Here is a 118,115-nt window from a genome sequence, read left to right on the forward strand (position 1 = left end):
CAAAGACAGATCCACCACGGCAAGCCCTTGGTCCCGCTAAACCTTAACCACCAAACCATATTCCTTTTGCTTTCTGGTAGTGTAACTTCCACGATTTTTCTGCTGGGCAAATATCAGCGATGAGTGGAGCTGTGCCTAATCCAAGTCAAGTTTGACAGTCCCTTGCCACACTTCCTGGCCTCTCCCGGGAGCTGAGTCAGCCAAAGGAAAAGGATGTGGGCTGAAGGTGTGAAGGGAGCAGGATCCCAAGGAAACTGAACACTGCAACAATCACATTTCAGGTACTGTGGGTTTTTTTTTTTTTCCTGATGGTAGTTTGAACCCAGATATCAAAGCATGCTTGCTGCTGGAAATTCACCTTAAATCACTAAATGGCCGATGTCTGAACGTTATCTGCTTGATTTTTGGGATAAAGCATATAGAGCTAGAGCCAGGGATGGAAGCTGGGAGACCCTTTATTGTGGTTAGGACAGGTGGGAAGCTTAATTATACTGGCCTGATATTATCCCTAAAAGCTTTCCTGCTTCCTCCTCTCTTTGGGGTAGACATTTCTGGGGTCTATGAAGGAACGTTATAGCGAGAAAATGGTTAAGACATGAACGAGGCGGGAACTTGTCCCCAATCACATTCGCATATACCCTACCCCTCTTTGCCACCCACCACCCTAAAATGAGAATTCCCTAAGTTTGGGTCCACCGTCAGAATGCATCAGATCAATCTAAAGAAGATAGGGAGATGGAGGGGGCAGTTATCCAAGAATTTGCTTGCCCCCTGGCCTACTGGTATAGACCAAGAACAGCAAGATGAGCTTGAAATGAAAACAACAAAAAATGAAAAGCATTGCAATGAACAGACCAGGTGGACCTCTGAGGGTTAGAGGGTAGCTTTGTCTCTTCCACCCACAGAATCTTGGCTCCCATATTTTTAGACGGAGAAATATAAATTTTTTAAAGGGTATATTTTTTAGTTAATATTTCTCTCCTCGATAAAACGGAGGCAATATTTTAAAATATCTCAACAGTACCACTGGTGGGAAAGATTGGCTGGGATGCCCTTTAACCAAAGGGGGAGAGAAGGGAGACTTGTTTTGTCACTGGGGGCCCACAACCCAACTAAGCCTCTTAACCACACCAGGCAGGATTTTCCAGCAGAGGCCGAAGTCAGAGATTGGAGCCTCACCCTGGGCCCTTCCCTCTCAGCCCCAGCCTTGTCTCAAGGAGCCAGCCCCCGCTGCCTTTCCCACAGGGCCTGTTCTCCAGAGTGTCTAAAGGGTTGCACTGGCTCATGTTGTAAGAAATTATGAAACATAACTTTCTCATTTTTTTCTTTTCATTAAAAAAATAAAATATTCAAGACTATCAGCTTCTCTTTTGCTTTGCTTTTCTTTTTTATATAAAATATCAGCAAGCCGCAAAGAAAAAAAAGATTTAAAAAAAAAAAAGGTGGGGGAAACAAAAAGGAAAGTAATTGCTGAGGTAACTTCATACCTTGAGGTAGTTTACTTGCGCACAGCATTACCTGACTGACTCCGCCCACATGTCATGGTTGTCTTGTTGGTACTGTTGTTGTCGCAATGTCAGAAGGAGAGGACGTCACACGTGGGATTTTCCACATGCAGAGAGGCCCTCCTCCCTTCCCAGCACACTTGATAGAATTGTCCAAGGGAGCTAAAGTACATCAACTGGCTAATATGCATTGACAATCAGTATATTAGGAGGAAAGGCCTCTCAGTTAACTGATGGCTGCCGTCTTCCACAGGGGCTGAACTTCAAATGGGATCTTATGAAGCCTGGTAAATTAATAAATTAAGCTTATTTACCTCTTTGTGTATAATATGTTGCTGGTATTTTGAATTGTTTTTTAGGCACACCTTTCATCACGCCAGTGATTCGTGGAGGTAGAAGCCATCAGTTAAACATGCCTCTAGGATAAAAAAGCACATACGCTGCAGTGAATACTGAATATTCGTAATACATGCCAGCTGATGAACTTTAGCTTTATCGGGAGCTCAGGGTTGGGTTCCACATCCCACCACCACCAAAAGAACAGTGCCATGGGGGGGAGTGCCCCGCAACCCCTGCCTCTGGGAACCAGCCCTTATGGGAGCACATGGGCTGGGGTGAGGGCAAGTGGCAGCCTTTGGGGCCACTCAAGTCCTCCATGGAACTGAGACTTTATCAAGGGGCATAGTGTCCCCTTCCCAGTGCTCATATCCAATCATTAAAATAGACTTTAAAAAAATATAAAATCTGCCTGAGAATGATGGGAATCAGGGACGGTACAGCGGTCGCCCCGAACCCGTGGGGCACTCAGTACCACCCATGTGCACCTGGACATGACGTGTGACCTACATGGTTAGGGGGACGCGAATGGGTGGGTGGGTCTTGGTGGGGAAGCCCCCGCAGGGTGGGGGAAATTTCAATTGCGCCAATTTTTCCAGATGGTGATCTGGAGTAGAACAGTCACAAGGGCACTCCTTTTAAACGTGGATTACTATATACTTTAATCATCTTTCTCCCCATTTCTGGCCCCATTATTTCTTGCTGTTCCTACTGGCTGGTTAGGGAGGGATTGGAATTAAACTCCAGATGCTGCTGTGTCTTCTCCCTTTGCGTCAATAACGTTAAGCTAAGCAATGCACCGGTTCCCACTTTTTCTGGTAGCAGTAAAGATAAAACAACTAGTGTGAATATCGGGAGAGGCTATGTCAGGGCATGAGAATGGAGGTATTTTAATCAATAAACCAAGCAGGAGAAGGCTGAAAGATTTTAGGGTCAAGAAGCAAACCATCCTTTGAGGCTGATTAAAACACCCCTCTGCATGTTTTTAAAAACATGAAGGAAATTTTATTTCTCTTCCCACTGGGGTCTGGCCCACCCTCTGTCAAGTGGGACCTGAAGAACTTACTTAAACAATCCACGTTTAAAAGCACCCTGAGCTAGAATTTCCATGGTGACACCCTGAGGGGTGGGCAGTGATGGGCCAATTGGTTGGGTGTTTGGGGCAGAGAGATCAGGGTTCCTCACTGGAACGTCTTTCTCAAGCAAGTGGGCAAACCTGATCTACATCCCAGCCCAAGCGTCCCTGATTCCCACTCATTCTCAGGCCTTTTGGGGAGAACACGCTCTCGATTTCAGCCCGTCGTCCTTGAGTCAACGTGATGGGGAGTGGCTGGTCACTTCCTCCGTGCCTGGGCCTGGTTACTCTGTCCCTTTTGGTGCAGCTGTTTAACTTGGGCCAGGATGTCTCGGATCTTGCGCTGAGCCATCTGCAGAAAGAACAGGCGAGAAGGAGGGCGTGAGGACCTCCAAAAGGCAAGGAAGGAGACCGCCTCGCACGAGAGAGGCCATAAGGACCCAAACACCAGCAACAAACAGGACACACAGTACTTCGAAGAAGACGAGGAAGACTGACGGTTAGCATGACCTTAAGAATCTCTGCTTCCGAGGGGACACCGAGCACCCACAGGATAATACAGCAAAGGCAGGGGTGGAGGAGGGAGGAGAAACAGTTCTATAAACTCACTCCGAATTTAAGACTTGACCAATTTTAAAAATTGACAAAGTTGACACACATTACTGAACCCCAAATGGAAACCTCGAGTTTCCAGGAGTATGTGTTGTTCAGAGGGTCATCAACTAGGAGACCTCAGTCACAAATCACAACGCCACTGCCCATGTAGTTACATCCGCAGGAAAGGGGATAAAATGCCCGGAGATGGATTAATGAAAAAGCATTGAAATAAGCTCCACTGTGAAAACGGGCAAAATACCAAAGGATCCACAGCTTTACTCTTTTCCTTCTTAACATGTTGCGTACGGCGGGGTTTAAATCCCTCATACCCCTCTGTTCCGGCAGGTTTTTAAAAGAAACTACTTTAAAATGCACTCTTCTCTTTAAAGCGTAAATGCTTCTATGTCATTTATTATTTTTCTATAAATAATAGATTCTACAAATAAATTATTCTATAAATAATTATTCTACGAATAATTCAATAAAATATGCAAAGTAAAAAGTCACCAGTAAAAACGAGAATTCTCGTTATCCGTCCCTAACGCATGGCTCAGAAAAAAACGAAGATTCTCGTGATCCGTACGCAACGTGTTAAAAATGTATTGCCTGAAGAACAAAGTTTTAAGGGAAATCAACCGCACAATGCTATTCATTTGGCAGAAATGTCCCGGAACATCTCCTTTCCATGAACAAGAATGGGTGATGGATAAAGACAATTTACTTTCTTATCCAGAGCAAAGAATGGTTAGGGAAGAACTAAGGTTAGAAAACAGGAAAGACCGTTAATATACATGGGGTGCCAAATAAAAAATGTATATACATTTTAAGAAAGCGAAACTATTAAAATTGTAATACTCAATATATACCAATAACAAAAGACAAATACAAATCACGTTTGACTTCTGCAATTACAAGAGGTGCTCCAAGTGGTTACCATCAGCGTCCAGACACTTCCGATTACGGCAAACTACTGCTTGAGCAACACAGACCGAAGTGTCCACTCATATACATTTTTTGGCACCCCCAAATGTGTAACATATAGTGTATAACATATAGTTATTTCATGTAACATATACTATATATGAAAGTTGTCAAATCACTTTCCCTAGGGAATCTTAAGAGGGAATAAAGCATGTATACATCACAGCCCTACACCTGGAAAAGAACGAACCAAACCAGGGGCAGACAGAGTCCACGGGACGTGTGAAGGTCATGCTGGTCACCCTCTGGAGTCTCGCGTCTCTGGTTCCTGGGCTCCTGCCACCCTCCTGTGATGGGGCAGTACCATATGTACCTGGCTGGCATAGAAATGCCCGATGATCTTGACGATGACCTGGTCGTTCTCATCGGGGGTCTGATCTCTTGGCACCACCACCTCAGCTGCTGTCAAATTCTGCAACTCATTCACCTGGGGGTAGGGTGGGCAGAGAAGAGCTCAGGGTGCCATCAAGAAAGCATGAGTAGGACTGGAGGGAGGGAGGGGCAAGAGGCTGGTGACTAGAAGGTAGAAACCGTACGCGTCGGGAGTTAAGCTTGGGGAGTAGAATCAAGTAACTTTCAATGTGACCCTCACAGCTCACCGTTTTACCGCCTTTGCCAATGACCCGTCCAGCTGCTGACGCTGGCACCCGGATATGAGTCTCCAGCTTTACTTCCTCCTTGGGACCAAAGAAGTTCTCCTCCTTGAGTTTTCCATAAATTCTTCCCTGAGCCTGAGAAGAGGTCATGGTTGATCAGCAAGCCATACAGAGATGACAAAGCACCCAGTGCAGTCCCCGAGCTCCACCCAATCCTCTTCTGGCCCAAGGGCCCACCCAACCACTTAGGCCAGGTCAACGGCACTGAGCTGTCAGTGTCCCTTCTGTTTATCTGTAATACTGGAGAACCTGCATAGAGTAACTGAATACACACTAATTCACAGGTTATTAACCAGACCTCTAGTATCTGGGGTGATTGCATTCATTTGGACAAGACAGTGGCCAGCAATTCACGGTCCTGAGTGAGTGGCAACTGATCGAGGCACGCAGAGGGCGGGCTGTCACGCTACAAAACCTGGAGAGCTGTCCCCTTCTCCATCCGTCAGGCTAAGTTAACCATCAGCTCTGCTGTCTGACCAGAAGTTTGAGAACCCAGGGATGTAGTAGGAGAGGGAATTTGGCATCAAAGGCCTTCTTAGTAACTAAGCCCGAGCGCACACAAGGAGCCCTCAGACTTCCTATTTCCCATATGCCTTGTTGACTTTCAAGAATTAGTGAGGGAAGTAAAAGTCGACAGAAATGAAGTTTGATGCCAGTCTGAAGGCAGCCTTCAGCGCTGTATCCTGCAGGGAAGCTTTTTAACAACGTGACACGGATTTAAGCCTTCCTCCCCATGTTGCCATTGAGTCCAGTGTGCCCAGTTTGGAAAAATAAAGACCAGAACCTTGAATTGGGCCTCTGGGGGTCCAGTGATGATGACCATACGAACTTTGGAGTCAGGAGTTTCTGGAGGAGCAATCTGCAAAGCAAACAGCTTTGGGTCAAAGAGTTGCCCTCTATCTCCACTGCTGCAGGCCCTCCATCCCACGGGGCATCCACTACCCACTTGAGGACCGGGGGTAAGAACCAAGACCCTGAACCCTAAGGTCACTGCCCCTGCACCAAGACTGTTTGGAGGGCATGGTTGGGTTTGCTTCAGGGGCGTTATCTAAGTGGGGCCTCCCCACTTGATCCCCTCCAATCTCCCAGGGCGGTTTCAGTGGAATCTTGCCCAGGGGAGGGGCAAAGATGAAATAACCAATGCGGGGAGGACAGTGACCACACTTCCCCAGAGAACAATCACTGCTTTTGCCTAAAACGTTAAGACCACTGAGAAAAATGAATTTAGACTTGTGAAATTTAACGCCTTTGTTTCCCTGTAACAGATTCTCCCTCCTCTCTCCATGGGACCCTGGCCAGGGAAGGTAAAAAGACAGTTGACATTTACTGAGCAACCACTGTGCACCAGGCACTGACCAAGACAGGGGCTTCCACTGCATTATTTCCTGGTGTTACCATGACTCCTGTACTGATTAGGAAACTGAGGCTCAGGTCACACAGCCTGGGGATGGGCATTCGAACCCTCATCCATCTGTGGTAAAACCTAAGCTCTCGTTCTAGGTTATAATACCGCCGCCTTCCCAGCCTGAAAAATCCAGAAGCACGGAAGGCATTCTGCAGAGGACGCAGCAAGGTCAAAAGCAAATGGGCCTGTGATTCCGCAGAGAAAAGGCCTCAGCGCCAACACTAGCTGGATGGGGGCGCCTGGTAACAATGGAGGAGTGTGACGGAAGCGGAGTCTTCCCCCATCGCAGGGCCTGGAAGGACACAGGGCATTTTACCTTGATGGAGGCGCTGGCGAAGCGGGAGAGCTGTTTGATATGCTGCCCCTTCTTGCCAATGATGGCACCCACCGCCTGGGCAGGAATGAACACCTGTACCATCTCCTGCTCCGGAGCCTGCTGCCAAGACAGGACATGTTACGACCATGGGCCAAAGGGCACAGCCCAGAAGCCCCTGCATGCCCATCATGCATCCTCAAGGAGGAGAGAGGCCAGGCACCCAGCGGCCAACCTGGGCTACGTGCTCTTTAGCTCCCCTATGCCCAGCAGGGCTAAAGAAGCCAGGCAAGAGGAAGAGGAGGGAAGAGGAAGCGTGCCCCCAGCACCCCTGGCAGAATCCGTGATTACCCTCCTTGGGACAGACGTTCTAAAGTGTCAGCAGTGGCTGACAACAATGCAGGAGAAGCATCCCCAGACCTCCCTTCTCTCTCCCTGCAAATTCCCAAGCATCTGGCTCCCACAAGGAGTAGAACTCTTTAAGGGAGGCCACGAATAGGCCCAGGTGTCCCCTGTAATAAGACCTTGCACCTACCATAAAGGAGCTGTAGGGAGCAGCTCCGGTGACGCTGCTGGGAGGTGGCGGGACTGCACTGGATGAGGCTGGGAAAAGACCTACAGCAGCCAAGTTCAGGCCGGGGATGAGATGAGACTGCAGCTAGGGGAGGAAGGTGAGGAGGAAGAAGTCAGCTCAATCTGACGGGGCCTACTGGTCCTTTGCGTGTGGCCCTGGCTAAACCAAGAGGGCGAGTACCCCCAGAGAGACTGGGCCAAACACAGGAGAATGACATGCCATTACACATACACCTGCCTGCCCTTTTGGTTTTCACTCACACTCACATATATACTTACGGTGTGGAGTTGAGTGATGTGGTGTTCTCATTGGACCAAGAACTAACTAGTAACTACAACCAGAAGAGCCAATTAGTTTTATTCCATCAGAACTCCATTCTCTGGTTTATTCCAGGCTGAGACAGATGGCAAACTCATAGCCCTGTATTGTAACGTGTCTACGTGAGAGGAGTGGCGGGGACAGAGATCCTTTTTGACTTCTAGAACTCACCTTTTTGGGTCACATACCCTAAACCATCATTCCCTTTTGAAAAATCACATGAAAATTATGGACGCTCTCCCCACTGAAGTATACGCAAACACATTTTACAAATAAGTAGAGGCAGCTCACAGACCTTGAAGCCCAAGATTGAAACTCCCACCCCAGGACTTAAATGAAGAACCCCTATTAATCAAATTTAAAAGCCTTTTTCTGATGAATTGAGGTCCAAAAGCAAAGTAAATGCTTCGAGGTCACACAGCACATGGCGTGCCTGCCCCCGGGGAAAACCCACTCTTGTGTGGTTTAGGCTCAGGAGGGCGGGCGGAGACGTCTGACACTCACACTCATGGCAGCCACGTCATTCTCATAGGCCTCCCGAACTTTCTTCATGATCTCCTGCTCAGCTCTGCAACAGTTCTCAATGGCCCCCTTCACGGTGATGGTCCTTTCAGGGTTATAGAGAGTGAGGTCCTGCAGCCTGGGGGGAAAGCAAAGAGCAGTGTCACCCTCCCACGCACAGCACAGGCTCAGGACCCGGCCAGGGACGAGTCACAGCTCCACCATTTCTGGGAGCTGTTTAATTTTTGCCAGATAGCTTTCCGTCTCTGGCCTATGCTTTGTAACCAGGGCAAGGGGAGGTCCAGAGAGATGACAATACCCAACTGAAACGCCTCTACTTGTGAGGAATCCAAACACAGACAGGTTGTCATCACAGGTAACGCGAGGCTTATTTTCCTCATGGTTCAAGACCATGCATTCCTTGCGCCTTTTTGGAACAGAGCAGTTTGCCCACCAGCGAGTCTCATGAAATGAAGACACACGGCACTCACAGGAGCTAATCTATCCCCTTAATTTTGGTTCTTCCCAGAGAGGCAGACCGCCATATAGAGCATATGCTCTGTCCTCAGATGAGGACCTAGTCCCGCCCCTTCTCGCAGCATGACAGACAAGCTTGAAACCTGGAATCCCTGGCTCCAAGCTGCAGGCTCTCTCATCGACACAGTGAGGTGGGATGGAGAGTGCAGAGGACTGAGGGGGGCACCAAACCACAGCCCCCCAGCCCGCATGGCAGTGGTGATAGGAGAGCTGCAGCCTTTATAGGAATAAATGTGCTTTACCACTTCTTTGATTATTCTTCTTCGATAGGCAAAAATGGCATCCAACAGCAGGGGCAAGTATTAAGGCTCAATAATGAAACACAGCCGACCCTGGGCCCCCAGACATCCCACTCTTAAGGAAGGAAATGTGACAGCGCCTTACGAGGAGATGGTGATTTTTGTCTCTGTGTCCTGCTCCACTTTCTTCAGGTTGCGCCCCTCCTTGCCAATGAGACGCCCCACGAAGTTATTATGGGCCAGGATCTTCAGGGGGACCTCGTCAGCCCTTAGGGAGACAGAGGAAGAAGTGAGGGCAAGAGCTCCTTAAATGGTGGGTCCCATGGGCTTAGCCATCACGTCACCCCAGTGGGGGCTTTCAGAAGCCACAGGACAAAGTTACGTGTTTGAAAATAACAAAAATGAGCAGATTGATGGTCGCTTAGGGATAGAGAGAGGGGCACAAGTGAGTGATGACTATGTTCATTATCTTAATTGCGATGGGGGTTTTACAGGTATGTACGTATTAAATCTCATGGAATTGTATAGTTGAAAATAGCCCCACTATAGAATTCGATGCAGCTATAAAAAGCATGCGGTGGGTCAGTATGTGCTGATGCATGAACGTGAAAAAAGCAAACTACAGAACAAGATGTTCACTATGTTACTATTTATGCTGAAACGTGCACATATACATGTTGTGTACATACACATGTGCACATGCAGGCTTGAGAGGGCACAGAATTTCGAGGAGGATATACAAGGAGTTACTAGTGGGAAAGAGGATTTCATTTCTCAGTTTCTATCCTTTGGTACAATTTCTGACCGTCTCCTCTATCTCTGTACTCTTCTTGTTAATCAGGTGTGGAGTCAGGGAAGGGGCAGTCCCCACATGCCGAGAAAAGCTGAAGCCTTACGTTTTGGTGTCCTTTGCCTCCTTATGCATAATCTCCAAGATCATTTTACAGGCGGAGGAGCAGCCCTCGGGGGTGGAGTGCACACTGATGGCCTTCTCCGCCGCCCCTGCGTTCTCTTTCCTGTGCACGTCTATCCTGAGGACCAGGGACAAGGGTGGTCAGGTAGCTGTCTCCAGGGAGACGGGGTCTTCTTCAGGCTTCCCCCACCTCTCCTCACCCAGAGGCACAGGACAAGGCCGGTCAGGATCAGAATTGGGGAGCACAGAGAAAGGGCGAGGGACACATGAGCAGCCTGCTGCTCCGGATTCTGTCTTAATCAGGAGGTGGTGGTTGGAAGGGTGGCCTCTACCATGGGAATGCGGGCTTGGGGATCAGCAGCCCACAACGCTAAAGCTGCATTTCCCCTGGAATTCTAGCTTTGCCCCTTAAGGTAGCAGTAAAGGGAAGGCATGCTGTCCCAAATTAAAAGTAAATAATAAAGGATTTACTATGCATAGGATATAATGTGACATTATATAAGGATGTAATATTCTTTTTTCAGAGTACACCAATCAGCCATCTAGATTAGAGAGGGGTGGCTGTGGTGGAATGGGAGACGGGACAGAACTACGCCTGTGACTGAGGGCCCCAACTTTGGCCAGGCTGACCAGCCCTACGGACACCAGTAGGTGGTACTAAAATCAGAGCACTGAAGAGTGACTGACTCCCTAAGACTAGGTTCCCTTGACGAGACTTTCTACAAGAAATTATAGACCCTTCTACCTAACAATGCGAGGCCCAGCCACTGCCACCAAATGGCACCCCCAAACCCACTCTACCTCCCTACCTGCCCGCCCCTGCCCAGGAGGCAGGGACTGGAAGTGGTGACCACTGAGTGGGAAGAAAAGTATCAGGCAACATTTCCTAAGCGGTAAATGTTGATGCCCGTCAGTGTATTTCCAGGAGGCACCTGCCCATCCCCAGACGCCAACCAGTTTCCTGGCACCCATCTCCATTCCCCAGCAGCCAAGACTCACTTGGACTGGGTCTGTTTTGTAATATTGCGGATGGTGGCACCCTCCTTGCCAATGATGGCACCCACATACTGGGTGGGCACCAGGAGCCGCAGGGGAATATCCACTTGCTGCTGCTTGGCTGGGGCCCCTGCTGCCACAGGTGAGCCCTGGCGGGGCTGAGCCCTAGAGCCAAAGCCGCCTCGGCGCCCGTTCTCAGGGCCCTGCGCTATCTGGTCATCAGGAATGTAGGAGACCTTCAAGGCATGGTTCTCCAGCTGGTGACCGTTCAGCTTCATGATGGCTCTGGGGACAGAGAGAGATTCTACTGTCACTCTGCTTCATGCCAATCACACCAAACGCCCTCACGTACAAAGCACCATATTGGGTTACAAGCAGCCCGGAACATAAGAAAGGGAGATGCCCACCTGCCCACCACTCCCACCTCCACCTTAGAGAACCTTCCAGTCTAAATGGCAGTAAGACAGCAAAGGAAACGTCAATAAGTTATTTCCACCGAAATTTGGAATCAGCTTGTCAACTTTAGCCAAAACTACCTATTAAGTCTGGCACCTTCCATGTTTAAGGAAACTCCATGGAAAAGAAGTTGAGTTAGAGATAGAATGGCTTGTTTACCACTTGGAAGCAGGAGTTTAAGTACATCTGGGATGCCTGCAAAACGTGATCAAGCCCCATCCAGTCCCAAACCTGTCGCTGGTTAGAAATGTAAACAAGGCAACAACAAGTAGTGGGGAGTGAGCAAGTGTTGACGTGATCTTTACAGCCAGGCAAAAGACTACAGATTGGCCACAAGGGGCAGTAGGAGCCTCCAGAAAATTCTGAGCCCATGAGACAACTGAAAGAAAATGGCATTTGAAAAAGTGGGGGCATTTTACAATGTACCCTAAGTTGGAGGATACAAAAGGGATAGAGGAAACACGATGAAGAAGCAAGAAAGCCACCAACAGCAAAATGTGGCAAAAAGCCTGTACCAGTGTCGACATAGATATAAACGAGTAAATGTGTAATGTGTACGGTTTGTCAGTACCAGTGGGTGAGAAGTGTTAACTGCTCAACCAAAGGGATAAGGAGCTAGAAAGTGTGGGTATGATGGGACTGCAAGTACCCCAACAAGCACAACTGGGCTCACGGGGATCAGTGCAGGAAAATGTCTGCCCCCACATAACATCAACGAATCCTTTTAAAAAATATTGCAGTTCTTCCTCGTAATCACTAGATGGTGCCATGAACACAGCAAACGACCCTGAAGTTCTCTCAGAAGCCAACCTCTTCTCCTGCAGAGGATTTCCCACCTTCCCTGGCCGTTCTTTGGTTCCCTCCTTTCTATGCATTTGCTATCAATCCCTGAACCAACAAACAATATCATAACCCAAGTGGGGACTCCTGCCTACCTGGAACTCATCCCTGTCCGGAAGCAGCAACACCCCTCAAAGACCTTCCCAGCCCCCCTTTCCAGCCCACTCACTGCCTGGTCTGTTCCCGGTTGGAATAGGTGACATTCACCACTGCCGTCTCACTCTCGGTGTTCACTGGGGGAGAAAAACAGGCCTTGGTTAGAGCAGTGAATTCTGGAGATGCCACCGACGAATCCAGTGTGTTAGAAGTTTATCCTTCCTTATTGTGAGGTCAAGAAGGCATCTAGACCACTTGGGGCTTGAATGACAAGGCAAAACAGTGCCCCCCTTCAGGTGCCTTTCACCAGAACTCCTAGAAAATCCAAATTCACCTTCTTGCATTTCCTTTCTATGTCTCCCTTTGATTTCCCCACCCAGCCCCCAAGAGAGCTGAGTATACAGAAGGATGTATAGTCATCCTAACATCAGCAGTCAGGCAGCAGGTCAGACGACCAGCCGGCATGCGCACAACAGCCTGATACATTTACCCTTGGAAAGTTAAACTAGTTAAAAATCAACACACACTGAAATTAGCAATTTATAGAAGTAAACATCCCAAGAAACGGTCTGGTCTCTAAGGATACGGCTGAAGAAACTTGGGGAACACTCAAATCCATTTTAGAGGCCTAAGTATCCTCAAGGATGCATTAATCAAATGTACATGTATTACGACCTAGCTAAATGGGTTGACAGGAGTGGCTGTTGTGGAGCCTAGAGGGGGAAAAAAGTATACGTCTGCATCTTTTCCTGGGTAAAGGATTTTCTGACTTGAGTATTCCAAGCATCTTGACCATGGAAATGCACATTCAGGGCATAATAAATTCATGACACTAGCCATTAATCCCATCACACTCCTCATAAGCAACCTTTTGATTACTATATATGCTTTCCTACAAGGAGGAGACTGGATTGGACATTAGAATACCAGGCGATCTGGGCACATACTTCTCATTTTAAATTAATAAAGTGAACCTTCTGTCCTATGCATCATGTCCTGTGATTCTGGGTCCCCTGGGCTTGCTTAACCCTGGGGTGGAGAACATGGACAAAAATCAGGCCTCTGCCCCTGAGGCAATCGGCCACAAAACCTCACGCAGACCACTCAACCCTTCTGGCCTTCATCAGCGGAGCTCTACCAACTCAGTGGTGAGGAAGATTCTGCAAGAATAATCTTCTCGTTAAATGGAAATACAGTAGTTAATAAAACCACTGCCTTCGTGGAGCTTTACATCCTAGGAGGGGAAGACAAAAATAAGCATAACAAATAGCCAATTCTAAAGAATATTAGAAGGGACTTTGCTCAGAAAGTTACACTTGAACAAACTTGAAGATTCTGTTGTCCAACAAAATGAAATGTTTCCTGTTCGCTCCAGGTACCGGGTATCCCCTCCAGACACGGTGCGTTATAGCTCCCTGGTGAGCCCTGGATACTTAACTAGTGTGGGCTCCTGCTAGGCCTCCTACGGAGGCTCAGCACCCATGTTCCCAAGCCACAGCTCAATCTTGTTCTGTTAGTCATTAGTCTAAGCTGTGAAAGGACTGGGCAATGGTTATGAGTGTGCCCGCTTGTGTCCTGTCATTTATGATAAAAGGCCAGCTTTAGGCTTAGAGCAGGAGAGAACCTGTTTGACTGACTCAGCACTTTACCTTCGTGCAGGCAAGTATTTTAATTGTTTATAAGGATTTATATAATTTGCCCGTTACACAAAGAATTTGGAAATGAATATTTAAATCTTGACTAGGTGATTATCCACGTTTCTCAAAGATCTACAAACACATACTGTATCTTGTCTGCCCTAATGACGAAGCTCTACATTTGTCCAGCCTAAATCACTCCATTTCATTTTAGCTCATTTCCAATGAAAATAATTTGTAATCTTAGACCATGGAGAAACCTCAAAAATCATAGCAAACTTATGATCTAGAATTCTTTTGTATTATTTCTCCCGCTGTGGGCCCACTCTTGAAAGATTCTGCCTGCCCATCAATGTGTACACTCAAGTAATAAATCCTCTGCTTTGTTCCCCCAAAAACATGTAGCTATCAGAGCTTCTGACAAAAAAAGAGGGGCGGGTGGGGTGGAGAGAGAGAACCAGTTGATTATTCCAGCCAAAAACAAAGAATTGAGATGCTTTTAAAATAAAAGGGCTGCAGACTTACTCGGGCTGAATGCACAATTTCCATTCTTAAACTATGTCTAAAATCTTAGGACCTCTACCTTGGTTGACCCCCAGGAGCCTGTGGACCCCATGTCGAGAAGGAGTGACTTTGAGTCTCTCATTAAACAAAAGAGAAACCTGTTCCAAGACAAGCAGCAGAGCCAAAGCTGGGCCCTAGTCCAGCATTTCTCCCTGCATACCACACTCTGTCTTCTTTTGGGGTGCTCATGGAAAATGAGGCAGAACAGGACCACCCACCCCACCCCCGCCAAGTCCTCCATCACCACTCCACCACTCTGCCCACTCTTACCTTGCTCACAGTTCTCTACTGTTCCATACTGAGCAAGCAGGCTGTCCAGGACCTAGGAGCATGGAGAAGGCAGGAAGGCTACTCTGAGCATCCTGGGAACGATCACAAGGCCAGCCACTGCACACCCCTCACCCCAAAGCACTGCAGCACAGGCAGAGCCTTAGGTGGGGATTGAGCATTATTACCTGTTCCATTTGCCCTTTCTGGGACAGTAATGCTGGTGGTGACCGATGGAGTTATCTTTGCAGAAATGTACTTGAGCTCCAAAAGGTATTTAAGGGCCTTTTTGGAAGCAGACTTGGGTCATCTGGGTCCCTAAAATCAACTTCTGCCATCACTAAGTTTGGGGCTCAGGGAACAATCTTCCCACTGCCCTAATGCTTTTCACCATAGGAACAAAAGCCTAAAGAACGAATTATTGGTAGTCTTGGGTTAAGGATGAGACCCAGCCTCCCTCCCCTTCTGCACCCCAGGCCTAACCCAAAACCACCAGAGGACCTCCCCAGGCACCTTTGCCAACACAGGCTGACCCAGACTTACTTTCCAGTCTCCACTACCCCACGCCAGGAAGATTTTCCCTCAATCACTTACTTCCCATCGAAGCTGGGGTGGAATATTTCTGATCTGAATTTTCCGGCTCCTGAAATGAAAGGGAACAGGATTAGTGACAGCTCTGAATGCTTCAGGGGACTGGGGCCTTATAGTTTTGAATCCATGTCCCAGTTTCCATCTCCCTACCTTCTGCTCAACACCAAAGTCTCAGAGTCTAAGAATGTTCAACTTGGGGACAGCAGATTTAGGGGTACTTTTGCTATCAGTGCATGTACCACAGATAGGAAAACCAAAATCAGAGCACGAGGGGAATATAATGCCCTGAAAAAAAAAAAAAAATCACATCTGCTTTGTTTATCTCTCTACTTAGCTTTCTCACTACAGAAAACTTTTGTTCAGTAACCATCTATTACCACCCACTATGTTTCAGGCACTAAGAATACAAAGTGACCTAAGACATTATTCATGAATGTGATACCTATTGAATTGGTGCCTCCTTCATGCTGGACTTTGTTCTCCATGCTGGGGACACAGCCATAGACAACAAAGTATCTGGCCTCAAGGTGCTCACAGCTTCTTAGGGAGACTATATGCAAACAAACCACAGCAGTATAACGGTGCAGCAGCTAAGAGCTTTGTGCAGCTATGGATTTAAACCCGGGCTCCACTTAGTAGCTCTGATCTTTAAAAGATTTCACTTCTTTGAGGCTCTGTTTCCTCCTTTATAAAAACAGGAAAAACACCTATTCAAGGGGTGGTATATAAGGTAATGTTAGATAACATTATAAAGAGCTTAGCAAAGGGCTTAGAGTAAGTACTTAAAGTGGAGTAACAGATGCATCTAGGAAGACGAAGGTGGGAGTGATTAACGTACACAGAACCCAGCATTGCGACCACCACCTTCCTTCCTCCCACTTGACTACACTTTTTCCTTCCCATCTTTCAAATGCCTCTTAAAAATATAATCTTCCCTGAGGAAGGCTTTCATTTCAGGTTCAAGGCTGAATCCCGGAGAAATTGGTTACCACCCAAATCAATGTCCTCATCTCTGAGGTTAAAGAATTTTAATTGACCTGTCTATATTGGTCAATTGTCATTATGTCTTTGCCTATCCCTGATCACAAAATCTTAGTCTAGGGACACAGCACCACAAAATTCTAGTGGCATGAGGAAAAACTGGACTAGGAAGCAAGAAAGTCCAGTTCTAGCCCTTAAACTGCCCCTGACTGGGTGTCTGTCTAAACCACTTAAAGCTTCTGGCCTCTCTCCCTATGCAGCAGGGGTCGTGTCAATTCCTGCCAAGCTAGAAGGGGGGCGTTGAAAACATATGGGACCAAGGGAAGGGATGCTAAGCTCTAACTATAAATGTTTCAATCTTGGCTCTGTCCTGGGCCAGCTCACGGATTTCATCTCAAGTGTCTTCAGCTATAAAATGGAAACAGAAGGACTCTAGTAGCTCTGCTGCTTTGAGTGTGGAAAGTCATTGATAAAATAGGTTCAGGAAATCTCTTCTGGGGATGAAATAACTTAGGGGGAAAGGAGGGTAACTGTTGAAGAGAATCTGTCTGTGGCTCATAACCTGATCTGAGGAGGTCAGACTATAGCAGGACAAAAGGACAAGGATCAGAGAAACAAGTCCAGTTCCAGGTCCTCGGATCCCACACCAGGCCACCTTCCTGTGATTAACTCATTTGCCAACAGGGAGGCCATGGCTTCTGCCCTTGTAAGGGATTTCCCGTATGACTCACTTGGTGACCAAATGGACAGAGAAAATCCAGGACCTCTCACAATGAAAATCAAACTGCTGGAGAACTGAGTAAGAAATAATTACACCATTGGAAGATTGAGAACACGCATCCAGCCTAACGCCAATGACAGGGGTCGCCCAAGCCCAGGATCTCCCTCAAGGGAACTTCTGGGTGAAGAGCAGACGGGGTGGGGGCTGCCTGCCTGGAAGTTCAAACCAGTAAGGCCTACAGCAACCCCAGTGCAGGAGCTCAGTTTGAAGAGCACTCTTTCAAGATGGTCCCTTGGTATAATCTCAGGTTAAAGGTCAAAAGTACCCTCCCTTCCAACTCCTAGTTTTAGGGCTTTCTTTTCAGACTGGGGAGGGGTTGTGGAGGGGATGGGGTGGTGAAATCAAATCTCTGCTGGGGACGTTAATCCATATCCTGAAAGCAATGGCAGTCTGGAATGTGTGGAATGTTCCAGGAGAAGGAGGGGGAGGAGGGTAGGGCCACCCAACCAATGAAGGCAAGGACATCCTGTAGCCCTCCCCCAGACCCCTCAGGCCTCCAAACCCCCTTTCAGCAAAGCCCCCAACCCAAACAAAAACACATCAGAGGCTGGGAAGAACCTTTGTCTTTTAAGCCCTTGGCCTGGGTTCTATGAAGTATGATGCTACCTGGTTTCTTTCAGGCGCAAAGCATATGGGGAGATGCAGGGAACTGTATGAGAACTGTACACTCTTCCCTGGACCCCTGGGCTCTGCATTCACCCTACAACGTTTTATGGAAGGCTCACTGCGGGCTGGGTGAGGGCAGTGTGCTGAGGACAGCAGGATCCGGGTGGAAGCTGAGGGTGCCCTGACTGGTTGGTTATAGTCTTTGCTCAGTACTTGAGTTTCCTCCCGTGGACAGCTGATAGGACTTTTGTGATAACACTTAAAGCAGGGCGCTCAATCCCTATGCCAGGCCCAGGAGCCTGCAGATATCCAGACAAGGATGGCAAGAGAGAGGCAGGCAGGGCTGACAATGAGCAGCTCAGAGTGATAGTAAAAGAGACTTCCACACTAGTGGGGAAATAGTGGGAAATACCACAGCCTAGAGTCCCACCCCTGTGATAACTAATGGGACCCACTCCAGCACCCCAGTGGATCAGCTTCCACTAGGGTTGAGCAATGTCTTTTGTCCTATAGGTAATAGGGCACTATACTGAGCAGAGCCTGGGGTACCTAAACCCCAACATCCATTGTTCAGGAAAGGCAAGAGAACTCCTAGAGGTTAAGGAACCACCACCTCGAAGCTGATAAACCTGCTGAGTGAAAGAATGGAGCCATGAGCCCCAGGCAATGCAGGCAATGACTGCAGCCTAATTATTTCCCTGGGTGCCAACACTGTAGCTTCTGACCTCTCTGCCTGCCCTGACCTGCAGGGCAGTTACGGAGATCTGGGGCAGCTCCCCAGATACAGAGCAACCACAGGGACCCACCTCTCTAAAGCAAGAAACAAGCAGGGGGCATAAGGGCCACAGAGACCAAAGTGGCCATTCTTCTCAAGACCAGGGGAGATTCCCGAAGAGACCAGAAGGAGAGAGCATCCGTGCAACAGCATAAGGAGTTAAACAGGAAAATAAGAGATTCAGGAAGCACAGGGTCTGGGCACCCGGAAGGATGGCTGGGAGTTCTCCCTGCTCAGGAAGCTCTTGTCCTTTTCACCTTTTCAGAGAAGTGTCACTGACAGACTGAATGGAAGGAAAATGGGTCAGTATTTGAGAAGTACTTACCAGATGCCACGCTCTGAGATTCAGCACCTCCTGTCCGCCTCCCATTCCCCACATTCATGGCTCCGTTTTACAAGCCAGGGCCCTGAGACTGGGAGGCGGAGTGCCTTGGCCAAGTCACACAGCTCTTAAGAGCCAGAGGCAGTATTTGAACCCAAAGCCTGTCTGGTTGAAGGCTCTTTGCACTGTCTCGTGCTGCCTTTTTGATGGCACAGAGGAGATAAAAGGCCTTTGCCAAAACCTAGTCATGTTCGGCTTGAGGAGAAATTTCAACTATTCAGAGTGAACAGGGCACCTGCTGAATGGTGCTGCAGTCCAGTAAGCCAAAGAGCCCCACCCGTAATTCCTTAAGCTAGTCACTTCTTTTCCCAACAGATTTCCAGAGCTAGCTGGCAAGTGATTCTACGGTGTAGCCAACACTGACTACATGTCTGATAACGTTGTTAACTTTAAATCATGGTGATTTTTTAAGTTTACATTTTAGAAATGCATACTGAAATAGTTGCAGATGAAATGACACATCTAGCATTTGCTTCAAAATAATCAGGGGATGGGTATAAATGAAAACAGATTAGATACAAAAGTTGGTAATTTTTAAAGCTAAGTGGTGGGCGCCTGGGATTTATTACACTATCCTCTCCACTTTTTTATGTTTACTTTTTTCCATAATAAAAGAGTTGGGGGGTGATGGTTATTCTAGCTCACCTGGTTTGAAGTCACTGCAAGTTCCAAATTAAAGGGTCTAAGCTAATGAGGTTTTCCTATTGGTGTTTTATTAGCAAGAATCCAGACCTTGGTTAGGCGCCTGCTGGGGGCAGGAAGAGTATGAGCCTGGGGTCCAGTGGAGGGAGGAGCAGATGCACAGATGGGACCCTTCTCACAATGCACATGGGAACAGTGACTCAAGGTCTCCAAGAATGGGGGGAGGGGTGAAAACTGCCCCAGGGACTGTCCTTTTTCTAATTCTTTGCAAACCTCCTTCCTCTTTTCACCCCAATCTCAGTGGGGAGGGTGCCATCTTCAATAGCAGAGGCCTCACCCCTCCCTAGAGAGGAGTTTCTTTAAACCAGGGTGGGGCAAGCCAGTTGAGAAGATGGGGAAGGAGGAGGTAGTAGGAGGTTCTGGAAATCTTGTTAAACTTGGGGCACTATTCAGAGGCCTCTATTGTGAGTCAAACCTGGACTTTCATCTCAGCAGAGAACTAGGATTAAACCATGATCTCCAGATTAGATCCTTCACCTCCACCCCTCCCCCAGGCCATGATTCTCTGAGTAGCAGGCTGTGTGGCCTTGGGCAAGTCAAGCCTTCAATTCTCAGGACCTGTTTCTTACATCAGGGTAAAAGGATAATTAGTTGATTTTACAGGATCTTACGTTTCCAGACAGGGATCAACCCAGTCCACCTACATTCTTACTTAGAGGGATTTTCTGTGTCTTGATGGTCTAAGTAAGTGGTTCTTAACCTTTCTTTTGAGACTTGGTTCCCATTAGGAATCGTGACAAACACTCTCCACCAGAAAAATGCAAACATTTTGCACACAGTTTCACATTTTCAGGGGTTAAGGAAGACTTTGGAATCCATCCATAAATCCAAAGTTAAGTCACCCTCCCACAGATCTACACATTTAACTTCATCCCCAATGATGGCCAACTCTTCACTCAAGCCTGCCTGCATGTCGGGAAGAAACTAACCCAAGGCAATCAGAAAAGCTTGACTGGGAATGGGGTTGGGATTATTGCTTGGATATTGGAAACGAGTAAGTAACTCAGCTGTTTCAAACCTACAGAAAACACACCGTGCTCATTTAATTCTAATCAGTGGTTAAGAAGCTCCCTGACTTACCATGACTTACCTCAAGGATTCTGGAGTCCGTGCGGCTATTAAAAATGTATACTTACATGCGTGGCTCCCATTGCATTTCTGTCTTTTGGTTCTAGGCACGGCGCTACAGTGCAGAGCCTAGAGTGACGAAGATAGGCATGCCTCCTGCTCTCATGGAGTTTACAGTCCAGCAGGGGACCCCAGTTTGGTTTGGAATGGGAGACGGGAATGGACAAAGTGAACTGGGATGTGGAGGTGGGCGGTCCACTGGATCCCTTCAGAAGTGGGTGACCCCGTTGACTCCTCAACAAGAGAGTCCCCTGCGGCTGACACCGGAGTAGAAGCACCCTTCCAGAGCTGGCTCCCTTCCCAGTTGTTTTTCCCAGCTGGAAGTCACACATAAAAGATGTCCTAACGTGCCAACCTCTGCCTTTTCCATAAGATCATCACTCAAGTCTTTCCTCCCCACCCAGCCTCCTTACCCCATAGCATGGAGAGGTGGAAAAAAATAATTGTCCAAGAAAGCTTCTGAAGGGGGCGGACCTGGCACGCTCCAGGCACGGCAATAGCTGAGAAAGAAGGAGGGGTTGGGGAGGGGAGGAGGAGCTGGCCCAATGCCCAGGGCTCCGTGCCAGGCTGATCCAGAGGCAGGGCAGCCAGACCGGGGGGGGCAGGCGGGCGGGCGGCTGGGTGGATTGATGGGCAGGGTAGGGGCTGGAAAGGAAAACACTGATCTACTAGAAGGTGCAGAACCAGACCGAGCAGATACCACCACCAAGGAGAACGCCAGAGGGGATGGGGAGAATTGAAGACAGGGACACGACTAGAATGTATCTGTGAACATGGTCTTTTAAATATACATTGCACACACGCACTGTCCCGTGTGCCAACTCCTGTGCTAATGTTGGGGACAAGCAGAAGGAAAAACAAGTCTACAGAATTAACAGAAGACTTTGGGCTGAACCCTACCCCCCCGCCCCAAATTTGGAAGGCTCTATACCACGTTTAATACGCTCCTAGCCTACCTGGAGTCGGAACGGGAAATCACTGGGCTTCTTACATGACCAACGACACACACACACACACACACACACACACACACACACTGCCCCGGCACTAGAAGTTCTCAGTTGAAGGAAATCAGATTCACACAATAAGGCAGGAGAGGTGTGAGCCTCAAGCCTTGAGAGGGTCCTAAACATTCACCTTCATTTTACAGATGGAGAAACTGAGGCTGAAGAAAAGGGAAGAGACTTGGCAACACTGAGGTAGGACTAGATCTCAGCTCTCCTCCCAGACTGGTGATTTATGTTCACGCCGCCAAACCTCGCTGCTTTCTCTATGACAAGAAGTGTTAACACAGCCTAAGTGTACAGCCCCAGTGTCAGCAGCAGGAAAGATGCCCATATTCTGTATGGCTAAGTGCGTGCCAACTGGCTTTTACGGCATGCGGCTCCAATTTGGGCATAGGATTTAACTCACAGAAAAGCTAACTACATTATAATACGGCTGGATGACTGTCAGAGAGATTTGTTAGCAGGGTAAAAGGGTACTCACCAATTTGATCTTGCAAAATTTCACCGAGGTTTGGGACGGGGAAGGAAGCAATGGTGTGATACAGAGTGGAAAGGTGCTAACTAGTGTTAGAGAGCAAGCAAACTTCAAAGATGAATACTTTGCTCAATTCGCTCATCTCGGAAATAAATGGTTTGACAAGAAAGCACACATTTTTTTCTTGCCCATCTGGGCAGCGCCAAAGGAAGCCAAAACAGAAGCTCTGAGTCAGTGGAGCTCTTTCCAAATCCCAACTCTGCCTGGGCCAACTGCCACTCCCTCCTCCTTCCACTGTGCTCTCTCCCCCTAGAATCTTGTTCTTTCACCTGTGTGGTAGCTGGCCGTGTGAGCTCTACAATGTGAAGTGGGAGGAAAAGGGAATCGGGGGCCTGGGGAGGTGGGGAAAAAGAACCATTAGCATAAACCTAGCATGTTTATACAAATGGAAGTGACCAAATGCGAAGGCAAGCGGTGGTGTGGGGAAGAAATTAACCATTGAGTTTACCAGCAGTTGCCACTGCTCACCGTACTTCTCAGGATGGCAGTGGGAAGTGTTTCTGGGAACTTCCCTGGGGGTGGGGGAGGTTAATGGCTCTAATTGAGAGAACTGTGGAGAGGGGCTCAAAGACCACTTCCTGCCCCAGCCTCACCAGAGATGTTGGTTTTGCTCTCACCCACCCCACCCCAGCTCCTTGGAGATGTCAACATCTTAAGCTTAAGAACCAAAAGGTCTGGCACTCTGAGACCCAGGGACCTGGCTGAAGACGGAGCTGGCTCTCAGTGGAAAAACATCATGGGGCATGCCTAGGAAATGGAGAGGTTGAGAGTCTCCTCAGGAGGGAACGGCAAGCTTGGAGAGCCCAGCTCAAGACAAGGATTTTGAGGTGCAGCTCTCAGAAGCAAGGAAAAGGAAATTAGACCAGCCTTAAGAGAAATGTCTTCTGCAACACAGAATTCTGCATTGAGAAAAAGACTGGGAGTTAGGAGTAATTCTTGGAATCTAATGTTCCCTGGGAAAGGAGGAGATTGTATCCCAGTATACATTTAAAAATAATAGTGTATCCTATTAGTGGAAAGGAGCTCTGGCCTATCCCTCCAACATGAGGTTAACAACCTCAAGAGATTCATCATCTCCGCTCCAGCTGCCAAAGACCTGTTGGTGGTCAGAAACTTCAGGAAGCTGGTGTTTGTTTCTTCCTAGTGGGGTAGTTCTTCATCAGAACAACTCTGCTCTGACAGGGATACCCATCCCCAGTTCTGCCCTGGCTTGGGAAAGGAGCGTAAGGCCCTCTCCGTAGAGGTCTTTCTGTCCCCAGTCCAGGGATCCTGTCTGGGAGGACTAATGGCGTATCCCAAGACGGTTCTCAGCCATCCTGGGCTAGGAGCAGGGGGCAAGGCTAACAGCCGAGCGGACCAAAGGCTGCGAGCACAGCTTTCACTGTGGAGGCCACTGGAAAGCGGGAGCAGGCAGGGCAACTGAGGAGAAAGAAAGGGGTGCCTGGGAAGGGCGGCAGCAGCTGAGGGTGGGGGAGGGCTGCTGGCAGCTGGGGGTGGGGGGAGGAGGGGAGTCCTCATGAACGGGCAATTGAGAAGGTTTGAGCAGCTGAGCGGCTGGGCTGGCGTCGGCTGGCCTGTGCCCCACGTGGGCCGCCCCTTCCCCCAGCCCCTCTCACCTAACCCAGGGAAAGCTGAGCGCTCACCCTCCCACCCCAGCCGCTGGGTGGGCCGAGTCAGCACAGCACAGGGAGGGGGACAGTGGATGCCCCTAGGGCCCCCCTCTGCTGCAAGACCCTGCCAGTCTAGAATGTTCTGCCTCCAGAACCCCCTCGGTACCCTGCCTCCCTCCGAGCGGTCCCGCTGGGCCCCTGGGCCCTCGGCTACCCGCGCAGGGCCCAGAGGGGGAGGGGACACACTCCGGGGGCTGCCGGGTGGGGGTGGGGACCAGGACTTTGCCCTTTGTCTCTCTCTCCAGAGCCACCAGCCGAAACCCGACCCCATCAGCGAAGCCAGGCAGCCAGAGAGGGGCAGGCTCCCCCTCCGGGGTCCTTTAGTAAATCCAGACCCGACCTCCCTGTGGTCAGGGCTGTGACTGAGGTGGTCCTGTGGGGGAGGGGGCTTCCCGCCTGCAAACAGGCCTGCAAGCATTTAAGTGGGAACCGGTTGGGGGTAGGGGGCTGGAAGTGGGGCCGCAGAAGCTAGGAGGGGAGAAAATGGCCCGGGAGGCGGCATTCCTTAGAGACTTCGGCTGGGCTGCGGGAGGAGGCTGGACCAGCCCGGGAGGCCTCCCACTGAGAAGGCAGGAACTGAGGCCTGGGAGTGGAGTGGGCTGGGCTGGGTTGGGCTGGGGGCACTGAACCAAAGGGCCTTCCGGGCCTGGAGAGAAAAGACCCTCCTCCCGGGGCGCTCTGGGAGCCTCCACAGCAAAGTCATACTCACCCCCCCACGCAGAGTAGGGCATTTGTCTGGGAGGGAGAAGCACTTCTTTGTCTGCCCCTTTGGGGTGCCATCAATTAATAATATTAATAACTCACATTTGCACAGGACTTGATGGAGTTTACAAAGTACTTCTTTACAACCACACTCTCCTATGAACCTAGAACAAGAGGTTGACTGAGCCTCTAAACAACCACAGGAAATGGAGACTATTTCTATTTCCATTCTGCAGATCAAAAAACAGGCTCAGTGGGGTTAAGTGACGAGACCAAGGTGACACTGGCCAGCAAGTGTCACTACACCCTGAAGCCTGTTCCTGCTTGTGGGGGGTGGGAGATAACTGGGTTCTTGCTCCTCAACATGTATGAACTGCGAATTATGATTCTGTAGCAATGGAACAAAGGTCAACTCTTTGTCCCTTCCAGCTAAGACGAGGAGGGTAAGAGGGGAAGCATCTCTGTCCCTGCCCTTCCCCCCAACCTCCTATTTTTCCCACCCCAGGGTTGAACCCAAACAAAAGGGCAGAGACGACAAAATCAGCCAAAGGCACCAAGCCCTGGTGCCTAACAGAAGTGCCAAAGGATGGAGGTTTGTAAAACTCAAAATACTTAACCAGCTTATTTCATGAGATTTCTGGAAATGGAGAGAATTCAGATGAGGAAACGAGGCCCAAGAAAAGACACTGACCCCAAATCCCAGTTTACACGTCTGGGGAAAGGACGGATTGTGATCCCTGAATTCTATCTAACGGCACTCAAGGCCCCCACTTGGTTCAGCTCCCTCTCATGGGTTATTTCCTTCCAAGAGCAGAATATTCCCATTTCCCATGTTAGCTACCTAGACAAGGGGAAGTTTTCTTCAACCACTCAAGAGTGCCTGAAAATCCCAGAAGTGGGAGGAAAATACAATGCAAAGCAGGAATGAAACACCTGGGGAGCAAAGAGATTTGGAGCAAGGAGAAATTAATGTTAGGTGTGTTTTTATTTGCTAACCTTATGCTCTGCCCACAGAAAAAAGCTCGAGACTCAACTTTGAGTATTGAGGATAACCTGGTTCCCACCTTGTAAGGAGAGCTCAGCCTGGGAGGTTGAAAGGCCTGGGTTTGAATTCTAACACTACTACTTATTCAAGGGATGACTTTGGTTGACTAAATCACTTTAACCACTCAAAGCTTCAGTTTCTTCTGTAGAATTAAGACAATACCTGCAGAGTTCTTATGGGGATTCACTGAAGTTAACAATGACTAGCTCTGAATAGATATTCAATAAATGTTCCCAATAAATGCTCCTTATAGAAATAACTCATCTTTTGACCCTCATCACATGGCACAGTGATCAGGAGCAAATAAGATGTTCAATAAGGGAAATAAACAGGGACATCTATCTGCCCTACTTACCCGACGGCCTCTTCCCACTGCCATGCCATCCCTTTCTCTTCTGGATAAACTGTCTTCCCACAAATACCGTGTTTCCCCCAAAATAAGACCTAGCTGGATAATCAGCTCAAATGCGTTTTTTGGAGCAAAAATTAATATAAGACCCGGTCTTACTTTACTGTAAGACCGGGTCTTATATTAATTTTTGCTCCAAAAGACTGAGTAGAGCTGATTGTCCAGCTAGGTCTTATTTTGAGGGAAACACGGTACCTCCCTGTCAGTTCACAATGCTCTCCCTTAATCCAAGCCTCTATTTTTTCTGTCTATCCTCCAAAACAGCTTAGCTGAAAGCCTCCCGCCTCTATTTTAGAGTTCCTGAGGTTGTATCCCTCTCGTTTTACTATAGTCTCTTGGCCTCTGTTGTCTCACAGCTTTTCCTGAATCTAGTTTTTATTTGCAGGAGGGGGTAGGGATTCCGTCTTTTACCGCTTTTGTGCGGCTCCCTCTCTCAACCCCTGTATCTCCTTTCTCCACCCTGAAAAAGACCCAACAATGCTAAATAAAAACCCAGTAACTAATTAATATTGAATGCAGGAGAGAGATAAGGAAGACTCCCATTTTATATAGGATGAAGAAGTGGCAACTATGTAGGAAAAAGCAAAACTAACAATGATTTAAAGGCGGGGGGATGCGTATGTATAGTTTAATGGGCACAGCGTTTCAGGCTAACAAGAAGAAAAGTACTGGAGGTGCATGGAGGTGATGGTTGCACAACGTGAACGTTCTCAATATCCCTGAACTGTACACTTAGAAATGGTTACGACAGTAAGTTTTATATGAATTTTACTACATTGAAAGTAATAGTTTTAAATACCAAGGATATAGTGAAAAAAAATCTAAAAGCCCCTGGAGAAAAATTATCTGATAAAACTATTTCCTTCCATCTCCGCCTTAAGACCAATGTCTTTCCCCTGTTCCTGATTGTATTTCTCAGATTCGGCAGAGGGCATGTCATGCAATGGACTCTGAATATAAAATTAAGTGGATGAATGAATGAATCAATAGGCAATTTAGAGGTACCAATCTTGCAGCAATACGCAAGGTATCACAGAAGTCCATACCACCTTGTTAAGTATTTCCTGACATGGAGTTTAGTTGTAAATATATAAAAGTCACCCCCTCCCCCCCCAAAAAAAGTCTAACGACTGAATAGCAAAGACACACACACACACACGCTAAAGTTGCTGACCATGGGACATTTTGAAGAGGCATCATCCCTCTTCTAGTTAGAAGTCGAAAGGAAACTACTTAAGTCAAGATGATCAGCGAAGGGCAAGGGTAGGAAAGTGAAAGAATGATTATCTCACGGAGATACATGAGGTTTGAGAAGGTCATTTTATTCCACCTCCTGTCTACTCCCATCTTCTTCTGAACAGGTATCACTATTCTAAAAAGTCTGCAGCAGCAGCAGCAACTTTAAAATCAAATGGGAATAAACATAGGGAGGAAAACACTTTAGATAACAGCTAGATTTTCCCTTCTTTTACAGGGATAAAAAGTTGCTGAAGTGGATACTCTTCGAGAGGAGCGAAGAAAACATTCTTCTCAACCACGCTGCCTGCCCCGCCAACATCCTATTATGTCCAGTCCTTGCTGCACCACCAACAGCCAGGTCTGTGACGGACTATCTTTGCCCTTTAATTTAGGGTTCTGTCCCAAATCCTGCCAAAGCAACTGTTCTCTATTACAGTTGGACTTCTCCTCCCAGGCAATTTAAGAGACCTAGAGGAGGAAGTAGAATAAATATTTCTAATTCTGAATAGGCACCCTCAACAAGTTTACTCCACCCAACAGCCCCCACTTTGGTTCCTGTCTCCCCTGGTTTCCTCCTCCTCAGAGTACCTAACGGAAAGTTGAGAGCCCCGAGCAATCCCAAACGCCACTCCAGAAGAGGCCGCACGCATCACTCCGCATGAACTAACTGTAAAACCCTTTGTAGTAACTGATTAAACTCATCCGCTTGTTAAATGGCCAAAAGCCACATCCGATTAGAAGCCCTTCCCTCCCCACCCCACTAAGAGAAGGTTCCATCTTCCTTCCCTGGAAGGAGATGTCGGAAGCGGTTGTGGGTATCTGTTTTGTGTGTGCACCCTTTGGGCAGGGAGGGCTGAAGAGAGGAAGTGGACATGAAGGTGGGGGTTCTAAGCACATCTTTGGAGACTGTTTCCAGTCCAGGGGACCAGGGAAAGAATGTGAAGCCACTGCAGCTTTGCCTCCATCCCCCACAAGGGCATAGGGAACAATGTATGCTGTCACTTCCTAGGTATCCAAGGACCCCAACTTCTGCATGCCTACTTTGTTACCTTACCAAGAGCAGAACATTAAGACAAACATGCCCATCTCCTACCAAGTGGGGGAAACTGCTCCCATTTCTACCTCCCTCAGACCTCCCAAAAGGACTCACAGTCCCCTTCATCCTGAATTCTTACAACACCTACCTCATCTGCAGAATTATGGTGGTTCTCTTATCAAAGTCCCTACCCTACATGCACCTTCAACAGTAGCCCCAAACTGTGAAATTTCAGCTAGGAACCTGGCCCAGGTTCAGGGAATCAACAATAGGAATATATGACCCATTCCCCTAAGGAACAATCAGCATTCCCACCATGCTTGCCCCATATCTCCCAGCCTTTTGTCTGAAAGAATGGGTAAGACACAGCATAAGGTAGTTACCAAAGCACCTTACACACAAAGCCCCTTCACTCTGACCATCCATCACCGTGCCATACAAAGCGCATGCCGAATTAACAAAAGTATACTTCCTTAGCTATTTGCCAAGCTGCAATGCAGTCCAAAAACAGGAGGCAGAGAGGTCCATACCTAAAACAAATAATAATAGCTAATATGTAATAGTGCCAGTTACGGTACAGAAATGGAGGCTAAAGGAGGTTAAGTAACTTTTCCAGTTTCCCAATCAGTGCCTGACTCCAGCGCTCTTGATTTTAAACACTGAACTCTCTTGGGAGAACTTTCCTCCACACTCCTGCAGTGGACTGAGAGAGGGACCTAGGGCAGGTCACGAGACTGACCTAATAGAGCTCCGATCTTGAGCCTCAGGAATTCTGAATGATTCCCGAAGAATTATGAATGATTCCTGAAGAATTCTGAGTGAGTCCCGAAGCATGCTGAGTAATTCCTGAAGCATTCTGAGTGAGTCCTAAAGAACTCGGAGTCCTCCACACTCCTTTTGCCAAAGAACTGCAGGTCCCACAAACAACCTTTACACAATGTTTCAAATTTCTGAATTCTCTGATTTCTCCTCTTAAAGATTCTAACTATACCCATTCAACGAAGCTAAACTACCCAATCAAATTGCACTCAGCGTTTTAACATTTTCCATTTCAAATGGCCAAAACATCTGAATGAAGGACTAATTTTTTAATTGAAACAAATTCAAAATTAATAAAAATGGAAGTTTCCCTTAACCCTGTAGTCCTGAGGAAATGCTGAGAGGATTGACTAGAATCCACGGAACAGACATGGTGGGGAGGAAGAGAAAATGACGAGATCTTCTACCTCTCCTGCCTCCTCTCAGAGATATTTTCTCCACAACCCTCCCCTAATCTTTGAGCAAAGTTCCCACCCATCCTGACAGGTCGTTTATATGCCTTTAGCCACCAAAATACCACTTGTCTAATAATCAGACTTGTCCTGAGGAGTCTTGAAAATCCAGTCAAAAATTATTTTAGTCATCCAGCTGTTTGCTCTCTGCTTTATTCAAAAGCCGTTTACTGGGGGATAGCCATGCTCTTCTCCTCTATCCACAACCAGAACATCAAGCCTGGGCTTCTGCAATAGGACTCCATTTCTGGTGTTTGTTCTGTATACAGTTACATTTCAGTGTTTTGCAACCAGGTTTCCTCCAACTACACTCAAATGTTGAGGTCCAGACCTACTTTTATCCCTGTGATTTACCCATAATCCACACATTTTACTTCAGAGGTCTGTTTCAGGTGAAAGCTTGTTCAAGCCTGTTGTTCCCTCATTCCTCACTATTTATTGTAAACCTACTATGCTGCAAAGGTAAGAAGCAGATCTTAAAAAGCTGGCTGGCTCTAGCTTTTTCAATACTAGGATGACCCCTTCCACCCACTAAAAAGTAGTCCCCTTGAACAAAATCTGAGGGGACATCCAAGTTCTTCCACTAAAATGGAGTTAGAATACTGGGGACCGAACATCTGTTGACCTGCTAGCAATGCCTCCTTCCAATGGTGTGGGTTATCGCAGGTCCTGTATGATCATTTTCTAGCCAAATTAAACTTTCATCAGTAACCAAACAAGCATACACTTTCTTGAGTCCACGCTTTTTGAGGAGAGACGTTTTCTTACTTTGTTTTGACAAGCATTTTAAAAGGTGTGAGCAGGGAGAGGAAATGTGCTCAGCACAGGTGGAAATGGTGTGCAAATTTTATATTAACATGGAGCCAAACACTGGCTGAGACCCTGAGAAAGATCTTCCAAGCCTAGCCAGTGGCCACCTGGAGAACCTGTTGTCTTTTACAATAATGAATCAAATTGCCCAGAGCCCCTCTGGTTACTACTAGTCCCTTTGTTATTGTTCCAGTCAGCCTTTGGGACATGGAGACAGTTCATTTTCTGTAAAGATTACGGATTATTTAGCACTGTGAACTCTTCAAGGTTCTATGCCCCATAACCAAGGGGCGTAGCTGCTGGGAGGGCAACAGCTACAGGTACCTACATTTCCTCACCACCGCTCATCCTCTTAATTCTTCCTTACCCACTCTTTCTCCTCTGCCTCTTCATTTCACATTTACTCACCAGCCTCTTGTTTTTGCCTTAGAATGGAAAGGTTGTAAGACAGCAGGGCGCTGGGAAGGCCTGTGAGCTGATGAGAACTCGCCAGGAGGGCAAGGTTGGGGATGTGGGGGCTCCAAGGACTACAGGTTGGGGGTTATTTGCAGGCGTGCCACAGCCTGGGGTCTCGGGGACCCTGGGAAAGGAAGCCCTCCTCGGAGACCCAGGTCTGCGGATGTTCCGGGGCAGGAGCTTGTTCAAAGGAGGAAGGCGGGGGCCCCAGCCAGAGCGGGCAGAGATTGAGAGGCTGGGGCTGGGGCTGGGGCGGCGGCGGGCGGGGAAGGGTGAGGGCAGGCGGGCCGGCGCGGGCTCTCCAGGAAGCGCCTCCAGAGCGGCCGCCGCGACTGACTTTCTCAGCTTTTTGAAAAGGGGAAGGGAAGGGAAGGCAGGCAAGTCCGAAAGCAAAAATGGCCTTGCCCTCCGCTGAATCTACCGCCCGTCTTCTAAACCTGGTGTCTGCGACCGCCTCTCCCGTGGGTCGCTCACTGTGCGCCTCCCGCCGCTTCTCTTTTAAAAGGGAAGCGGGAAATCCACCCCAACCCCCATCTCTCTCTTTCTCTCTCTCTCTCTCTCTCTCTTCCCTGTCTGGAATTTCCAACCCTGGACCAACTCGTCTGATTTCTCCAGTCTCCTCTGCTGCCTTGTTTCTTCCCCTTTTCTCTAACACTCCCGTCCCAAAATCTAAGCTGCACTTTCTGGAAGACATTAGCCACATTTAATGAATCTTTTAAGAGGATGGGGAGAGAGCAAGACTAAATTTAAATTCTAAAAGCTGGCAAAATGTCTGTTCTTCAAACGCCTTTGGTTCATACACTTATTCTAATATCAACACCAATACCACACACACACACACACACACACACACACACACACACTCAAATAAACAGATATAACCGATATATATCTCTTCAACACAAACCCCTAAACTTCAACAAACAGCATTTGCTAGTCTCCCTTTTCACTCAACTAAACCAGATCTGAATTTTTTTTAACGTTTAAAATTGTATACTCACTAGCCCACCTCAATGGTATCTTTTTGTCAAGCGGTTGTTACACATTAAAGTCTAGAATAAACAAAGTCAAAAATGAGTCTGAAAAGTACCCAAACACATAAAATAGATTCAAATGACATATATTAAGGTAATTTAATAAGATTAGACGCTCAGAACCTTTGAATCAAAATTCTTCCAATGGCTAATGTCATGTATTTCATTTCTAAAACATAATTATAAGAATGTTTTGCTCTTTTTCCACCAAAACCTGTACCATTAAAACTTTACATTTGAAAGAATTAACTATACTTTGAATAAATTAGTGGATGGGAATTACAATTCTTCCCCTTCTTTACTTAAAAGTTCTACATCTGGGAAACCACTGGAGTAAAATTTCATCTTTCTGCTTTGGGAAACCTAACAACTCTTCCAAAGGATAATCAAATACCACTGTCCTTAAGAAAGTCACCTTGAAATACTGAATACTAAGTAACAAGGATTTCTCTAGCAGTGAAAAAAACTTAATTTATGAATTTGTAAAGTTTACTTTCTAGGTGGAAATTAAAATGGGGAGAGTGAACTGATTTCCACCTTTCCTCCAAAGAGTGCAGAAATTTTTAAGAATCAACCATTTTTTTACTGAAAGCCTAAAAAACTAACCTAATATTCATAAGAAAACCTCTTTACTAAAAGTGTCATAAACTGTTTCTACTTTAAACTTACTTGTTGAATACTTTCTTGTTAAAAGGTACATCTGACTGCAACCACTAAAGTACCTGAAAATCCTTCCACTCCAGTATTTACTCCTTTGTTGTTTTTTTTCAGAAGACATTCCCTTCTTTTTTTTTCATTCCCTTGTTTCTTAACCCCTCTTTTAATTGATTTTCAGCCCTAAAGAACAATTTTCTCTAAAGGCATACCCATTTCTGAAGGCAAAAATTTTTGCTTGTTTCGAAAAAATTTAGTGATCCAATTATTTCTTCAGAGTCTCCACAAATCACATAAAAACACTTTTGCCATTTATAAGACATCCCTTCAAAGATTTTTTAAAGCTGCTGACTTCAGAAATTAAACTGCAAAGTCAGAATAAAATTTGAACACTTTCTTTTCTGAGAGTTCTTACACTTATAAGGCTATGAGACCAATTGTTTTAATAGTTGGAAACTTAAGGGAAAGTGTTTTAGCCCACATTAACCTGCCTAAGAAAATCAAGTTTTGAACATGAATACATTTTGACCGAGAAAAATGCAGTACATTTTTTTTTTAACAGCAACACCGTTTATTTTGATGACACCAGTTGACAGTAGCTATGCTATCTTTAGGTCACATTCCTCTAGAAAAAGGCACATACAGTGGCAAATGAAGCAAAAGTTTAATTCCCTTAAACAGCAAGTCATTTCCCAAAACACGACTAAGATGGTATCCTCTTTACCTTACCTACTCTCGTGTCTCTCAGGATAAAACACGTAATACAAACCCTCTCCACAACTGTTTTTAAAATGCTTTTGGTTATACTCTGTTGTCCTAATATTTGACAGTAAATATACACAAATTCTCAACAAAAAGCCAAAATTGACCAAAATTCCAACACTGACTGACTAAGAGGAAGTGATCAGAGAAATTTAATGTCACCCATTTTAAAAATTCAAATCGTTCAGTTTAAATGTATAGTGTTTGTCATCTCTTAGGTTCTTAAAAGGTACAAATTATATTTATCAAACAGATACAAAGTTAGAATATATTAATACTTCAAATTCAGGGTTGTTCAGAGGTTAACTACTGTAATATCATCTTTTGTTCGACTCCCCCCTCTAAAAACAACAACAAAAACCAAGACCATTTAGCTTGCTAAATTTTTACCAATATTTTAGAAACGTTTGAAGTCATTAATTCATTTGGAACTAAGCGCATAAAGTTGTTTTTAACAATGAAAACATAAGAGTATATATACACAAAATATATATGCACAATTGTTCATTTTGCTTAAAATATTAGTCATAGTTAATTAACTAGTTCCTGTCCTATACATCCATGAGATTGAAAAAGCCAGTAACAAACCTACTGAAAAAATACTTTCAGACAGACTAAAAACACGTACCACAACATGCTTCCCCAAAGAACACAAAATGATAAAGTATATGGACTTCATGAAAACAAACTTTTTTAAAACCTAAAACTTCAAAAATTGATTCATTCTAGAAAAATGAAGTGCCTTTTCACCACCACCCCCAAAGAGTAAAATAAAACATACTGACTCAATGTTTGTGCTCAAAAATTATTTCAGGAAGGGGAGAACACAAAAAAGATCGAATTCAATATATGGGTGTGGAAAGTCAGATTTTGTACCCACTCTTCTCACAAACCCCACCCCTTCCCAACTCAAAAGAGCCCTCAGTAATGCCTTTTGGAGGGAACAAGGAGCCTAAAAATGGCTTGAAAGCAAGCAGATGGCTTAGGGGAAAAGATCCATAAATACAGAGCACCATGAAAATTAAAATATAAATATTTTGGGTTCCATTTCATCACATTTAGCTATTTCTGTTGCTTTTCACTTCATTCCCTTTAATATTTAAACCATGGTGAAGAGCAAAAGAAAAAAAAAAATCCCTACATATTTTGGAATTCCAGTTATTCTGGATATTTCTCAACATGTTTCAAACACCCAGATTTCAGTTCAATGTCCACAATCTTCTCAATAAATCTACTGGTGTCAGTGAATGTTTTTCTCTTATTCCCATCTCCAGGAAATGTTTCAAAATAATAAATAAGACTTTTTTTCTTCCTTCCAATTTGATTGCGTCTTTATCCCTAACTCTAATTGCCTTTCCAATAACAGTATTTCAAGCACTGGATGTTAAATCACAAGCTCTATAAACAGTTACAAGCCATATTGACCATCTATAGATACAATAGTTCCAAGTTAAATATCTCAAGCTAAACCATCGAACAGATAGATTTAGATTTTTCCTCCTGTTAAACTTTCTAGATCTTCTTAACCGCCTCCAAACGGTACAGCCACCCACCTCCACCTTCCCACTCAGAAAAGCCAAGGACTGTTCTGAAATGCAGCAAGTTTCCAGTTGAAATGAGGGGAGTAGGGGAGTGAGAGAATCAAAGATTTACTGGGGGCTGCAACGTGAGAGAAAAGTGCACTGTCAACACATTTAAAGTCAGATTTCAGAAAGCAGAAATACTCTGCCCTTATACTTCCCAGCCAGAGTTCAATGAAAAGATTTGAAATACACCATGAATTAGATTTGGGGATATGACAGAGGTACCCCACTTTGCTGAAGTGAGGATAGAAAGGTATTGGCACAGGGAGACAGACAGAGACACACACACACACACACCCACACACACACACCCATTCATCTAGGAAGTTCTAGACCCTCCAAAGAGCCCCAGCTCACAGCCTGAACACAAAGCTCTCACCCCAGATGGTCCCCTCCTAACAATGGACTGAAGGGGGGTGGGGGGGTGGGGGCTCAGAAAGGATAGCACAGCCAAAGCATATTCTTTGCAATAATCCAGTTGGGAGGGGAGGATGTGGGATATGAGGGACTGGGGGTAGGAGTCTGAAAATACTAGTGTCCTTGCCTGTTGCAGAAATATTATATAAATAAAGCACCAGCATAAGAGAATTCTTTTGGGAGCAGGAACTCATTCTACCTCCCCTAGGGAGCCAAAGGGGACCCCCCCACACATCCACTTAAAAATTATGATAAGGGAAGGGTGGGAAAAAACAGAAAATCAGAAAATGAGGCCTGCTAGGAAGTTGCAAAAATGTCCATGAGTCTAAACTCTTCGAGACTTTTAGCTTCCCCACAAAAATGGCCCCTCACACTTTAATCAAACTCCACAAGGCTTCCCCCCTATTTTTCCCAGTTTACTTTTCCAAGTAATATTTCTTAGCCCACCCCAGCCCCAGCTTATTTTTTTTTTTTTACAAGCTGTAAACCACCCATTACAAGATCTTAGCCAATCTTCCCTCCCTGCCCCCAACATCCGGAGTTGGGGGTGGGAAGGCCAGAAATGGGTTTCTTCCACTGGAGACACTATGGACCCCAGGACACAGTCTCTTAGGGCCCCCAGGCTGTCCCCCTCCCCAGAGAAGAGCTCTTTCCTACCTTTGTTTTTTGGGGACGGAGTGTTCAATCTCTAGGCGTTTTCCTTGCAGTTCTACTTTCCCTAAAGATTAAAAAGGGGAGGGGGGCAATATAAGAGCTTGAACAGGGGTGGGGAGCGGGAAAAGGAAGGAGAAAGACATTAGGGTAATTCAGGAGTTACTGGGATTTGAGACCTTCCTAGGAATCCAGGCAGTGGATTTCGCAGCCGGATGCGAAAAGGTCGCTCTGAGAATGGTGGAGTCTGTAAACTCATTATTGTGTTTTCTTAATTTTTATTTTGTTCTGTTGCCTCACTGGGGCTAATTGGGTCATGGATCGCTCTGGGAGCTGGATTTGGGAGGAGTGCGAGGACGTCTGTGTGGGCGGGTTGCCTACACGGCTCCCAGATGTGGGGAGAAGGGCCGAGAAAGGGCCCCTGTTTCTCCTAAAGTGTGTTTGGGTGTGGGGATGCTAAATGAAACTATTTTTCCGTCAAGCCAAAGAAGAGGGCTTCGGGCGACCTGGCGGTCACCTGTCGGGCCGGTCGGGAGGTGAAGCCCTGGGGGAGCGAAGCCGGGACCGCTGGGAGGGTCCCTGGCGGCCGCGGCGCGCGCCTCCCCGCCCAGCCTCGCGTCTCGGGAAGCAGCATGGCGACCCGCCGCCGCTGCCACCGCGCCACCCGCTCACGCCCCACTTTCAAATCAAAATGGCTCAACCTACAGGGCCTGGGCGGGAAGCGGGACCCCCTCTCTCAAGTCGGCCCGAAGGCAGCAGTCCCCACGGAAACCCGGGAGATCGCAAATGAAGTGGGGGCCCCTTCCCTGCCTGGAAAGGCCCAAGGCAAAGGAAGGGTAGCCAGGGGTGCTCATGGGGTGGAGAAGGCGTCCAGGCGCGGATGGCGAGGGGCCGACGTGAAAATAACGCCCAGACGGGGGTCGCCTCAGTGGCGCCCCCCCACTACTGCCACTGGGGCTCCCGCCCCTTCGGGAGGGGGTCAGGGAACGACCTTACTAAAGCCTCCAAAGACTGGGAGGAAGGGGTGAGGAAACGCCGAATATTTCCGCGGCGGGGTAGTGGTGAGGGAGTGGGGGTAGGGATGGAGAGTGGGGTAGGGTGGGGGCGTCGAAGGAGGTGGGTGATGGGTGGGTCCTGAAGCCAAGCCCCGCAGGCCCGTGGGAGAGCAGAGTTGGCGGGCACGGAAAAGAGAAGCGCAGGTCTCCGTTGTTCGGGGATTTCGTCGTGGTTTCTCGGGGAGGTGGGAGCACTCTTACCCGAGAAAGTTTCGATGGCCTTCATCGCCCAGTGCTCGTCGGGGCAGTCCACGAAAGCATAGCCGGATTTGACCAAGAACTGGCCGCTGTAGGAGATCTTGTGCTCGGCAAACACTTTCTCCAAGTCGGCGGGGGTCACGCTCTCGTTTAGGTTGCCGATGTAAAGCTTGTTCATGGTGGCGGGTTCGGGGCGGGACGCGGTCCCTAGCAAGGCCGAGCGAGAGGGCGGGGGCGGGCGCGGGCGGAGAGCCTCCTAGGCCAAGAGGCTGGCTGGCGGCCGGCGGCGGCAGCCGCAAACTTTGTTTGCACCCCACCCCTGAAGTTGTCCGGAGCCGGGGGCGCGAAGGGCGGCCAGAGGGCGCGCAGAGGTCGCGGAGGAGTTCGAGAGGCCCGGGAGAAGTGCCCGCGGCGCGCTGGGAGGTGGACGACGCGGCACTGCTTCTTTCCTTCTGTCCGAAACCCCTCCGAGCGGGTTGGTGTGTCACGTTTCTCCGCGGCCGCCCTGGCGCCGCCTCTAAATAAAATCGACTTGAAAAAAAAAAATGGAGCGGAAAAAAAAAAAAAAGGCGAAGCCACGTGGTGAAAGCCCCCACCCACCCTGCAGGGGAAGACCCCCGACGCCTCCGGAACCTTAGGCCCTCCAGCCCGGCCCAGCCCACCAATCTCCCGCCGGAGGTGGGGGGCACTCTACTCACCCCCTGAGTCAACTGGGCGGCGGGTGGGGGGCTGCGTTCCCGAAGCTTCACTTGCCCCCTCCCCCTTTGCATGAATCTGGCCCCTAGGGAGGCGCCCCGCCCCCACTCATCCTCCTACCCCAGCCCTGGCTGGGGGAGGGTGGTCGGGCCCAGAATCTCCCACCTCTTTATGGGTAAAATGTACGGTTATTTTTTATTCCTGTGGTGGGTGGGGGGGGTTTGCCCACCCTACCACGGTTAACTGCTAGCGACTGACAAGCGGGGGACGGCGGAGAGAGACAAAGAGAAGCCGAGGACTCTGGGGTCTTCAGGAGGGGGTCGCGCGAACCAGCGATTTAGAAAGAAAGGCGCCTTTTTCCTGGATTTTTAAGTGGAGGGGGGGGTCTCGGCCTTCCCTGCCCCAGCTCTGGGAGACTCCCTCGCCTCCGGGAACCCAGGACCAAGGGTCCCTGAAAGCGCGGGACCGGGAGGCTGGGAACACGGGGGATCGCGGTTGGGAACGAGGGATCCACAGGAAATCAGGTTTCGGGATTCCCACGGGCGAAAGAAATTAACACCCAAGGTTCGACTGCTGAACGAGAAGGTTTTGGGGTCCTGGGGGAACCGGTGGCTCCGGCCCAGGAAGACCCCGCGAGAGGGAAGGGTGGAGAGGACAAGGAGTTGGTAGCGTGAGCAGACCCGGGCGAACCGAAGGGATAGGTCTCAGCGAGGGAGTGACCGGGTGGAGATCCGAATGGTCCCCTTCTCCCGCCCCGACGCGAGGACAGACAGGTGGAGTCCCCTCCGCCCGCTCCACCCAGGACAGCGACAGCAGCTTTCCCCGCGTTGGGTTGGGGTCTCGGAACTTTGTTTGGGGCGCAGGATAGGAATCCAGGCGGGAAGGCGGGAGAGGAGCCAAGAGCAGGGGGCCGAGCGCTAAGCCCCGCCCCCGTCCCCAGGTCAGACCCGCGGGGGGAGGGGGTAGTTTCCGCTCGGCGCTAGGGAAGCGAGGGGCGGGAGCTTAGAGGAGGGGGCGGTGGTCCGCCCCCCGCCTGTTCCTGGGGAGGGGAAGCGGATCCGCCCAGGTCCCTTCCCTCGCCTTTGACCAACTCGTTCCGGATCCTCCGGCCCGGAGAGCCCGAGGGACGAACCCGACTGGGCAAGGGGCGACACGTGGGCGGTCGCACCCCGTCTCGGCGGTGGGGGAGGGGGCAGTTCGCCGCGCGTTTCGGAGTCCAGGATACGCGGCGGAAAACGGGATCTGCGTTCCACGCGCCACCGGGATCCTGGGCCGGGGGACCGACCAGCCAGGCCGAAGAGTTTCCAGCGCCTGGGGCTGGGACGGCGCCAGGGGGTGTCTGAGAGCGCGACCCGGGGACCCTGGAGCCCCTTTGGCCAGGGAACCAGGGAAAGAGGGGGTGGACCCTCAGTATTGCCAGAAGCTCCCTGAACTAGGCGGAAGCTCGGGTTTTGCTCCGGGTTCTGCGGGAGGGAGAAAGCATTCTGTCGGGGGCACGCGAGCTGCGAGGGCAGGTGAGAAAGGGGGTCACTCTCCCTTTCCCGGTCCCCGACCCCATTGTCTCAGTCGCCTGCGGCCCGAGCCGACTCTGCAACACGTGTTGGCTGCACCGATATGAATGCCTTGGGTTTTTTCTTATTTGTTTGCAGAGTCAGTGAGTTGACTCCGACTTGGGAGCACCGCTCTTCTGCCAGACGATTCTATACCGTTCGAAAAGTCGGGAGTTAAAAGACGACATGCCGCACCTTTGTCCCCCTCCCGGTTTTCCCCGCGCGCTGCAAAGAAATGGGGCTTGGGCGTGGGGGCGGGGGAGGGCTTCCAACTCGGTGTCTCCGTCTCCACCACCTTCAAAACCGACCCTCCAAATCCGCGTTTTGTTCTAGCCAGCCACGTGTTTGTCGCATTTTTGTTTGCGATCTTTTTCTTTCCATGGGGCAACAGAAATTAAAATACTACATGCTATTAGTTGCTAAGAGGAAAAAGTCTATCCAAGAAGGTGGGCGACATCTGTATCCCACCCCCTACTCCGACCCTCCCCTGTTTCTATGAGCTCTTGACCATAAACATAATTTTAAATCCAACGAGCTGGAATCGGTACCTGCCACATAGTAGGCATTCAATAAACATTTTTTAAATGAAAACGAGCTAATACAAACTGCAGAGCAAAGAGAATTCAGAGGAAAATTAAGAGTCAAGGGGAAAAAATTATCTTGGCCAGAATGTGTAGGTCTGTTGCCTGGGGACTTTTCTTGGTGTTGTGTGTGGACTTTTGAAAGGGCTAAAAGATAGTCTCAGAAAGGCTGTTGTATTCCTTGGCCTTTCCCTAAATAGGAGCCCCACTCTCCTTCAATCTTTTCTGCTATATTGGGGAACAAGAAAGATTGTACTAGGCAGGGTGTTCCATTCCCAGAAACTTGACGTGCTATTTCCTTCATTTAATTTAAATCTTAAGGAATTAATAGAAGCACCTCTCAGGTTTTCTCCCTAGGGGACATAACCACTACTCTATCCATTCCTAAAACAAAAGCATGTTACACCGCACAAAAATCTACATCCAGACCTCTAAAATGCAGTCCACCTTTTCCTATCCTAGAATCAAAGGGAAACAAAATTTTTTAAAGTAATAATTGAATTCAGTTCACTTTTAGGTTGATTTTTTTTCCATTTAAAAATATATAAGCCGAAATATGAACTGGAATTAGTTTATAAAAATGACAGTAGAGAAGAAAATATAAAGGTATAAAATTAAAATTTTACCAACCATTGCTAAATTGAAACTGATGCGTTTTAAAAATCAGCTGTTTCACTGAATTCTAATCCAACCCCCTCCCCCACCAAGGGCTTCTGTGTATAGTCAGAGGCTGCAAGAACACAAGAGAGAGGAGACAGCTGGGGTGAGATGCAGACCTTTTTAGCCCCCAAATCAGTTTTGTCTCAGTGACCTGGCTATTTTAGGCTGGAGTTGGGGGGACTGAGTGATGTTGATTGGTGCTTCAACTCTCCCTTCTGAGTGAGCCCAGCACTAAAATTAACCTGAGAGAAGGGTTATTTCTTCTCAAGACTCACATTCCTAGGTTAGGGATAGGAATGGGCAGACTTAGGACACCATAATTAATCATCCTTTTTTTTTTTTTTTAATTACAGATAACTAATAAACATTGCATTTGTTTTCAATTTTTTTTTCTACACAGCTTCTTTTGGGAAAAATTAATCTTCAGTTAAATTTAGTTTGTAAGAATTAAAAATATAGCTGCAGGATAAATTGTTTTCTTTAATAATAATTAACATTATTATCAATTATTAATTATTATGCTATACTTCTTCTTGTTCTCCTCTTTCATTTTTCCTGGAGAATTGTTTGGTCTAGTTGCAGAATTGAATTTTCCTCTGAATTCAGAAACACTGAACCTTGACTCCATTTTAAAAATGGGATTCTGATCCATTTTCCTTCAATGTGAATATACAAACACATGCAGAGAGACAAAAACATTTAAGAGAATGAAATAACATTTTTAATTGCAAATATAAAGTGAAAAAAATCAACAATTCCACGAGTCATACAAATTTACTTTTATTTTTTAAATTTTTCTTTCCAATATTTGTTCACTTGTAATATTTTATATTTTGTCAACTTATTTTTATAGCTTAATTTTTTCCTTGCTGTTGTACCATAAGCATTTTCCCAGGCTGCCTCAAAGTTTTCATAACTATCATTTTTAGCAAACATGTAGCATTCATTTCAGGAGGTGTAAGTTAATCATTGTTATTTTAAAATATATGTTACATCAAATTTTTTACTTTTCTGAGTGGAACTGAATAGATTTGGGGGGCATATAACTTTTTCCTTTTAGATTAGCTCCTATGGATAAATCTCCAGAATATATATTGCATTTCAAATCTAACATTTATCAATGACTTTCTATTTTAAAAGTTTAGCCTGTTTTACAAAAGAAAGGACACAAAACAATTGGTAAGCAGTTAGAAGGGAAATACATTAAAATTGAATTTTTTTCTATTTTTATTTTCAAATGAACCATAATTTTGAAATGAAATTACAGTGTCTATAAAATATACAAAAATAAAAGTTCTCATTTCCTGACAGCTGTTCTGACTTCAAAGTTTTAGGAGGAATTTGTTTTTTGTTTGCTTGGTTTTTATTTTGTTTGCTTGTTTTTTTCATTGTTGTTGCCCTGGGATATTTTGTTTCTTCCTGCAACTTGAAGTTTTAATGTGGTTCTTTTAGAAGACTATAAATTTTGAAAAACTGTAAAATAGTCAAAATTTAAAAGCACATGTAGCATTTTCTCCTGTCAAATAAATAAGGATAATTATGTGCCTAAGATAACTCATAAAATGTAAGAAAATTATAAGCTGAAAAGGACAACTTCCTCTTTCAAAGTATCATTCAAAAGTGTTTAATGTTTAAAATCTTACAAAGAAATGTGTTTATTCCAGAAATAGAAGAGGTTCAAGGAGAAAAAAGAACTTTAAGAACAATCATTTGTTTTTCTATGGGTCACACAGTGTGTGTGACAAAACTGCTCAATTTTTTTGTTTTGGCTTAGGTTTGCATGGTAGAAATTTTTAGATAATAAAAGGAGTAGTTTATTTTATAAACTTTAAAAAAATGGATGTTTCCAAATTAAGTTAGTTAGTAAATTAAACTACACCACACTAGCCCCTATTGACACATGTAAAATAAATGGTCAATAACATTCCTCACACTACACTATTACTGCCTTTTGTATTTTTTCATTCCAAAATTATTTGTTTAAGAGATAATGAACAACTTTGTTTAGTCCCAATTTTGCACTAAATGCAAAATAGATCACTGGTACATTTAAGTGGAAATTTTACAATTCAAGGAAAGACAAGGAAATAAATGTTATTTAAAAAAATAAATTGAAAAAGCAACAAAAGAGAATCCATACCTAAATATTATTTAAAGTGAAAATAAAAAGACAGTTTTGTTCTTTAAATCTACATATCTTCTAAGGATTTAAGTGAATTTAATTCAAAATGAATTAATTAACATTAAACTGCATGGAGGTTAATTCGATTTTTGCTACATACATCTATGTGTTTTAAGACTAAAGGAATTTTTCTAACTCGAAAGCATTTGTTTGCATGTTTAGTTTTATTCCTGATAAGATTAATTGGTTTTACTCCTGTTTCTAGTTAAGAATTTTTTTTTCAAGAACTGTCTCAAATATTTTAGAGTGCTTAAGGGGATTTTTTTTTAAGTTTAAAAAATTAATACATTTACTGTTTTACTAATATTTCATTACCAAAATATTCATTAGAAACACTTTAATCTGTCTTTGTAAAACAAATCAGTTTAACAAAGAAAAGGAACACAGCCTAATAGTAGGTTGTTTTCCTAAAATAAACTGATTGTTTAACTAAACAGATACAATTCTAAAAGTGATTTGTGATTTTCACGGGTTAATAATGGATATAGAGTTTTGGTACACCCACCTCACCCATAAACACCCTCAAATTTTTAAGAATTATTAAGACAACTTCCATCCTTAAACATAACCTGAAAGTCTTTGGTCAGCAGTCATATGATAAATTATTGAATAGGTTTCTATAATTTTCTTTTCATTTTTAAAATGTGTTTACAAAGTGTGTGGGGAACAAATATTAGAGTTCTTTCTAAATTGCTTTGAAATGAGGTTCATGATCTCTCCCTATCTTCCTCTTCCTCCTTGCCCCTCCCCCTCCCCTTTCTCTCCCTCCCCCCCTCCTTTTGTTCCTCCATTTTTCCTCCTACTCCCGACACTGTCAATTCCTTTCCTCCCCCCCTTTACCTTTACCCTCTTTTCAATTTTTCTTTTTCCTTTGTTACTTCTCTCCCCCCTTTTATTATTCTTGGGATCCTCTGCCCCTCAACCCATTTCTTCCCTCTTTTTAATCAGTATATCTAGCCAAACTTTCCTTTTCTTCACTCCTTCCCTTTTTCTTCTTCCTCTCCCACTATTACTATCACTTCAAACTTATTTCTGTGGAAGAATACAGAGATGCTTGAATTATTTTATACACCAAAATGAGAAACTTGTTACATTTTTGAGACCCCCCCCAGGGTGATTCAAATCCCAGAGCTCCTGCACCCCTGTGCTCTCAGTGTTTATTGTCACTAGCCACTTTTACTTCTTTATATCATTTTTCTGTATTATATGTTGCTTATAGCTAATTTTGTTATCAGCATTTTATATATCAAATCCTTGAGGGCAAAAACTATAAATCACCCAGGGGGTCCAATAGTGCTGACAGGTGTCCAAAAATATATATTAAATAGGTTATCTTTTGGTACTGTTTGAGAAGACATGGTCAGTGTGATAAGATAAAACGTGTTCAGCTTATAAAAGCTTTTTCGTTCATTCCTTCCTTCCTTCCTCTCTTCTTTCCTTCCTTCCTTCCTTTCTTCCTTCTTTCCTTCCTTCCGTTTTTCTTTTTCTTTCTTGTTTTGTAAATACAATACTCCAAAATCAGATGAAATACAGGTAAATTCAGTTATTCAAAAGGTTCATTAATCTACATCCAGAACAGCAACCAACAAATAGCAGGTATCGGTGTGGATGTGGAGAAAAGGGTACCGTGGGACACTGTTGGTGGGATTGCAGATTAGTGCAACCACTATGTAAAAGTTTCCTCAAAATATTAAAAATAGAACTAACATATGACCCGGAGATTCCACTTCTGGATATCTATCTGAAGAAAATGAAAACACTGATGAGATATATGCATCCCTGTATTCATTGCAGCATTGTTTGCAATAACCAAGACGTGAAACAACCTAAGTATCCACCAATAGATGAATGGATAAAAAGATGTGGTACATGTATACAATGGAATATTACTCAGAATAAAAAAGAATGAAATCTTGCCATTGACGACAACATGAATGGACCTAGAGGGCTTAATGCTAAGTGAAATAAGTCAGAGAAGAACTGCATGATTTCATTTATATGTAGAATCTAAAAAACAAATGAACAAACAAAACAAAACAAATACAGACTCATAGAATAGAGAACAAACTGATAGTTGCTAGAGGGTAAGAGCAAAAAAGGTGAAGGGGAAGAAAAGGTACAAATTTCCAGTTATAAAGAAGTCACAGGGATTAAATGTGCAGCACAGGGAATTTAGTAAATAATATGGAAATAACTTTGTATGGTGAAAAATTATTGCTAAACTTATTGTGGTGATAACTTTATTAGGTATATAATTTTTTTGGTACATAAATATTGAAAAACTATATTGTACACCCAAAAAGAATACTGTATGTTGGCGATATTTTAATTAAAAAAAAAATAGCAACCAAAGGTTATCTCTGGGCTTGTGGCTCCCTAGTCCTGTGCCCAATGACCACTGGTGAGCGTTCTCTTCCCCCCTGTCTGGTCATATAGCCTTGTCATTCTTCTCAGCCTAGGGTTTCAGGCAGTCGACAACAACCATCAGAGTTAGTTGTCACAGCCCTTTGCCATTTTATTCTCACTTAATGCCCCACAGCCAGAATGACAACCTCAAGAACAGCCCACATGCACCTCCTGCCAAGAGCTCTGCTAGGGTCTTTTTTTCTGCGAATGTAGTTATCACCCCATTAACTATGTAAAAATTTGTAATTTTGTATGCCATCCAAAGCAAAAATGTCACCCCAAGATAGCCTTCCATCTCAGTGATTCCCAGGAAGTCTAGTACAGCCACTCGCCCACAGGAGAAGTTTATTGAATATTCTAGGTATCAATACAGCTATACACACTCAAGGGAAAGGCATAACAACTTTTATAACAGGCTACATTAAAACAAAAATCAAGCAGGTCATAAAAATAGCAAAGTGGGTTTTTTATTTTTAATTTATAATACTCATAAGAATATAGTGAAATAAAACATTTCATATGGCTGTGTGGGAGAATATCTTTAAGGCAACAAAAACTTTAAGAATTGGTAGCTTGATTTAGAAGTTGCACTTTTGAGTAACTTTTCTACCGAAAATCCAGTATATAAAATATTTCATTCAGCCATAAAAGGAGTGATATTCTGATAGCTGCTACAATAGATGAACCTTGAAAATATTCTTCTAAGTAAAATAAGCCAGACACAAAAGGAGAAATATATGATTCTACTTATATGAGGTACTTAGAATAGTCAAATTCATAGGGACAGGAAGTGCAATGGTGGTTACCAGGGCTTGGGAGGTGAGGTGGGGAGTTAGTGTTTAACGGGTACAGAATTTCAACTTGATAGGATGAGAAAGTTCTTGAGATGAATAGTATAATTATTGCACAAGTAAATAAATGTACTCCTTGCCACTGAATTTTACACTTAAAAATGGTTAAACTTGTAAATTTTGTTGTGTATATTTTTCCACAATTAAAAAAGGCAAAAGAGGGGGCAGCCAGTTAGCTCAGTTGGTTAGAGCGCAATGCTCGTAACACCAGGGTGGCTGGGGTTCGATCCCTGCATTGGCCAGTGTGAGCTGCGCCCTCCACAACTAGATTGAAACAACTACTTGAGTTGGAGCTGATGGGTCCTGGAAAAACACACTTAAAATAAATAAAAGTTTTTTAAAAGGCAAAAGAATATTTTGTTGTTGTTGTTTAGCTTTTATTTCATAATCATAATCTTAACTCTGCAACCCAGCTAGACTTGGAGAGGAACAAGGAAAATCCAGAACCCAATGAACTGCAGCGAGCGCACCAAAATTATAGGGTGTTCGGAGCAGATGGGGGTGAGGGGTGCTCTCCCGAGCTACAGAAGGAAATGGTCTGATGGTTAAGATAAAAACAAATCAAATTTGTTGTCCACAGTCAGCAATGGTGATCTTCTTGCTCATCCTGCCATTCCTGGACCCAAAGCTCCCCATGGCTTCCACAATATTCATGCCCTCTTTCACCTTGCGGAAGACCACGTGCTTGCCATCCAACCTCTCAGTCTTGGCAGTGCACATGAAAAACTGGGACCCATTTGTGTTGGGTCCAGCATTTGCCATGGACAAGATGCCAGGACCCGTATGCTTCAGGATGAAATTCTCATCATCAAATTTCTCCCCATAGATGGACTTGCCGCCCGTGCCAGTATGGCGTTTGAAGTCACCACCCTGCCACATCAACCCCGGAATCATTCTGTGAAAACAGGAGCTTTATAACCAAATCTTTCCTCCACAGTGCTCAGAGTATGAAAGTTTTCTGCTGTCTTTGGAACTTTGTCTGCAAACAGTTCAAAGGAGACATGGTGTAAAGTCTCAGCGTCCTCAGTAATGCTGAAGAGCACAGTGGGGTTGACCGTGGCTGGGCACCGAACACTCCAGGGTGGTAGCCCTGGAAGTCCAAAAACACAAACAAAGATCTTTTTCAAAATCTAAAAAAGGAAACTTACTCTTCTAACTGCCTGAGCCACCGGGCCGGCCCCACTTTTTTATTTATTTTAAGTGTATTTTTCCAGGACCCATCAGCTCCAAGTCAAATAGTTATTTCAATCTAGTGGCCCATGTCGGGATCCAACTGGCTGTTAAGAGTGCCACACTCTAACCAACTGAGCTAACCGGCCGCCCCTCAAGTAACTTTTAACATAGGTACCTGCTAAAATATTATGTAATCATTAAAAATTGTATTCAAAAGGGTTTAGAAAAACTTGGGGGAAGTTTACCAAAAAAATGCACGTCACAAAATTGAGTCTGTAAAATAAAAAGTCTTTGTGCTCATACAGTTCGTATGATTGGAACCATCTTTAAAAAAACAACAACTACATGTGCATCAAAGACTGGACATCACCTTACTAGAAACTCTTGTACATGGATACCCAGAGACATGTACAGAATGTTCACAGCAGCGTTGCTTATAATCACAAAACCTAAAAACCCTACTAATATCCATTGACAGGGGAATGGATAAATAAAGCCAAATACAGTCGTGCAATGGAATACTAGTGAGCAGTGACAATGAATTAACTTCAGCAACATGTTGTACCAACATGGGTGAATTTCACAATGCTGATAAAACACACACACACACACACACACCAGACTGAATATACACATTATGGTTCTATTTATATAAGTTCAAAATATACAAAACTACACAATATATTGTCTAGGGAGGCATTCAGAAGAGGTTAAACTTTAAAGAAAAGCAAGAGAATGATAAATAAAATTCTAGAAAGTGGTTAATTCTGGGAAGTAGTACAGGGAGGATTGTAGAGGGGCTCACAGGGCACTTCAAAGATATTGGGGATGAATGTTCTAATTCTTAATCTGAGTGGTGGCTACACAGTATTGTTCTTCAAACTGTACATACACAACTTAATTATCTTTGTTAAGTATAAATATTTCATAATAAAAATTAATTGAAACAATAAAAGGTCTGGTAAAAACTGTTAACAGTAACTCTTTGATTTTGAGAATATAGGTGGATTTCTCTTTCCCTCTCAATTCTGCTATATTTTTCAAGATTTCTAGACTGTCTATTATATTTTTATAACAAACTCTTTTAAAAAGTCAAATAACTATTCAAATGAATCATCCCAGAATACCTTTACAAGCCAAATAGGGAATACTTTTGGGTCATCTGCTGTCCCAAGATTTGATACAGCCAGAAATTCTCCTTCCATTAGCAGCCAGGGTTGAGGATTAACTGCAACTCACCCTGATCAATCCCGGATGTGGCTTGACTTTAGCTAAAGGTTGATTAATTATACATGGATTCATAATAAACTGAGATGGTATGTGCTGAAACTTAGGACCAGCATGGTAAACAACAGGAAGCAAGCGCTCAGATTCACACCTTCCCAGTTCGTCCTGGATCTTGCAGACCTGGTCCTTATTTGGAGTCCTTTTTGTTTTGGAACCCTCTGAGGGAGAAGCCCATTTCTTCCTCGTCAATCTGGGAGTTTCTAGTTCTGGGATTATTTCTGTCCTTTTTTTTTAAATTAATGAATGAATGAATTTTTTAAATGATTTAAGGGAGCATTTTTTTCCACACAATGGAAAACAAACACAGGGAAGGATCCATGGTGCTTCCTTTCTCTAAGTGACTGGTTTCCATTATTTTCATCACCTAAGAGCTCCTGTATTATTTCTCCATGCGGCCAATGTTTTGAAAAATGTTGCCGATCCAAAAAATTCCATTGATCATGTAATAAAAAATTATTCTCATGTTGAGTGGCTAAGCAGAGCTTCTGCTCTACACAGTGGCAAGAGGTCCACTGAAGAAAGCAAAGGGACCTGGAAGTGGAATTTGCCTATTCAGCCTTGCCTGAAGCATGCGTCTGATTTGTGTTAGATGTTCTGGCTGAAAATAGCTCATGAATACCACTGCACCCATTACACCTTCCTTTCTTGCTTTTTAGAGCCCTAGATCTGGAGACCCCAGGGTTAGAAAAACAATCCTGAGGACCAGCTTTCCCAGTTCTAGCACTCCGCCTGGAAGAAGAACAGAAAAGAAAAGACACAGAGAGAACATTGTAAATCACGGTAAACAGGGTGGGGGGTGGGGGGTGGGAGATGAGGGTAAGGGGGATCGAATATATGGTGATGGAGGGAGAACTGACTCTGGGTGATGAACACACAATGGGATTTATAGATGATGTAATACAGAATTGTACACCTGAAATCTATGTAATTTTACTAACAATTGTCACCCCAATAAATTTAATAAAATAAAATTAAAAAAAAAAATCACGGTAAACATTCTGAGATGGGCAGTATCATTGTTTCTACTTTTTAGGTCAGCTATGCTGGGATAAGTAACAAAATCAGGATTCCAACCCAAATGTACCTGGACCCCAAATCCTGTCTCTTGCCTTTATACCAGGGGAGCATTTAAAAATCCCAATGCAACCCACGCGTACATCACAATTTATTTTATACAAAGGTGGAAAGACAACTCAAGGATAATCTTGTCAATAAATGGTGCTGGAACAACTGGACATTCATATGCAAAGAAATAAATTCCGTTCCATACTCCATGCTATATACAAAAATTAACTCAGTCATTTACCTAAATGTAATCATTTAGGTCATATAACTGTAAGTCTAAAACCTTTGTGACCTCAGGTTAGGCAAAGATATCTTAGATATGACACCAAAACAAAACTCATAAAAAGCTGAATTCATAAATTGGGCTTCATCAAAAACAAAAAACTTCTGTTCCTCAAAAGATAATGTTAAGAGAATGAAAAGACAAGTCACTGACTAGGAGAAAATATTTGTAAATCATATATCTGATGAAGGACTTGTACCCAAAATTCTCAAAACTCAATAGCAAGAAAACAAACAACCCACCCCCACAAAATAAAAGGGCAAAAAATTTAAAGACATTTCACCAAAGAAGATATACAGATGGCAAACAAGCCCATGAAAAAATATTCAATATCATTAGTGATCAAAGAAATGCAAATTAAAATCACAATGAGATACCACATTATACATTTTAGAGTGGCTAAAATTGAAAAAGACTGACCATACCCAGTTTTGGCAAGGCTGTGCAGGAACTGGAACTTTCATACAGCTGGTGAGAATGTAAAATGTTACAACCACTTTGGAAAACAGTTTGGCCGTTTCTTAAAAAGTTGAACAGACCTCAATACTAGATATTTACCCAAGAAAGAGAAAAGCATATGTCCATACAAAGACTTGTCCACAAATGTTCATAGCAGCTTAATTTGTAATAGCCAAAAACTGGAAACAAACCTAAATGTCCATCAACAGGTGAATGGACAAACAAACTGTAATATATTCATACGATGGAAGAATACTACTCAGCAATAAAAAAGAATGAACTATTGATCATACTACAATATGATTGGATCTCAAAATAAGTATACTGAATGAAAGAAGCCAAACACAAAAGAGTGTATACTGTATGATTCCATTTATATACATTTCTAGAAAATGCAGGCTAATCTACAGTGACAGAAAACAGGTCAGTGGTAGGGAGGGGAGTAAGTGGTAGGAGAGAGGGGCTCCAGGACACCTGGGGATGGTAAATAGTTCACTACCTTAATTGCAGTGATAGTTTCATGGGAGAGGATGTGTCAAAACATTAAATTTGGAGTCCTTTTGTTTTCAGTTAATTATTTTTGTTTGCAGTTAATTATTCCAGTTATACCTCAATAATGCTGTTTTTAAAAATCCCAACACTGTGCAGGGAGTGGGTGAATTGGAAAAATAACCATTTTCTATCATCATAGTAAAGATGGGTTCAAAGAAAAATCATCAATTATTGTTAAATAAACCTAAGTAAGAGTGGAGAAGTCTGATGAGGAAAAAGGTATTTATATTGTCTAAAAGTGTCTCCCTGTACATGGCTTGTTCATTATAAGGATAAAAATAGTAACTATACAGTCGGATCATCCAAAACTTTGGGTGATCAAAATTATCATCAATCATAGGCAGGTAGACATCTGTTCCTCTATGTTCAGTACCCTGAAAAGGACACAGCTTCGTTTTTCTAGTATTCTGGCCAGGATGCATAGCCTGAACCTAATTTGGAAGAAATATCAGACAAACCCAAATTGAGAAACATCCTATAACATAACTGGTCTGTGCTCTTAAAAATGTCAGTATCATGAAAGACAAAGAAAGACTGAGCAGGTGAGTAAAGGAGAATAAAGACGTGACAATTAAATGCAATACATGATCCTGGGCTGTATCTAATAATGGAGGGGAAATACCCAAAAGAACATTATTGGGATAGAAAAAAATTGTAATATGGACTTATAGGTGTTATATCAATTGTTACATTTCTTGAATTTGATAATTGTACATTTCTTGAATTTTGATAATTGTGGTTATATAAGTGAATATTTTTGTTCTTAGTAAGTATACATGGAAATATTAAGTGGTAAATAAACATGATGCAAGTAATCTACTCTCAAATGTTGAGAGGATAGATAGATAATAGAACGATACAACAAAAATGGCAAGATGTTAAAACTTGTTGAATCCATGGGTATATTGGAGTTGTCTATTATTTTTACAACTTCCCTGTAAGTTTTAAATTATTCCAAAATGAGAAGTTTTTAAAATCTCCAGACTAATGACTCTGGAAATAGCACTGAGGCATTGGGATTTTAAAAAGCTTTTCAGGTAGGTTTGCTAGATTTGGCAAATAACAGTACAGGACGCTTAGTTAAATTTGAGTTTCAGATAAACAACAATTTTAAAACTTTTTTTTAGTATAAGCATGTCCCATGTAGTATTTGCTTGCTAACCAGCAAGTACCCCCTCAGAATGTAACTCATTCTGACCTCTGTACTCTACTGGTCTTTGTGGAAAATCAGAAAAATTACTAGCTTTATCTATCTTCAGTATCTAAAATCATCTCAGTTCCCACTCCTGCACAGAGGAGACTGAGATAAATAGATATTGAACGGCCGAGTTTATGACAGTGAAAAGAAATGTTTAATGAACTTAGCATCTTCTATAATAATGACAGTGATGGTCAATATTTTTTAGGGCTGATGACATATGGTAGCCAACCTCTAAGGTGACCCCCAATGATCTCTGCCTCCTGTGTAGTCCCTCCCACATTGTACCAGGGTTGGTCTGTGTGACCAATAGCATATTTGTATAGTTGAAGTGATGGGCTGTCACCTCTGGATTTAAATCTTAAAAGACATTTAGGCTTTCATCGTGGTCCATACCCTTGCTCTGGGGAAGAAGCCACGTGGTGAGCAGCCCTGTGGGGAGACCCACATGGTGAGGAATTGAAGCTCTCAGCCTCCATGCGTAAGACTGAGCTAAAAAGGTGGTCTACAGTGCGGGAGGGGCTCGCTGAGATTGCAGCTCAGCTGACAGCTCCCTGAGACTCGGTGAGAGACCCTGAGCCAGAACCACCCGCTACACCACTCCCAGATTCCTGAGCCTCCGAAACAGATAATAAATGTCCCTCGTTTTAAGCTGCTACAATTTGGAGTAATTTGTTATGCTACAAAAGAAAAGTAACGTATCAAGATGTAATATAACACAGTGTATCTATCTTCTAAGTATACATGATTCCCAGATCAATTTTTTGAGGCAGGAACTATTACCTCCCTCCTTTTACAGAAAGGCAAACCGAAGCACAGGGACGGTAAGCTGCTTTAATCACCCTCCTAGTCAGCAGAGGTGGATCAGTCTCCAAAGCCTTCACCCCTAATATGGAATTTCACAGCCTTCCATGTCCCAGGTGCTGGGCTGAGTCAGCCTGGCTTTATTATTTCATCTTATTTAATTCTCATCATAGAGTGAGATGGAGGAGATCATTCCAGAGAAAACTACCAGCCCACACTCTCGCAGCATGCCTTCAAATTAACAAGACACTAACTTCACACTTACCTATGAGGTAGGCAGGGCAGATTTGTGTTCTTATCCCCAGTTTAAAGATGGCCAAGCTAAGGCTTAGAGTGGATAAGGGCTTTGCCCAAAGCTGAGCATAACTCAGGAGTGGTGCCTGGGTGGGTGGGTGGCGCTGGGGTTTGAATCCTCCTCCTTCTCTCTCTTCACCCCACCGGGCGACTCCCTAATCTAATTAACGGGGTGGGGGGTGGGGAATGTTTTCTGAAGTTGCAGAAGGCCTTCCCCATACCCAGCGCAGGAATGTGTATGTGTGTCTTGGGAGTTCATTGGGGACCCTAGAAACTGCTCCACTGGGGACCCTGAAACTGTTCCATCCTTCATATCCCCTTGCAAGGAAAAGGAAGGGAAAGCCCTCCCTTCTTACTCCTCTCTTCCTTTCCCTCGGATGTGCTCCCAACTAGAAGAGCTCAGGAATGCTGCCCAGCCCTTCGGCCTTTTATCCCAAATGTATCACCAGTTCTTTCCTTCCCCACAATGAGAACTTTGTGAATACGCCCCCAGCTCTAACTGTGCACTGCTCTTCTCCTCCCATGGATTAGGCTGCAACTACTAAGCACCGAGCTCTTTTTCTTGACAAACAAAAGCAAACAAAACAGCCTTTGAAAATAGCAAGAGGGATTGAGGGTAGAACTGAGAGGGAACTTCCAAACTGACCCCTGTAGCAGATGGCCGAAAGAAGCTGTAGGTAGTATATTCTTTCTTGACGATCCTTCTGGAAAGTTGGATCTTCCATGAGTGGTAGTGGGGCTGGTATGGGAAAAAATGTTTGGGACCATGACTATGTGATGTGTTTGGGGAGGAAAGGCTACAGGTAGTCCTTCTAGGAATCAGGATGGACCAGATCAGTTTGTGAGGGTTCATGTTCTTGTCTCTTCTACAGGAGAGAATAAATCTGCCACCTATTGTAAGAGAGATCAGAGAGGGGTGTCCGCTCTCTGAGTCAGCCAGGGAGCATCAAGACCAAGTGAACTTCAAAAGCAGACTCCACGGCAGGGAGACTGAAGCCAGCCTTCTGAGTCACCCTCGCCTGGCTGCAGAGCTCGGCCTGGAATGTCTACAGTGGTCCTGTCAGCCTGGGGGGTGATGACTCACCATCTTGAGCTGGAAGAGCCAGCAAGTCCCAAAGGCTCTCCTGCTGTTCCAGTTCTCATTCCTGGGGCCTCGATTCAGAAGCCAGGAGGGTCTGGAGAGCAGGAGCCTGGGTTCTCTTGCAGCAGTACTGCCGTCACTCCGTCACCACACAGACTCCCTGACTTCCAGGACTCCTCAGACATTTCCCAAACCATGCCCCACAACGCTCTCCACCTGTCTGGGCCATCAGCCTTTGTATCTGGGCTTTGGGCCAGTTGGGGGTGTTCTCCTGCCTTCCCATCCCTCGTGTCCTCTCTGACCCCTCACATCATGGAAATTCTCCACTGTGGACTGGGGCTCTGCCCCCTCCTGAGCTTCCCCTCCCCACCCTACCCTTGTACTGCACTGGATTCTGCACACCAGGGCACTTTTCATGGCGGCACGGACTGGCTGACCAAGGCACCAGTGGGATTTCCTGAACTATTTTGATCAAGTCCAGCTTCCCAAGGCCATTGTTGCCATTCCTGAGCCTCCCAATACGCCTTGTGGGGGACCTGTGGGTTCCCTGGGAGTTTGGCATTTTCTCTGATCTCCACATCCCTCCTTCCCCCAGGGCCCTGGCCACATTCTTCCTAGTCTGTCCACTGCATGGCATGAGAACCAGAGATCAAAAGGAAACAAGGAGAGGAGCTGCAGAGAGTTCCCCTCCAAGAGGGGTAGGTGGGGACTTAAAGCACAATTGGCCGTCAGAGCAGCCCACCCCCCAAAACAAATCCATAGAGCCCCAGGCAGGGGCTCAGGACTGCCAGGACCCACCACAGAATCTTCTTTACTGTGGTTTGGCATCAGACTTAGGGATCCCAGGGAATGATGTCCACCCTTCTTGCACACCTTCTGCCTCCAGGGTTTTGACGTAAACCCTTCTGAGCCCATTAACTGTATTGCTCAACAGGAAGCAGGATCACAACCAGCCCCCAACATCCCCTTTGGAGGCCAAATCTGAATGGATCTCTAATCTCTACCCGCTGAGAGCTAGGAGATGGAATTTGGAGAGCCTGCCCGGAGAGAAGCTTTTCTACATGGTGAAAAATGGGTGGTGTGCGGGCGAGGTCTCTAGGAAGCAGAGGTGAATTGCCCTCCTACTCTGGTTGCCTCTCATCCCACACAAGCACTTAATTTCATGCTGGAGCTGATCCCAGGCTGGGGAGTTCACCTGGAAAGGAAAGTGGCCTTTATTAGGCCCCGGAGCTATCCTGTTTCCCTGAAAATAAGACCTAGCAGGACAATCAGCTCTAATGCGTCTTTTGGAGCAAAAATTAATATAAGACCCAGTATATTTTATATTATAGTTATTATATTATATTATATAAGACCAGGTCTTGTGTTATAGTAAAATAAGACTGGGTCTTATACTAGTTTTTGCTCCAAAAGACACATTAGAGCTGATTGTCCGGCTAGGTCTTATTTTCGGGGAAACATGGTAATAGGCAGAACATGAACTTGGTTGTTTATGGTTGAAAGTACCCAGGACAAGTGGAGAAGGGAGAGCCTGGGAAGGAGGCATTGGGAGTCCACCAAAAATGCAGTCTGTGCTTTATGCCTTCTAGACTGAGAGCCACTGTACTAAGTACTAAATACTTGTAGGAAGGCAAAGGGAGCAGCACCCAAGTGAGTCTCCAGTCTGAGGGGCAGACACAGCCCTTAGCCTCAGGAAGCCTCTGTAGGATGGAGAAGATGTAGCCCCTGGCTCACACCCCTGCTCTCAGAGAGCCCCCAGTCTGATCCAGGAGACGAAGTCCTTGCCCTGGAGAGCCCTCCAGTCTGACAGGCAAAACATGACCTCGGGTCCCCAGAGACAGGACCACCGATTTCTCTTATATAGGACAGTAGTGCATTTGAAGAGAGAGGATTAGATCTCATAAATCTTTACAGATAAATAGAGTTGTAGCTGCCCCACCTTCTTTTGAGTTCCCAAGATGTAAATGTGCCTCTTTTCCCTACTCTATTCTGCTCCTAAGAAGGACAGCTTGAGTGTAAGTTCTCAGTTCATCTGTTACCCCAGGGAACCTCCACCCTTCACGTTCCCTCAACCCTCTGCCCTCTCTTTCTTCAGCTTTTTCCACAGCCGGCTGGGACCACCCCCTAGATATCACAATGGGGACATTGCCACATTGCCAACGCTATGGGCCGCTAGCCAGAGCTGAGGGTCAAATGAATGCAGCCCTGCTCACTCCCACCCAGAAGTCGCCTATTGCCTATGGGAGCGTCTTGCTCCCCCAGTTAGTACCACCCTACCCAAGTCTGCCCTCACTGAGGGCATCCTTTCTAAAAGAAGAGAGAGACAGGAGAATACTGAGCCCTGTGCCCAGAAGGGAGGAGGGGGAAGAAGAAAAGGGGCACTTAAGGTACCCTACCCACAGGCAGGCCCCAGACAACGGCTGGAAATACCCAAATGTTAATCACCAATTAGCACAGTTCAGGTGGAAAGGGAAACTTTATTACGTGTAAAATGGACTTAATGTGGCGGGAGCTGTGCACTTAATTTCTTGAGATAAGATGCTTTTAGGCTAATCAGCGGGTCTGTGATGCCTGGATATAAAGGAGCTACAGCAGATTTTTCTTGAGGCAGGTTCCAAAGGGCCAGAAGGTAGGAGGAAGACATCCCCGCCCTGACCTTCTTCTGGAAGAGCCAGAAAAGGAATCTGGTAAGAGAGCAGCTGGGACAGGGGACGGACAGACACTGGAGAGAAGTGGACTGGGCACCCCTGAGATGCTCAGAACCCTTGCATCTCACCTTCTTTTCCTCACAAGAAATAAGCAGTTGGCTCTGAGGGTTCCTTTAACTCCGAGGTGACGCAGGCAGGAAGATGAAGTCTCGCAGCCTGCTCATCTCCAGTCTAGCTTTGGTTTTGGGGCTTGGGAGGAAGGTTCCTTACTGCTATTCAGCTCTGCTGAAGACCCCCTGGGGCAAGCTCTCGGTAGAAGGGTCAGACTTCAGCAAGAACTTTCCTGAGTCGTGATAGAAAAGCCTGGCAGAGGAGAATGGGATGGTTCTACATGTGGTTTTCACTTAGGGCAAGAGGCTATGATGATTTAGGTGACAGACAATCTGAGAGCTGGAAAGCCAGCTGGTATGAACTTTGGAGGGCTCTGAGGGGAGAATCTTGCCAAACCACATGCCTGTGATGTCTAGCCATTGGAACCGGGAAGGGGGGCTGCCCAAGCACACGAGTCTTTTCTGCTTTCTTCTGCCTGGATCTCTCCCCCATTGCCCTCTCAGACTCTACTTAAAAACAACAACAACAAAAAGAAGGTCCACCTCTTGGCCAGATTGCATGTTCCTTCTAGTTACCAACACCTCTAACGCTCAGTACCCTTCACCCTCCCCAAGATGCTGCTCCAGCCTCTTAGAAAAGCCCCCAACCTCAGGGCCCAGTGTGGCCCAGCTTTCAGAACCCCCACAGGCTCTGAGGTACACCAGCAGTGCCTTGCCACACCGGCTGCTCCCTCAGCGCAGTGCTTCCGCCTCATCCTGGTCCTTTTCTCTTAGCTCAGGAAATAGTCCTTGGAAGATGGTGGCCATGAAGACATCTCTGCTGCTGGTGTCGCTGCTCCTGGCAGTGGTGTTAGGACAGACGGAAGAGGGTCACTCCAGGTAGGGGTGAGAAGGGCAGGGGAAGGGGCTGGGGAGATGACTGGGTTCTGGTTTTCAAGGGGGAGGTGAGAAAGGGAAGAACCTCAGGCTACGATGAAAGAAGCTCGAGGGAAAAACCTGCCAGCAGTCAGAATGCAAAGCAAGAACAGTACCAGAGAGTACTTATGAGCTACTGTTGCAGCAGGAGAGACTGTGGTTAGATCTCTGGGAGGACTTCTCCGTTGCCAAGGGTCTGAAGTAGATGACAGTATCTCCCTTCCTAATGAAATCCTTCACCATTCATTTATGTGTGCATTGGATCCAATTTTATAGAGGGCTCAGAGGATTTCTGTGGAGTGGTCCATGAAGGCCTCCCGCCCTCATGGAGTGTATAGACCCAAGGGGAAAACAGACAAAGAACCACCTCGCCGCTTTGCAAACTGTCACAATTACTGTGAGGAAAATCAGAATATTAGGAGGGAATATAGCAAGGGGCTTCGTATTTTGGGGAACCAAGAGAGACTTGTCTGAGTAAAGAATTGGGTCTTCTCAGATGCAAGGATAAGCCACATGCCTGTGTAAATTCATCGATGTGAACTTGAGGCATGGCTGTCAGAGACATGTACAAGGAGAGGCAAGGTCAGGTAGAAGTTAACATAGACCCGGGCCAGGCTGCCCACCTAAGCTGTGTGCTAAATTAATCTCTCTGCACCCTGGTTTCCTTATTCACAAAAAGAGGTGTAAATGGTGTCTACCTAAACTAATATAATAGTGAATGTCAATTGCAATTGGAAAAAAAATTAAAAACCAATAAGGGTGTTGTGAAGATTAAATGAGTGTATGTATTAAAGGTTTTCAGGGGCCGTGACTCAGTAAGCGCTATGATAAAAGAGCTCACTAGCTAGTGCTCACTGGGAACCCAAGACCTGAATCAGGTAGGGCCAGGGCAAGAGGGGTATCGGAAGGAGCTGTGATTCAGTCCTTTGGGACAGGAGACCCCTCCCCATCCCTCTTTGCCCAGAAGCCAGAGCCACACACTGAGGATGCAGGGAGTGGGCCCTAAGCTGAGGATAAAGTCCCTGGAGCTTGATGCATGGACAAGAGGGGGGTTCTCTACAAAAGCAGACTCCCAAATAACGAGCTGGCTCCTTTTCAGAGGTTGGCCTCCTGTCAGCGACAAACATGTATGCTGGCATTGTGATCCCCTGCACTCCATCCATGGCTTCCTGGTTTCTCTCTCCCCCATCCCTGCCCCTCAGATTCCACACTAAGGCTAGCAGCTCCCACCCTCGAGGCCGCAGGTATGCCGAGGGGACCTTCATCAGTGACTACAGCATTGCCATGGACAAGATCCGCCAACAAGATTTTGTGAATTGGCTGCTGGCGCAGAAGGGGAAGAAGAATACGTGAGTTCCCCTTGCCCAGCTCTACCTTCCGATGTTCAGGTCAGGTGTCCATTGTGGCCACACAGCCGTGGAATGCACACTCCAGGTGGCGCCTTTCACCCAGGCGACGATGGGCAGCTGAACATCATGGCGGCCCTGGTTTGGGAAGCAGTCCAGTCTAGGGGCAGGACTAGGGCAATTTCCAATTCTTTTCTTCTAAGGGGAGAGGGTGGACAAGATGTGTTGGGCTCACAGAGGATCCCCAGGGATTGGGGATAAAGGCAATGGAGCTGAACTGCTGCCAATGACTTTTTGGTGGTGGCCACTTCAGACTTCGGGAATAGGATAAACTGCCCTCATCCTACTTCCTTCTCTTTGCCAAATCTCTGTCCCTGCCCTCGCCGTTTGGTCAGCATGGTAGATTCTGAAAAGTTGTTCACTAGCAGCTGAAGACGAGTAGTGGGGAGGTTGACTGGAGAAGGAGGTACCTTCTGCTCCTTGGGTTGAGGGACCAACAGATTCCAGCATCTATGGACTGGGGAACATCTGGCATGGCCCCCAACCCCACTCACGCCCTAATCTTTATCTTACCAGCTGGAAACACAACATCACCCAGAGGGAGGCCCAGGTCCTAGAGCTGGCCCATCAATCTAACAGGAAGAAGGAGACCAGAGAGCAGCAGGGGTGAGTCAGCCCACAGGCAAAGGGGGGTTGTGGGGCCTCCTGACCCACCCCCATCTCATTGTTCCCTCTCTCAGACTCCGGAGCAGGGCCAGGCCCCAGATAAGCATCCCCTTCCACTCCGAGTTCAAAGAGGGGTCTTCACTGAACTCTTGGAGGTCAGCCCAAGCTTAAGGGAGAAGCCTGGGACGCATGGGGGCAGGGCTCCTGGGAGGGGCTTGGGGGGGCCAGGGTTTCTAAGATTGATGACTTAGTGTGCAGAGTCACTGAGTCAAGGAGAGGGGGCCACGAAAGAGACCTCGGGAACTGGCTTCCCCGCTTCTCCCTGCCACACTTCAGGAAGGCTATTTGTGGAACAGGGACTGAACGAAGGCCAGTCCCCTGAAATCAGTTACTCCCTGTCTGAGGAAGCTGAGGAATCTATGGCACCGATCATTCTGAAGCGTGAATGTTCCCAAAATAATCTCTTGGGGTTTTGTAATGGATTCTGGGATACTTGTAGAGGTGGAGGGGTGGGATGTCTCCCACCAGAATTCTGTTTGGCTTTCCCTTGTATTGAAGAGACTGCAAGAGGCAGATCAGGGTGGAGCTCTGAAAGCTGAGGTAACTGGCAGGCAGCTGTGTTGACTCCCTCTCCCCACCCCCCAGCCCCCCTGGAAACCCCAGTGCCTGTATTTACTCTCTCTGGGTGGGGCCCAGGCCAAAGCAGCCTGCCTGAGGTTTTCTCCTTTGTAGCTCCCTACCCAAGAACCCCAGTGATGAAGATTTGCCAAAGGACTTACTGATTCCAGAGCTGCTGGCCTGGATGGTGGATCAGATGGAGCGCTGCAGGCTCAGGTGGCGGAGTTTGGTGGCTCTGGGTGTCTAGCATAGTGGTCATAAGTTTGAGCTTTGCAGTCAGACACTGGTTCAGACCTTCACCCCAACACACTCTGGCAAGTTCTTAGACTCTGAACCTCCGTGTTTTCATGAAAATCAGGGTTATTGAAACCACTTTGTGGGGTTATTGTGGGGTTTAAATAAAATAATGCAAGGAAAGAGCTGAGAGCAACACCTGTGGAGTAATAAGATTTCAGTAATGCTGGCAGCTATTATTACTGCTTGCACTTCTTTCTCAGCCTCCTGCCCGTGAGATGCTGCTCTCACCTCCCCGCCCACACAAGCTGAGCTGCCCATACTATTCTCAGCTTTCCCTCTGTATCCTTGTGCCATGCCATCTTCCTGGCGATGGAACCCCTATAGTTGGTTGCATGTGGCCCTTCTCCATAGCTGCTGCTGGTCTCAATGGGCCTTCAATCCACCTCACTTGCTATGAAGACCTTCAATCTATTATGTCCTAGAAACGAGGTATGGCTACATACCATGGAGAGACCCATCCACCTAAAGGGTGAGACAGGACACTCATTGAGAATGCAGACATCGAGGCACAGCAACCAAAATATATTGAGACTTTAATGCTGGGAAGCTAGGGAGAGATTGAGGGAACAAATCTGGGAAGGCTTCCGGTAAGAGAGAAATATGCCCAGAACAATAGAGAAGAGAGTATGAGAAAATCTCCATAGGAAGGTGGGTAACACTCTCTGTGCTTTTTTGAATCATTTTGATTACTAATTATTAAAAAGCTAATTTGGAGGTTGGAGCAGTTAAAGTATGGCTGGGAGCCAGGATAAATTTACTTTGCTGACTCCAAGCTGCTAATGACCCTCCTCTCCACCATTTCCCCTCCTCTCTCTACTCGCTGCAGGTTTCAGTGACTCTGACTAAACCCAGCTCAGGACTGGACTCTGCCCTTCACTTACCTCCTGCCTCAGCTCCACTCCTGGGTACCCTAGAGAAGCCAAACCAATAAATTTTAAGCTGAAATAAATCTTTGTACCCATTGTCAAAACATATTCAAATGTCTACTCAGCACTAACAATGTATGTTTGTCTGTGTGTGCGTGCCACCCTATGTAAAGGATATGCGGCTCTTACCCATCTGTTAATTCATCTATTTATTCTGCACTTACCGGAAACTTAACATAAGCAGGAACTGTGCTAAACACTGAGTATACAGCATTGAAGAAAACAGACATAATCCTTGTTCCTGAGACGTTTACAGTCTAGTGATGAAGACAGTCCTTAACCTTTAAACACACAAACACGTTAATAATCACATAACATGCTAAGTTATGTGAAGAAAGATGAGGGTGCTATGAGAGAGGACAGAGAAATCTTATCTAGATGGAATGGGGAGTCAGGAGGGCCTCTCTGAAAAATGATATTTAAGCTGAATAAGATTTGATGGATAAAACGGACAAAGGATGAGGGGAGCCTTAATAAATATTAACCAGTGTTATTATGATACAGTGAAATGGGCAACGGGAAAAATAGCACAAGTGGAGGTTGGACAGGTGGGCAGAGAAAGGGCCATTAAAGGCCATGTTAAAGCTTTTCGATTTTATCCTCAGTGCAAGGGCAAGTCTGAGGAGGGGCAGGTCAGGAGACCTACTTGCATTCCAAAACAATCATACCGATGAGAGTAAGAATTGCACTGAGATGAACAGGGATGAAAGTAGAAGAGGAAGACCAGTAAGAGGCTCTGCAGGATTCCAGGTTTACAGTAGGGTGATAGTAGTGGGGGTGAAGGGAAGTGGGCAAACCCAATTTGTCCCAAAGTCAATATCTTTATCTTCCAGTGTGCAAAGCCTTCCTCATCTCAGTCTGCTGCGTCCTTCCAATGCCCTGCGTCCTCAGAAGTACCTCCTCCCCCGTCTTGGCTCATCTTTGACTGGAATGTCCTCCCTTCTCCTCTTTGATTTAGTTATATTTTAGTAGACTAGAGTCAAACACCTAGATTCAAACCACTTACTAGGTCTGTGACTTGGCAAGTTAGTTTCTCTCTCGCTGAAGCTCAGTTTCCTATCTGTAAAAAGATTATAAAAGGTACCCACCTCGGGCGGCCGCATGGCTCAGTTGGTTAGAGCGCGAGCTATGAACAACACGGTTGCTGGTTCGATTCCCACGTGGGCCAGTGAGCTGAGCCCTCCACAACTAGATTGAAGACAACGAGCTGCCGCTGAGCTTCTAGAGGGGTGGTGGGATGGCTCAGTTGGTTAGAGTGCGAACTCTCAACAAGGATGCCGGATTGAAAATGGTGACTGAACTGCACCCTCCACAACTAGACTGAAGGACAATGACTTGGAGCTGATGGGCCCTGGAGAAACACACTGCTCCCCAATATTCCCTAATAAAATTAATTTTAAAAAAGTACCCACCTCATAGGATTGAAGTAAATATTAAATAATGCCTGGCACAAAGTAAGTGGTCAATAAAAGTTAACTTTTGTTATTATTATTCACACACAGAAACCTCACTTTAAAAATAAAAGGGTATTAATTTAAGATCAGAGAGTGGCAAGCTGGATGGCTGCAGGGCTCGGCCAGTAACAGAAATGAGCAAAGTGGGGAGGGTGTAAAACAATGGGAAGGACAGGGACTGTGAAAATGGAAGAGACATGCTCGCTGAAAAGCATTCTGGGGCCCAAACAAAACGCTTTTGAGAGCTGAATTTGCCTGAGGGCTGCCAGTTTGATCTCTCCCAGCTCTGACATATTTGGTTTCCTCTCCTCTAAACACCTGGCGTTCTGAGAGTGTGTACCACACAGTTTAGAGCATGCCTTTGCTCAGAGGATATACTTTAGTGATTTTCCATGATATAACTGATTGTCTTGGAGAGATGTCTGGATCTGTATTTCTGGCGTCTTGGGTGTCTCTGGAGGTCACTGAATTAGAAAGGATTATTTTTTAAAAATGTGCACAATGTTCTTACTATGGGGCAGGCATTGTACTCAGTTCTTTATAAACAGTTTTTTCAACATTCAAATTTATAAACATCATTTTAAAAAGTCACGGTGATCTCATTTAAAGCTTCATCACAACCCTTTAAGATCATTATAACATAACAGCTGTTCACCATGCCTCCAGGAGGCAGAGCCCATGTTCTTAGCCACCTTGCCACAGGCCAGCTGACTCACTTAAAGTAAGTGAGGGCATCTGTGATAATCAGCCTTCAGTGGTGTACTGGAGCAGAGTGCTTCTGAGAGCCATTGTTAAATTGTCAGGAATTTTGTGAGCAGGTTGTAAAACCATTGACAACTTGAAAATGGCCATGGTCAGAGTATTTATACCGTAGAAATTGGCAAATGCTATAAATCAAAGCTCTTCCCTCCCAACCTGGAGAGGTGGTTGGTAAACATTTACCAGCACATCACTGGTCAGCATACTTTCTCTAAAATTATAAAGAACAAATGTGTCTGAATAAGGAACTGAGCATGTCTGCTTGAGGGTGGCACTGAAGTTTGTCAAGGGCCAACGTGTATACCTACGGGAATGAGTATGTATATGTGCATTTGTGGATATGAATAGTTAAATCTGAGGTGAGGAGTGTGAGTGAGGGATCAGTGTGAGTACCTTAAGAGGTCTTACAGTGTGAGTCAAAAAGTGAGAAATGAAGCAGGTATATCTAGATGGTGTCAGTGAGAACCTAAGGGACCAAGTTGTTGTATTAGGGTGTGGTATAGTAGGAAAATGAGGATATGAGGTCAGTGTATCAGTATGGGGTTAGTGTATTTTTCACAGAAAGGTAGATAGATATATTGTAGGAGGTCACTGTGTATGAGAGGGGGTCTGAAAAGGCTAGTATGTGTTGGAGGGGACAAATCTGTGTCTGAGAAAGTTTGTGTCTAAGGGGGCTTATGCTCTCTGAGCTTAATGTCTGAGAATGTGTATGACAATGAATCTGAAGGTAAGACTATGATTCTATTCTGCTTCAAATAACAGAAAAACACAAAACAACAGTGGCCTTGGCAAGATAGAACATTATTTCTCTTTCTCGTGAACATCCAGAGTGAGGCAGCCCAGGGGTGGTGGGACAGCTCTGCTCCACAAAATCTTCAGGGACCCAGGCTCATAGGGCTCATGGCTCCATCATCCCTTAAGGCTAAAAATAGCAACTAAATATCCTGGTACCAATCTCTGCTCCTATCCTCTTATTATCTTTTTACTCAAAACCTCTTTGGTAGCATTAGTCATAGTCATGATTTCACCTTGATCTGTAGCCCAGCCCAGCCCTTTCTGCAGAATTTTATAACAGTACATCCAAATGACAATTGGCTCTCTCTCCTGTGATGACCCACAGACCTCAATTTCCACATGTTCAAAACTACTCTTAATTATTTCTGCAACTTCACGCTGTGGTTGCCCCCTCCCCCAGTGGCACACACTGTTGCCCAAGCCAGAAAACTGAGCATCCTGCTGACTTTTCCCACCCATTCTGCCCCATCTAAACAGTTTTACCATTCTACCTTCTTAATGTCTCCTGAATTCATACCATTCTTTCTATCCTTACTGTCACTATCTTAGTGCTAGCCCTCACCATTTCTAGTTTAGATTGCTAAAAGTGACTCAAGTCTAGGTTGCCACAAATTCTAAAATAAACACAAATTGATATTACTCACTGACTTAACTCTCCATTAGCTCCTCCTTTGACTCAGTAATGGAAGTCACCTACTGAATTGAACACACAGGTGACTATAACCACCCCAGATCTGATGAGTAATAATCGTAGCTGATATTTACTTATGTGCCACGCATTACACTAAATGCTTTGTTAGATATTTTATCACGTAATCCTCACAACTTCATGAGTAGGTATTACTCTTTCACAACTGTGGAAACTGGAACACAAGAGATTAAGGAATTTGCCTCAAGTTACTGGACCATATGTAGTGGAAGTGAGCTATGGAGCCAGACAATGTCATTCCAGAGTCCAAGTTCTTAACTGTAAAGCCTTCACCAGTCAGAATTCCAGCGTGTGACTCGCACAAGTAAGCTCCGTTGGTGTAGAGTGCATTCTGGTTTGTGCTCTACATGGAGCCCAACTCCACGCCTAGCACCTAGTAGGAGGCCCATGAGCACTAGTGGCTGTGGTGGCGATGGAGGGGCAGTGATGAAAACGTAAGCAGGTCCGAGGCGTCCACTTGGGTGGGGAGCGCGGGGCCGCACAAAGGCAACTGGGTCTCTGGGTCCCGACCCCGCGCCCTCCTCGCTCCACAGCTTCGCGGAACTCGGCCACCAGCAGAAGGCGGGGCCCGAGCCCCTGGCGGTGGGACACTTGCAGCCCCGCGGCAGGAAGTCGAAGCGTAGCTTCCGGCGCGCGGAGATGACGCGCGGACCGCGCTTCCGCGTTGGGGAGCCGGCGGTGGATCCCGGGAAGCAGAAACCCGGGCCCCGGCAGCGGGGCGGCCTGCGGGCCCAAGGCGGGGATGCACCGCCGCGGGGTGGGAGCCGGCGCCATCGCCAAGAAGAAGCTTGCCGAGGTGAGGGGAAGAAGGCGGACCCACAGCCAGCCCTGACCCGCGGGAGACTGAAGTCCCTGGAGCAGAGCTCTGTACCCTCAAATTGCCTCCCAACAGAGTCTGACACGGGCTTCTCGGGTTCCCGGGAACGGAGTTTCTCCAGCTTCCGGTGGATTGGAATGCCAGCATCGCCAGATCCACCAGCCCTTTCTTCCACTTCCCCAAATTTGACTACAGACGAGTCGTCCATTCTACTTCCTCATCTCTCTCCCTAAGAAAAACCATTTAAGAGAGACCCTCTTCTTTTCATATTTCAGCTGAGGCGGTACAAGTGGGAGCCCCCAGCACCCACTCTTCATAACTCATGCTGATCTCTTTGTCTGACAGGCCAAGTATAAGGAGCGAGGGACAGTCTTGGCTGAGGACCAGCTGGCCCAGGTGAGTCGGTTGGAAGGCTCCAGGAAGGAAGGGAGACCCCACAAGGCTGGACAAGACACCTTTGGTATAAACTAGATTACTTGGGTTGAACCAGAAATAGGATATTTGGCAAACCCAGATTCTGGACTGCTCAGATCTTTTAGGCGACTGGCTGATAATAATGATAGCTGACATCTTTGAGTGATCGCATGCTTACAGCGTCCCAGGCATGTGTCCATTTTCTTTACGTAGACTGACAGGAAGGAACACTGTTCTTAGATTAAAACTGAGGACCTTGAGGTGTGAAGTAATTTATCCAAGGTTGCATGGTTAGCAAGTGGTAGAGCTGTTTGATTTAGGTCTTTTGAAGTTTTTACTTTAAATGCCTAAAAAAACATGAAAGTATTACCTAACCTGCGGCACCCACCACCACCACCATCACACCTAGGTGCATACCAGAAGTGTGTGTGGGTGATGGGTGTGGCTCCTGCACAGTTTCCTTCTCTGGCTCTTTCTCCTTTTCTGTGCATTCCCAGAGTTTACTCAGTTATTGTGACTGGTGAAGAAGAGGAGAAGGCAGTTAAGCAGGGAAATGGGCCCTTGAACTGAGGAAAGATAGTAGACACAGGCTGTGCTCTTCAAATTTCCCACTCATAGGAGAGATGACATGTAGGAAACAACTGGAAATGGTGACTAATAATGTGTAAGTTAGCAAATAGCAAATGAGGAGATGTTGGGCCAGAAGTGGTTACTTTTGGTGGGTTAGAAGATTGGCTTTGTGAGAAGCAGTGATGCGAGTAGGAAGTCAGAAAATCCCCAAACCATTTTGTATTTAGCTTTGGAATGTAATCTGGTAGACCCTTAGCCCTCCCTCAGGGATTCTTTATCTGGAGTTGATCTCCAAGGAGGTCCATGACTTAGATTAAACAGGCACTGCACACCTAATTCATGCCAGGCTTCCTTTTTCTCTATCTAGCCTTTCTGTCAGTGGCTGAAGATTTCCCACTGCGTGAATGCTGCATTTCCTCATTTTTAAGACAAAATGGATTATTAGGCGTACCTTCAATTTAATAATAGTTTTTCTGGGAAAAAGAGGCACCACATTAGATATGCATGTTGATTGTTCGATGCATCCTGACTTTAGAACAGCAACACAAGAAAAAAATGTATTTTAGGAGCAGCAGGGATCAAAAGAAAGGGAACAGGAAACAGCATCATGGTGGCCTGAGCAGATAGCTTATTTCAGCCTTTGCCTTGCCACTGGGCCAGGGACTTATTTTTGGCATTTTAATTATCACCTGGCTGGGCTGCCACTAACCTCCCCTTGTCCGTCCTTCAGATGTCGAAGCAGTTGGACATGTTCAAGACCAACCTGGAGGAATTTGCCAGCAAGCACAAGCAAGAAATCCGGAAGAACCCTGAGTTCCGCGTGCAGTTCCAGGACATGTGTGCCACCATTGGGGTTGATCCTTTGGCCTGTAAGGAGTTGTCTGTGTTCTAGGATTCCAGAGGGACAGAAGCTACCGAGCTGTTATCACTGGTGTTGGGGCATCTTCTAGAAGGGCCTGCAGGGAGATACAGAGTGTTGTCTTTAGGGCATGCCTGGCAGGATGACTGAGTGCTCAGTTTGATGGGGAAGATGGCAAGGCTGGGGTGCAGGCTGAGGAGCCAGTGTGTCACCCTCCTTTGAATGAACTACAGTGGAACTTTTTATGGCTATTTTCCCCCTTTATTAAAAATACTTAGTTTTAATAAAAGTAGTATGTGATCATGCAGTCACTAAAGGAGGAAAAAGAAAAGGAGGAAGTAGACTCTTCTGACCCTGTCCTATAATTGTAGAGATAAAGTACTGTTAACAGTTTAGGGTGTATCTCTTTTTTGACACCTTCATCATAATTATAAACTTTTTTATTACATACATGGGATTATGCTATAATCCAACTCTATAACCTGCATTTTCACTCAATAAAATATTGTCTTTAATGGATTTTTGAATGCTAGGTCTGCAGATTCTTTCTCTTGTCTAGACCATATGTCCCATTATATTTCATTGTATGCTTTGGGAAAGGAAAACTCATTTTTATAGTATCGAGAGCCAGAATTAGCAGCCAAATAGAAATGCTTTTTAGATTGCCCACGCATTAGAATTGTCTGAGCCTGTTGTTTAGCAGGAATTACCAAGAGTCAGATTATATTGAGGATCCTGAGTAGTAAATAAAGCAGAAGGACTTAAGGCTAAGAATAGAAGACTTCCCATAGGATAGATGCTTTAACCTAGCTTTGAAAGAAAAGATGTAACTAATGAATAACGTAGCTTTTGTTTTTCTGTCTTGTAGCTGGAAAAGGATTTTGGTCTGAGATGCTAGGTGTGGGAGACTTCTATTATGAACTAGGCGTCCAGATTGTCGAAGTGTGCCTGGCCCTGAAGCACCGGAATGGAGGTGAGGGTGGCTAGGTCCTGTGGACTGGGCATTGGACTTCTCTGAGAAGGAGAAAACCTTGAAAGATGATCTTCTTCCCCATCCTGCAATCTGCAGGCCAATAAGGTCCTGAGAAGCGGTTAGGTCTTAGAAGCATCTTAGCTACTTCATATAGTTGACTCCATGGCCAAGGGTAAGTGGAATTACCTGAATGATTGTCTCTGTTCTCCAAAGATTTTTGGCCAGGAAGGTCTAGCCCCTAATCATTGTAAACAGTAGTAGGGAGGTAGGAAATAACTGTATGTACTCTCTAAAATGTGACCTTAAAAATGGTCATTCAGTGGTCTCATCTTAATAAGCACATTAAATGGTCTGTGTTGAAGTTAAGAAAGAAAACCTAAAAACAGTTATAAATCATTGACTGTAGACATAGCCTTGATGTCAAGAGAACATTTATAGTTTTTCAAAGATGATACTGCCTTTCGTTTGTTTGGGTTTTTTAGCCACAAAAGTAATCCTTTCTCTCCCCTTTCTCCAATAGGTCTGATAACTCTGGAGGAACTACATCAACAGGTGTTAAAAGGAAGGGGCAAATTCGCCCAGGATGTCAGCCAGTAGGTCTTGCCTTCCAACCCCTTGGAGTATAGAAAGGTCTTTGAAAATTAGATGGATATCTTTTCTCCCCACTGCTTGTATGTCTAGGATAGTTTAGGAGTCACTTTTATTCCCCTTTATGATCAGAAAAAAGTTATTTAAAAAAACTGAAAATAGATTAAAAAAAAACAAAACACACCCATTATTTCTCAACTGAGGTATTACGACTGTTAAACATTTTGATATAGTTTCTTCTAAGTATTTTCATGCATACATATGTTTTGTTTTGTTTTCAACATTTTTGGGGCTGAATAGAGCAGGGACTGAGAGAGGCTAGGGTCAGAAGATGGGGTATAAATTGACCTGGTTCAGCAGCCTGTATGTGTGACTCCAATTTGAGAAAATGTAAAAAAGCCTTGTCAGTATGTGGGCTGGGTATGTGATCTACACATTGACTTGTAGGTTTTCCCTTTCCGTAATTTCAGTTGTCAACTAAGAAATAAGAAAATCTGGCAGTACTGGGCCTCAATTTCCACATGACAATCAATAATCACTTTGGGTTGCACCCTTTAAAATGGGATAAGCATTCTCTATTTTGCCATCGTTCACACTACCTTGTGTTGTCTCTTCCATTTAGCTCATTCATTCCCATTTCCTGATGGGCTCTTGTGGGCATATTTTTTACCTCTGTCCCATGTTTGAATGGTTTGCTGAGTGGAGAACCTGACCATCTCTCTCCCTTGAATGTCCAAGCATTTGGGGCCCTTTAACCCTCCCTTTTTATTGACATAGTTAAACGTTGTGCAGCCTTTTGAGTCTTCTATCAGAGTACCCTGCCCAGGGCAGAGCGGAAACTGCATTGTGGCTGGGTCTGGTCTGTCAAAGGTCTTTAAGCAGTTCTCCCTCCCCTCAGAGACGACCTGATCAGGGCCATCAAGAAACTAAAAGTACTTGGCACTGGCTTCGGCATCATCCCTGTGGGCGGCACTTACCTCATTCAGTCTGTCCCAGCTGAGCTTAATATGGATCACACTGTGGTGCTGCAACTGGCAGAGGTACGGTGTGTGTGTGTGCGTGTGCGCGCATGTAAGGGACAGCCTGGGGGTGATTCTGGAGCACCTCTGATCTCTTCCCCATCACTCAGGTCTTTACGCTGAACTGTAATGGATGGAGGCACTCAGATCTGTGCTTATTTAGCAGACATTTATTGAGCAGCTACAGTGCAAAGCACTGGGCTAGGCCGTGGGCCATAGAAAGATGGGTACCATATAGTTCCTGCTCTCAAGGAGCTTACAGTCTAGTGGAGCAGACAGACATGCAGACAACTGTTTCCTTGGGTAGACAGGTTCTTCTTGGATGTCTTCTTAAAAATACTTTTATGGATTATTTAAAACAAATGTTTAATCTTGTTTGCCATCCCCGTTCTCAGCATGCCGTAAGCGTATACCTCCTCCCTGAAATCCTTACCATGTATTTAGGAAAGGCATGTTCAGTTTGAATTCTGTCATGTAGAACAAACCTAAATAAGGGATGGGCTTTTCTTGATTGGGGGATAGGGTGAGGCAGGGTAGGGGCTGAATATTTAAATATTTCAGATTACGAAGTTAATGATTATCACTATTTCTTCCTATCAATTAATCATTCTTACTCTTTCTTTGTCATACTCTATAGAGTTCTTTGAGAAAGTCTAAATTAACATTTTAGTACCAGAGACTCCACATTGTAAGACTGAACCCCTCAACCCGTCACCTCAAAAGTCACCCTTTCTTCCTCCTACCTCTTCTCTGCTGGGACCTCTAAACATTCTTTTTCTATGCTCTTAGGCTTTCTTTGCCCAAGGGCAGTTCCTCCTCCTTTCTGGATAAATCAGTTGTCCTTGGGCAGATGCTGGGTTCTAAGGGAAAGCACACTCTTAACTGACTCAATCCCCATTCCTCCTTCCTTCAGAAAAATGGCTACGTGACTGTCAGTGATATCAAAGCCAGTCTTAAATGGGAGACAGAGCGAGCGCGACAAGTGCTGGTATGTGACTTTTGAAATGGCCCAGAAAAGATGGGCCCCAGATGGGAGGAGGTGGGTGGATAGGAACCACACGGAGCTTCAGCCTTGCTCTGCTGGCCTCTTGCCTTGAAGGCTACTGCTGCCACACTAGAAGTAACACCAGCATTTCTTTGAAGATGGCACCGAGAGGCAGAACTCACAAGGCAGGCTTCTAACCCTGACACGTGTGTAAAACCAGGCTGCCACTGGTACAGGGGGATCACCAACACCTGTTGCTCCTAACCTGTAGCGCCTGGTCAGATGGTTAATGTAGTTTGTACTGGAAGTAACAGTTCAGTGGGGGAAATTATTGACTACCTAGGGTAATTACCTATCTATAATTATAGAGTTGCATATATATCTATAATTATATACTATTGCATATAGTTATAGTTTTATATATACAAATTTCATGGTACTAATGAAAAGATTGATGTTGTAAAGAGGGAGTAGGATGGAAATGTAGGATTTTAGTACCTTCTTCCTTATCCAAACAATTAACCTATAGACTCAATTTCATCTGTAAAGTAAGGATAAACATACACGTTTATTATCGAGCAGAACCAACCCATCTTACGCCTATTTCCAGCTGTAGGAGCTGAGTCCATTCTGATACTAATATGCTCCTTCCATTAACTTCTCCAAAAAGGTTTACCCACATCTGCCTGTTACCTAGTAAGCTAACTGAAAGGTAGTGATCTCCCTTTTGCTTCAGGGAATGGAGTCAGCGATTTGCTTAAGGCCAAATAGCAAATACTTCTGTAGCCCTGCATTCCTTCCACAGCATCCCACTCTTGCTTGTCTTTACCCACTTTTCCAGCTGCACAGGTTAAATGACTTGGTGGCATTTTTCATACCTCAGGCAGAAGTCAAGGCCAGATCATTCCAGTTTGCTTGAAATGTGTGAAGGCACTCATGTAGATTTGATATAGTTTGAAAATCCCATTGAAGCCAAAATAGGTATGAGCATTGTTTATTTTGTGGAAACTCCCCTTTCTCAAGTGACGCTTCCTACCTTTTCCTTCCAGGAACACCTGTTGAAGGAAGGGCTGGCTTGGCTGGACCTGCAGGCCCCAGGGGAAGCCCATTACTGGCTGCCAGCTCTCTTCACTGACCTCTACTCCCAGGAGATCACAGCTGAGGAGGCCAGAGAAGCCCTCCCCTGACTCTGGGACTGTGGAAGGGGCATAGAGTAGACAGGGAGAAGAGGGAGAAACTGTTGAATAAAACCTGGACTTTGTTTAAAAAAAAAAAAAAACCCACAGAAAATAATGTTCCAAGTTTTTTTCTTCCCCCAGTGTTCTTCACCCATTATTTTATTTTTTTTAAAGTGCCTTCACATTGCATCTTTATTGGAGAAAACCTCATTTATCCAGTAAGGATAACCTGAGTAACAGAACAGCGAGTATGTATAAAATGACTTGCACAAGTCACCTACAAGTCCATGGGAAGGCCATCTGTCTCCCGGCTAGACAGTCTACTCTTTGTAGCCCTGAGACATAGATTATAGCCTGTTAATTCAAACCTCTTTCTTATAAAATGTTCCTTATGTCAAACGAGCAGATTATAATGGACTAGTAAATATTCACTCTTCAGCTCCCTCTGTAGAGATTCCAGGTTATGACAGACTCAGCTATGAGTGTGAAGGAAATAGAGGCTAATGTTAAAATGATGGTTAGAGGGAAGAAAACAATGGAATTTGAGGGGAGTCAACCAATAGTGAATGTATTGTTTCTCAAATTCCCTACTAGCTTTCCTTTCTGGACTGATCACCAGATCCTTCTAGTTTTAGTGGTGGGAAAGGAAATCATTTACTGAACACCTAACTCTGCCCAGTTCTATATACACCTCTTTTAATCCTCACACCCACTTTAAAAGGAAGTAGGTATCCTTAACTTTGCAGGTGAGGAATCTGTACCAGAGACCACCAGCTGAAACAGAGCCAAAGCCCACTAACCCAAGTCCACTTTGCACAGCACAGGCTGGCAGGACACTTAATTTCTTCCTGCATAAATGGTCAGCCAAGAGGAAGTGTCTCTACCAGAAAGAGCCTTTAAGGTGGTGATGAGCTGGGACACAGGTGTCAAGCCGTTTTCACAGTCTGAATGCTAAATTCCTAAGGGCTGGTTTAACAGAAAACCAGAAACCCAATGGTTTGGATTATCCATAGACACCCCTTAGCAGGGGATATATAATTTAAGCCTATCTCTACCTCTGCCCGTCCTTGTAGGATATGCTCACTTTGCAGTTTCTGAATCGGTACTTCCTTGGAAGCAATTGAGGCTAAGATGGCATTCCTCTCCTTGACTGCCAGAGATACAGCCTCGAAACAAAGACCCTATTTCTGGTTGGTGGAAAACTTGTCACTAGCAGTCCACATCAAACCCCGTTTTCAGCTCCCAGACAATTCACTGAGCACTTTCTCCAACAAATTTCTGGCCTAGGCAAGATGTGTGGTTGTTAGATGATCCATTTCTTCCTTTACACAAACCCTCCCACACCCATAGGCGCCTCCTCCTTCTGCCAAAACAAACTTTATTGCACCAAAAAAAAAAAAAAATTTCATTTATGTACAGTCAGATATAAAGACATCTCTTTGACTCCTGTGCATATATTTCCTCAACTCAAGATTAGGGCGTTAAGTCAGGCAAGTATGCCAGACATGTTCTGCCCATGGCAGGGCCAAGGAGAGGATTGTCACTTGAAAGTGGGAACACTTAAATGGATGACAGACAACACTGGACCAACAGACCAAGGGCATTCTTCTAAGCCCTGTACTACTAGCTCTGGGAATGGAAGAGGGAAATTGGAAGCAGGGTCCCTTTCTGAGTCTCCTTGTAAAGACCCAGCCTTCAGGTATCCAACATAAACTTCTGTTCCCCAGACCCCCTTCCTGTCCAGTTTGCTTCCTGCTCTCCCAAGTAGGACATTCTCCTTTGTGCACACCCCCCTTCCCAACTTCCCCAGGGAAGTCCCATGATCCACAAGGCAGAGGCCTCCATAGCAGCTGGCAGAGCAGGTACAAGTTATCCTTTCCCTTATACGTGGCTAGATACTGACGTCAGGTGGATCAGATACCCCACTGGGAGCCGTAACAGTTAATCTGGAAAACGGGCAGAACGCATCAAAAAGGGGAAGGGTGGATTCCCTCGATGCCCAGTACCACAGGGCACCTAAAGCACATTTTTCTGAGCCAACCAGCTAAAGGATCACTGCAGCTAAATACAGATAGAGAAGCGACACAGCCAGGCAAACACCCATCAGAACCAGTGACAAAGAGCAGCTGGGAGGGGGAGGAAGGCGGGAGGGGAGAGAAGAGGAGGAGTCTCTCGAGTTCCAGCCCAATCTCCTCTGCCATTGGCTACCCTTGCTCCCCACAGTCCCTTGGCGTTGAAGTGAGGAGTGGGGACTACAGGCTGGGATGAAAATATGCAAGGACAGCCAAACAAAATACATAGGACTAGCATCAGTCTCCGCCCTCACCCCACCCCGCCCCCAGGAGAAATACCCTCATTGTGACTAGTATTTATGAAAACCGGTAAGAGACTATTCTATGTAGTGGCTCTAATCCCATACACACAGCAGCTGCCTGTGTTGGGAACTTTTCAAATCAGTGATTGCGGGAAGAAACAGCATTTTCAGCTTCTTATGGTGACTGCAGGCTTTACCAAAACCGTGGTTCAGTCCCAGTCACATTTTACCTCCTGACTTAAATCGAGAAATGGGTGAGGGAATGGAGGGCAGAAGAGAAAGGTGCTCAGGTGCTAGGTAAAGCTTACTGATCAGCAGCCTAGACTCCACCACTGTTCCTTCTCTTTGGTCTGTCTAGAACAGTGACTATAAATTAGGAAAAACAAAATTATGCTGGCCCATGGGAAATAATAGGGGGAGAGAGGCAAGGAGGAAAAGGGCATTGGGAAGCCGTTTCAAGACTGAAAACAGACAGAGACAGACAACCACCCAGACTGCTTAAGTGTCACAGACAGCACCCCCCCACCCCAAGCTCCCTTCCAGGTATCCCCATAAATCATTTTGGGCACACTCCCTCTTGGGATTGCAATTTCTGTCTCCCACCTATCCCTAAGGAGCTGGCCCTGTGGAGAGGTGTGTTGGTTGTTTTGTTTTTGCCAGAGGCCCTCGCCCTAGGTGCTCCTGCATAGGTACCTTGGCCCCTGATATGGGATGAACATAGCCCCAGATGCTCGAGAGCCAAGGAGGTCAGATGGGGAACAGCCGCCCCACTCCCACACCCTGGGATCCAAGCTTGCTTGGTTCTTGCCATCTTGCAGGATGACGTCACGTTTGGAGGGAGATACACAGTGCCTCTCCGTCCCTGGGGTGGGGGGAAGGAACTTTGCTGGGACTCTCGAGTGGGGGGAAGGGAGAAGGGAGCAGGGTCTAAACCCTCAGGCTCCCATGCAGGTCTGTCTCTGTCCCAGATGAGCTGCTGTCAGAGTCCATTTCGGCGTTCTCATTATGGAGCCTCTCCAGCACTTTTTGACGAATCAGTCCCAGGCGCATCAAGAGGGACTGGTAGTCAAAGTGGCCCCGCTTCTCTCCAAAAGGGTCCTGTGGGGAAAGGAGACAAGCGGGATAGGATGGAAGATTCAAGTCTGGGTGGCTCACCCTAGAGAGCAGCTTTGAGCCCATGTCAAACGCATGCTCCACCTATGAGTCATAGGAACAGAGCACAGCATAGGCCGTTCCGAACAGAGGACAACAATCTTTGTTCAAGAATATCATGGCATGTTCACTGCCCCGGACAGGTCTGGCTTGCGCCAACATTCAAATGTGTTTGCATTCCTTAAAAGCATGCCAATATGCGGAAGGGGGACACAGTACAGGCAAAACAGACAGGGAAGAGAAATTCAAGACCAGGACTATAATAATTCAGTGTGACTGTGTTTTGATTTTTTTAAGGAGGGCGCAGCTCACAGTGGCCCATGTGGGGATCGAACCAGCAACCTTGGTGTTATCAGCACCACGCTCTAACCAACTGAGCTAACCAGCCACCCCGACTGTGTTTTTAATTAACCTCATAAAAACCATATACAAAGGGAGAATTATCTTTCATTCCCTATACAGTCCTCAAATAACACCATTTTTTCAACGTCTTTATGTTCTAACATTGATGAGATGCCTGGGAACTTCCTTTTGTTTACATCAATTAGCCTGTGGTAAAATTGGTTTCGTTATATCATTTGCTGTAGTTCCAAGAACCTATCAACAATGCTAAGTGAGGACTTACTGTACTCGAAAAGGGTCATCTGCTTTTCTACGGTCACAAGCAGGTCTGGAACTCAGTAAGCACCTGTACTCTTCTCCAAAGAGCAATCACCACAATTCTGTCCAGGTTCTTGGGCATCAAGCCAGGGTCACCTAGCCTTGACCTTAATCCTTATTCTAGGTGAAATATTTCTAAATATTACATAGAAAGGGGTTAACTGTCCTTCAAGTCTCCAAAATAACTGCGGTTGGGGTGGAAGATTTAAAGACCAGAACTTAAAATGCTACATAGAGAATACATCAGCAAAGTAGCACGGCCAGGGACCAAACAAATGGAGAGCTGTTTCCCTGGCAGTCACAAAAAGGCTATGATTCTTTTCTCCTACATAAACTCTTTCCACACTTTTGCTCACAATTATCCTCACGAGCAGGGGCCAGTGGACACAAATCACAGTCACTGTAACTACAGCCTGCACCTTTCATTTATGAGGGTTACACTCCCCGAAGGCTGAACTCCACACTTACTCTGTCTTCCTTCTTTCATCATTGGCTCCATTTCTAACCACTCTCCTCCTCTCCTGATACTGCTCCTCCCTTTCCTTCCCTCATCATGAGTTATTTTTCCTTAACAGACTGAATATTGGAAATGCTGCTGGATACCAGCAATGCGAATTCCCGACGGGGAACAAACCACTGCATTCATCATCTTTGATATACTCGCAAAAAAGTTCGGGAAACAAGTTACCCCTGAGCTGTCCTTGACCTTTGGTTTAAATGTGGCACGTGGGTGGGAAGGCCTTGAAGGAAGGACAGGGAAGCTAACATTTCTAAGCAGCACCTGAGGAAACAAGACATTTACTCCTCCTGCTGGTGGTGCTGGCTGGGTGAGGGAAAGAGCCCAAGAAGAGCTGGGGGGAACCTGCAGAGGTCTTAGTCACTTATGCACGTCACCACATTGCTAAATAAGTCCACCAGTAAATGATCCAAGACAAGAACTGGTCCTTCAAAACAAGAGGGTTCACACCCTCTAACCAACCAGGTTGTTTATATTTGAGCCTATGTACAATTTGTTTTAATCAGAACCTCTTCTTTAAAACAAGCCTAAATTCTGCACTTTTACTGGAAGCGGAAGCACATTTTCCCAGTAGAGGCAGAAAATAATTAGTTACCATCTTGTAATAGCAATCTTTCAATATGTAACACTGTATACCCAATGCTTCCATTCTATCAGCACCCCTCTGAGCTAGGGATGGAATTCCAATAGACGACTCTTACAATCCGTAAGACCGAGAGGGTTGAATGTTCTTGGTTTGAAAAGACTACTGACCAAGAAGGGAAGGAGTTCCAGGCTGGAAAGGATAGTTCAGATTCTACTCGTGAGTACCTACTTTATGCCAGGAACTCAGAACCACCTCCATTTGGCTTTAGGCAAGTCAGTCTCCTCTTGGGGCCTCAGCTACTCAACTGAACCAGGTTCCTTTCGGCTCTGAGTTCTATGAGAGATGTGGGTGTCACCCTCGTGGGGATTTTACATGGTCTGCGGTAAGGCCTCTGGAGTCACTAGAAGAGGCTGTTACCTGCATAGTCTGGCCTTGGAGGTGCAGGCGATCTTTGCAGGCCACCTCATAGAAGTCATAATACTCCAGGAAGGACTTCTCCATCACCCCTCTGGAAAACAAGGAGAGGAACTTAAGAACAAGGGGGAAAAGGGTCACCCTTTCACCATCTAACCTTAATGCCAAATTAAACAGCTAGCGTCCCCAAGCCCAGAGATCTTAGGGATTATAAAATGGGAGTGACTGTTAATACCAATCATTTGAATCCCAACTTCAACTCATGACTTTCTCAATCTCATCTGTTTTCAAAGGCCACCCCTATCCTAATCCTTACTCAAAATTCTTCTAGGAAGTTTGTTTCATTAACTCTGACTTTGCTCTTCCAGTTTTTATTTAGAAATAAAACTGAACATTAAGAAATGGGTTTCTTATGAAGTGCTCTACACCTCATTTGGCTGTTGAACAGTTAAGTGTCTTTAATATGTCCAGGTTCTCGGCAAACTGGGGGCTCCGTGAGGACATAAACTATGTCTTTCCCATCAGGCCAGGCGTACTCCAAGAAGAGAGAAGCGCTCTCTGAACTTCCTGTCGGGGAACCCTTAACCACATGGTCTTTAAAAGCAACTTATTTCTTCTCTATCTCCCTTTGGTGCTCAACACTGGACATTCCCCCAAAGGTTCTCAAAGGTAAGAACCAGCTAAATCTCCAAAAGGAATAACAAGTACCAAGTGGACTCTCTTGACACATACCGTAGGGGTTCAGGACAGGGACACTTTCCTTCCATCATGTCACAGACTGCTACTCTGATGGTCTCATGCCGAATACATTCATTGTAATTTTTGCTGTCTCCTGGATGTCTCTCCTGAAATGTGATAGACACCACAGTATCCAAGTACAAAATTTAGGCCAAGAGAAAAGCCAATGGGAAGAGGGTTCAGGATTAGTATGGGGCATGTGACCCAAGCACATAAACTAAGAGGATACCTTTCCCACTGTATGGCACATCCAGAAGAGCCTTTCATTTTTGAGACCTTTTACCTGCCCCTGTGCGTACCAATACCTATTCTCTGTTACGGGTCATTTTACCTATCAGCAGCAAACCAGATCCATCAAATTTTCCAGAGCTTAAAATGAAAGGCCTCTCAGGTAAGGATTAAGTGGGAAATAACCAACTATAGGAATGATGGTGGAACAAAAGGTATAAATGACGTTAAGAATCTGTCTGGAAAACCTATACATACCAGGATGCTTCCTTGTTAACGCCTTTATATGTCTGCAGGGTTCTACTACCATTAAGTCAACCATTATGAATCTATCAGAAGCAGAACTTGAAATTTTCAAAAGGAAAACTCCCATTTTTGGTCTAGAAAGCTAACATGAAACGTGTGGGTGTAAACGGAAGGGAGCACAGTCTCCTCTCCTTTAACTCTTCAATGTTCCTCCTACCATCAACTCTGGTCAGAGCCTTGGCTTCTGATAAAAACACGAACAGAAAAGGTATGTATTTCCAGCCTACTACTACGGCTCCCAAAATGCAACACAGGGACACTGTGGGATGTTGTAAACTTTCTTGAGGAAAACCATGGTATTCAACATCTGTCAAATACTATGGGAACCACTATAGTGCTTGAGGTAGGTAGTTCAGTTTTAACTGTATTATACTACTTTCAATGACCTATTATCTTTGTGATGCTGGATTTTCAGTCACTACTTTTATAAATAGCAAGTACAGCACACAAAAACAGTGGGGGACATAAACGAAGGTGATGGGTTCAATGTGGTTCCAAGATTTTAAAAGTTGTGTGTGGCGCCCAACAGGGGCACACATCCTATTATTAAGTCATTATAGTTATTTAAAAAAGAAATAAGTTCTGTGGACCTAACTACTTAACAAATGGAACCGTTTGGCATTTCTTTCTGCCTGGGGAACTGTGAAAAAACTACCAAGACGAGAGGGTGCTATGAACCAAGAACATTTAACAGTATTAAGAAAAAAGTCACATCTCTTGAATTTCCGAACAAAGAAAAGACCTAAATAAAAATCAGATTCTTGGTTAGCCAATGAAGTCCATCTCCATTTCTACCTACTCCTGAAATTAAATCTACTCTTTGTTCGGAAAAGATGGTTTAGGGAATAATTTTTGTTTATTCTTAAAAGGGCGCTCCCTTTTGTTCAGGTATATAGAAGAATCATCAATGTCAGCGTTACCTCAAATAGTTTCAGAATGAATTAAGCTGTTTTAATTACCTAGACTGAATTATTATCTTTTGGGAACATCACCGGAATTCTTCCTGTGCTCATGAGTAATCCTGGAAGGCACTTTGGAACAATGGAAGAACTTTGGGCTCCAGGGACATCCTGGGTCCTACCCTGATCTGGTGTATCCTTGAAAATGTGGATAACAATATTTACCTCAGACAGCTCGTATAAGGATCAAAGGAGAAATTATATATAAAAACTTGGCAGTGTCTGGCATATAGCATAACCCTTGGAAAATGTGTTTCCTCCACTTTCTCTTCGGTAGGGCTGACTAAACATTCTTGCCCTAACTGATGACTAGCTAGCTCCTCTGGCTCTGCAGGTAATAGTACAGCTGACCCTTGAACAACACAGGTTTGAACTGCGTGGGGTCCACTTATCGTGGATTTTTTTCAGTAAATACAGTTGGCCCTTCTTATCTGCAGGTTTTGCATCTGCGGATTCAATCAACAGCAGATCGAAAACAGTGTCTGCATTCCCAACTACAGGTCGAAATACTGTTTTCAAACTGCAATTGGTTGTTACCAGGGGATGCAAAGAGCCCACTGTAGAGTCTAATGTTATACGCGGATTTTAGACTGTGTGTCATTCATGAGTCAACCGTACTTCTTAATTCCAGAAGAATGTCTGGCTCAGCAGTAGTCACTGGAGATCACTTCAAGGAGATACTGGAGAATGGACGCATAAAAACCCACTGGATGCAAGAGCCCCGAAAGCAGGCTCAGAATTAATTTCCAAATGACTCCACTGACTTCCACATGGTAGATTAATCCAAGTCAAATGGAAATAACTTGACATTACTGTAACTTACAAGAAAAAACATTCATCAATAAGGAGCACACATGCCAGCTCCTTTCCCCCCCATAGCGATAAGTTTAATACATGGGGCTGAGCCAGGTTAAAAAACAACCCTTAAGCCAACCTCTGAGCTCTCTTAAAACCCAATATTCCACACCCCAAAGCCAGGCCCAACAGCCTTACCTGCTCAAACCCAGGCTCATTGTGATAGGGGTTCTCAGTCATCAGGGACTGGATGGAGATAAGCACGGAAGAGATGCTCTGGGCTGGGCTCCAGGCAGGGCCAGTCCACGTCCTGCAAAACACATCAGAGGGAATGGAGGCGGGTGAGGCAGAGCGAGCTGCGAGAGGCCATCACAGAAAGACCAGTGCACAAGTACCCTGGGGCCTAGCAGCACCATCTTAAGTGACTCAACTTTCTCTTTCACTATTAATATTCTGGAATTTCCCAGCCTCTGCCTCACCCTCATTCACCAGAAATCAGTCAACTGCCTAATCCTCTTATCAAGTGGGACAAAAGAAAAGGGGAAAGCAAGCGAGATAACTCTGAAGGGATTTTCTTTGGGCTAGGAAAGAAACAGTAGCCAGGGAAGGTTCCGTTCATCAGAATGAAAGAATCTCAAAGGGCTTATTTATTTATGGGTGTGATGGAGTCAGTGAGGAGGGAGAAATTGAGCAGAAGGAGAGGGGACTGAAGCTATCTGGTTAGAGGCCACGTAGTGGGGTTAATGATCAGGGATCCAGTTTTCTATCAAGCCCCCAAAGGGTGTTGAATTCTCTGAGGATTACAGAACTCCGAAGACAGGAAGGGAGTAAAGGGCATGTCTAGACTGGGGAGGGTCTGAAAATAATACATGTAAAACAAGAGAGAAACACCAAAATTGCCTCTCTCTTTCATAAACCTGATTGCATACTGGGAGGAGGAAGGCAGTTTGGACATTAATGACATTTATTTGTAGCACAATTAATTGAAGAGATGGCACCTGAGCTGGAAGCAGAACACAACCTGAGCCAGGACTGCTTGTTCAAGTTCACTGGCCAATTCCCTTTCCCTGCTGGACTCAAGGAAAGCCCAAGTAAGTGATTTGGGACAGTAACTTCATCAGAGATTGCTCTTCAGTGCCGCTCAACCTGCTCTCTTCTCAGCTTTGCTCCTCCCCAAACTCTAGACTTTGCACTCTCCAAGGCTTCACATATTCAGGATTCATGTCAATGTGTTAAACGTTCATTAAATTTCTTTCGTTAGCTTGGTATTTTTTTCTGGGTAGAAAAGAAATGAGGCTGATAAACTGAATATAGTCAACTAAGAATGCCTGGAAATTTTCCACTCTGATCCTTCGTGACAAATTTTCAATTTCAGGGAGCTTCTCCTTTTTCACCCAACATACTTCTGCCACTTTTACCCCACCATCTTACTTCCCCTGTTTCTACTATGTGCCTAATGTTTGCTCAAAATAGTTTTACATAGACCTAATGAAGGGGTGCCTAATACAAAACACTTTCATGAACAAACTTCATACAAAAGCAACAAATAAATTTCCTTACCACTGTGGGTTACATGGACCACTATCCTACCAGCACAGACAATATATACCCTTATGACACAAAGGACTTCTTTAAGAACAATCTCCTTTAAAGGACTTCCTCACTGCCACAATCACAGCACTATCCCTACGTCTGAGAGATGTTAAAAAAAAGAATCCTGTCTCCAGTTTCTGTCAACTGCCTTGTCCCCCCCCACAAACCTGGAAAATGTGGACAGGAAGAAGGAAAACAGTATCACCACTGGGCATCTCTCTCAATTTCAACCCGCACTTGTTCTCTGCCCCAGGGAAATTCAGACCACTAAAAGGACCAATCCAGAGTATACTAGAAGACATTTCCATTCTGAATTTTTAACCCCCAAAGGCAATTAAAAGGAATGAATGAGAACTACATAAAGCAAAAATCTTAGTAGCACCCAGAAACAAAATGTACTTAAAACTTCTGTGTTTCATATCTGATGTGATTTCCAACCTCAGACATTTTTCATTCAGTTAAAATAACATAATCATCATCTCCACCACCGCCTCCAAAGCCACTCATTGAGACTCAAAAATAAGACACCCACAATCTTGAATGGCACAGATCTGCAGCCTTTCTCAACCTGTATGGGACAGAATTAAGCCTGATGCCCTAAGAAAGTGGTTCTCAAACTGGAGTGTGCACCAGAAAGCACCCGGAGGGCTCGTAAGACACAGACTGGTTGGGCCCCAGCCCTAGAATCTCTGATATAAGTCTCGGGTGGGGCGCCAGGAGCTGTATGGCTACAGGTTCCCAGGTGTTGCTGCTGCTCACGGAGCACCACTTCATTAAGGCATCCACTGTCCGTAATGAATGAACTTCTCTCTCTTGCGTCTAGAATGGTACTGGTTGTACCATCCTGACAGAATTCAGGAAATAGTCATTCCAATCATTTTCTGTGTTCTGTAGTTCAGGTTATGAATGCTGGTTGATAAAGGCTGGCCTAGAGTCATTATGTGCTAACAACCAACTTGGCCACTTAGAAGTCTCCTCTTACCCTAGAATACTCAAGCAGACTTTCCCATTGCGGTAGAAGTTGGGGTTAAACCTCACTGTGTTATTGCCCGTTGTCATCAGTTTGACCCGAGGTGGGTGGATGGGATAGTCGGGCGGACACCGAAACACGAACAGGAAGAAACCCCCTTCATAAGGAGTGTCAAATGGGCCTGTGATCAATGCATGAATCTGCAAAATAAAACCCCATCTCAAAATCGTGAGGTGATGTCCCATCCCAACCCCTCCTGGCTTCTACTTGCTACCCACGCCAGAAGCAGACCTTCACCTGGTAGCCATATACCATATCCTCACTGTGCAGAATGAACAGCCTGTCCTCACGTTAATAAGTATGTTTAAAATTTTAAGAAATCCCACTATAGGGGAGTGGCATCTTACTCAGGGTTACATTCTAAAGTTAGAGTCTGAGGTGAAAACTGAATCTAATCAAAATCACCCTTGAATATCCCTTAAAACTCCCTTACAGCATGGTTTTGCTCGGCCTTCTCTGATCAGTTATGTATAACAAATGGATAGAACACCAATGTGCAAAATATAATATGCATCTGTAAAGTATTATCCTAGCATGTTTAATTTTAAGAAATACATATTTTTTCTGAGTACGGATGCTTGGATTTGCCCAGGTTCAACACGCGGATGATGCAACTCCAGCCTCCATTTATGTGGCACAAAGGGGAGGTAAGATGAATGGAAGAGGAAAGGGACTGGAAGCCACAGCACGAGTGCCAGTAACAGTGCAGAGCGGAGGGTTGTGATGGAAGCCTAGGGTGTCTGCTTCCTCTACAGAGGATTAAACCTACTGTGGAGGATGTGGCTCAGGCAGCATCCAGCTGCATCAAAGCTACAAGGAAAAATGGGGAAAACACAGGGTCCAGAGCCATCACACCATCCCCAGAACTTTCCCCGACACTGTAGGTTAGTTAAAAAAATAAATAAAATGCAGTAGCACTTAACAGAACGCTAGTCTCTTCCTCCAGCCGTGATTATTGAACAAGATTTCCCTATGAACTCAGTTATGTTTATTCTACAAAAGCTTGTAAGCATGCATGTAAGTCTGCTTGGAATTTGAACAGCAAGAGGAAAAAGGACCTGCAATCCAATGCTTCAGTGTATAGTCCCTAACTTACCCTGGTGACTCCCTAGGTTATCTTTTAGCCCTTAGTCATTGGAATAGCAAGCTAAACTGGTATCAACATGGCATCAATTCTGGGAACCCTAGCATATTAACATTGATACTTGACTGAGGACAAGATGTCCCAGGAAAAACATTTCCAACCACATAAAAAAAAAAAAAAAAAATCAATTGAAAGAGAAATCTATTCAAAACAAAATAGATACCAACAATACAAAACCTGAATTTTTACTCTAAGAAATTTGCAACTATGACTTTTCATTTAAACAACACTAGATTTAGGAAATCTGACTTCTTCCCAACATCAATTAAAGCATAAATTCACTTCTGAGGGTAGAGCACTCAATGACAGAGAAGCCTAGGTACCTACAGTGTTTCCCCGAAAATAAGACCAGGTCTTATATTGTTTGCTCCAAAAGACGCATTAGGGCTTATGTTCAAGGGATGTCATCCTGAAAAACCATGCTAAGGCTTATCTTCCGCATAGGTCTTATTTTCAGAGAAACAGCATCAGAGAAATTTGACATTACATACTAAGCTTTCTCTGTGTTTGTGTGTGGAGGACAAGAGAGGACTGGTATTTGGGTGAACAGGAGCCTAAACAACAGCCTTTTACTGCGAAAACTGTTTACTCAAGCTTGCCCCATTCTTAACCTTCTCTGTATCTGATTTATAGCAGCATACTTAAAGGTCAAGAGTGGTGGGATTGGGTAAGAGCTGGGTAGTACAATGGATAGGGTGACCACAGAATTTGTCATCCAAACTGGAGCACTTTTGAGAGTGAAATAGTGCCCTATTAATAGTTAAGCCGGGATAGTAAGTGTAAACTGGGATTTTTCCAAGCCAACCAGGACCTACCGTATGGGCACCTTAATAACAGACATCTGTTTGAGGCTTTGTTCCACCTCACTGTGTAACCTTGGGCAAGCCACTTACTCTCTTGGGGGCTTGATTTCTTTATCTATGTAATCAGAGGTGTGAACTGGATAATCTCTTTTAGGCTCTTCCAACTTTATGGGCCCAATTTCCCAATAACCCCCAAACCCCAGCAAGTTACATACCTTAGTCATGTCAACAGTATCAGGTACAACGAACATTCCTGGAGGAGGCTCCTTATAAATGGACATGATATCCCTGTATAACACCAAAAGGAGGTTGGGGAGGGAGTGAGGGAGAGGAGAAAAAAGGGAATCCCTTGAGCAGGACAGACAGTTGTTATCGCCTCAGTGATGCCAGGGTTCGAGAAAGTGGTGCTTGGTACCACAAATGGTTGCACTGTCTTGTTGGCTGAGAAATCTCAGCTGAGTACTTGTCAGGCAGTCAGAGAGAAATTATCATCAAAGGGGCATTGTTTCCTCAGGGGGAGGGTAAGGAGAGGGGGGAAAAAAAAGATCCCAATGGCATCAGATGTCACCCTGGAAAAGCCACATCCCATTTACTCTCATTCCCTCCTACATGGCAATTCATTCACTCCCCACCTCCGAGATTCCCAGGTACTACAGCTGAATGCTAAATGAAGATTTTTCAGTAACTGGGAATGTACCATCAACTCCAACAAAACATCAATTCCACAAACCACGTGGCTTTTTGTTGGTAAGGGGATTATATAAAGCAAGGGAGCTAGCAGGGAGCAATGATCTTGCCCAGGAGACTAATAGGGCAGAGATCTCTTCAAGTTGGGGATGGCACCCTCTGAAATTGCTGGGAATCTCACATCTGGAAGATGACACAGTGACTACTATAGAAGTGCGAGGATTTCTAGGACATATCTCACAAACTAGAATGGATCAGTTGTGAGCAAGGGTCTAAAGGACATTCTAGGTGGGAATAGGCTTGGGACTTACTAAGGAACACAGGGACATAAACTGCAAATAAGCAGAGCAAAGTACTGGCGGAACTCAAACGTATGTCAGGATTGGAAAACTGTCCGGTCAGGCACTGGGCCAGGTACTTTACACACAACGTGCTGTTTAATTTTCATTACCACCTTGAAATGTAAGTAGAGCTAAACCTGAAGGGACTTGGAAAGTGGGGGATGAGAATACCTAGATAGGGATGATTGTGATGGGAGCAGGGGGAGAGAAAGAGTCTGGTCACCAAGAAACAGATTTCAAGATTAATAGCATCTACAAAGCATTATCCCTTTCCTACGCGATAGGTACTATGCTAAAATTTTTTGCATAAGTATTATCTATTAAATGATATGGCCTAAAATCAGTCGCCCAAGAAGCAAGCACAAAAAGGAGTTAGGACCTTGTTTTTATATTTGGATTGGGTATATTTGCTTCAGAAAAGTAAACCAGATGATCCAGAGAGAAAAAATACAGGAAAGAAATATCGTGAGTAGGATATTACAAGCCAGAGTGAGACGGGAGTGGGAAGAAACCTGAGTTTCTGGAACAGGTGTGAGTGGACAGCTTTGGGGATCTGGAAAAGTGGTTAAAGGGGAGATTGTGGGTACATGAGGTAAGAGATCTAGACTTGGGAAGGGACTGTATGGAGGGGATCTGAGGAGATGGGAAATAAAAAGAAAGGCTGGTCTCGAGCCTAAGGCCAGGGAAAGCAAGCTGTGTGTGTTACAAACGGGGCTCAGGAAGAGACGACCGGGGGACCCGATGGGTGGGGCCTCCAGGCAGCATCTCGCAAGGCTGGCGTGGGGAGGGGGGAGAGGGGTGGCGCCGAGGGCGGGAGGGGGTGTTACTGAAGCACGAAAGGGTCGGGTTTCGGGCGGGAGGTATGGGGGAGGGTGTCCGGAATGGAGACGAAGGGCTCACGGGAGGTTGCCGAGGGGCGGGGTCGGACCTGGGCACTCCAAGGAGGGATTTGGTGCGTGTGGAGCTGGGGGCGGGGGGAGAAGGGACTTGGATCCCGACGCTGCGGGCGGATAAGTCGTGGGCCTTACAGCTGGGCCGCCGCGAGGGAAGCGCGGAGGCGGCGGGGGCGCTGTAGTGGGAAAGGGTGGGGGGCGGGGAAGGTCGAACCCCGGAGCTCGGGGCTGGGGGAGGAAAAACCCCGGCTCACCGCTTGATCCGGAGTAGACACTGCGGCGCGGTTCGCTCGCCGTCCCAGTCGGAGCTGAGCGTGGGGTCCCAGTGGCTAAGCAGCGCGGCCCCGTGGGCAGCGGCCGAGGGCGGGAGCCCAGGCAGCGGAGCCAGGCCGCTCCCCGGCCCTCCGGCCCCGCCCGCTGCCGCCGCCGCCGCCCACACATCCGGCAGGAAAGGCGGCCCAAACCCGCCGCCGCTGCCGCTAACGCCAACAACACCAGCGACGCCGCTTGCTCCGGGGCCCGCTGCCCCGGCGCCCGCCGTCGCTGTCGCCGCCTCCTCAGTCGGACTCTCCGCCATCGCTGCTTCGCTTCCGGGACTCCTCGGCAGCACGTCCGCCGACCAGAGCGGCCGCTGCTCCCTCTCCCTCCCGCACCACAGAGAGCCGGGCCAGAGTGTCCCCACCCTCCGCTGCCACAGCCCGGCAGCGCTGGCTCCGCCCACACCCTCCCCGACCAGCGAGAGGCGCTCTGCAAGAGCGTCCACCCACGGTCCTCCAGGGCGAGTGGGGGAGGAACTAGCCGGTCGAGCCCGGCTTATGGGCCTGTGTTGGCCCCGCGCTTTGCGTGACGAGGTTCTGAGGCGTGACCCCGACGCCTAGGTGCAGTTGAGAGCCCAGTTCCAAAGAGTATTTTATTTTCAAGTGTTGAAAGAGGAGGGCCATGTCCCCTCTTGAGGAGAACGACCCTCAGAGGTGCCCATGGTATAGGATTGGGGATCGAGCCAGCTTCCCTGTAGGAAGGCGCTGAGTAGATTGAGTTGACTCGCTTAGGTCTCTTGCGGTCTGAAAGGCTCTAGGATTTATCTTTCCGGCACCCTCACCCACGGAGGGCAGGTTGCCATTGCCCCTTGCCCACAATAGGACCAAGAGGAAGGAAGGAATCAACCTGCGAGTGAAAAACTCCGTTTTCCAGTTTATTCAAGTATATATTTATGAAGAGCCTGCTAAATACCAGACACTTGCTAGGCGTTGCCATAGGGATAATGAAACAGACCTAGAGAAGCTTGGTAAAGGGAAGAAAAATCAGGCCTCCTGATTCCAAGCTCAGTCTTTTTTCTTCCCACAAGTCCTTGACTCCCCTGTAATGAAGCAAGGGGCTGTGAGTTTAAATCCTGGAAGGATTCCTCAGGACTTTCTTGAGATGTGTAAGGTGAAAAATAATACTGTGGACTAAGAAAAACAGAAGCCTTTTAAAGAAAGCTTTCCCTTTTCTCCCTACCAAGAATATAAGCTTATAATCTTTCGGGGAAAGCCTTGGGGGCCAGATGTGTTTCAGAATTTAGAGTAACACTCAGCAGGGCCTGGGGCAGTACAAAGTAACCGAACGATATTTCTACAGCAAAGTGTATGAATATTCATACCAATTTGGGTACATTTATGAATATTCATACTAAATCAGCCGAGTCGCCTACTTTGGATTATATTTTGCCGCCAAATTTGTCTTTACAAAATCCAGTTTTCACAACTTTGTGAATTTTCCAGTAAGGGACTGTGGACTTCAATGGTAATGACCAACATGTATTGAATAGGCATCTATTGCCTATTCAAACCATAAATATTTGTTTTTTCAGCTGACATTTATTGAATGCTTAATATGTGCCAAGCACTTTGTATATTTTGTCTTATTTATTCCTTTCAACAACCGTATGAAGTAAGTACTATTATTTGTCAGTTCTGACAGATGGAAAAATCAGAGGCTTACAGAGGTTCAGTCACTTACATGGGTTATACTGAACAAGTGGCAGAAATGGGGGTTGTAAACCAAATCTGTCTGACTCCAGAGCAAAAGTTCTAACCACTATGTAATACTGTCACAGCTTGGAACTCTCTCACACTTAACCGCATTTTACCTTGTGCCAATTATGGTCCTTTGGTACCTGTTGCTTCTACCCCTTATTCCCCCCTCCCCCCACACACATACACACATCACACTCTTGGGGCTCTAGACCATATATTTGTGAATCCAGCACAGGGCCTGGCGCAGCTTAGGTACTTGTAGTAAAATGAATGAATACAATATTTCATAGATTTCCTTTTTTGTTGGTCTAGTGTTTTACTACTCTATAATAAAGAGACCAGACTATTTCTGAAAGGGCAGGTCTCTGGGTGATTTTGTTGCTGACAAGGTGAGCCAAAGGATGTGTGTGTATATATGTATATATGTGCATATATATTTATAATATATATGTTATATATATGTATGATATATATATTATATATATATGCTTTTTAAATGTTGTACCGGGCATCTATTGCCTATTCAAACTATATTCATTTTTACTTGTAAAGGATTCCAGAATTTTGCTTGGATATTATTTATTTAGTAAGGTGGTCAAAAGTCAACTCACTGGGTAACCTCACACAAAGAAAAACACTACTCCATGAGTACAGACTACAGCGGCCCAAAGATGGTCCACGGGGTGAGAGGAATCCTCAGTCCATCCGCTCCTTACGACCGGACCATTGTTTTCAAGTACAAGGTCCATTAGCAACGGGGCAATGAACAGAAAACTTACCCTAGATCTAGAAGAAAGAACCTCAATCTTTAGATCTGCATCATTCTGCAGACCAATTTTAGCCAATTTCTGCATCCATAGAATGGTGATATTTCCCACCTCTCAGGGTTTTTCTGAGGATTACGTGTGACTTTTTCTGAGGATTACGTGTGACATTTTCAGAAGTGTTTTGTAAATTGGCAAGCACTGTCCAAATAATTGGCACCTCACTTGCCCATGTACCTTCTCCTCTAGGCCTTTGCTTGTATTTTCTCTACCTGGAATACTGTTTTCCTCTACTAGGGGAAATCCTAGTTATTTAAACTCACTAAGCCTCAGTTCCTCATCCGTAATATTGGTAAAATAACAGTACTATAAAAAAATGACAATGAATGTGCACAATACCTGGCCAGAGTAAATGTTCAATAATTATTAACTCATTATTACTCATCTTCAAGGCTGGCTGGAATATTACTTTCTTAGCCAAGCCTTAACACCTCCAGGCATATTATTATTATCATGTAGTCATTTTTAATGACACCATCCTAAGGAGTAATTCATACCTTTATTATACTACATACTACTTTTTATTTTAATGGTTTGGTTACTCATCTGTCTGGGTACTACAAATGACGTCCTCTAGGGCAGCAAACATACAGCACCGGTCTTGTATCTCTAGGACCTTGCATTCCGTGGGTGCTGCAGAAATGGTTAACAGATTGGAAATGAGGACATGGTAGCCAGTTACCCCTCTCCTGGCCATAGATCTTTAGGATTTCACCTCCTCCTCCTCAGATATTTTCTTTCCAAAAGGCTGAGCCAAGCTTGGCACAAAGAATCTGCAAGTCAAAGCCTGAGAGCTGCAGAGGTTGGCAGCTGCTTAAAGGACCAGCTTGTCACCTCCCAAGGGAACTCCAGGAGGCCTCTAAACTGGGGAAGAGGAAGAATCGAGGGAGAGGTTAGCAGAAGCTTTTAAAGTTGGCATTACTTAGTCCAGTGCTCACTGATTTTTCCAAGGCAACACCTGGCTGCTTTTCACTGGCAGGTTGGCCGGAGGGCAACAGTGTGTCTTCTGGAGCCGCTCTCATGCCCTCTGGGGATGGGTGACTCAACTGGTCTTCCTACAGGAACTTGGATCCAAGCCTCTCCCCTCCCCAGCACTGGACTGCCCTGCATTGAGCCATCTCTTAATGCAACAAAGTTTGGTAGAACCTTGCTCATGGCAACTAGGCAAGTGCCCAAGGACAGAGACCAACAAGTGTCCTGGAATCCAGTTCCCTGCTGTGCCTCAACTCTCTCTAAAATGATACATTGTTAAGATCCTTCTTCTCCCCTTCCCCAAAGTCCTATGTCCCACTGCCCTCTGGAGCAGTCCCCCTCCCCCAGGGCCCAGACTTTTGTCTGGGGCTCAATGCCAGGGAGAGATGATGAGTCCCCCTCCAGGTCATAAATCCTGGACTAAAAGGAAAAATCGGAACTTGGACCCTAGATAAAAACCTCAATGGTAATGGACTGACTAGCCTGATTGGGGGTGGAGGAGTATTCTCCCCTGACCTGCTAGGGCTCCATCGGCCACCAACCACGTCCCCCACTTTGATGATTTGAATTTGTAAGTCCAGCAATTCCAAGGCTGTTTGGAGCCCATTTGAAGGGAAATCCTTACTAGCCTCGGTAAAAACTAGGTTCCTGGGGCTTCACAGGAATAGACAACCACCTTCCCTGGGGGCTGCTCCTTGATTACTACCAGAGGGTAGTAAACTGGCAAGGATGCCAGCCTGACATCCCAGAGGGTTACTACATTCCGTTTACGTAACAGAATTACGAGCTAATCCACTGCTCCCTTGGTGATATCTCAGCTGCCAGTTCAACCTCAGTTCCATTCTTTCTCTTTGGCTCTGAGATTCCTGGGCTCTGCTTCAGGTTCTATCACTAGCTTGATGTGCACAACCTTGAGTTACTTATGGTGAAGAGGCTAAAAGGACAAGCAGCAGATTATGGTAGACCTGTAGTTCTCAACTGGGAGTGACTTGCTCCCCAGCCAGGAAACATTTGTCAAGATATGCTCTTTGGCAATTGGTTGTCACTACTGGAGGAGAAGAGATTGCTACTTACATCTAGTGGGTAAGAGACCGAGGATGCTGCTAAACATCATACAATGTTCAGGACAGCCCCGTGATAATGAATTATCTGGCCCCAAATGTGCCGAGGTTCGGAAATCCTGTGGTAGAAGACCATGACTATTGAATGAATGTTACATGGATTTGGATTAGAACCATTGGTCTGCTGTATGATCTTGAACATGTCACTGAACTTGTACAAACCTTAGATGACTCAGCACAGTGATAAGAACGCAGGTTCTGGAGTTTGAATCCCAGCTTTATAAACCAGCTGTGTGGACCTTCACAGGATATCTCAGCTCTCTGAGCTTTCCTCAGTTTCCTTAACTATGAAATGGCTTATTTCATAGGGATGTTGAAAGTTATTCATGGGAAGTGCTTAGCAATGCTCTCGACACACAAGTGCTCAAATGTAAGCTGATGTTATCACCACACTGGCCTCCTTGCTTTTCCTTCCACAGAACATAGCTTCTGTACCCACATATTCCACAATGTATGACATCGTTCACTCTTATTTCCACTCTGCTGATACCCCAAACTCCTTCAGGGCAAGGACCTTAGATTTCTTTGCCTTCCCAAAGACTCCTAAGGAGGATGCTTAGTACCTGCGTGACTGTCTTTAACTTGCATATAAATTGAATCCATCTTATTGACTCATATTTTTGGTGTTGACACTAATTAGAAATATTCCTAGTTTCACTATTTCACAGAAATTTTACAATAAGTTGAGGTATAAAAGTTTTCACAAAATGGGTCCCACTTCTAAGTTATTACTCTTTTTGAAACCATTCAATCTGAGACAGACCATGTCTACCAGCTTCTTTGTGTTCCTTCTGTCCGTTTTCCTCCTGCTAGGGCTTGGAGAAGCAGCTGTGATTATCAGGTTATATCTTACCTAGGTTATCGGTTTCTCTTTAGCCAACTGGGCAGACTTTTAGACCACCAGATGCTTCGTGAAGCAATCTAAGCAATTCGTCACTTGGTTGGTTCACTGCACCCCCATCCCCAAACACCCTTTTTATCCTTAGCAAAGCTAAGACTGTAAATTCTTCAAGAGCAGAGACTGTGTGCCTAAATCTGCTTTATTCAAGAACATCCTGGCACTCTAAGAAAGGATAATTGGGAATGAAAATGAAACTTACAAGTGGGGCTGAATGCAAGTGGATGGAGGCCTACTTCCACCTCTAACATGCTATGCAATTTCTTTGGCACTAAGTTTCCCTATCTGTGCTACCTCCATTGTGTGGCCAAAACGGAAATAGGCGGGACAGCATAGTTAAAGGTTTAGGCTGGCCTGAGGGGGAATCCTCAAGTCTGCCGCTTACCAGCTTTGTGATGTTGGACAAGTTATTTTGCTTCCCTAAGCCTCAGTTCCCTCATTTGCAAAACAGGTCTAATCACTGTACTTATAATTCACAGGGTTGTCAAGATAACAACATTAAAACACTTGGTACAGAGCTTGGTGCAAATTAAGATCCTCAAAAATATTACATATTATTATACTAAATATGAAGGGAAAAAGCACCAATTATTATTACTTAAATAAATCTACGCTCCCCCTGGGAGATAAAGAGAACCCCCTCATGTTCTTACAGTCACGGCAGTGCTACTTCTCAGCTCTGAGGAGTTCCTAATCACCAATGGCTGACCCAATACCACTTTCCTTGTCCCACCTTTCTACCAAGACCCTCCCCAAGGGCAAAGGACAGAGGCGCAGGCATACGGGTTTAGAGAAACGTTGTATTTAATGGTAAAGCTTAGCACACTCCAGCACTGGGCATGGCCTGGAGTCGAAGCAGCAGGGATGGGTATGTGACCCCCATAGAGCCTCACATGGCGAAGAGGATGAGGAAGGCGACCATCAAACAGAAGAGCCCCATGGCCTCAGACAGGGCAAAACCCAGAATGGCGTAGGAGAAGAGCTGCTGCTTGAGAGATGGGTTCCTGTCAGAGAGAGAGCCATGGAAAGGAAAAGGTGAGGGCATGGGTGGCAGTGGAAGACACAGATATGTTAGGTGAATGGGGAGTGCTGAAACTGGGAGAAGGCCTAGCCTGCATATATCCTGGGGATTTGGACAGGCAAGCAGAATACCAACATGGTAAGTTTAAGTGAGCCAGGTTAGAAGGATATTTAATTCCAATTCAGAGAAACCACCGAGGTTTCTTCTCCTGGAAAAAACAGGAGGTAGATAAAATCAACTGGAAGATAGAGGGATTGCCTCCTGCTGAGGCTTCCCCCAAATAAGGTGGAATTTACTGTGGGAGATGCTCTAGGCCACCCTCAAACTTACCTGGCATAGCCAATGATCAAGCTGCCGAACACTGTTCCAATGCCAGCCCCTGAACCAGCCACACCCACTGTGGCAGCCCCAGCACCAATAAACTTGGCTGCTGTGTCAATGTCCCGGGACACAACACTGGTCTGGAACTCCCGTCTGGCCACCTGGAGTGGGGAGCTGCTGTAGGAAGGCTAGAAGGACAGGGAGAGAGAGAAAATAAGGAAGGAGAGAGAGAAAGGAGATAGTGAGGCACAAGGACAGGTGGCTGACTCCACCTTCCACCCCACCCACCTGAGCTCTGAAACTGTTGGCAAACTGCCTGTCAAGTACAGAATGCTTGGATTGCAGAGCATTCTGGGAATTAGTTTTAGGGACCATTTTCAGACAGGGCTAGGGAAATTTCGTGGGTTAGGGAAACTTTACTTTTCCAAGTGTCTCACCTATAATGCTCACCTTGGGGGTACTTAGAACTACTAAAGCACCCACCAGAGTCTCTAACTCTCCTCCTACTTTGGCCTAAAGCAACTCAACTAACTCGAAGGACCTCTGGGAAAATTCATAAGAAGGCCCATACTCCCTTACCTGTTCCAATGGGATCTCTGGCCTACTCAGGAAGGAGGCAGACACAGGCCTGATCAGACCCCTGGTACAACAGCGGATCTGTAAAATCAGAAGGACACATCTCCCCAGATCAGGCAAAAGAAAAAAACCTAATTGACGAGCTTCTTGTCAAAAACGACTGTAAATATTCTAAAGAGAAAAAGCCCAATATATTTCAAGGTCAATTAATGTATTCTTGTTTCTACCAACTAGGCCTACACCAGACACAGCTGTCCTGAGACCCTGGTGTTGTCAGCAGTGGCAACCTTCCCATTTAAAATTGGGTACCAAAGTTCACTTCTATGGGCACAGCCCTAATCAGTATTCCAGAATGAAAAACTCCACACTAATATCAAACCAGGTACAGGAAGGGTTTGTACCCAGATCACCAAAGGAATCAGTAGGGGGAAAGCTTATTTTGCTAACATGGTACTCACTGTTACATACCCTGAATGGAGTGGATCAGTAAGCCTGGTGAGGCTCCTAAAACAGCCATCTAAGCAGAGCCCTTTATAACATGGCTTTCTTGAAATATATTTTAGTGCAGTGGTTCTCGTACTTGGCTGAACACTGAAATCACATGGGGAGTTCTAAAAAATATAGATGCATGGGTTCCACCCCCATTCCCAGAGTCTGTGCATCCTGGAGTTCCCCAGTTGATTCTAAATGTGTAGCCAAGGTAGAGAATCACTGCTTCAGTGAGCTGTCTTACTATAGCCAGTGGGCTGTCTTACTATGGCCAAGCCAGACTGGGGATAAAGCTCTCTGACCACGTTCCCAAGCCAAGATAGCTGTTTACAGGTCCAAATAAACAGGGGTTAACTACATCACATCCTACAACCTCCCCAAAGCATCATCAGGATGCCAAGCTCCTCTCAGTTCATTCATTAAACATTGATGGCACTACAGAGCACCCCGGAGCCGCAGCTTACCAGAGCCGGAGGAATGAGTAGTGCCCCGGTGGTCTGCATTTTTTCAGTCTGCAAAGGAAAAAAAAATTCCATTGACAGTCTAGTTATTTCCTTATAGTGGCGACCTTCGGTTGTCCCCTTCACCCCCGCCCGTCCCCCTTGGGCCGCGCTCTTCCTTGCACCGTGCCCCCAGTTGAGGAGGGCATTAGAGGTCAGAGTGACAGCGCGAACTCCCCGGTCCACCACATTCAGCGCGGCAGGTCTGCAAAGGAAGGTCATGGAGATCGGAAGTAGAGGAAGGAGGCCCGAGCCCCAGGAGGGAAATGTAGCGAAAGCGGATGGTCTCCCGGGAAGATTGGAGGCCAATACTGGGCAGGTGCCGTGCAGGGTCCTGCCAGTTTTACACAGCTGTCCTCCGCCCGCCTCAGCCGGGACAGTTAATCGCTCATTACCGTTGGGAATTAACATTAATTGTTAAGACTATAGATGTCCACCATCTCTCTCGGCTCTGGGGCAAATGCCCCTCCACAGCCCAGCCCATACCCCTGCCGTTCGCTGGCCCCCGACTCCAGGTCACCTGCACTCCCACAGCCCTGCTGCCCTTGCTCAGACCACGGCGCTCGCCTCGCTCAAGGTGACTGACTCACCCAGCAGCTTTAGCTCTAGGTCTCAGCGCTCAGCTTTCCCACCCACGTGTCCCGGGGTCCCCCCACTCTCATTGGCCGCAATCCTCCCGTACCCCCATTGGTTAACGTCCTCAATACCTCCTTTCTTATTGGTTTTCAGCAGCTTCTTCCTCTCTCTCCACAGGAGCGTCGTGGCAGTACCCGCCCTCATGCGGGTGAAGGCGGGGTTTTCCTCCGAGATCTCGCTTCCGATTGGTTGATCCCTGAAACGCTCAACCATAGAGACGAAGGGACTCAGAGGTTCCATAACCTCCCGCACAAAATGGCGACTAAGGTGGAAGCTGCAGAAAAAGGCGTGAGAGAGATGACCGGACGCCTTACGCAGACAGACACATGACCTTGGACCTGAGCCTTCATTCGGGCGCACCGGCCTTGAGGCGCGTTGCATGTTGGGATTTGTAGTCGGGTCGTAGGCTCCAAGGACGGCTGAGATCCCGCGAGACGTTCCGCCTGGAGCTGGAGGAGCCAACGCCTTTGCAGTAATACCCTCGCTAGTGATTTGCCGAAATCTTGCTTCCACCTTGGAGAATATAGGCTGCTCGCTGGCTTTGAAAGTTCGCTGATGGGCGAGCGCGCCTCCGTGGGCTTCTGCCGGTGTTCAGCAGTCATTCACTAGTAACCAGAACTTTCAAAAAAGTATTATTTGTATTGTAAAAACTATTCTAAGGATAAAAACGAGCAAAAGATAGAAATAAGCAGTTCACTAAAGTATTATAAATTAAAGAATGTTCAACTTCACTAATCAAAGAAATAGAAGTTTAAGCTCAACATTTCTCACTTATCAAAAGAGCAGGGTTCTTTTTATTAATGTGAGTCAGGCAATCTCCTATACTGCTGGTGAGAGTGTGAATTAGAAAACTTCTTGAAAGTAATTTGGCAATGTTCATTGAAAAGCTTTGAATGGTCCATTCTCTTTACCCAGAAATTCTTGAGGAATTGAGAGCCTTTTAATTCTCCATCCTCTTTGACTCAGGAATATCACTTCTGGAAACCTATCCTGAAGAAATAATCAGAAATGCAAAGATTCTATTTGAAGTATGTGCATTACAGCGTTTATCGAAATTGGAAACAAGCAAATAATAAATGGTTAAATGAATTATGGTATCTTCACTTGGTGAAATAAGCAGATATTTAAAATTATATTTCTAAGAGTTTTATATTGAGAAAATTTTCATGACATAAAACATGAAAAATGCAAAACTATAGCACTGAAAAATGGAAAAAAGATTGGAAGAAAATAAAACAAAATATTAATAGTTCTGGACAGCATAATAAGCTTGATTTATGAGTATTAAATTTATACATTAAAGATTATACTACTCTGGATAGTCTGGACTCTTAGAAAAACATTTTAAGATTGAGGAGATTTAAAATATCCTGCCAGCATGATACAATGGAAAGAGTGTGGAGTTTTGACATCACACAGACTTGCTTTCCTTTCATGGCTCTGCCACATAACTGGATATGTACCTCTGAGCAGATTACCAAATCTCTCTTGATTTTAGTGTTCTAAGCTACCATTTATTGAGGCCTCACCATATGACAATCATTGTGTTAGGTGCTTTCACCTGTTATATAATTTAGTCCTTACAAAAACCCTTTAAGTAGTATTATTCCCTTTTACAGATTACCCCATTTTATAGAATGTCTTTCTCCAGTTTGGCATATTTGATAAGAGGAAAAGTCAGTATTTAGACCGAGGTTTGTCTAGGTTCAAAGCACAAGCTCTTAACCATTAGCTTTCAGGTCCCCCTAAAACTGAGGAACGTGTAAAACAGGGTTAATGCTATTTAGGAGATGAAGTAAATGCCAGTCACATGTTGGTGGTTGGTGAATGTTCCCTTTCTGTCACTACTCTAGGATAAGTTACAGTTTCATGTGGATCATCCCTGACTTTGTCTACATGTATTAATTTTTTTCACATGCAGATTTGTCACATAGTTCTACTCATAGCATACATACAAAGATATCAAATTTATCCTGTCATCTTTTGGCAATCAGGCTGTTCAGTATCATGTTTAGAATGTGAATTTTGGAGTTAAAGAATCAGGATTCAAATTCTGGCACTGCCACTTACTACTGTGTGATTTGGGGCCAGGTTCTAAACCTCTCTATGATCGTCTTTATCTATAAAAGGGAGAAATCCTTTTTTCAACAGGATAATTATGGAGTAAACGAGATAGTATATGTAGAAGTGCTCTTTTAATTATAGAAAGTACTGGTAAACCAGGAGAGGCTGTGAGAATGGAAGGCAGTTGGGAAGCCTCAAATCCAGACCTGACATCTTGAGGGTTATACCATCTGACTTGAAGGAGGCCAAACAACCTCTGTGGGAACTCGGAGAGGATTCCTAAGTAGGCAGAAATGCTTTTGATGAAGGAGGCAAAGGGCAAACTTGTGAATAATAAGCCAGCAGATCTCTTTCCAAGGACATTTCTGACTCTTTCCAAAATCCACCTCTTCCACCATGAGTCTTATCTCAGATCTTCTCTCTTTTCCTTTAAGCCCAGTTCCTCAGGCTTTCTTTAGGAATTCAATGCAACACACCTTTTTGAGCACTTAATAGTTCTAAGCACTATACTTGGTGCTTAGAGTAAACAGATGAATAAGACCAATCTCAGCCCCAAAGAAAATCAAAATTAGCAAGAAAATAAATGTGTGAACAAATAATTAAAACTATTAGTTAACAAGTACCACAAGAAAACTACCTGCAAAATACAAAAATGGGAGGGACTAACTATATCTGGAAAGAAACAAGAAAGGCCTTTGGAAAAAAAGTGGTTTCTGGGCTCAGTTTTGAGGATAAATATAAGTCAGTTAGATATATCAAGGGATAGGGTGAGAATGGATGAGGCTATTCCAGGCCGAATGAACAACATGTATAAAAACACAGAGGACCTGAAACATGTAATGTGGAATGTCAACTGCAATTGAAAAATAAAAGATAAATACATATATGTATATATATACACACATATGGCCTAGAACATACACATACACACACACACACACACACCCACATACACACAGGAGAGTTGATATAGGCAATCCTAGACCAATCGGCCACGGCCAGGGACAGTACAAGTGTGACTTCTGCACTTCCATTTCTGGCAGTATAGCTAGATATGTTAAATATTCTGAAAATCCCCTTGTCATAACACCTAAAAATGCAACATAAATATAGCAAATATATATATATATATATATATATATATATATATATATATATGTATATATATATATGTATATGTATATATATATATATATATATTCCCCCCCCCCCAAGTCAAGTTGTTGACTTTCAATCTTAGTTCAGTCTTAGTTGTGGAGGGCGCAGCTCAGCTCCAGGTCCAGTTGCCGTTGCTAGTTGCAGGGGGCGCAGCCCACCATCCCTTGTGGAGTCAAGGAATTGAACCGGCAACCTTGTGGCCGAGAGCCCCCTGGCCCATGTGGGAATTGAACCGGCAGCCTTCGGAGTTAGGAGCATGGAGCTCTAACCACCGGAGCCACCGGGCCGGCCCAGCAAATATATTTTTAAATGTATAGCCTTGTTTTTTGACAGCTAAAAATAACGTATTCTATATTACATCCAAATTACCAATTTCCCATGGTCCGAAACAAAACTTTCTCTGCCAAAAGACTCTGGTGATGGTATGTTCCATAACAACAGTGGTAACAAACATAAAATTAAAATGAGGGTTTTTTTTGTGTGTGGGGGGGGAGTGGATGAAGGAGAGAAATGATTCATGGTGATGAATGCTAGCTTGTAAATGCATAGTTGAGCTCACAAGAAAGTAAGGAATGTCCTTAGGGACCCAAAACGGAGAACATAAAACCAGAGCAGTAAACATGTAATATTAAACAAAAGCCACCATGGCTGGAAATATGGTAGGATAGAGAAAGGGAGGGTCAGTCACAGAAAGCTTGAGTAGCTTGAGTTTTAGTCCTGCGTGGGAATAGAAGGGTTTGGGGCCCATACAAGAAAGGAGTTGGAATTGAAATTTCCAAATAAAGGTAAGATCCTCAAAAGGTTACACATCTTTTAAGGGCTGGACTAAAAAAAAAACACCCATCCACAGGGAGGTAACAAAGAAGCTTGTTTACCTATTCCTGAGAACTACAGGACTATGTATTGGTCTGGGATTCAAATCTATGTCCTGTGGTCCAGGAATGCACAAGCTAAGGAATTGGCACTAAAAGTGGTTTTAGACTAGGGATGTCCCTGGGCTGAAACAACGTAAAGCTCCTCTATATCCATGCAGGAGTCCCACAATAACTGAAAAGTGATCTCCACAAAGAATCCACAATGAACAAGGATCAACAAATATAAAAAACAGCAAGAATTTCAGATTGCACAACTTTCAGATGGTAACTCAACTATAAAAGAGGCAGTAAAGTGCAATGAATAAGGGTATGGACTTTAAAGCCAGACTGCCTGGATTCTAGGAAAGACTCTCTACTTACTATCCAGGGGATTCAGGGGCAAGTTGATTAACTTCTCTGTGTTTCCATTTCTTTATACAGGTTTGTTTTGAGAATTAAATGAATTAATACTTATAAAGTACCTAGACCAGTGCTTGGCACATAGTAAGGGTTACAGAAGCATTTGTTATTATTTAAGTATGTTTACAATAATTAAGAAAATAAGGAATAGAAAAAGACCAAGCTGGTATAAAAAAGAACATGAAGATTTGGAAAAGAAATAAATGGAACTTTTAAACATTAAAAATAGAACAATTGAAATTAAGAAGAAAAAACTTGATGGATAGGCTAAACAAGAGATTATTGACAGCTGAAGGAAAAGTTAGCTAACTGAAAAGTAGGTCTGAGGAAATTATTCAGAATGAAGCATAGACAAATAAAAGGTCAAAAATATGAAAAGGAGTTAAGAGATAGTGAGGACAATGAGAGCTAACGTTTTTTTAATTAGACTATTAGAAGGAGAGAACGGGAAAGAGGCAATATTTGAAAATATAATGGCTGAGAAATTTCCAGACTGATGAAAGACATGAATCCTCTGGTTTAGAAATCTAAGCAAATCCAAAATAGGACAATTATTGTTAAAAAAAAATTACACCTATTCTCATTCTAGTGAAACTATAGACCATTCTACACAGAGAAGATATTAAAATCTACCACAGAGAAAAAAAAACTTACAATGGAAAATTTCACTAAGAAGGTAACATTTAAACAAAGACTTAAAAGAGGGGGAGTAAGATATGAGGATGTCTGGGAGGAAAGTGTTCTAGGCATAAGAAACAGCAAGTGCAACGAGCCTGTGGCACAAATATGATCAACACATTCTAGGACTAGTAAGGAGCTAGTTTGAATAGAGAAGAGATAGCAAGAGGGAGAGTCATTGGAAATGAAGTCAGAAAGATAACGGTGATGGTAGTAGGGGAAGGGGAGTGAGCATTGTTAGGTTGGTCTTATAAAATTTTGGGCTTTTACTCTGAGTGAAATGGTGACTCATTAGAGGGTTTTGAAAAGAGGAGTGACATAGTCTGACTTATGTTTTATAAGGATAATTCTGAGAATAGAGTATTGAGATGGAGGTGGGGAGAAAAAGGGACAAGCAGGGACACCAGTTGGAGGTTATTATAATAATCTAGATGAGAGATTATGTAGCTTGGACAAAGATGTTAACAGTGGCAGTGGTAAGAAATGATAAGAATCTGGTTTTATTTTAAAGCTATAGGCAACATAATTGCTATTAATGGATGATAAGAATGAGAGAATAAGAGGAGCTAAAGATGACTCCAGTTTCTACCTTAAACAGCTGGAATATGGAGTTGTGATGAACTGAGATAAAGTTTGACTGTGATTAGAACAGGTTGTTGTTGTTTTGAAAAGTGTTATTAGGATTTCTATTTTGAAACATTACATTTGAGGTAGTCTTGGACATTCAAGTGAAGATGACAAATAGGTATTTGAATATGTGAGTCCAGGAGAAGTCTAGGCTTGAAATATATATTTGGGAGTCATCAGTAAATAGTTGGCATTTAACTTCCTGAGACTGGATGAGATCAGCAAAGAAGGAGTGTATCACACCTATACACATCATAGCCGCACTGACGAATACAGAAAGAGAGAACCTTGAAAACAGCAGGAGGTAAGTGACTAATCATGAACAAGGGCTCCTCAATAATATTAACAGCTTTTTCTCACCAGAAACTGTGGAGGCCAGAAGGCAGTGGGATGACATATTCAAAGTGTGGAGAGAAAAGGATTGTCAATCAAGAACTATGTTTAGGGCAGCCGGGTGGCTCAGTTGGTTGGAGTGTGAGCTCTTTTTTTTTTTTTTTAATTATTGTTTTTTATTTTTTATTTTATTTGTTTTTTTGTTTATTTTGGAGTGTGAGTTCTTAGCAACAGGGTTGCCAGTTCAATTCCCCCATGAGATGGTGGGCTGTGCCCCCTGCAACTAAGATTGAAAATGGCAACTGGACTTGGAGCAGGACTGTGCCTCCACAACTAGATTGAAGGACAATGACTTGGAGCTGATGGGTCCTGGAGGGGCATGCTGTTCCCCAGTATTCACCAATTAAAAAAAAAAAAAAAAGAATTCTATGTTTAGCAAAACTACACTTCAAAAAACCATAGGAGAAATTAAGATATTCTCAGATAAACAAAAACTGGTAAAATTCATCACTAGCAGAACTGCCCTACAAGAAATACTATAGAGGGTCCTTCAGGCTGAAATAATAGGACATTAGACAGTAACTCAACTCCACATGAAGATATAAAAAGCACCAGCAAATGTAAATACATACATGGGAAAATATAAAAGACAATATAAATGTATTTTTTGTAACTCTTTTCCTCTTCTATCTTGCTTAAAAGACAGTTACATAAAAAAAATAATTACAAAGCGGTGTCAACAAGATTTATAACATCTAAAGATGTAATTTGTATAAAAATAATAGTACAAAGGAGAGGGGAGGGAATGAAGCTATACTGGAGTAGAGGTTTTGTATACTATTGATATTAAGTTAGTATTAATCTGTACTAGATTTTTTTAAGTTCAGATATTAACTGCAATCTCCAGGGCAACCATTAAGAAAATAACTTTAAAATACAGAAAAAGAAACAAGAGAATTAAAATGACATACTAGAAATATCTATTTGACACAAAAGAATAAATTCACAACTATGTGGAAATTAAACAATATGCTTCTAAACAACCAATATGTCAAAGAAGAAATCACAAGTAAAATTAGAAAATACTCTGAGATGAATGAAAATGAAAAAACAATGTACCAAACTTTATAGGATGCAGCTAAAGCTGTGCTTAGAAGTACATTTGTAGCTGTAAACAATATGGAGGAAAATATATCCAAGTGTTATGTAAATATTTTTTTTTTTTTTTAAAGATTTTATTGGGGAAGGGGAACAGGACTTTATTGGGGAACAATGGTCAAATTGTTGTCCTTTCAATCTTAGTTGTGGAGGGTTCTGTTCAGCTTCAAGTTGTTGTTCTTTCAGTCTTAGTTGTGGAGAGCGCAGCTCAGCTCCAAGTCCAGTTGGTTGCTAGTTGCAGGGGGCACAGCCCACCATCCCTTGCGGGAGTCGAACCGGCAACCTTGTGGTTGAGAGGACACGCTCCAACCAACTGAGCCATCCGGGAGCTCAGCGGCAGCTCAGCCCAAGGTGCCGTGTTCAATCTTTGTTGCAGGGGGCAGAGCCCACCATCCCTTGTGGGACTCGAGGAATTGAACTGGCAACCTTGTGGTTGAGAGCCCACGCTCCAACCAACAACTGAGCCATCCGGGAGGCAGCTCAGCTCAAGGTGCCGTGTTCAATCTTAGTTGCAGGGGGCAGAGCCCACCATCCCTTGTGGGACTCGAGGAATTGAACTGGCAACCTTGTGGTTGAGAGCCCACTGGCCCATGTGGGAATCGAACCGGCAGCCTTTGGAGTTAGGAGCACGGAGCTCTAACCGCCTGAGCCACCGGGCCGGCCCTGTAAATACTTTTTAATGGCATGTCACAACTCTTAGACAGAGAGAGAGAAACTGAAAAATACATCTGTTAACAATGCTTTCCTCTGGGTTTTTAGGTTATAAGGTAACAAATGCTTTTATTAATCTGTTTTACTTTTTTATGTTTTCTTAATAGTATATACTGAGTAAATACCACATTTACTTTGAAAAATCAAATGCATAAATTAGCAATAAAAATATACCTTTTGGTTCAATGTTAATAAAAAGAATAAGTTTAGATACAGAAGTCCAAAGGAGGGAGCTTTGGGCGCCCCAATATTAAGAGGTCAGGAAAAGGAGAACTAGCAAAGAAGTTTGAGAAGGAATGGCTAATGAAGTAGGAGGATAATTAATGCAAAGTGGTGTCTCGAAAGTCAAATGAAGAAAGTGTTTCAAGGAGGGAGGCGTGATTAACTGTCTCAGTTGCTGCCGACAGGTCAAATCCGATGAGAACTAGACTTGACTTTGGATGTAGTAACCTGGAGGTTATTGGTAAACTTAACAAGAGAAGTTTTGTGTATTGATGTGAGTGAAGGCTGATTAGAATTGGTTTAAGAACAGTTATTTGTTACCACTTTATATGACTATTTTACTAAAACTTACTTTAAAATTGGTCATTAAAGGAAAATAAACAAGTATTTATCTTGCCTTTTAAGTAGAAACGGTTTTGTAGGATAATCAAACAGATTCCATTAATAAGGAAAACCTTTACTGAATAACCTAGAATTTGATCATCATCTTGCAAGCCCTATGAAATTATTGATTGAGGCAAAGATTGTTGATTGGTTTAAAACCATCAGGAGAATGAGCAGATAAGAAACTGGTCATGTATGGAGTGCCAAAATGACAACATTCTCTGCTCCCCAGGTGAGATGGAAAAGCTAGCCTTCGTGACAGTGCATTGTCCCTGTGACAAAGATTACAGAACTGCCATAGGTTGGCCCATGACCAGGGCAACCACACTCTGATGGAGTGGCTCACTGCTGCGGTACGCACAGTATGGGGACAGGCTGGTGAGCTGCCAGACACTGTGAGTCAATGGCAGTCATATACTGAACTTACTCAAATCATTCATGAAATGGGTATGAGACATGCTATTTTCAACCCTAATATGCAGGGGCCAGATGACGACCTTTTTACAGCCAGTATGAGAGATCTGGTTTTGGATACTGCACCTGCGAGTGCTTTTGGATCCTTGGTTGCCATTCTTACACCGTATGTGGGGCGACAGATCCATGAAATTACAACTGCCATGGCCACCCTAGGGGATGTTGAAGGCCGGAGACGAAGGAAGTTAAGACAGGAGGTCCGCGCAGTTGAGACCTGGAAGTCCAAATCAAAAGTAAAGGGGCGAGGTCGCGGGCCTCAGAGAGTAACACGCGCACAGATGTGGTGTGATCTCGTGGCAGCAGGGGTCGATCGGAAGAAAATAAGACTGACAACCCAATGCACTCCTGTTGGAACTTTGGAAACAGTTGCGTCCGGAACAGCAATTCCGGAGAAGCCTAAAGGAGAGGTCTGGGAAAGTGCGACCCGTGTCCCTCCAGGACTTCATGCAGCTGCTTGAGGCCGACTCCTTTCAGCTTGATTAGGGGTGGGGCCAAGGTTCCTGGTCAGAGGGGATGAGCAGGGACCAGAGATCCCGCATGACACCCATACATTTAAAAAAAAAATAATATATATATATATATATATATATATATATGAACCAGTTTTTACTGGAATTTTAATAAGTTATTAACATTGGACCTCAGCATGGTGAGAATATATGCTTTCATTTTATTATTTTTGCTCATCTACATTTTCTAATTTTCTACAATGCTTTTCTATTTCTTCTGAAATAAAAGATTATTTAAAAACATAATGTAAAATCATGAATAAAAACACTGAGGATGAGAAAAATAAGAGAATGAGAGGAGAGGACTAAATGTCATTCTTTTGAGGAATTTTGCTGTAAAGGGGAACAGAGAAATGAGGCTGTAGCTAGAAATGGAAGTGAGGTCAAGTGAAGTTTTCTTTGAGAGAAAAAAATAGCAGCATGGTTTTATGCTGATTGGACTAAATCAACAGAGATGGAAAAGGAAGATGATAAAAGAGAGAAAAAGGAGGATTTCTGAAGCAATGCTTTTAAGTAGGCAAGAGGAGCTGGCCTTATAACTATATTAATATCAGGCACAATATCCTTTGAAGCAAAAAATACTACTACAGAAAAGAGAATAATACATACATTAATAAGTGCTTCAATTCATGAAGAGACTATAATTCTAAACTGTATGCATCTAAAAACATGCACGTAAAGCGAAAATTGACAGAATTATAAGGACAAATTCAGAAATTCGCCCTCATGGTGGGAGATATAACACATCTCTGTCAGTAACTGATAGATCTAACAGACCAATCACAATTAACTACCATTATTGACCTTATATAGAACGTTGCACTCAGTAATTAGAGAGAACGCATTCTTTTCAAGAATACATGGAACATTTACAACAATTGACCACTTACTAAGCCACAAGACAAGATTCAATAAATACTGAAGAATCAATATCACACAGACCACATTCTCTGACCACAACGAAATTAAATAAGAAATCAAAACATTACAAATCATGCATTTAGACCAAAAAAAAAAATCTTTCAAAATGTGACTGTTGGAGTCCATACCAAGAATTGAGGGGCAGTATCTAGAGAAGGTGAATTGAAGACTCATAGCCAGGCAGATATCCTAAGAGGTGTCCACTATATTCTAGGCCATGTTATCCGGCGCGCACACACACACACACACACACACCTTTCTCCCAATACAGTCAAAGATGGCCCCCACCAAGCATGACCCAACTACTTCAAGGACAACCGCAACTCATCTTCTTCCCAAAGTTACTTGTAAAATCATCCATGTTAGCTACTATCCAGAGGCAACCTCATGAGGCAGCTATTCCCCAAGTACATAATCTCCTAGTGATGTCTAGTCTTCTAATTCAGGCTCAATCTTACCTTGGTGTGGCTCCACATGATCCTGTCACTTACGTATTAAATAATAGATATAACTGCCACCTCCACCACCTTGTGTTCACTTGGGCTTCCTTCTATGCATCAAGGTGATGTAGGAAATTTCTTGGTGAATCCAGGATTGTTTCTCGTGAAAGCGAAGAATGGAAGCGTGCACCAAGGAGAGGCATGGAGTTGTAAAAGAGGACAGTTTATTAAAAACGAAGGTTTACAGCTCCCAAACAGGAAGGGTTTTGTGAATGGGATGCCCCGTGCCTGAGGCAAAAGCTCTTACTTTTATATCTTCCCTTGTCTGTTTGGAGAAGGGAGCTGGCACCTAATGCAATTTGTCTATCAGGTTTGTTCCGTTTGCCCATCCTGAAGGGATTAACAAAATAATCCATTCCTACCTATCAGATCTGTTCGTTAGTCTGGCTAAAAGGGATTTATGAGACAATTTATTAACCTCAAGGTGCTGTTACATTTTGTCCTGGAGTGAATGAGCCATTCCAGAACCTAGAGTTTTAGGATATGGCTGTCTTTGTTTATTCCACCAGGGACCTTTCTGTCTGTCTAACAACAAGCTAACTAACCTGTCTCAAAGGGTCTTAGATAGTGCAAAGATCAGGACAGACTCATGAACACTTGGTTCATTTATGTAGGTGCAGCACTAAGACCTTTTTGGGTACCTAGGTTCATTGCACTCTGTTTTGTCCATAATTTAGACCATTAGTCTAAGGATCTCAGTCACTATCTTTACACAAAGTTCTTTCCAAGTTCCCGCCCAATTCTTCCCTCTTTTTTCTTATGATTAAAAAAAAAAAAAAAGTCAACTGGTATAATATATATTTTAAATCAATTTTGCATCTACCAGCGTTTTGTTTATTAAGCACGTTCATTTAATTTTATTGAATTTTTCCAACCCCAAAATATTTCTAAACATCCATGCTCACATTAGCATCAATTATAAGGTATATTTCCTTATATATTACTGACCATAACAAAATCCAGTTTTAGTTCTAATTAGCAATATCTACCAGTAATCACCACTCATATACGATAGTGGGAGAGAAAAAAAAGAGACCATCACAATAGCTACTCTAAGCACCATACTTGGATAAGGCTATACAGGTAAATGAAAGAACGAGCAAATCTCATGGGCACCACAGCGTAACTTACTTCCTGGGCAGTGGGGTGTGTTCCTTGGTCTTTGTGATCTCCCGGCTTGAAGGACTTTTCTTATATAACCAGAATCCTTCAGGACTGCTCCAAAGAAGACCAATGGGTGAGGTCTCCTGTAGGGAGCAGTGTAGGTTGAGCCATCCGCTTCCTACTATTGCTGGTGTTCTTTTTTTATGAGGGTTTGGGACTGAGTCTTTCTGAAACATTGGCTTAAAAAAGTCCCAGGCCTCTGTTTGTTGTTGTTGTTGTTATTTTCCTGGTGCTACAATTCCCATAAAACCATGGCAGCCTGAGCATTTCATTCAGGAAGTCTTTGCTAAAGAGCCCAAACTATAGGAATCTTGTGTTTCTTTGAGAATTCCCAGGCCTAGAAAAGACTCAGAGCTAGGCAGGCCTAGGGGCTCCGCTCACCGATACCAATTTCTTCCTAATAAGGGTTTTAGCCTCAGGGTATGGATGGTGAATAACGGGGGTGGAGGTGTCTGATGGGAGCCTTTCTCCTCTAATCTGCTTTGGAAGGTCAACAGGCATTCCTCAACGACTGGGAAGCGTTTTTAAAATGGGAGGCAATTTCACATTTGTCCGGCAGAGGGGGCTCAATGGGAGATACTTTGGAGAGACCTGAGGTTTTTTAACAAAGCCGGCTTCTCTTATACCCTACACTCAGTCTCAGGAACCCATACTGGTTCTCCCTTCAAAATCCATCCAGGATCTGACCACTTCTCCACACCCTCCGTGTCCCCTTTGTTTTCTCATCGTGATTGCTACACAGACCTAACACTTGCCCTGCTTTCACTTGTTTCCTTATCATCTAACCTCATCTACCCAGCAGCCAGAGAGATCCTTTTAAGATACAGCAAGTCCTCAAATAATGTCCTTACCGTATAATGTTGATGGGATGCTCAGGAACTTGACTTTTGTTGATATCAATTAGCCTATGTTAAAATTGGTGTCGTTGACATAGTTTTACTTAAAGTCACACAACCTATCAACTAAGTTAAGTGAGGACATACTGTATATGTATAGTAAGTCACTCCTCTGCTCAAAATTCTGCAATGGCTTCCCATTTCTCTCAGAGAAAAGCCCAAGTCCTTAAATTCCATCCTACTGGGTCCACCATTGCCTGTCTGATCTGTCAATCCAGGAGTTGTAGGACAGGTCTGACAGGCAATGGGGGACCAAGTAGGACAAACCCCTTGTTGATCCCCCACTGGCTGAACACCCAGACATATTCTTGCCTTTCTCCTTTAAATCCATGTTGTTCACTCCCTAGTTTCTTTCATGTCTTTGCTTGAATCTTGCTTTTTCAATGAGGCCTGCCCTGATCTCCTTATTTAAAATTACCAACACCCTTTTCCTACTCTCCCCAAACTTTATACACAGCTCCATTTCCTCCATAGTGTTAGGGGCTGGGAGTTCTTGGGATTCCCAAGGTAGACATAGAGAGGAAACCCTAGAAAAATTTCCAGACAAATTTTATTAAGCTTATGCTCAAGCATGAAGGAGGTAGAACGAAGGAGAAGAAGGCCCTCCCAACTGACTAGGGGGCTGGCTCTGCTTGGTTGCTTTTATAAGCTGGGGACCAAGTGGGTGTCATGCGGGGTGTCAGGCGGGGTCTCTGGTCCCGCTCCCCACATAAGAACACAGGACATGGTGAGGCCAAAAAGGAACATCCGCGGAGCCATAGATAGGGGAGTCATGCCCAAACCGCGCTTGCTAGCTCAGCCACCATCTTCTTGCTAGCCCCCATTTGCTGCTAGCATAGCCACCGCAGTTATATTAGTGGCCAATGGCTCACTGGTTACAGCTGACGGCCAACTAGCCACAGCTGATGGCCATCCAATCACAGTTGACGGCCATTTACTACCTGAGCCAGCACCTTTTCACATGAGGCAGAGAGCCTGGAAATTGCACTCCTGGTTCTGTCCCCATAGTGGGCTTGCTTGAAGGGGTGTGCTTTTTGAAAATGGGGGTGCCTTTGAAAAAGACGGCCTTCCATTTCCAGCTGAGTTGCCTGGTAACTATGTTCCTGCTGACACACTGTAGGGCCAAGATGGCAGACTGCTCATTATTACCACCCCAGGCTCAAACCTTAATCAACTACACAGGTAACATCTGCAAGGGAATAAGGGTTAGAAGGGAGCTAATGATCAGCTACTGCTGCACTTTTGTGTAGGGAGTGAGGGGGTAGTGGCGTCCTTGTGGTCAGCTTACCCAGCTTTCCTCCAGGCCATCCAGCATCCTTCCACCCAGGCTTCAAGTCCCCATGCTGTCTCAGTCGTACTTAGCACCTTCCAGCAACTGTTCTGTTCTGACTATAATACATGTAATTGTTTGTTATGTTTACTATTTATCATCTTTCTCCCTCCTACATTTAAGCTCCTGGAGGCAGGGATCTTGGCCTATTTTATTCACTGTGTTTAGAACAGTACCTGGCTCAGAGAAGGGGCTCAATCAATGTCTGTTGAATGAATGAATCAGTACCTTCATTCCAACAGCTAAGACCTTATGGTTTTCTAATCAGTGCTCTAACTTCATTCTTGGGGTGGTTGCAGTGCAGAGAATCTGACACCACAATTCAGCAGGATTCAAGGCTAATTCTTGATCTGGACTGCAACGATCTTAGGTCACTCTGGGTTTTACCATTTTTGGGCAACTGGGCTATTGCTGGATAACAGTTTGCCTCTCTGGCTGCAGCTTACCGAAGTTCAAAAGCAATGACCGACACATGGCCACACCTAGCTGCAAGGAGGGAGATGAAATCTGGTCTTTGGCTGTAATCCTGCTGAAGCTTAAGGGCAGGGTTTCCATGACCAACAGGAAGACAGGGAGAACGGGTAGTTTGGGGTACTTCAGGGGGTAATTAGAACTCTCTGTCCCAGTGCCTGCATGAATCATAACAAAGGACATTTATGAAGTGGTTATTATGTGCACACTCTGTTCTAAACACTCGGCATGTGTGAAGCTTTTAATCTGCACAATTATGTCTGAGATGGGTACTATTCTATTATTATAGAAAGGAAACTTGTGGCAGAGAGCAGTCAGTTAATTTGCCCAGAATCTCACAGGCAATGAGTGATGGAGCCAGTACCGTCTGGTCCCAGAACCAATACTCTTAGTCACTATTTCATTCTGCTTCTGGGCCATATTTAGATATTTTGAGATATATTTTGCTCTCTGGGACCAGAGCTTTCTTTCCTCTAACACATAAATCTATTGTGCAACTTTCACACATGTTGCTCTCACATGCTTTTGTAGAAATGGGTACTGTTTGCCAGTAAAGGAGTGCCATGTCTGCATGGAAGCCTTATGGACCGCTCAGCCACCTTCCATATGGCCTGGCTGTTTGGTGGCTGGGATGCCTGTCCTGCCTTCCTCGTGTGACCTCATAACAATCCTCCATTGTATAAATAACTTCAGCATGGCTCAGGTCCTTTCTACTTGAAAAAGCCCAAAAGTCACCCCTTTGTGTGTGAAGCTGGGAGCCTGGCCTTTGTCTTGTGCATGTTGATGCCGAAAAAGAGGTTTAAGCCAGGGGAAGTCAGAAGCAGCCTAGTGATTTAGGAGCATCCTTAGGTAGCGATGTGGAGGGAATGTTGGAGGTGGGGGGGAGGAGAAACAAGAGGCCAATGCAAAACCTTAGCCAAGTCAGGGAGTGGGAATGGAGAGGTTCCTCTTTCTTGTTTGGCACAAGATCCTGGCCAGAGCACCACAGCCTTGTTTTTCAAATGGGAGTTCTTCACCATCTGGCCCCACCTGCATCTCTAGATGGGTCTTGCACTCTTCTGTACTATGCACCTCTCACTGTCCCCCCTTCCACCCTTAAAAAGCCTGCACATGGCCAGTGTGCATTGCCTTTGCTCATGTGGTTTCCACGGCCTGCAATGTTTTTTTCTCCCCAGCGCGTCCAGGCAAATTCTTACTCATCCTTCAAAGCCCAAGTCAAATGCCACTTCCCCTGTGATACCTTCCGCTACTGCCCCAGACTTCTTCCATTCCCACTGTGTTCCCGTAGACTTGGTACACACATCTGTTACAGTAGTCATTGCACTGAATGTGTTTCAGTCTCTGCTACAAAATGGTGACCTCCTGGGGACAGGGATGAGCTTTATTCTCTTCATATTACCCTTTGTTCCCAGAGCACGTGCAAGGTGCTTGGTATAGGTAGGCACTCAATAAATGTCAATGAGTACGTAGTGGGGTAGATCTCAGCCTGATAGAGGTGGGCGCTTCCCACCTGCACCTTCCTGGATCAACCTCTAGAGGGAAGTCTCACACCACGCGTGGCTTCTCTAGCCTCCGCCCGGTTGCTTTATTTCTACCCCAGGCAGCTCATATAGATAGACGACAGACGATAGATAGATAGATAGATGATGATAGATAAGATAGCTAGCTAGCTAGCTAGATAGATGATATGGAGACTGGGGGGAGACGGGGGAAGAGAGAGATCTGGTCGTTGGGCTCCCGGACCTGGGAATCTAACCACGCTGATTTAGGCACTGGAGGCACTGCCAACCCATCCCTTCGGTATAAGCTTAGGGCCTAGGAAAGATGGTTGAATCATGGAAAAAAAGTTACTGGTTTTCAAAATGAAAAAAGTAAATTGCAAAATGGAAATTCATAAATATTTAAATAAATGGCTTTAAAACAAAATATCAACCAATCAACTGCAACTCCGCTTGTACCCAGCTTATGTATAAATTACATTTCAGGTGAGATGTGAGTGCATCGTACTATTTTTGACACGATGTGGGCACTCCTAAAATGTCAAGGGCCCTCGATGTCTTTGACAAGGCCCCGGGAGGGAGTAAGAGGAATGAAATGTGTTCAGTGGCCCCTCAGACTCTCACCAGAGGGCTCAGGGCTCCGCTCATTAACTCAGCTTCCCTCTGAGTCACAGGCTGCAGGTCCAGGCCCCCCTCTTTCCGCTGAGGGCTCCGGAACCAAGCCCATGAAGATGTTGGTCAGTGAAAAAGGCTGCCTTCAACTACTATCTTTCTTGATCTCAAGATAACTTGGGAATGGGGTAGTATTGCATTTACTTCAGTTCCTACACTGGGGAGATGCTGAGAGGAAAAGGCTCTGTCCCCTGGGACTTCTGGCTCTAGGGGTGAAATGGACAGGAGATAAGAACGGAACTGAGTTACTCAGAATTCAAGTCAGAACCAGTCAGGGTCTCTAAAGCACTCGGTGGGGACCCAGGAAGGCTTCTGGGAAGAGGCAGCGGTTTGAATGGGCTTTGACAGGTGAGTCAGTATTGCACAGGCAACAAATGGAGCATCTTAAAAAAGCAGGAGACAGGGAAAGGAAAACTAGTTGGCATGTCCTTCAGGCTTTACAGAATTCCTGGAGTGTTATTGTCTCCAATTTACACACGAAGAGACTGAAGTTCAGGGCGTTAATTATAATAGTAACAAGGGCTGCTTATTGAGTGTTTACTTCCAGTCAGACCCCGTGCTGAGCCCTATACATATATTGTTTCATTTAATCCTCTCAATAACCCCAATGAGAGGTAGATGTTATTAGGTTCATTTTACAGATAGACCTCTTACTGAGGTCAGAGAGGTTAAGCTAGGTTGTTGAAAGTCAGGATTCAAGGGCAAGGCTGGCTGACTTCAAACCCAGTGCTCTTAATCACTACCTCATCCCTCTTTCAAAGTGGCCTGCCCGATTTCATGGGGCTCTTAATTAAGTGGCAGAGTGGAACATTTATTGAGTGCTGACAATCAATGTGTCAGACAGTTCTAAATGCTTTACACATTTTAACTCATCTCGCTGAAGTAGGGACTATAATTATCACTGCCATTTACTAATGGGAAACCAAGGCCAAGAGAGGCCAAGTAACTTGCCTAAGGTTGCTGCCAGGCTGTCTGGTTCCGGACTCTGGGCTCTTTGCCACGATGCTCTATTAGACTGTTGTGACCAGTCACAGATGACGCAGTGGGGTAGAGAATGGGAGGGAGGGAGGCAGTGGTATGTGTGGTATGTGAGGGAGATGGGAGAGGAAGGAGAACCCAACCACAGGAGATGGTCACCTTGTTTTTCTCTGCTGTTTCCTCTGTAGGAATTCAATGCTGAGTTCCTCTGAAAACTACTACATAATACCTCCCCAAATATCTTTTCCTTAAAAGGCATTTTGTTGAAGTGGTTTTTAATTAGCAAATACAGCTGCTTTGCAAATAGGGCTCCTTTTCCTTTGTGACCAGGGCCGCTGGTCTGCTGGAGCTTCCCAAATGGCTAGAACAGTCCTCCAACAAGAGGGAGCGCTTTGTGGAGAAGGACGTGAGCAAGAAAGGGCTGATCAGGGGGAATGGCTGGTGGGGACACAGTCAGAGTTTGAACTGAGTCATGGAAAGGAAGCCCTTTGTGGCTCTGGTCCTTAGTATAAATCTATTTAGGGTCTTTGGGGCCAGTTCCAGATTTCCTGACTCAAAGGGAAATAATGAGGACAGGTTTATGGAGGTAGAATGATCCTATTTGGAGAAAGGAAAACTGTAGGGAGATAGCGAACATTAATAACTAAGCACATGAGCTCTGAAGTTAGACTGTCTGAATTCAAATCTCAGCTCTGTTACTCTATGACCTTGGGTAATTTTTTCAACCTAAGTCTTTGTGTCCTATCTGTAAAATGGGTATATTAACGAAAACTTTTTAATCATTAATTATTCACATATTAATGATGAATCGTTTGTTGTGGGGATTAAAATGACCAAATACAAAGTGCTTAATACAGTGCACTCAATGTCTATTACTTTATCCGAGTAAAAGGAGGTATTGTATAGGAGATGGGGAACAACAAAAACAACCATATTGTTCAGCATGTATTAACAGAGACTGAAGTTGGCTACAGGAAGAATATCCTAACAACAAAGGGTATGAGGCCTGAGCAAATTGTAAAATTTCCTCAGTTTCCTTCCAAGAGCGGTTTTCATCTCAGGGGTAGTCATTCCTGGAGGCGATGCCCTGGTGATGGGTGGTGATGGGCGGGTCTGTTTGGCTTCCTGAATCCATGACAGTTGATAAACAGATGCTCTGTTTGGCATTGCATGTGTTTTACAACCAGGAAATGGAGCACCTGCGTTGCCAAGGTGCCCATTTATAACTAGTTATCTCCTGGATCTGAGTAAATTTGTTTAAAACCACCTGGGCCCCTACTTAAATCTCCTTACTGCTTAACATTAACGGTTGCTTCTCTTGAGCTGAGCTCCAGCTGAGCTGCAAAAACTCCTGGAAGGAGGAAAGGGAGAGGTGGGGTAGCAGGGATGGTCCCCTGTGATGGAGGATGGGCCTGGATCTGGGCTTGGAGGTCACTAGGCCTTTTTAGGAGAATTTCTCTTGACTTGAAGATAAGGAAAGCCTGGCTATCAGCAAAGAATGACTGAAAGTCAGGGATGGCAAATGGTGAGGAAGGCCCTGGCCAAGCAGTTCTTATCTTAGGAAACGTTTCAGAGTTGTTGTCCCTTGCAGGGAATTTCCTGGACTATGAACTTTCTTGCAGAGAGGACAAAGTGGCTGGGAGAGAGGACATTAGCCTTAGGCTCCACACCCACCCCTCCCGTTCCCCCACAGCAGGATTTGCTGTTTCCCCAACAGTACAGTGTTATTACAAACTTAGACCCTGGTCCAGCCTGGCCTCCTGGGACTGTGCAGCCTTCATCGAGTCCTCATCCTCACTGAGCCTGGACTCCCTTGACAAAAGGGGGATGACAACAGCACTTACATGACAATAAACACTCAATATATGTTGGATTGAAATAATAAATGATGACTCCTGGGGTCAGAGATTTACCATGAGGAGGGACAGAGAACACAGTCTGTCCCTGTTCTTGGGAGCTGATTAGAGGACCAAGACAGGCATAAATCCAAACAAATGCAATTGGAAAATGCCTTTTCCAGCCAATGGCAGGAAGTTAAAGCACAAATCTTGGAAACAACTTCTAGTTCCTTTTTGCAGTATATTTTGTCACATTTTTGCCTTGGTTTTCTTTCCCCCATCTATTTGGAGATGCTGTTCAAATGAAGGTGTGTCCCCAGGGCTCCCACAGGCTGACAACAGGAAGCAGCAGTCAGGAAGCACATGTTCTGGACCCACTGGCAGATGCCAGGGAGTTGACCATTTACTTACCAAAGCACAGGGTGTCCGGCAGGGACTAGATGGAGCTGCCTGAAGAGTAGGCAGGGATCACTGAATTCAACACAAGGGACCCAGCTTATTCTCCATAGTGCTTCTGCAACCCAGAACCACAGGAATCATTCATTCTACGATACAAATCTGATTACTTCACTCCCCTGTTAAAAAATTTCAAAAGCTCTCTCTTGCCCATTATAGGGCCAAGTCCAGAGTATTCCCCGGAACGGTACACAAGGCCCTTCCCAGACTG

The 118,115-nt window shown here is 45.0% G+C and overlaps 5 protein-coding genes and 1 pseudogene across 8 annotated transcripts; 2 read left to right on the forward strand and 4 right to left on the reverse strand.

Moving 5' to 3' along the window:
• Positions 1 to 3,175: 3,175 nt before the first annotated feature.
• IGF2BP1 (insulin like growth factor 2 mRNA binding protein 1) lies at positions 3,176 to 37,464 on the reverse strand. 2 transcript variants are annotated; one of them, XM_074319863.1, is made up of 15 exons: positions 37,290 to 37,464; positions 36,040 to 36,100; positions 15,401 to 15,449; positions 14,810 to 14,861; positions 12,412 to 12,475; positions 10,950 to 11,231; positions 9,934 to 10,068; positions 9,183 to 9,305; positions 8,265 to 8,400; positions 7,404 to 7,526; positions 6,872 to 6,991; positions 5,935 to 6,009; positions 5,094 to 5,225; positions 4,808 to 4,921; positions 3,176 to 3,268 (listed from the first exon to the last, which is right to left on the reverse strand). In XM_074319863.1, exons 1-15 carry the CDS (start codon positions 37,462 to 37,464, stop codon positions 3,176 to 3,178), a joined length of 1,734 nt encoding a protein of 577 aa, XP_074175964.1. The 2 variants fall into 2 exon arrangements, with proteins under 2 accessions (XP_074175964.1, XP_074175965.1); XM_074319864.1 differs by lacking the exons at positions 9,934 to 10,068; positions 10,950 to 11,231.
• Positions 37,465 to 46,773: 9,309 nt separating this feature from the next.
• On the reverse strand, positions 46,774 to 47,091 carry LOC109451945 (peptidyl-prolyl cis-trans isomerase A; annotated as a pseudogene).
• Positions 47,092 to 57,962: 10,871 nt separating this feature from the next.
• GIP (gastric inhibitory polypeptide) lies at positions 57,963 to 60,958 on the forward strand. The gene is made up of 4 exons (XM_019740570.2): positions 57,963 to 58,045; positions 59,284 to 59,430; positions 60,004 to 60,093; positions 60,826 to 60,958. Exons 1-4 carry the CDS (start codon positions 57,963 to 57,965, stop codon positions 60,956 to 60,958), a joined length of 453 nt encoding a protein of 150 aa, XP_019596129.2.
• Positions 60,959 to 66,289: 5,331 nt separating this feature from the next.
• SNF8 (SNF8 subunit of ESCRT-II) lies at positions 66,290 to 73,166 on the forward strand. Its single transcript, XM_019740601.2, has 8 exons — positions 66,290 to 66,447; positions 66,814 to 66,864; positions 68,183 to 68,321; positions 69,180 to 69,284; positions 69,805 to 69,877; positions 70,771 to 70,912; positions 71,805 to 71,879; positions 72,926 to 73,166. Exons 1-8 carry the CDS (start codon positions 66,394 to 66,396, stop codon positions 73,061 to 73,063), a joined length of 777 nt encoding a protein of 258 aa, XP_019596160.2. The 5' UTR covers positions 66,290 to 66,393; the 3' UTR covers positions 73,064 to 73,166.
• Positions 71,042 to 88,909, reverse strand: UBE2Z (ubiquitin conjugating enzyme E2 Z). Its single transcript, XM_019740600.2, has 7 exons — positions 88,469 to 88,909; positions 86,509 to 86,581; positions 84,299 to 84,486; positions 81,922 to 82,033; positions 79,430 to 79,542; positions 78,701 to 78,791; positions 71,042 to 76,466 (listed from the first exon to the last, which is right to left on the reverse strand). Exons 1-7 carry the CDS (start codon positions 88,789 to 88,791, stop codon positions 76,296 to 76,298), a joined length of 1,071 nt encoding a protein of 356 aa, XP_019596159.1. The 5' UTR covers positions 88,792 to 88,909; the 3' UTR covers positions 71,042 to 76,295.
• A 5,921-nt stretch (positions 88,910 to 94,830) lies between these two features.
• ATP5MC1 (ATP synthase membrane subunit c locus 1) lies at positions 94,831 to 97,619 on the reverse strand. Of its 3 annotated transcripts, none has more exons than XM_019740694.2 (5): positions 97,542 to 97,619; positions 96,916 to 96,963; positions 95,966 to 96,043; positions 95,396 to 95,574; positions 94,831 to 95,048 (listed from the first exon to the last, which is right to left on the reverse strand). In XM_019740694.2, exons 2-5 carry the CDS (start codon positions 96,952 to 96,954, stop codon positions 94,934 to 94,936), a joined length of 411 nt encoding a protein of 136 aa, XP_019596253.1. In that variant the 5' UTR covers positions 96,955 to 96,963; positions 97,542 to 97,619; the 3' UTR covers positions 94,831 to 94,933. The 3 variants fall into 3 exon arrangements, with proteins under 3 accessions (XP_019596253.1, XP_019596251.1, XP_019596252.1); XM_019740692.2 differs by having other exon boundaries at positions 97,472 to 97,604; XM_019740693.2 differs by lacking the exon at positions 97,542 to 97,619 and adding an exon at positions 97,438 to 97,541.
• Positions 97,620 to 118,115: the final 20,496 nt, after the last annotated feature.

This window comes from Rhinolophus sinicus, linkage group LG15 (assembly GCF_036562045.2).
Source record: "Rhinolophus sinicus isolate RSC01 linkage group LG15, ASM3656204v1, whole genome shotgun sequence".
NCBI classification, from domain to species: Eukaryota; Metazoa; Chordata; class Mammalia; order Chiroptera; family Rhinolophidae; genus Rhinolophus; species Rhinolophus sinicus.

Excerpts from the sequence above, each read along its gene's own strand:
- IGF2BP1 (XM_074319863.1), bottom strand. The coding sequence starts at position 37,464 with ATGAACAAGCTTTACATCGGCAACCTAAACGAGAGCGTGACCCCCGCC. Across the intron at positions 12,476-14,809 it reads AGTAGAGAACTGTGAGCAAG|TGAACACCGAGAGTGAGACG; the intron begins GTAAGAGTGGGC and ends TTTCTCCCCCAG. Across the intron at positions 6,992-7,403 it reads CTCCCTACAGCTCCTTTATG|CAGGCTCCGGAGCAGGAGAT; the intron begins GTAGGTGCAAGG and ends CTGTCTTGGCAG.
- GIP (XM_019740570.2), top strand. The coding sequence starts at position 57,963 with ATGGTGGCCATGAAGACATCTCTGCTGCTGGTGTCGCTGCTCCTGGCA. Across the intron at positions 58,046-59,283 it reads ACGGAAGAGGGTCACTCCAG|ATTCCACACTAAGGCTAGCA; the intron begins GTAGGGGTGAGA and ends CCTGCCCCTCAG. Across the intron at positions 60,094-60,825 it reads GAGACCAGAGAGCAGCAGGG|CTCCCTACCCAAGAACCCCA; the intron begins GTGAGTCAGCCC and ends TCTCCTTTGTAG.
- SNF8 (XM_019740601.2), top strand. The coding sequence starts at position 66,394 with ATGCACCGCCGCGGGGTGGGAGCCGGCGCCATCGCCAAGAAGAAGCTT. Across the intron at positions 68,322-69,179 it reads TGGGGTTGATCCTTTGGCCT|CTGGAAAAGGATTTTGGTCT; the intron begins GTAAGGAGTTGT and ends TCTGTCTTGTAG. Across the intron at positions 70,913-71,804 it reads TGGTGCTGCAACTGGCAGAG|AAAAATGGCTACGTGACTGT; the intron begins GTACGGTGTGTG and ends TCCTTCCTTCAG.
- UBE2Z (XM_019740600.2), bottom strand. The coding sequence starts at position 88,791 with ATGGCGGAGAGTCCGACTGAGGAGGCGGCGACAGCGACGGCGGGCGCC. Across the intron at positions 82,034-84,298 it reads GTCTGCTTGAGTATTCTAGG|GACGTGGACTGGCCCTGCCT; the intron begins GTAAGAGGAGAC and ends TGTGTTTTGCAG. Across the intron at positions 78,792-79,429 it reads CCCTGTCCTGAACCCCTACG|AGGGGTGATGGAGAAGTCCT; the intron begins GTATGTGTCAAG and ends CTTGTTTTCCAG.
- ATP5MC1 (XM_019740694.2), bottom strand. The coding sequence starts at position 96,954 with ATGCAGACCACCGGGGCACTACTCATTCCTCCGGCTCTG. Across the intron at positions 96,044-96,915 it reads TACTCATTCCTCCGGCTCTG|ATCCGCTGTTGTACCAGGGG; the intron begins GTAAGCTGCGGC and ends CTGATTTTACAG. Across the intron at positions 95,575-95,965 it reads CAGAGATCCCATTGGAACAG|CCTTCCTACAGCAGCTCCCC; the intron begins GTAAGGGAGTAT and ends CTGTCCTTCTAG.